Source organism: Lethenteron reissneri, chromosome 54, assembly GCF_015708825.2.
Source record: "Lethenteron reissneri isolate LAM-NWPU_2019-01 chromosome 54, ASM1570882v1, whole genome shotgun sequence".
Lineage (NCBI taxonomy): Eukaryota > Metazoa > Chordata > Hyperoartia > Petromyzontiformes > Petromyzontidae > Lethenteron > Lethenteron reissneri.
In genome coordinates, this window is record NC_083832.1 from 2,740,840 (window position 1) to 2,867,128 (window position 126,289).

General features: G+C 49.4%; 4 protein-coding genes and 3 non-coding genes across 8 annotated transcripts; 2 read left to right on the forward strand and 5 right to left on the reverse strand.

The window, feature by feature from the left end:
• Positions 1-2,560: 2,560 nt before the first annotated feature.
• Positions 2,561-47,528, reverse strand: LOC133356612 (protein-arginine deiminase type-2-like). The gene is given in 19 exon segments (XM_061574246.1): positions 2,561-5,051; positions 5,354-5,479; positions 7,413-7,492; positions 8,926-9,031; positions 11,336-11,483; positions 11,649-11,800; positions 13,588-13,692; positions 15,493-15,598; positions 17,029-17,117; positions 17,119-17,133; positions 18,053-18,231; positions 20,416-20,535; positions 21,184-21,298; positions 25,384-25,445; positions 27,575-27,625; positions 27,628-27,646; positions 31,039-31,210; positions 35,752-35,851; positions 47,337-47,528. Coding segments are annotated over 18 exon segments (1,977 nt in total). The 5' UTR covers positions 35,844-35,851; positions 47,337-47,528; the 3' UTR covers positions 2,561-4,811.
• A 4,082-nt stretch (positions 47,529-51,610) lies between these two features.
• Positions 51,611-59,159, forward strand: GORAB (golgin, RAB6 interacting). The gene is made up of 6 exons (XM_061574136.1): positions 51,611-51,800; positions 54,684-54,874; positions 55,150-55,322; positions 55,854-55,955; positions 56,631-56,771; positions 57,762-59,159. Exons 1-6 carry the CDS (start codon positions 51,731-51,733, stop codon positions 58,300-58,302), a joined length of 1,218 nt encoding a protein of 405 aa, XP_061430120.1. The 5' UTR covers positions 51,611-51,730; the 3' UTR covers positions 58,303-59,159.
• A 2,499-nt stretch (positions 59,160-61,658) lies between these two features.
• NELFE (negative elongation factor complex member E) lies at positions 61,659-78,926 on the reverse strand. Of its 2 annotated transcripts, none has more exons than XM_061573927.1 (11): positions 78,856-78,926; positions 74,827-74,920; positions 72,023-72,092; positions 70,639-70,784; positions 68,618-68,692; positions 67,959-67,999; positions 67,464-67,546; positions 66,118-66,253; positions 64,891-64,945; positions 63,665-63,767; positions 61,659-61,946 (listed from the first exon to the last, which is right to left on the reverse strand). In XM_061573927.1, the coding sequence occupies exons 2-11, from the start codon at positions 74,896-74,898 to the stop codon at positions 61,870-61,872; spliced, it is 858 nt and encodes a 285-aa protein (XP_061429911.1). In that variant the 5' UTR covers positions 74,899-74,920; positions 78,856-78,926; the 3' UTR covers positions 61,659-61,869. The 2 variants fall into 2 exon arrangements, with proteins under 2 accessions (XP_061429911.1, XP_061429912.1); XM_061573928.1 differs by lacking the exon at positions 78,856-78,926 and adding an exon at positions 78,383-78,772 and having other exon boundaries at positions 61,661-61,946.
• Positions 78,927-82,440: 3,514 nt separating this feature from the next.
• Positions 82,441-82,557, reverse strand: LOC133356616 (U5 spliceosomal RNA). Its single transcript, XR_009756866.1, has one exon. It is a non-coding gene; the product is annotated as a U5 spliceosomal RNA (small nuclear RNA).
• A 2,194-nt stretch (positions 82,558-84,751) lies between these two features.
• On the reverse strand, positions 84,752-84,868 carry LOC133356625 (U5 spliceosomal RNA). Its single transcript, XR_009756875.1, has one exon. It is a non-coding gene; the product is annotated as a U5 spliceosomal RNA (small nuclear RNA).
• A 13,160-nt stretch (positions 84,869-98,028) lies between these two features.
• On the reverse strand, positions 98,029-98,145 carry LOC133356617 (U5 spliceosomal RNA). Its single transcript, XR_009756867.1, has one exon. It is a non-coding gene; the product is annotated as a U5 spliceosomal RNA (small nuclear RNA).
• Positions 98,146-101,131: 2,986 nt separating this feature from the next.
• Positions 101,132-121,232, forward strand: DNAJC2 (DnaJ heat shock protein family (Hsp40) member C2). Its single transcript, XM_061573916.1, has 15 exons — positions 101,132-101,375; positions 103,711-103,910; positions 104,717-104,792; positions 105,594-105,692; positions 106,403-106,547; positions 107,001-107,147; positions 107,988-108,079; positions 109,400-109,521; positions 110,051-110,200; positions 111,105-111,193; positions 112,617-112,934; positions 115,798-115,901; positions 117,653-117,760; positions 118,796-118,974; positions 120,422-121,232. The coding sequence occupies exons 1-15, from the start codon at positions 101,321-101,323 to the stop codon at positions 120,488-120,490; spliced, it is 1,953 nt and encodes a 650-aa protein (XP_061429900.1). The 5' UTR covers positions 101,132-101,320; the 3' UTR covers positions 120,491-121,232.
• The last annotated feature ends 5,057 nt before the right edge of the window (positions 121,233-126,289 follow it).

Below are 126,289 nucleotides of genomic sequence, written 5' to 3' on the forward strand. Positions count from 1 at the left end.
CCTCGGTTAACTGTGCGCACCGCGTATTTCACTCCTCTACACGTGCACACGGTGGCGATAGCTGGACTGGGCCACAGCCTTTGGAGCGGTTTTGTCGGATTGGCCCGGGACAGCCGGATAATGTTGGAAGCAGCTGGATAATCGATGATAAACTATTGATCTGCTTTACATTTTCACGTGACAAAGCCGCTTCGTTGAGCTATCATCTGTGGTAGCCAGGTCACTTCTGACAGCTCAGTGGGCCTTAAGTGGTAAATAAATAAATAATCTTTAGTTTTTGGTTTAGTGTTGCCCCCTTGCATATATGGGTTTTCTCCAGGAGCTCGTTTTCTCCTACATAAACACTAATCTAGTTACAACTCCCCAATATAGAGAGGATCCCAGAGCTTGGGCATTTGCTGGCACCGGCTCTCCGCTTGGCTGCTGCTGAATTCCCACTCGTCTGTGGTTCCTGCTCGCTCCTCTCAAGTCGTTCTCTCGCTTCAAGAGCGAGTGAGTTAATAACTGCGGCGCGTTACGAGTTGAAGTTCTTTTCTGCTGCAGTTGGAATTAGTGGTCAGTCGGCTTTGTTAGCGTGGCACCCAAGCTATGGAATGCCTTGCCACTTGAAATCAGGCAGTCGGTAGACATTTAAGTCTGCTTTGAAAACCCATCTATTTTTAAAGTGGCCTACCCTGTATAGTTTGGTCAGTTGGCCTGTCTTTGTTTTTGTTTCCTGCTTTTCATGCATTGTGCATTGGGAACCTAGGATGGAATGTGCATTGTACATTTGAACTATATTTTTCACATTCTTGCGTCTCTTCCCCCAAACAGTATCCTGATTCTTCTACTATCGATGTTGCATCACGAGACGTCAGTATCCATTCTGTACTTTAACACAGCATTGCAACCTCCCTGTATTTAACACATTCCTGCGGAGGGAGCTGGTAGGAACGTTGGGTTGCTTGGTCAATGGCCAGGGTCAACGGAGGCGTGGTGTATTCCACAAATATGCCCGACTGTGAGGGCGGGCACAAGCCGGCGTGAGTAGGTTAAACGTTGAGTTTTATAAGGGCACCACGGAGTGACCAGCCCCTCCCCACCCAGCCCCACCCCTCCCAGCCCCACTCCTCCCACCCAGCCCCACCCTCCCCACCCAGCCCCTCCCCACCCTCCCCTCCCCACCCAGCCGCTCCCTCCCCAACCAGCCCCTCCCTGCACGACGGACGGACACAATAATCCCCTGTGAGCTGGTCTAACCAGGAGGTTCCAACCAGTAAAAATGTATGTGTAGCTATGGAATTGACAGCAAGGGCGTTGCGGTGGCGAGATGTTAACTACCTCGCCTGGTATACAGGAGGTCGTGGGTTCGATTCCGACCCTGACGCCTGCTGTATATTTGGTCACGTGGATTTTTCCCTGGGTCCTCTGGCTGCTATAAATTTCCACGTGATAAGCCACTTCGTTGAGCTGTCATTTGTAATAGCCAGGTCACGTCTGAAAAAGAGCTATACAGCTCAGTGGGCCTTACCTGGTAAAATATATTTTTTTAGTAAGTTGATTAAAGAGTGCTTCAAGAAAAGCCAACGTCCCTGTGTGTGTGAAGAAGCAGGTGATTTCCCAATACACTCCATTGGGTCCGATTCTGGTGTTCATAGTGGAAGTTTGTAGTGATATTTGGTCATAACAAAAAATCGAATTATCCCTCGGTGATCAAGAGCAATTGCCTTTCTACCAAAACGTGATTCAGGCCTGGCCACCTCTGACGAACAGCTCATATCTCAATGGGCTGTACCTGACAGAACATTACAGGTAGTCCTCTACTTACGATGGAGATGCGTTACGACGACCCCATCGTAAGTCAAAAATATCGTAAGTCGAAGATGGCCTAGCCTACCCAGGAGTCTTAAAGAATGGTGATCATTCAGCGAAACAGAGCAATGTACTTTACCGTACTGTATATACTATATACTGTATGTATTTATTAATTACAATACTGTATTGCACAGTGAAATGTAAAGTAAAAAAAAACAAGATAAATTCTTAGCCTACCTATATGAACTACAATTTAACAGAAAGTTTTTTCAGGAAACAATCCTATCTGCTATAAAAACTTTTAACCCAAAAATGAAGTCGCTAAAGCTACGTATCATACATGCATTGAACGTATCGTAACGTATCATATTGTACGGTACTCGCCAAGATTAGTACCTGGTACGCTGCTGCGTTTGCCTGCCGCGCGAAATTTTTTTATATTTTACAATTTTGTCGTATCGCCATCGTAAGATCGAAATATCGTAAGTCGGACCATCGTAACTCGGGGACTATCTGGACATCCATGAATGAGAGCAAATTATTCCTCTGCACTAATCACACCTCCGATTAGCACGGTTGGCTACATACGGTGCGAAATAAGTTCATCGCACATACACAAAGTTGCAAACCAGTTATCAACTTGAATGAGTTTTGGGCATTGTTAGAAAGTACACTTTATTGCGAAGAAAATGTCATCAACAATTAACTTGGCAATTTACACAAGACCTGAAATATCTTGAATTACAGAAGATTGACATCCCTTAGCCAAGAGCGATGCTGAAGCGTGGGAAGGTAACTAGGAAACACAGACACCATCGTGAAGCATGCACGGTAAAGCCACCGCCTCCGCTATAACCGCGCACGTGGCCGCATGACATTCTCGCCGAACCTTGTAAGCCACAGGCCCTGGGGGGCATGCATATGCGTGGATTAGCGCGCACGGTATGGACACCATAAACAGCGCACAATGACATGCTGATGGACAATCTACTTCGGTGGTACTGTACACCTAAATATGTTTTTAAACAGGGCACAACCACCTGATGAGACTCGAGGAAACGATAAAGAAACCAATGTTTTTTTATTTTACCAGGTAAGGCCCCGATTGAGCTGTGGTAGCTCTTTTAAGAAGCGACCTGGCCACAAATGATAGCTCAACGGAGTGGCTGGTCGTCACGTGGGAATTTATAGCAGCCAAATACTCCTTAAGCGCATGTTGATTCTAAATATGGAGGGGACAACCCTAGGACCTGGAGAAAAATCCACGCACCCACGGGGAGAGAGAGACATTTCGAGGCGAACAAAGCCTCACCAGGGTTTTCTATGACGCATTGCTATTAAAGAGCCCAATAATTTGGTATATTGAAATGTGATTTTATTGCAGAGGGTAAACAAGCTCCCTTTTTGTGACTTTATGTAAATATATATTGGTTTGAATAAAAGTGTTTGAGGAATTTGCTTTTCTCTTTGATGTGCATAACTATGCTGGGACTGCATCCGACAAACCATTGAACATACCTACATGCGTAGGTATGTACAACTTGATAACACTGTAATCAACTAAAAACTGACAGTGTGTATTGTTAGGGTGTTCATGAGGTTGCTTAATCTGTGGAACTGCCAGTGTCTCTGAGTTAGATGAGGCATACATATTATTTGCCTGTAAGAGACCACTTTATGTGCGTTTACACCACGTTTTTTTTATGGATTCTGTTTTTTATTCCTTAATATAATGCCATCGTGTTTTAGGCTCAGTTTATATTACAATTATTATGGCAGATTTAAAATCGTGTTTTTAGAGATATATATTAAAAAAAATTAGGATAATTTGTATATTGCGATTACAATTTGCTATCTATTTTTTTACGTCGCTTATTTATTGTTTATTATTGATTTATTTTTACCGTCACTTGTTGCGTATGTTGGAGGAAGCGGTGGTGTTGTTTTTTGTTGATGAAACACGATTCGAGAGCTCCTTGGCTCACAGAGTAATGCAAAATAAACTGAAACTTAATGGACAGCTGAAGAAAGCCAGTTTGGGTTCGGAAATATATATTTTTGCACGGACATCATTTGCCGTAGCAAGTGTAAAGCGTTCCAACCTCCCCCCCCCCCCAAATCTACGCTCAATTCGTCTGGTCAAATTCACCTTATGGCACGTGAATTTTTTATAAATGTAACTCAACAGAGTATCACTTAAAAATTGTACAATTTTTTTTCCATGCTGTCATTGTGGATTATAGGTAAATAATAATAGGTCTGCATCACCACATTAGAATTCCATCTTGGTTGATCTGCCTATAGGTTGTTTAATACTGCAGTGCGTTACCTCAAAATCCAATACGGCAACATTGCGAATGCTTTTGCACCATGTCGCTGGGTGATGGTGAAGGGACCCACCCCACAGTGTTCATGGAGACCTCTTGCCTACACGAGGCAATCCATACCCATTGTAATGAGCAGGCTAAATGGGGCACAGGAGGGCCAGAGAAAGATCGGCTTCATTTTATTTACCCGAAACCATGTTGGCGCTCACCCACTTAAACAGTAAGCTGCTCATTAGTGAAACAGACATGTGTCCGTTTATTTTGTAGATTTAAAAAAATGCATGTTCATCAGGATGTCATTGTACACGTACGGTAGCTGGGGACCTCGTAAGCGACTGCTTGGACCTGTCCATGAATTGGCAAGCCTCCCTCTTTCCAATGTGTTTTCGGGTCATACCATGTTCTTGTACCATGTTTGTTGTCCTTCCCCTGTACCTCCGATTAGCACGGTCGGCTAACACGTACACGTTCGGCTTCTTCGGGAGCTCTCGTGAAACTGAAGAAGCTTGCAAAAAACATCGGAGACATCGTGCCCGACAACGCGCGGTGCAACCATAAAAAAACACATCGAGAGAGGGCTACGAAGCACGATAAAAACGCGAAAACGCACGCAGCAGAACTCTCCGTCAGTAGGGCGGGGGCCCTCGCGGGCACCGTGCCGACCCCTTGGGCGCGTGGTGGCCGGGGGCCTCACAGGGGGCCCACGTCCCACCAATGCGTGGCGGCGAAGTGCGCCCGGCGCGTGCTGGAGCCGCAGTGGACCTCGCCCTTCTTCACGTGGTGCGACAGGAGGTCGTCCACGAAGGAGCAGCGCAGGCCGAGGGGCTCGAGCAGCGAGCACACGCTGGTCTCGAGGGCGCACTGCTCGTCGATGATCGGACCGAACGGCTTGGGGATGGCCAGCTCCTTGTTCAGCACCACCATGTTCACCTGCGAGTCGTGACACGCGCAAGAGGTGAATTTTCTTTCACGTGTGTCTGTTTAACTTCTTTAGCAGCGTATGTTGCCAACCGCGCTAATCCGATGAGTGTCTCACAGTTTATAACGGTTTGTTAGAAACGTCATTGCTGTGTTCACCTTTCCACAATAAAGAATACGACGTTTAGCCAATTCTGGCCGTCCCCTTATGATGCTAATTGTAATTATTGGCGAAACATTGTACTCATTGTGAACCCGAGGTTTGCCGCACAACATTGCAGCAGCAAAACAATGACGAGGGCGTCCACACGCACCACGTTGGAGAAGTAGGCCTCGGCCTTGCTCTTGTTGAGGAGGAAGAGCACGGGGAGGTCGATGATGTCCGCCTCCTCCAGGCCCAGCTCCCTCTTGAGCACGTCGCGGTTCCAGTCGATGCAGCGCTGCCACCACACACAGGACAGATAAACGGGGAGCCGGGGGATCGCGTCCCGTCAAGGCCGTGTGGCAGGTGCCTCCCCTACGCCGGCAAGCTGTTAACGGCGCTGTCTCCACCGCTGCGTACGTCCAGTGGTGGCTCGGTCGATGATTCCATCGATTAACAATCCGCCTCCCATAGGGTCCCATTTCTATCGAGATTTGAAGCTTTTGGGACTGCAGTAATCTCTCTGGTTCTTTCGGTAAAGTCACTGTGGTTTTCCCACCTGATGACGATTGCTTGTGTTGCAATCGAAACGTCGTGATACGGTTTTACGATATCACGCGGCCGCCCATTTCGGCCAATCGGAGCGGTCCCAAGTGGAGTCAGCCAACCTCAGCTTCTCCATCAACCCCTTAAGCCGCTATCCATCTTCTTAGCCAAAGGCAAGACATTTGATTCATTATTTATCCATTTTTCTATTAATATAAATGCTCTAATATGTTCCTATAACGTGTTTTTATTAAATATTATAACCTATGTTTTTAGGGTGAAAAAGATCAACTTCTGGTCGTCTTGGAAAAAATTAAGCCTTTAACGTGCATTTCCTATATTCGATTAATGATGATGTCAAGTAACGATGGTTTTCGTGGACCCAGTTAACATCGTTAACCGAGGGAGCATCGTATATCTGTACAGCGGCTGGGAGGGCAATCGCTCGTGATGATAGTATCGTCGCTCCGGTGTTTGTCAGCAGGCATGGAACATTCATTGACTTAAATTGATTCTTTCTGGGCAGTCGCCGCTGATTGAACCGGGTCCTCAAGTGTCGTGAGTTGATGGTCTCTGCATTAAATAAAATACCAAAAATACCGTCACGTTAAAGTTGGTTCTGGAATTCATTCGGATAACATTTCAGCTCTGGAAATTCAAAATGTTGGTTTGACTGTCATACCATGAATATTAGTCTGTCACAGAGGAAAGTGCTGCCCCCTACTGTGTGAATCGGAGGTCACTTGCCGGGATTTTCAGAACTAGTTCAATGCTATTCACTTCCATAGACACGAACGTTCGCACTGCTGTGCGAGAGCTCCTTTTTGGAACTTTATCTCGCGATTGAAAAAGAGCCTTTTAGCTCGTCGAATTCCTCCAGTACAAAGACATATTTTGATTCTGACGATGCCAAACGTGCAATCGGAATAAAATTGGGTAAATAGACCACAAATTAGAATGTTTTAAAAATCTGATTCTAACATTCACGAAGCGTGCATGCCGATTTTATTTATCAGAATATCTATCTTGGAGGAATCCGATGAGCTATAAAGCTCTTTTTCACAGATGTCCAGTAAGAGGGGTGGGGGTGAAGAACGTTAAAACAACGAATAGAAAACATGTTAATAGTGCAAAGTACAAGAAAGGTAAACAAATCACCCACATACAAATACAACTAAACCATCCCCATCCTACTAGGCAAAACACACTGAAGGTCGTCCTATTCAAAAAAACTAAAAAAACTTTTAAAATGTGACCAGGTAAGGCCCACTGAGCTATAATGCTCTTAAGTCACGGAGATAGGTTCAAAAATAATATTATTTAATATTATTTTTTTAACCTATCTAAGTGAACCTATCTACGTGACTTTACCGAAAGACCCAAAGAATATGAATTCCTGCAGTCACGAAAGCTTTAAGTCAAGATTTATGAAGCTCTTTTTCAGAAGCGACCTGGCCACAAATGATAGCTGAACAAAGTGGCCCATCATTTGTATCAGAAAAATAATGATTACATGATTTATTCTAATCGTGGAATTGTGCATCTAAAATTCGATTCCTTACAAGTTTATAAAAAATAATTGTTTGGAAAAAAATTGATGTGACCCTGCATGGGCGAGAACAGGTCGAGATGTTTCGAATGATACGTTGCAAACCGCTGCCGGGGTGGTGAGCGGGACACCTCACCTGCACGTAGGTGTTCTCCATCTTGAACTTTTCATCCACAAGGATCTCGCTGATCACCGCAGAGCCCTTACTTTTCAACACTGAGGGAACAACAAACGCACACACAAGAGGGCAGAGTCAGTCCTAGCTTATTCTCTCTCTTGGTGATTTGAGGATCTTCTCATTCACAATCCCGACGTTCTTTCTGCACAAAATTATGAGTGTGTGTGTGGCGGGTGGTGGTGTGCCTGTCTCCGTTTGGCAGCCGTAACGCAGCGGTGGGGCATTCCACATTCATACGAAGAGGCCGGTCTCTCCGTATGACGATCACTTTTAACGAGTCGAATTGACCCCGGCGACCAGGGTTTGAACTTCGCAACCTTCTGATTTTAAGTTTAGCGCTCTGCTAGAAATTAACTCGGCCAGCCGCAGAACAGTTGTCCCAGATAGACCCAAGTAGATGGTGGATATTGTAAAAATTTACCCTTTCCCATTCCGATGACGTACACGTGTACGTCACATGTACGTCGTCAGTTTTTATTTCAGTTTTTCTTCCAATTCCGTTCCGATGACGTACGATCTTGGGCACTGTGTACACGTAGGTACGCACACGTGTACATTCCGATGACGTACATGTACATCGTCTGAACGGAATTGGAAGAAAAACTAAAAATAACTTCATCGGTACGTCTTCAGGTCGAAGACGTACCGAGGCTCACACAAGGCCATGCGGGAGGGCGTGTGGCACAGTTTGGCGCCACCTTTCATAGAGTGCGGTCGTGTCACTACGGTTCTCTGCGGTGAGTAACAATGTATTTAAAAACAACGACGCATTCCGAGATTCAGCGATGAACGGGACCCACCCTGCACCTTGCAGATTTATTTTTGGCAACTCCGTCCCACCGCGCACATAAACGCCGTGACCCACCTGGCGTGGATCATTCTGTTGTCATGTCGTCCAAGCGCAGCAGCGAATGCGCAGAAGAAACAAAACTTTGAAACTTTGATTAGCGCATCGTGTAGACCTCGTCGAGAGTAATAGATTGCCGTGTCGTTCGCCTTCAACAGACATAAAATGATGTCGCAACGCAGTTTATGCGAGAGCCGGGGGCTTATGGGACCCCGGGGTCCCTCCTTAAGGTTCAATTGGTAAGTTTTATTAACTTCTGCACGAGTGCGTTGTTTGCGGATTAAACGCACATATATACGGTGGGGGAAGGCCTTCATCCAGTAGCGGGCTGGCAAAGGGCTGCTCGTCATTGCTCAATATTAAGAGTCCAATATCCGTAAACAAAAAAAGAAAATAGGTCAACAATCCGCTTTGCTCTACTGCCACGCACTCTGCAGCTCGTATTCCTGCAGGTCAAGAGGAGTTTGTGCGTACCTTGAATTACTTTCGCACCGTACGTAGAGAGACCTTTAACTTATTCGAAGGGACACGGCGTGACCGGACAGAAACGCGCATTGGCGATGCTATCAGCGTGATTTTACATTTTCCTAGATGCCGATTTGCGCCACATCTCTGCTCGCTCACCCTCCGGGCGGCTCTCGAAGAGGCGCCTCTGGCCGTGTCCCTGCTGGAGCAGCTCCTTGAGGAGACGGAGACACGCGTCGGGACTCGCGAGCAGCAGGCGGAAGCCCTGTGGGTCGCACGGCGGCACCACAAGCACATCGCACACAACGACGACAACAACAACACAAACACGTAGAACACAACGACAATGAAAACATCACTCAAAGCACAACACAATGCACGGTAACACAAACACGTCGCACACAACGACGACAACAACAACATAAACACGTAGAACACAACGACAATAACAAAAACACATCACACACAACGACAACACAAACACATCACACACAATGATAACACAAACACATCACACACAATGATAACACAAACACATCACACACAATGACAACAACACAAACACATCGCACACAATGATAACGACAACACATCACACACAACGACAACAACACAAACACACCGCACACAACGACAACAACACAAACACATCACACACAACAACGACAACAACACAAACACATCACACACAACAACGACAACAACAACACAAACACGTCGCACACAACGACAACAACAACACATCGCACACAACAACAACAACAGCACACAGAGACAAAGATCGTTAGCAACTCCGCCGTTGGGCAGGGACCTCTCCCGGAACGTCTTCCACTCTTCACGATCTCTTTGCCACCTCCATGCAAATCTCATCTCATCCTGGGATTAAGGCGCGAGATAAATCTATAACAAGATCAAATCCTGCCGACTCATTTTGCTGGACCCTCCTGGACACGTTGTGAGGCTCAGGTTTTTCTGAATGCACGTTTTTTATTCTCTAACTTAATAACTAACAGCGCCCTGTCAACAAGCTGCAGGATGGAGGCCTCCTCACGGCGTGTCGCTCATACAGCAGAACCCCTCTTCACGACCACCCCTGTTAGCGACCAATTGCTTAGCCACTGGCCTCCATAGAGCCCAATGTGTAGTGTATAGTGTAGTGTATAGTAGTTTAGTGTTTTGTATAGTAGTATAGTGTATAGTGTAGTGTATTGTAGTGTAGAGTAGAACCCCTCTTCACGACCACCCCTGTTAGCGACCAATCGCTTATCGACCGGCTTCCATAGAGCCCAATGTGTAGTGTAGAGTGTAGTGTATACTAGTGTAGTGTATAGTAGTGTAGTGTATACTAGTGTATAGTAGTGTAGTGTATAGTAGTGTAGTGCCTGCATAGAGCCCAATGTGTTTGCTTACTAACCTTTCCCCTGTTAACGACGGGCTCTTGTAGGTACAGTAAATATTAAGTAATGCATTTATTTACGACGTTTCTTTTAATATTACGTGGTTTATAATGTTTGTTAGTATCTTCATGTATTCATATCCATTGTTTTAATAACAGTAAAGTACTTTTTTGGGTGAAAATGTGTAACTTTTGATGCTAGCGGAACGAAATAAGCCTTTAACATGTATTCCTTTGCTCTCTAACAACCAAATCACTTAATGACCGGGTTCATGGTGCCAATCACCGTCGTTAAGAGGAGGAGGTTCTACTGCAGTCCATGGTGCCGGTCAGTGTGACTTGTGAAGGCGGTGCCCAGGATCAGGTCGGACATCACTCGCCACTCATGTTTGCCGTGGTCACAAATAAAGCTCCTGCCCACCCGTTTCACAGTCCAGTGCGTTATTTTGTAACTAATTTTAACCATTTATTTTTTATTTTACCAGGTAAGGAGGCCCACTGAGCTGTCTAACATTTTTTCAAAAGCGACCTTGCCACCACAAATGATAGCTGATCGAAGTGGCTCATCACGTGGACATTTATGGCAGCCAAATACACGAAGCGCGTGTTTATAAAGTTCGTTAGCGAGTGCGTTGCCGCTCCACCCCAATCTGCTAATATCTAGTTTGCAATGTAGGATGATTAATGAAGAAAACAGAAAATAATGGTATGATTTTCCGGATTTTGCCGAGTCTGGCTTTCCATTGCTGCAAGTTGTTTGCGCGCAAGTGTACACAACACGTACATTGGCTCCTTGAGCCACTGGCCCAGAAATGTTTTCTCCATACCACCGATCGTGGCAAATGCTTACAATGACTTTCGCGAATATATTTTATTTCGAGATCACGAATATGCATGGCAGCAGAGCCTCCGTGATGGCTTTTGATGAGAGCGTTTGGTTTAAGAAGGATAAGGTTATGCTGCACAGAGAGAATATCTTTTTGGGAAGAAACAAAACATAATTATTCGATAAGAAATTCAACGGCAAGTGTGTCTATGAAACGGATGGTAATACACGCGAAGCTTTCCGTCTGCGGTGGAGACTGCCCACGGTGAACGCCGGGCAGCGTTTGGCAACCCCCGAGCGGTGCCAACCGAGGTGCGAGCATCCTCGGCTCGTGTCGCCGCGCCCACCTTGCGGTCGGGCGCCGGCACGAAGCTCATGAACTCGTCCACGTGGCCCACGGAGAGCCAGTCGCTGTAGAGCTCCACGGGCGCCTGCACCTGCTGCGCGAACAGGAACTCGCGCACGGTACGAGCCATGTTGCGCCCCATCTCTGCGCTGTGGGAGGTGGGGGGGTGGGATTCACACCGGCCGACGCACGGGTTGAGGCGTTCCGTGAATTGTTCCATCGCAGGACTGCGAGAGATGGTGGGGGGCACTCGGCGATGCCTTCATCCAGCAGTGGAATGGAGCGTGGCTGGTGAGCAATGTGCCGTTGCTCACGTGGGGAAGGCGCTGCCGATGATGATGCGACCGAGTGGGTATTTCTTGCCCCTGACGACGACGGGGGGAGACACCTCGAGGTTTCCGAACGAGTCGAGGCTGTTCACAGCGTCCTTGTAGGCGCATCGTGTCACGTAGCCAAAGTCGGGCCCCTGCAACGGCACGTGGTTAGGTTACCCCGACAGGCAGCGTGAGGAAATAATTTGTTCTAACTCGATGTTTATAACCCCATAGGAAACAATATTTTGAAATAATATTTTTTTATGGTGGTTCACCCTCTGAATAAATATATACAATAGACTTTCGATTGTCCACGTGCAGTTTATCCGATATGCGGATTAACCGCGCACCTGGGATTTTGACATAAATAAATAAAAACTCACGGATTTTACCTGAAGGACAAATTAATAATCTAAAAATAGTTTTCCATTGTTTATATTGGAAATGTTTATTACAAGTCATATGCTTTAACCGAACAAATACATTGCTCCAGTTAATCAGAAATCCACATCGCCTCTACAGTACAGTAGTTGCAATATCTTTACAACAGTGGGTGGCGGAGTTTGGTTGATGTTGATTGACGTGGCTCTGCTGCTATCCACTGAGTGGGCTGAGTCTTCTGTGCAGGAGCAGAAAAGTGTTATTATCACTCAGCACATTGGTCGATCGTACATTTTCGTTCATCTATTTTCTTAACTCATAGAGATCCAGGGGAAATTGATATTTTTTGATTATCCGTAATTTTGAATTATTCGCGGCCATCCTCTCCATCATTAGAGAGGTTAATCGAGAGTCTACTGTGTATGTATATTAATATTTTCTCTCCCTTATGTGTTGTAACAAAGTCATATTTTTTTCATAATAGAGGTGTTTTTGGTTAGATCGTTTAAATATATAAATGTGTCGTTAAACCTGCCACCACCCGCCACAGCCAACTAGTAAGGGTTGTCACGTAAACACAACGTGGCCAATTCGTCACGAGTACAGCACAACGGTGTGTTGGAGAGCCAAGCCACAACATTTACAATCCGAGTACAACTTTTTGCCAGTAATTACAACTGACTTCATCAGGTGACAGCCACATTTATGGAGAAGTCCACCTGTTTCGTTTCTTATATAAAGGCGTAGATGTGGTGACCACACTTCTGCGCTCTTGTGCAAAGTAGGGGGAGGATTCATGAATCAATATACATTATGCATGCGCATTATGCGAGCCCATTGATCTTATCCTTCCTGTCCATTGTGTGTACTAAAATAGCCGTACCAAAATTTAAACAATGTATTATTTGATGTTTCGCTTCCGATTCGCTAATCTTTCTTTGCTTGCATTGCATTTCACCTAAAGCCCTTAGTTTAAAGACCACTTTCCAAATATATTCGTGAAACGGTTGCCAATTTGCAGGATAGTTTAACGTTTTTGTCACCCGTTTGGTAAAAACGTAGTCCAAAACCAATGTAGCTTGACCAAGGCGAATTTTTATTTCATTATATTTATTTTTACATTTCTCTGTGCAGCAATTGGTTGTTATTGTGTTTATAGACCTGTGCGCATTTGTATTACACGCTAAACGCTGAGATGTAATGGCATGTGACGTGCGGTAACGATATTAAATGATGATGACAATGATGATAATGATGATGACGATGACGATCATGGCTTCAATTCATCCCTGGTCTGTCTTGGTCAGATACCAAAGAAATTGTCTTCACCCAGTACACCACATCAAGTGTTCCTCTTGCTCTACGGCTGTGGCTACTAGTCGTGCACGACTTCCCCGGTCTACAAGCGACCCCCGAAAATAATCGGTCAGAAATTCAGCCCAGATGATGACGACGAGGATGACGACGATGATGTAAGTTGATCGACGGGCTGCCCTGGTTTTTCTGCGGTGTTGGCGGCTGGCTTAAGGGGGGGCGGCGGCGCGCGGCGAGCAGTCACCATGATGCGCAGGGGGATGTCCTTGAGTTCGCGATTCCGGGGAGAATCGAACACCACGGGGAGCACGCGGTTGGGAGACTCGCAGTAGCCGAACTCCATCTGGTCCTGCTCACGTGACACAGATCCCCCATTGTTCATGCACCGCACCTCCCATTAGCGCGGTTGGCTCCGTGTTACATTGAGGGTAATATACGTAGTAAAAAGACAGAAAAAATATATGGCAGAACATATACGAGATAGACAATACGGTGAAGTCAATCTGAAAATGACATACAAATTACCGCATTCTCCATTTAAAAGGACGCTCCAAACTTGGGGGGGGGGGGGTAATTTAAAAAAAAAGTATGTTATTAATAATCAGTATCGTACTATGGAGAACAGTCTTCCAGAATGTGGTGATGAATGTGCTGCTTTATTAAATAGGAAGAGGTGTCTTCTGGTAAATGATTATACTGGTAGGAACCTCCTGGTTACACCAGCCCACAGAGGATTATTGTGTTCGTCCGTCCGTCGTGCATCCAAAAATGGGAGGGGTGGGGCTGGGTGGGGAGGGGAGGGTGGGGCTGGGTGGGGAGGGTGGGGCTGGGTGGAGAAGGGCTGGTTACCCCGTGGTGCCCTTAAACGTTTAACCTACTCACACCGGCTTGTGCCCCCCCTACAGTCGGCCATATTTGCGGAATACACCACACCGCCGTTGACCCTGTCCATTGACCGAGCAACCCAACATTCCTACCAGCTCCCTCCGCAGGAATGTGTTCAATGGCCGTTAGCGCCTTCTGTCCTCTGGGTGATTGTGAATTGCGATCAAGAACCATCTTTCGGAAAAGAGGATTCTGAACTAGATTAAAACACCTCTTCTGGAAGACGATCTATGTGCATCCTCCAGATTATGTGCCCAGAACTTTTGATTTAAAATAAAGGGGGAAAAAAAGTGTGAGAATATGGTTGTTATTTATTTTTAATATATATCACACACACACACCTGAATTTTGAGAATGTATTAGATATCTGGAGGTGCAAGTTGTTACCTGTCGACAGTATTCTCTCATTATTCCCGACAAGGGATACGTTCCAGAGACGCTCGTGATTAGCAAGTTTCCTAGACAATGATATTGGCTCTCCGAATATCGTGCACGCAATGTATGCAGATGCTTGTAAAGGTTCAAGAAGCTCTCACTATCTCTTGATCTCATCACTTTATCTCATCACTTTATCATCTTCTTGGTTCTTTCGGTAAAGTCACGTAGAAGGGAAATAATAAAATAATAATAATAATAAAACATAATAAAATACAATTCTCACTGACGTTTCGGCCACAACGACAAGCAGCCGTCCTCAGGTGAAGAACAGGTCTGTCGGAAAGACAGCGTCATGAGAATTGTATTTATTGTGTTTATTTTTATTATTTTATTATTTCCCTTCTACGTGACTTTACCGAAAGAACCAAGAAGATGAATCCCTGCAGTCACGAAAGCTTTAAATCGGAACTTTATCATCTATTTATCTTATCACTTTCTCTCTCATCACTTTATCTCTCATCACTTCATCTCATCGCTTTATGTCATCTATTTATCTCATCACTTTGTCTCTCATCACTTGATCTCATCACTTTATCTCATCACTTTATCATCTATTTATCTTATCACTTTCTCTCTCATCACTTTATCTCATCACTTTCTCTCTCATCACTTTATGTCATCATTTTCTTTCAGTCTCTCTCGATGCAGCCGTGCAGAGTTCCAGATGCGATTCGCCGACAGCCAAAATCTTGGAGCACAAGTTCGTGAATTAACGAGGAAGACACATTACTTCTTATCCACTTGGCAGGAGCATTGCACTTTGCGGAGCGATCGAAGCGGTGACTAATCAAAAAGGCGAGCGCCGAAAGATGCGAACGGACGCTACCTGCATCCAGATGTCGTTCTCATACGTGTCCAGGATGATGGCCTTACACTTGCCCTTTTCCGCGACCTTTCGCATCTCCTTCACGAACGCGGTGTTGTTGCCGACCCTGCACGAGAGAAGCGCTGGTGAGGAGCGGCGGTCGGCACGGACAGCAACGGTGAGCCGTGACGGCCCGATCCTGTTCCTGTGCGTACGGTACGTTGAACTTCTTTCGCACTGCACGCAGCCAACTGCGCTAATCGTAGGTGCTGATGCGAAGTCGACACTGAACTGCCAGGTCTGCAATTGGCGTAACGCTTCTCTGCAGTCTACTTCTGGGTGCCCTCCCCATCACATGTTTTATTTTAAATGCCTGGTCTTTTCCCCCAATGTTATCCCCATTGTGGTACCAGTGTTACGTAGTGAGACGAAAGTATCCATTCAGAATGCACGCAGCGAGTGCAATCCTTCGCAAACGAGAATGGACCAAGGAAGTGGATATCACAGAGCTACCTCTGAGAGGGGTGTAGCAGAGGGCAGCATTTGCCCACCCAAACCCTGCGATGTGAGAATAGTGTTCATCACATGACAGTCGAACTGATATTTCTGAAAGCGAGATGCACAAGAGATAGAGATGAGAGAGAGAGCTGTAGATAGGAAGTACATATGAGTGGTCAGTAATAACATCTGTACATATGATATATTAATGTCACGTGGTCCAGCCGGTACACAGAAACTTGATTTTTAACTGTTCCCAGTTTTAACTTTTAAATTTTACCAAGGTAAGCGATATAGTTGTTTTTCAGAAGCGACCTGGCCACAAATGTATTTACCACCTTATAATGTATTTAACAATGCTGAGGGGTTGTTTCTCTTCCTGTTCTCATGCCCAGTTGTCCTGCGCGCGATTGACCCGCGGCATGCACTGTGGGCGCAGTCTCCAGCTGCATGGGCGCCACGGTGGTGGGATGTTAACTACCTCGCCTTGTATACAGGAGGTCGTGGGTTCGATCCCGACCCTGACGCCTGCTGTATATTTGGAGTTTGTGTGTTCTATCTCCCCGTGGTCACGTGGATATTTCCCCAGGTCCTCTGGTTTTTCCCTCCGCGTTTAGAATCGACATCACGTGTTTATAAAAGTATTTGGCTGCTACAAATGTCCACATGATGATCAGCGACTTCGCTGAGCTGTTATTTGCGGTGACCAGGTCGCTTCTGAAAAAGAAGCTATGTAGCTCAGTGGTGGGGCCTTACCTGGTTAAAATAAAAAATAAAAAAATAGCTTAAGCCTGATGAGGCTGGTTGTAATTACCAGCGAAACGTCATACTCGAATTGTAAATGTTGTGGGTTTACTCTCCAACTTACCGCAGAACGAGTAGCGAATCGCAATATTTTATTTGTGTCGAGTGGTGGCAGGTTTAACGACACATTTATATTTCCGCGATCTACCCCAAAAAAAACTCTTATTACGGATAATATTGGTCGCAAAATCCCTACTACTACTACGTGTTAAACCAGTGTATAGCTTAGCCCCCCCTGGACGGCGCGTTACGCACTTGCACATGATGACCTGCAGCGCCGGCTGTGTGTTAGGGGTCATGATCCACGGCGCGACGCGGAACACCGCGCTGTCGGTGAAGATTGGCAGTGCTGACCGTGTCCTGAGCGGGAGGAGAGACAAGGCAACAGTCGTCGGGGGGGGCCCTCGCTCACATCGCCCAGGGGGTGGTTGAAGGACCTTCCTCTTTATGAGGGCCGGATTTTTGAAATACCTTTGATGGGCCAAATGTTATTATGTACACCGACCACACCGATATAAATAGTACGCTGCCGATAGATGAACGCTCTTACCGCATGCTGAGTTTCAAGCAAAGGATTTTACGTAATATTTAAACAATTTTTTTTCAAGAGTGATGATTACTTTTGAAAATTGGTACGCAAGAAAGGGTTTAGAAATGAACAGCCTACCACTTAAGATTGGTAGGACTGACAAGGAGGAGATCTTTGCTGACATTAAACTCTGATCAGACTCGGACTACGTATTGGCTGCATACCTAGTACTACGCAAAAGACAACAGGTGACTAACATTCCAAGCACTCTGTTGTTGCCAGGTTGAAAATATTCCCTCCTCAGTGCCCGATTTGTGCAGCTAAGAGGCTTGCAGTGATGAATGAGCATTATTTGTGGCCTGTTTTGAAGTGTTAGACTTCATGTGGCTGCGGGCCATATGACATGAACTTGAGGGCCATATGTAGCCCATATGAGCCAACTGAGCTAATTGGAGGTGCGTAAGGACAACAAATTAAGCACAAAGAACAGTTCTAAACAAATTCGTTTTCAATCTAGATTTAAAAGTGCCTCGCTCCAGTGGCTTCCTATTATCGGAAGAGCATTCCAGACGGCCGCAGAAGCGCAATGTGAAAGCGCGCGATGCTGCGGATGACCCGTCTTTGTTTGATGACCAGCTGCGAGGAATGACGTGCTGATGGTTTATGGTCCTTGACGAGAAAGATGGATGCACGGGGATAGACGCTGTCCGACTGCTGCTGCTGCTGCTGCTGGTCCTGCTTCCCACTCACCGGCAGGATGACCTGCAGGAGGCTGAGGTGGAAGTGAACGAATCCGTTGAAGTCGGCGTCCGGGAAGCTGAGCCCCTCCACGTAGAGGTTCACCTCTCCGCCACGACCCGGGTACTCGAACGAGTAGCTCGGCCTGCCCGGCCCCAGCGACTGATTCACCTCTCCGGCCCTGCTTGGGTCTAAAGCCAGCGAGGAGGCAGGGCCACAGGGCGGTGAGCACCGGTCCAGATATCACTTGCCACTGATGCGAACCACGTCCTCGAACGAAGGTTGTTGACGGACTCATAAGTGTGGTGTGCTTACAACTGCGCCACTGTTCACCGACAGATAAAGCATCGCGTGCACGAGACTGTTAACTTGCAGGGCTGTGACATGAAGGGTGAATATGAGGCCTGTAGGGATTCACATGGCCTTTTGCATTTTATTAAGATGTTGATCCTTATTGCATTGGAGTTGCACATATAACCTCTGGTGGCTGCGGTGTGTACGTAATGCGTGACAGTTTTGTTCATTGCATTATATTATTTGTTGTAACATCAGTGTACTAATTTGCATATACACATGTGCATGTACAGCCCTTATATAAATGCGAGATCATCAGCTCACTACACATAAGTACCCAGTTTAATCGTAGGTGGCTAAAACCCAAATTCGAACCCAGATTCTCAGCGGTGTCAGCTAGGTGCTTGGGATTTTATTTGAGATCTTGCCATCTGCATTGGAGAGGCGTGACACACTTGATGCATTAAATCAGCCAGTGGACTTACATGACCAGAAGCTTTTGCAAACGCTTGATTCGTAATACGTGCAAAAGGTGAGGATAGCTGAATAGCGGGCATGGCTATCCAAGTAGTGGGTGGGGCCACCTGAGTAGTGGGTGGGGCCACCTGAGTAGTGGGTGGGGCCACCTGAGTAGTGGGCGGGGGCTACCTGAGTAGTGGGTGGGGCTACCTGAGTAGTGGGTGGGGTCACCTGAGTAGTGGGTGGGGCCACCTGAGTAGTGGGTGGGGCCACCTGAGTAGTGGGCGGGGCTACGTGAGTAGTGGGTGGGGCCACCTGAGTAGTGGGTGGAGCTACCTGAGTAGTGGGTGGGGCCACCTGAGTAGTGGCTGGACCCACCTGAGTAGTGGGTGGGGCCACCTGAGTAGTGGGTGGGGCCACCTGAGTAGTGGGCGGGGCTACCTGAGTAGTGGGTGGGGCTACCTGAGTAGTGGGTGGGGCTACCTGAGTAGTGGGTGGGGCCACCTAAGTAGTGGGTGGAGCTACCTGAGTAGTGGGTGGGGCTACCTAAGTAGTGGGTGGGGCCACCTGAGTAGTGGGTGGGGTCACCTGAGTAGTGGGTGGGGCCACCTGAGTAGTGGGTGGGGCCACCTGAGTAGTGGGCGGGGCTACCTGAGTAGTGGGTGGGGCTACCTGAGTAGTGGGTGGGGCTACCTGAGTAGTGGGTGGGGCCACCTGAGTAGTGGGTGGGGCCACCTGAGTAGTGGGTGGGGCCACCTGAGTAGTGGGTGGGGCCACCTGAGTAGTGGGTGGGGCTACCTGAGTAGTGGGTGGGGCTACCTGAGTAGTGGGCGGGGCTACCTGAGTAGTGGGCGGGGCTACCTGAGTAGTGGGCGGGGCTACCTGAGTAGTGGGTGGGGCTACCTGAGTAGTGGGTGGGGCTACCTGAGTAGTGGGCGGGGCTACCTGAGTAGTGGGTGGGGCCACCTGAGTAGTGGGCGGGGCTACCTGAGTAGTGGGCGGGGCTACCTGAGTAGTGGGTGGGGCTACCTGAGTAGTGGGTGGGGCCACCTGAGTAGTGGGCGGGGCTACCTGAGTAGTGGGTGGAGCTACCTGAGTAGTGGGTGGGGCCACCTGAGTAGTGGGTGGAGCTACCTGAGTAGTGGGTGGGGCTACCTGAGTAGTGGGCGGGGCCACATGAGTAGTGGGTGGGGCCACCTGAGTAGTGGGTGGGGCCACCTGAGTAGTGGGTGGGGCTACCTGAGTAGTGGGTGGGGCTACCAGAGGAGTGGGTAGGACTACCATAGGAGTGGGCTTTTAGGCGAAGCCAACCCCAGAAAGTGCCACTCACTGTGTGGGCAGGGCTAGTCAGTCGAGTGAGCGTGGCTATGGAATAGTAGGCAGAGCTAAGAAGGTGGCCAGCACACAACCGACATGTGCTCTGGATTGAACCTCCCAAACATTTGGTAGCTTTAACCCGCCCACGAGAACGGATTTCCAATCTATTTCAACCGTTGGCTCTACTGCTCACCTGCGTGTGGTAGAACGGATTTCCAATCTATTCCAACCATAGGCTCTACTGCTCACCTGCGTGTGGTAGAACGGATTTCCAATCTATCCCAACCGCTGGTTCCGCCACTCACCTGGCATGTGGAAGACGCCCACGTGCTTCCAGTCGGGGCTGTAGAGCTGCAGGCAAAACCCGTGGGGCAGTACGGCGGGACCGCGCGTGCGAACCACCATGGGAGCCATGTCCTTCAGGTCTGCGGGGCGGAGACGTGAAAACCCGCACGGTGAGGCACCCAAACCCCCAGCAGATGTTCGACAACGTGGTTCTTATATAACGGTAGTCATTCGTAACAGGGGAGAACTCTTCAAGAGTTGGTGGTCATCAAGACGGGGAAGTGCCAAGTGCAGCCCCCACGCAATAGAAAGCGACATTCGCTGTTAAGCATCCACGTACGGGTGTGTAACGCTTGCAAGCGTGTACGGGGTTGTCCAGATGTAGTGTGACCCCCATCCCCCCCGACCCCATTTAAGTCTCTAAAACGTAATGTTTATGAAATAAACTTCATTTAAAACAGAAATGAATATGCTAAGGAAAAACAAAATTGGAGGTCAATTAATTGGGGGTGACAAGGACATCGGGACCACCCTGTACGGTATAATTAAATGAAGACCCTTAAATCCTCTGACAGAGTAACAATACTAACGAAGAAGTAAATGTACTGACCAGGGATTTATAAGAGTTAAACAAATGCCGGTATCCATCCGAGGTATTTTGTTAGGTGCAACAAAAGAGCACGAAGCGATGAACATTCGTTGTGAACGCGCGTCATACGGCGCGGTTAAGAATTCTGAGCTTTCAAATCGACGTCGATCGAGATGGCAAGTCGATCGATGCGGCTTACCCGACTCGCCCTGCAGGATGTGGTCGTAGTTGTCCACCGCCCCCCCCTCGCTCTCCTGGTCGCAGTTCACGAGCAGCACGGCACCGTGTCCCTGGGGCCCCCACTCCCAGCTCCCCTACTCCGCACACACAAATATCAAAGATTCCCCCGTGTAGCCTGTAACAGACTGTTGGCGCAAGTTCTGTTCGCGAGCAGCACCTATGAAGGCCGGCACTGTGGCACACGAGGGGGTTGGGTGGCCAACACCACATCCGGCCGCCTTTGTCTCCCTAGTGGCGATGTTTACACATCGCACCTAGGTACTCATTTTAGGGTGAGTAGACCTAGGGGAGGTCAGATAATCGTCACTGGTGTTGGCCGTGAGCGGCAATCGAACTCGGGTCACCTGGTTCGTAGCGCAGCGTAGCGCTAACCGCTACACTACCACTCCCCACACACACACACATACACGCATTATCACGTGTGTATGTATGTACGTACGTTCAACTTCTTTTGCACCGTACATATCCAACCGTGCTAATCGGAGGTGCCGGGAGTGGGGGAAAGGACAACAAACTAAACACAAAAAGCAGTTCTGAAGAAATTAGTTTTCAATTTAGTATAGTGGTGTCGCGTATGTCGTGTATTGTAGTAGAGTTTTATTGCCAGAAAGGGGAAACTCTATTCTCATTTTTTAATTCCTTTATGTAAGTTCACTTGCTTGCTTGCTTGCGCGCTTACGACCGTGCACATATTTCGGTCGTTTTTTAACCCACTTCCCGTGATCCAATCGAGCTGACATTTTGCACACAGACTCGTTGTGCGTGACAATTTATTTTCGTGAAAATGTTTTTCAAAATGTTCCACTTTTTAGGAAATGTTTTTTTCATATTTTATTTAAAATACCAATGTGATAAAAATGAAACTCTTACACAAGAAAAACAGAAATGAATAATAAAATAAAACCGATGCCTACGCATATAAAGGATTTATAGTGGAAAACTTAGTTTTTACGGGTTAATTTTTTCATGCTATGTTTCAGACAAACACTACTTTCATTTGCCTCTGTTTAAATTCGTGTATATTAAAGAACTGTCTAACAATATCCTTGCATGTTGGCTTTACACGTATTAACTGTGCTTTGTGCTACTTCGCCATTCGGGTAGCAAACGGTTGATCGATTACAATAAACGGTTGTGATCACTTTAACACGTAGGCTTTGTGATCACGATGCCATTTATTGATGACTATATCCTAGTGGCGGCTCCTGCAAATCTCTCAGGGGGGGGGCAAATGTCTGGATGATTGATAAGGATAAGGTCCACCCATGCAATGGATAAATTAACAGCTTAAGCATGTAAAGGCAACTTCACTACTTTAATATTAATGAAAAATAAAGTGACTCTTACAATACATCTTGTTTGTTTCTATACTCACTATTATTACAATCCACTCAGTATATTTTATTAAAGATTCCACTAGGTAGCGACAAATAATATTGTTGACTAGAACGTGCTTACGTATGATGACGTAAGCAGGTTAGTGCGAGCCCTCCCGGAAGCCATAGAGAATGCATTGCAGCGCCCGCCGTTCGAAAAAAAACATCTTTGAATGTAAGTCTATGGGAACACTCTGGGCGATTCTCAGCCAGAGTGAAATCGCCCAAAAAGGCGGTACTCTACAGAACGTGACATGACGCTGATTGGACTATATCCAGAGGCACAGTGACGGCTGAGATTGGTGGTGCGTCGCCCAATCGCCCTAATGAAGAAACCGCCCCTGACTATATCTCAGACTGAATTATAATGTGCATGTACTGTACGCAGCCCTTTGTCAATCCACTGCTGGATGAGAGCTCCCCCACATTGTGTGGGTCATGCGAATTGTTTTACCATACTTCACCACCCCGGTTCGTAAAGGCAGCGGACATAGACATTGGAGCATAGTACAGTACAACAATGGAATGTTGCTACACCGCCCTCTGCTGACAATGTAGCGCCACAGCCATTATGCTTGATGTAAATTATGTACCGTACGAATGTTACTTCTAGGCTAATTGAGCAAACGAAAATATACAAAGAAGAAATAACAATTTATACGCGTACAATACAAACGAGTGGGGTAAAAAGTAAGGCATTCAAAAATGTATTCTTGAATAGAATTGCGACGCTAAATCGTGACTATTCTTCTGCCACAACTTGACGGACGACGTTTCATCAAGTCATGGACTAGTCGTTAATCACTTCACGCCAATTATCTGTGATCCGAAATTATATTGTATTCATAATAAAGATTTTATGGGGTTAGATCGCGTAAATATATTGTGTCGTTAAACCCGCCACCACCTGACACAGCGAATTAGTAAGGCGTGTCCACGTGTTAAGCAAAGTTATACAAGCTCGCTGTCACTTTGAACCGTTATTTTATGTTAAACCGCTTCTTGCATAATTTCAATTGTTACGTTACCCGGCTGCTCAGGACGCTGTTGAAGTTTAACTAAACAACAACAACAAATAACATCAAGAAAACTTTCGCCCACATTAACCCCGATAAGCATTTGTGCTCATTCATTAAATTGCCAACTCCTAGACAAGCGATAAGTGCAGTCACCCCCCTGCCCCCTCTAGGCAACTTAGTGAGACTTGGCATTGAAGTGCGCGTGGCATATGGCTGATGCCCTGTCTCCTGTCAGCGTGCCAACAAAGCCCCGACCAGCGCTCTGCGTGTTACATAATCGGTGGCTGGCAGACTTTCGAGGCGAGCAGGTGCAGGTTCGCGTCTGCATTCTGAACGAGCGGTGGAGGAAAATCAACAAAAAATAACCCACAGCCGTCACGCATGCAATGCAATTATAACGCACCTTGTTTACTCTCTCTCTCTCTTCGTTAAACGGCGAAATAAATACATCAGATGAATTTTTTTTAGAGCACGTTTACGGCTTGGAAAACAAATGAGGCTGATACCAACGCACAAATGAAGGCGAGTTCCTAGACATCAAAATGCGCGATGGCCACCGTCAGTCCCTCTCAGTCATGCCTCGCATGTCACGCGACGTAGCCGTCACCAGACGTGGCCACAATGTTGTCTCCTTTTGGATTGGGGGGGGGTCTAAAACCAGGCCGTGTGCGGTTATAAACATACGAACACGTATGTTGAACTTGATTTGAAGCTTTCGTGACTGCAGGAATCCATACTCTTTGGTTATTTCGGTAAAGTCACGTAGGTAGAAATACAATCAAATAAATCACGACGTTTCGATCGCAACACAAGCAATCTTCATCAGGTGACTAACAGCTTCAAATCAAGATTGAATCCATCTCTACGGGGAGGTTTCCACCCATCTCTTAGCCACCTGATGACGACCGCTTGTGTTGCGATCGAAGCGTCGTGATTTGTTTTATTTTATTTCTACCTACGCGACTTTACCGAAAGAACCAAAGAGTATGTTGAACTTCTGTGACACCGTACGTAGCCGACCGTGCTAATCGGAGAATGGAGACGACGCGCGTGCAGGTGGTGCAGCCTATGAAGGTGGGATGTGGGTGTGGGGGGGGGGCAAGTGATGGCGGTTGGCTGGGGGGCCCTGACACGGCCGGCTATCAACGTAGGCACCTTTGGCATTTACGGAGGGTGGCGGCACATTGTTGGGAATCGAGAGGAGTTGGTGGTGGGCAGCGTCACACAGCTCCATCGGTCGGTGGCTAAAGTGTGATGTGAAGTGTTGACGCGACAACAGGTCGCCTCGGCCCGCATCGTTGGAGATGCGCTCGCTCGTGCCAGACACGACATGGCCACGCGGAGACGTGAGGCCAGTGCCGGTTTATCCCAGTAACAAACGTAGCTAACATATAATTCTAGATTTGAAGCTTTCGTGACTGCAAGGATTCATACTCTTAGTTTTTTCGGTAAAGTCACGTAGGTAAAAAATTAAATTAAAATTAATAAAAATAAAATTTAAATAATAAATTTTATTAATTTTAATTTCATTTTTTACCGAAAAAACTAAGAGTAGCTACATATGCTACGGGCCCCGCACGTTCAAGGGCCCCGCTCTAAATATTTTCAAGCAATCAATTCCGGTTCAGTGATTCTGCACTGAAGCGGAATTTGGGTGGTGGTGGTGATGGCAGTGGCAGAACACGGCAGAGGGGGGGGGTCGTTCCATTGCTTGCGCCAGGGCCCACGCCGACCGAACCCACGCTGCTGTGACCGGAGGCCTACCTTTTTGGGGTTGTTGTGTTCCACAATGCCATCCCGGTCGGCGTCCACATCCAGAGAGAGGCCTGCAACAGCGGAGGCGCAATCCCACCGTGGTCAGAAAGAAGCCGTATTGGAAACACGGAAAGTGCAAACTCCGCGTGGCGCGAATTGCCAGCATCGCGATGGCGTTGGACTAATTTTGTTGGATTTTATCAACGCTCCCGACAAACACCTGATCAGCGAGACGACAACCGCCAATATCGCACTGCCTGGTTTCCACAACACAGCTCATCGGTGACCCCCACCACTGCCCCGCTTCCATCCACCACAAAGATCAATGTCGTCGTGTGAGTGGGTGAATCGGTGGGTGGGTGTACTATCTGCAATTCACCAACTCTCAGACAAAGCACTTAAATGGCTACATCGCTTAGAAGTGCAACTCTAAAAAGTCGCTCCTCATTGACCGTGCAAAATAATCATTATCATCATCATCACTGCGGTCAGGCAGCATCAAGTCATCATGGATAGCACCCGTGAGTGTTCCATCGTTTCTTGCAAAATAGCCACTAGAAATAACCCAAACTTGTACCCCTACAGCCCCCTATTTGTCAATCCACTGCTGGATTCGAGTCTCCTCACACCGCGTGGTTGGTGCGAGTCAGTGAAGCAATGGAGACCCTGGCAGCCCGATCAGATATCGCTCGCGACTTAAGTTAGCCGCCACCAGAAATCAAACTCAGATCGCAGAGCGCTAAGCCACCTGCACTACCGCTCCAAACCTTTGGTAATGACAGCATGGTAAATGGAAATAACGTGGATCTGAAACATGACAATGTAATCAATACCACTGTAATGAAGCCACGAAGGAAGGGCAAATAGATATTTCCAAACGTGAATACGCAGATCGGAGTCGGCATTGAAACCGCAACTCTGAGCGCCCAGCATTTGCCGGGAGCATGGCAAGTCACTCCGTCATAATATAACATTTACAATTATAAGATAATTACATGTGCGCACATCTCGCAATATTTTAGGAAGTAAAAACGTGTTTAATGATGGACATACTCGTCCAGAGTTTGGGTGTTCATGAATAAAATGCTGTTGGTCACCAGAACTCGGGTAGAGCAATAGGCCGATAGACTAAATATATTTGATAGACTGTAGCGATACAGAATGGAAAGGGTACATATGGAAACCAGACATCATATTGCCCGTTAAAGTCACTCGTGGTCTCAAAAATTACACGTCGCGAGACAAGACGGCGGCCAGTGACTCAGTCTAACAACAGTGACAGCCAAAGAATCTTTTCACAAAAACCAGAACTATCTAAAGAATCTTTTCACAAAAACCAGAACTATCTCGGCGAAACCGAGCTTTTGGGATCTTTACATCAGGTGGCCAGGTAGCTCAGCGATTAGTCCACCCATCGCACCATTGCAGACCATTTTCACTTTAAACGTAAACCACGCAAATCCTCCTCCGGCTTGCTTAACTCAAACCCCTCCTAAAGCAGACGGCAATATCTGAGATAAAATCCCACGCACTGAGCAGATGCTTGGCGGCGTTATGCAACGACGTGGTTTGTCTGGCTTCGTTAGCATTCACGATTTCACGGGCGACTGCTTTTCCTGCCAGACGCAGTTTGTGCCCCCCCCCCCCCCTTTGCCTCCCGTCGCCTGCCGCAGGGGCCTCAGCCCAGTGCCCGTTCGTGCAAAAGGAAAAGTCAAATCCCAACTTGAAAAACATTCCTGTGCCACATTGCGACGCAGTGTGCGCGCCCCGCCAGTTCCAATCAACCTGCGGTGCAATGCCTGGCAGCGTTCGAAGCGAGCATCTCGGCGTGTGCGTGGCACAGGCCCTGTTTGTCAATCCACCGCTGGATAAGGGCACATCCGAACCCAAGTTGCCATCCCCGCACCTCCGAGTAGCACGGTTTGGCTGCGTACGGTGCGAAAGAAGATCAGTACGCGCCAGCAAACCTTCGGCGCAAGAGGCAGAGTCAGCGGCCCCACCCCCCTTCACCAACCCACACGTGGCCATCGTGGAGGAAGGATTGGCAAGTAAACCCCACGAACCCACGCAGCGTGGGGTAGGCACCTCATTCAGCAGTGGATTAAGAAAAAGGGCAATTTTTTGTCGCGAACGTTCGGAACAAGATTTGTGAAAACGAGGGGTGATGTTTATGGGAGTGCGAGGGATGGCAGTTGCTCACCGATGGCCGTCAAATAGAGCTGAGCCTTTGCAAGGGCCTGGTCCGCATTTTTCCATAAAATGTAATGGACAGCTGAAAAACAATGGAGAAAAAAAACGAGACAAGTTTCATCACTACGCAGTCAATAATATCAGCCAGCGATCTTATCCAGTCACGACTCGCGCGGGCATCCAACGCAGCGAACGGCCCTGGCTCCCGCAGACGAGCCGAATCGCAGCTCTCCATCTCCTCAGCGGACTCCCGATGAGATAGTTTTGTTTCTCCTTCGGTCGCCACTCTTCGTTGTTAGCCTCGACTACCGTCCACCATCACAAACATTCACATGCCATTCGCATACATTTTATATAAAAACATTTTATATCAGTGCGAACATTTGCGTAATGAGCGTAAGAGTACATTTTAAACAAAGCATCCTCGATCTCTCTCTCTAGCGTATATGGAAAGTCTGTGCACATCACCCATCCACGTTTAAGTCTGTGCGCCGTGCGATAACTTCGGGAGTTAAGCGACTAATACTGCTCAGTCAACATCTCTACTGGGAGAGATAGAGACACGCAATCTCCAAATATACAGCAGGCGTCAGGGTCGGGATTGAACCCACGACCTCCTGTAGACCAGGTGAGGGAGTTAACATCTCAACATCGAACCCACGACCTCCTGTAGACCAGGCGAGGGAGTTAACATCTCAACATCGAACCCACGACCTCCTGTAGACCAGGTGAGGGAGTTAACATCTCAACATCGAACCCACGACCTCCTGTAGACCGGGCGAGGGAGTTAACATCTCAACATCGAACCCACGACCTCCTGTAGACCAGGTGAGGGAGTTAACATCTCCTAGCCACCGTGTCGGAGCGCCACACAAACAAGGAGTGAGAGGGGGGCGGGGGGGGGGCATGACACAGTCAATGTTAATTAAACTGGAGACAAATGTTAAACGCCAAACAGAATGGGCAGCACGATGTTCCGCTCCGGTCCCTCGTGCATCCTTCGAAATTGAAATGAACAACTGCCACTGCTGTCAAATATTGCAGCAACATTTTTGGCTCGATTACAGCGTTCCCTCGTTATCCGCGGGTGACACGTTCCAGAGCTGCTCATGAATATTAAATTTCGCGGAGAATGATATTGGCCTACGAAAACGTATTTGCTTTAATGAATTAGCATAAATAAATACATTAGTTATTAAATACATGAACATTATCAATACACACTTTTTTTATGCAGTTGTAGTCAACATGAAGTAAATACAAATGGATATTAAAGTATGAAATAATACTTTATAAAAGAACTTATTCTTTATCTCATCACTTTATCTCGAAAGACCCAAATAATATTTATCTCATCACTTTATCTCCTATCACTTTATCTCCTATCACTTTATCTCCCATCACTTTATCTCCTATCACTTTATCTCCCATCACTTTATCTCCCATCACTTTATCTCCCATCACTTTATCTCTCATCACTTTATCTCTCATCACTTTATCTCCCATCACTTTATCTCTCTGATCACTTTATCTCCCATCACTTTATCTCCCATCACTTTATCTCCTCACTTATCTCTCACTTTATCTCCCATCACTTTATCTCCATCACTTATCTTCAGCACTTTATCTCCCATCACTTTATCTCCCATCACTTTATCTCTCGTCACTTTATCTCTCATCACTTTATCTCTCATCACTTTATATCTCATCACTTTATCTCTCGTCACTTTATCTCTCGTCACTTTATCTCTCGTCACTTTATCTCTCATCACTTTATCTCATCACTGTCTCACTCTCTCTCTCTCTCTCTTGGTAGTAGTCCTGTAGAGTTCCAGATGTGATTCGCAGACAGCCAAAATCGCGGATAGCAAGTCCGTGAATAACGAGGGAATACTCTTTATTAATTTAGAAGACGGTGGCTGAGTCGGGAGAACCCCCCCCCCCCCACTCTGGACTGAACTTTCTCCAAATTCAAAATTTTGTTTAAATTATACAGACGGCTGTTCCCACCACAGAGTCTGCTGCCAGAGGCAGGATCTAGAAGAAGAAGAATGCAATCAAACGCGGGCTTTCTGGGACGCTGCCCAGCATTCTGCCAGGGATGAGTTTAATGAAATTAAACTTGTTGGGTCGCATTTGTCACGCACCGACAACGTTCGCTCCAACTCGGCGTTTCGCTTAAATTTTAGTTCCCAACGATGATATATATCCCCATTGTGTCTTTAGATGTCTACAAGCGTAACGTCGAATTATTCTGCCCTGCAGCCCCCCCCGCCCCCTCCCCCGTTAACGCACAACAGCCATGCAGTCACGCGCTTGCTTGTATGTGGCGTGCAACACCGAGGGCTTTACGACGAATGCCAGTGCAACGTCTCCGATCTGATACACGAGACTTAACAAATTGCCACGGTCGTCACCATCAGCAGTAATAATAATAATAGTTTAATTTGTAACGCGCGCAAATTTGCAGACGTAGTGGCCGCAACTCAGAGGCGCGGAGCCAAGCTCAGAGTCAATCCACTCCTTGCGTGAAGGCATCGCCAAGCCGTCGGTCACAATCTCTGTGCGGTCCCTGCGTCGTAGCGATTCCATCGAACGCTCCCGCACACGAGGTGTTTTGCGTCGCTCACATCTCCGCCGTGGAATTCAGATTGCCCACGTTCTCTCCCTTGGCTGCCGGGGGATTCCCGCTATTGGGACCCCCCCCCCCCCCACCGCCTTCCGCTGCAATAAGTGGCACCACGTGGAAGGGTAGAGAGGGTTTAACACCTCCCCACAATTGGCAGACGAGCAGAGCAACGAGTGATTTTATTATCAAACTTGATCTGGATAAAGGCCATGCCGAGCCGTTGCCAGCCTCACTGAGTCTCGAGACAATTTTTAATGGTAGGGAATGGATGCAATTGTGCTGGTGGTTGAAATAGTTACAGGAAAGGTCAATAAACAAATTACCAAAGATCCCCCGTATATAGCCTTACCATACTTTTTGGGACAAGTGCTGCTAGCGAGCACCTATGAAGGCCGGTACAACACACGAGGGGGTGGGCGGCCAGCACCACGCCCGGCCGCCTTTGTCTCCTGCGTGGCAATGTTTATACACCACACCAGGTACTCATTTGAGGCTGAATCGACCTAGGGGAGGCCTAGGATCAGTTCAGATAATCGTCACCGGTGATGGCCGTGAACGCGAATTGAACTCGGGATGCCGAGTTCGTAGCGCTGCGCACTTATCACTGCGCCACCGTTCCCCGCGAATTGACGAACGCACACACAACAACAACGGCCATTCACCACTAAGTAGTGGTGACGTCACTACGGCGCCTGTGCCAGGCCAGGTGCACTTTGAGGCCACGCGAAGTGTCGAAGGTTCGCTGGACAGACCCACGGTGCCACGGGTTGCCCGACTGAGATGACTCTCAGACGCAGCAGCCGTGCGACCTGCAATGTGCGCGCGCGCGTGCGTCACGCCCTCACCTTCTTGTCGCCGATCTCCTGGCTGGGCGTGAGCACCTGCGCGTGCACCTGGGTCCCCACGGCCACGCGGCCGTGTGGCTCGGGCTGGGCCACGCCGGTCGGCGTGTTCACCCAGCACGTCACGTCGGCGCTGGCGCTCACCGAGAAGGTCACGGCGCCAGGCGGTGCCAACCTGTGAGCGGGCGGACGGGAGCAATGTCAAAGGCGTCCACGCGAGCAGCCTCTCACGATGTGTAACGCAGCGACGGGGCTGGTGCGGCCCTGCGGTTTGCGCTGCTGAGAGAAGGGCCTCGGCTGGAGGGATCTCTTAGCAGAGCCCCTGTGGAGGGTGTTTTAGGCCTACTCTTCCGCGCCAGTCGAACGTCCCGTTAACAGGTGGGAGCACCCACACTTTATTCAAAATGCTATATTGGACAGACGGGGCGTAACATCAGTGTAAGACTAAAAGAACACCAAAGAAATATTAAATGATCTGAAACACAACTGTCGGCAGTGGCAGAACATGCTTGCCAACAGGGACACTCAATTTATTTTGATAACGTTGTCTTTTGTCAACGTGACACTTTTTTGCTGATTGGCCGTGTCGGGTGGTGGAGGGTTACGACACATTTATAAATAACGCGATCAAACCCAAAAACTTTATTATTAATAATATTGGTCGCGAAAGCCTACGTGTTAAACTAACCCACGCTTTACCCCGCCATACGCGACCTGCCAATTGGCTTAACCCGTATCGCGAGATCGAGCATATGAGACCAGACCTTTTTAAAGTGGGGACAAAATTGTCACTTTCACGAAAACTTCGTGACGCCAGGACAGCCTTTTGTGATGGAACTGGTACTGTCATGCCCAAACCAGGACATTTCGTAACTTTAGTTTATGTGAAGCGAAGTGTGATCTGGGAAAAAAATATCGAGAACCCATGTACATATATGATTAAATATATCCCATACGAACATCATTTTAACACTTTACAATGCACTCTGAATAGTTTCTTTACGTATCATTTCCCCACATATGGCTTCAAAATTGACTTATTTCGAATGTTTCACCCGCTACATCCACCTACTCTCAACAATAATCGGTTACTCCCCTTTACAGTGAGGTTCTGTGGGTTATCACGTGTCTCTTCCCGGACACCCCTCAAATCACCCATGGCCAGGTGACAATGTGCTCAAGCCACATGCCATCATGTGCTACAAAGAAGACAGCTGTCACGGGACCAGAAGGATATCATATTGCTAGCTAGGACAGGGGAGCAGCGGCGCACATTGATAGAGCGCTGCGATTTTAACCTGGCCACCAGGGTCCAATTCCATGAAAACGCACCTAATAGTTCAGATTCAGATATATCACAGGTGAGGGAAGGGGTGACGGAGATGCCTGGTGTATAACGACACGTTGGGTTGTTGAATTGCGGAGACTGCTGTCGTGTGGAATGGAGTCCATGAGTGGGTATGACGACCCATGGCACCGTGGGGGATATGGACACAGCTGGGAGAGTGGAGGAGGGGAGAGGCGGGGAGAGGTGAGAGGAGGGGAGAGGTGTGAGGGTAGGGGAGAGGCGAGGTGAGGTGAGGGGAGAGGGAGAGGAGGGGAGTGGTGATGGGAGAGCTGAGGGGAGCGGAGAGGAGCGGTGAGGTTAGGGGAGAAGAGAGGTGTGGTGAGGGGAGGTAAGGTGAGTGGAGGTGCGGGGAGAGCTGAGGGGAGGGAGAGGAGGGGAGAGGTGAGGGTAGTGGAGAGGTGAGGTGAGGTGAGGGGTGAGCTGAGGAGAGGGGAGAGGAGGGGGGAGCAGGGTAGAGGGGAGGTTAGGGGACAGCTGAGGGGAGGGGGGAGGTGAGGGGAGAGGGATCAGGAGAGAGGTGAGGCCGGACGTTAAGTGGAGAGGACAACCCCCTTACAGTGGACGTTCTACCTTCAAACGTCAGTTCCAGAACCTAATGGAATGATGATTCTCGAGTGGTACGGGTCGTGTGCGGCTAGTTAGTTCCAACTGGCCATTGCACGCATTCTGGGTCACCAGAAATGTCTCCTGGGGCTCATGTGAGTTTTGCGAATGTTGAGTTCAGTGTGTTCAGCTGTTGTGGTGTAAATGTGAAAACAGGATTTCTGCCCTCGGATTAGTTTGTGATAGCTGAAATATTCAAATGTCGTCCAGGAAATGTAGAATGAGAGTTTTACAAGGTGTGTTAAAATAGTCGCTACGTCAGATGAGAATTGTTTAATGTGTGAAGAGCCAAGACGAACTGTTTATTTGTTATTTTGCTTCAGGCTTCAAAGATCATTAGTTGGAGAAACAGCTATGCACCAACCTGATGTGCCTGCCTTGTTGATTTTTTACGTTCGACAATACCGCACAATTTCGGTTTATATATAGTATTAATTTGACGCTGTACAGAATCAGTGGGCAAATATCTTTACATTTTGAAGTGTCAAATCAACATACAACTGAAGCCGTCAACTATTGATGGCTAGGCACTTCCACCTCAAGTATTTTTTTACAAGATAAACATTGAAATCGCTGGATTTAATTTATTGCTGTCATAACCCCACTTGTCAAAAGTTTTTATGCAATCTCGATTTGAAGTTATGCAGCCTCCTGCCAGAGGCAGAGTGTCTTGAGAAATGCAAGCCTCAACCTTATATTGTCTGCACCAAGCCAGACATGCCCTCAGGCCCCCTTATGAATTATCAACACAAAACTTCTGAGTTGCAGTGATTAATTTGTCACTCGGTGTTTTCCGGAACACTGCTCTCAGGCTGGCTTGGAGTCGGGCTTATTGGCGTAAGGCACTACCACTCAAGTCTATGTATAATAAGTCCATATTATTGTACCCTACATTCATATAATCATATCAACAGGTTAATACATATTTATGAATGGACGTTCCACCGTTGTCAGCGCGTGGTTTTCATTAAACGCAACGTCAATCGAATTTCACGAAGACAAAACAAAGGCCGGATGCATGTGGCGTGCGGGACATTCCGGTTGAAATTAAGCCGTGACCGTAGAATAATTCTGGCTGATATAAAACAGACTGCATGAAATGGAATTGTGTAATATATGTAATTTGTTGTTTTATATATACAGAAAAGCCGTTTTAATGATACACCCTCATACAATCTTAACCTTTATTATGAATCTTACCATCTTCTCAACTGGAGATGAATTCATTATTGTCCAAGCGATTTCTCAACATTTTTACAACCAATCGATCGGTCTTAATTCTACGTTCCTAAAGCGGAGATAATCGGTGCACATTACGACGGGAGCGGTTAACAGGGGGCACGCAGCAACAAGGAATTAAACATAGAAAAACAGTCACGACCTCAGCGTTACAGAGATTTCGTGGGTGTGCATTGTGACCGGTGGGAGATGTGCAGATGTTCTGAAATTAACGTCGTTTTCTCCTTGATTTCCCCCCCCCTCTCCCCTATTAATTTTAGTAGGTTATCTATAGTGAATAAACCTGTATCGTGCAAATGTTGTGGACTACGTATGGTATAGTTGGGGCAATTGTTGTCAGGAGAAAGCGATGCAGCAAAATATATTGTTGGAACTCTACTATGCGCCAACACCGATGCTCCCTCCTTAACCGACTCGCACTGACAAGTGTGATGAAGTATGGTGAAATAAATGCCATGATCTGCACGCTGTGGTGAGGCCCTCGTCCAGCAGTGGATTGACAAAAGGGCTGTATGTGCATGTACCCCTTTCATGCAATTCGTCTGCCCGCATTGCTCCGCGAAACTTGCTCAAGGTGTTTTCGAGACACTTCTTGTCTTTGGAATGCGAATTTCATTTTGTCGACAGGTCGCCTCGTGTTTCTCGACGTTTGTTGTCACGCATTCAAGATTCCGTTTTGAGAATCCAGATCCGAATAAAAACAAATGAGCTACCTGGAAATGACGTGTTGAAAAGCTACGCATTTTTTGTGTGTGTGTGAAATGCCGATGAACATGTGAGGTAAACGTGTCAAGAAGGATGAAAACCATCGTTCGGTTGAGAATCAGGAGGCAGAATTGTGTGCGTAGCCACGGTTTACCAGTCTCTGCTTTAGATCACGTGAATTTCAAATTGGACAAATTAGCTTCCCACACCAACAGACCAGCCTCATGGCATTGACGGTCATGAAGACCACGAGATATGGTAGCAGGAGCTTGGAGAAGCCTCCGTTCACAAATAAATAAGGCCTGATTGCTAAATATTACGAAAATAAATGAAAGACTAAAGACCAAAACACTCCCATAAAAGTGGGTCATTACTTGTTTTTAACTAAATACTTGGATGAGCATTAATAAGCAACCCTATATCATAATTGTACACACACACAGCTCCGTGTGTCACTCACTGGTACTCACACAGCTCCATGTGTCACTCACTGGTACACACACACAGCTCCATGCGTCACTCACTGGTACACACACACAGCTCCACGCGTCACTCACTGGTACACACACAGCTTCATGTGTCACTCACTGGTACACACACAGCTCCATGCGTCACTCACTGGTACACACACACAGCTCCATGCGTCACTCACTGGTACACACACACAGCTCCATGTGCCACTCACTGGTACACACACACACAGCTCCATGTGTCACTCACTGGTACACACACACAGCTCCATGTGTCACTCACTGGTACACACACACAGCTCCATGTGTCACTCACTGGTACACACACACACAGCTCCATGTGTCACTCACTGGTACATGTCCATGACCAGCTCAGTGCCCAGGACGAAGACCTCTTCCAGGACCTTGTCCAGCTGCAGGTGGATTGTCCGAGTCGTGGCCATGTTGAGCACTGGGAAGATTCGATTGGCGACGTCGGCAGCGAGAGAGGTCAGCGACGGAGAGCAAGTGAGCGAAACAGTGGAGCAGCAGCAGCAGAGATGGAATGAGAGAGAGAGAAGCGTCGGAGGGAGCAGCTGTGAAGCGAGGACGGGGTGTGGTCGTGAACTCCCTCGTTTTAAAGGCTGCGGGCCACCTCGTCATACACGTGCGAGCTGAATGGCTGGAGCAGATTACACGCACAGACACTCTGGCCACTCATGAACATGTACAAGATCAGCAAGGTAATAATGCCTCGCTCCCAAATCTGTCCCCACATTTGATGGGTTTTTTTAAACCCATCATTTTAAAACCCCATTACTTTTCTTGGTGTTTCTAGATTTGAAGTTTTCGTAACTGCAAGGGTCCATACTCTTTGGCTTTTTCGGTAAAGTCACGTAGGCAAACTCCGGGACCTGTTTCGGCGTTAAGTTTCCTCGTCAGCAGATGCAGTCTCGCTTAAACCGACGCCGATGAACAACTGCCACACGTGAACAGGCAAGGGACCCGCTTCGTTCGGTATGGGTCCAGAGTTTCACCAGCGCTGGGTTCAAGCAAGCCCGCAGGCCGATGCCAACAGACCACTGGGGCAGTGGCGGCTCCTGCAAAATCTCTCAGGGGGGGTAAATGTCTGGATGATTGATAAGGATAAGGTCCACCCATGCAATGGATAAATTAACAGCTTAAGCATGTAAAGGCAACTTCACTTCTTTAATATTAATGAAAAATAAAGTGACTCTTACAATACATCTTGTTTGTTTCTATACTCACTATTAATACAATCCACTCAAGTTTATTTTATTAAAGATTCCACTAGGTGGCGACAAATTATATTGTTGGATGAAACGTGCTTACGTATGATGACGTAAGCACGTTAGGGCGAGCCCTCCCGGAAGCCATAGAGCATGCATTGCAGCGCCCGCCGTTCGAAAAAAAACATCTTTGAATGTAAGTCTATGGGGCCACTCGGGGCGATTCTCAGCCGGAGTGAAATCGCCCAAAAAGAGGCGGTACTCCACAGAACGTGACATGACGCTGATTGGACTATATCCAGAGGCACAGTGACGGCTAGCGTGACTCTGTGGTTGAATGACATTGGTGGTGCGTCGCCCAATCGCCCTAATGAAGAAACCGCCCCTGCACTGGGGTAACATCAAAACCGGCCCAGAGTTGGTGTCGAACCAATGCCGCTGGAGATCACGGACGCCCTGACTGATGGGATATACAACAACAAGAACTAAGAGAAAATAAATTAAATCACGACGTTTCGGACGCAACACAAGCAACCGTCGTGAGGTGTTGACTGCTCCAGCAAACACGCCTCAGTAATTTTGCTGGAGCAGTCAACACCTGATGACGGTGGCTTGTGTGGCTTCCGAAACGTCGTGATTTAATTTATTTTCTCTTTGTTGTTGTTGTTGTTGTATGTCCCATCAGTCCGGGCGTCCGTAATCTCCAGCGGCATTGGTTCGACACCAACTCTGGGCCGGTTTTGATGTTACCCCAGTGGTCTGTTGGCATCGGCCTTCAGGCTTGCTTGAACCCAGCGCTGGTGAAACTCTGGACCCATATCGAACGAAGCGGGTCCCTTGCCTGTTCACGTGTGGCAGTTGTTCATCGGCGTCGGTTCAAGCGAGACTGCATCTGCTGACGAGGAAACTGAACGCCGAAACAGATCCCGGAGTTTGCCTACGTGACTTTACCGAAAAAGCCAAAGAGTATGGACCCTTGCAGTTACGAAAACTTCAAATCTAGAAACACCAACAAAATGATGATGCGCTCCCAAAAGGCTGTGTGGGGGCCGTTGGTTTTGTGTAAAAAAAAAATTGACCTTTTTTTCGCGAAGGGACATAGACCTCAAGGAAACGTATTAGTAGGCTTTCGCGATCAATATTATCCATATTACAAGGGGGTTTTGGGGGGGTTAGATCGCATAAATTATCATGACCCCCCCCCCCTCCCTAATGGCCTTCACACGTGAGGTGCTCACAAGTAACGTCATCACATCTACCCCTCCATTTAAGGAACGAAACAGGAGGATTTCTTCACAAATTTGGCTGTCGCCTGATGATGTTGGTTGTAATTACCGGCGAAACGTCGTACTCGGATTATAAATGTTGTGTATTTACTTTACAACACACCGGTGTGCTGTACCAGTAACGAATTGGCATGTTCTGTTTACGTGACAAACATTTCTGATTGGCTGTGTCGGGTGGTGGCAGATTTAACGACACATTTATATTTACGCGATCTAACCCAAATATGACATTCAATTAAGGAAACGTATTGTCTGCGAATATGCTTCACACATTTTCTCCACAATGGCCCGAATTTATATAATGTCACGGTCAGTGCAAATACACAGCCCCCTTTGTCAACATGAGCGGTGAGCGATATCCATGAACGCCAAATCCCACAACAAACCCATTTCACCGGTACGCACTGACCAGCGTGACGAAGTATGGTCGAACAACCCCAATGAGTCGGCGTCGGAAGGCATTCACCCATCGGTGAGCTGACACACGGTTGTCAATTATTTTGACGCATTACTACTCGATAGCATTATTAATCGGACTGCCTGTGTCTCTGTGTGTCTATGTTGCGTGTTGTGGGGGCCGTTGGCCCCCGGGGTCCCTCCCGCCTGCATCCCCTATTCCGTTTAAGTTACCCCACCTCCCTATTACTCGCTACGGTTTTGCCGGCATTCGAATGCGACGCCACTACGGTTACAGCCTCGCGCCGCGCTCCCACGCTGCGAGCATACGTGCGCACATCATCGTCAATCAAACGCCGTGCTCGCAGTATAGCCCTGTGCGGCACGTTACCAATGCGCATCCGTGTCCGACATGTAACGAACGTATGCACACACACACACGCCGCTCCGTGCACTCCAACTCCACACCAACTACGCAAGTTATGATCGCGCACCTGTATCACACACGGAGTGAACACACGCGACACCCACTCTTGCGCCGCTCTGCGCAGCGCTCGCCGTCTGCTGGCCGCTTGCGTTATGATCGCGCACCTGGGGTACGCCTATTACGCACGCCGCGAGCTTACGCACACACAGTACCACACGCGTTCCCACACGCAACCCGCGCGCTCAGCTCCGCGCAGCGCTCACTCACGTGGCGAACCACTGTGCACACAGCGCACCCACACGCTCACACTGCACGACAAGATCACGCGAGACCACGCTTCGCTATTAATGATTTATTATATGCCACCTGCGAATTGATGTTGAATCAGTGAGTCGACGAGGCTGGCCTATTCCACTAAACCTGTACCTATTCCCTATTTATCGGCTATGATTCTAATTCCCCTTCTTACTCACTGTTAAGTGTCCACGGCGGTCCGCTGATCCTTGTGTTAACCGCGTGCCTCGGTGCGTCGCACGGACGTCCGGGTCGCTGGCTCGAGCTGCGTCTGGTCGCCTGGCGCTGGAGTAAGAGAGCGATTTCCCCTCTGCGCTCCTCTATTTATCCTCCCTACCTCCCAAAGGGGATGCTGCGCTGAACAATGGGCTCGTGCACCCCAAGCCCGCGCACGGCAGTCCCCAGGCGCTGTTGATATGCTAATCAGTGTGCTGCGTGCAAGGCGTAAATCCTAATTACTCCCTTACCCTTCCTACCAATGGGGCTTGCGCGCTCAAGCGCAATTATCCCAACCCTCCATGACTATGCGCAACAGCCCCTGTGACCCCGCTATTCATGCTGTCCCGTGCCTCCCCTGCTTGCCCCGTCGACTCGTGGGGGTGTGTGTGGGGGGAAATGCGCCTCAACCGCGGTGGCCGAATGCCCCACGCCGCGACCACACCATATTAAGGCCGGCAGCAGCGCCGCGGTACCACGTAGCACGGGGGAGGTCATCCAATTCCCTGATCGCCGGAAACCGTGAGAATTAATCCCGATAAGGGTCTCTCGGATAAAAACCGGTCGATCAGGTAACCTTCCCTTCCAGCTCTATGGGGGGGGGGGGGGGGGGGGATGCGTGCGGGTGTGTGCTTATGTGGGGCGGGTGATTGGGGGCAGTGCGGTGGGGGAAGCCGGGCGGCTCCCTGGCTCGGCAGAGCGGCCCCGTCGCTGTGGCACCACATAGCCCCCCGGGGTGCCAGTCCCCGTCCCGGGTTGACTTGAGCACCTCGCCTGGGTTGCCCCCACGAGGTATCGCCGCGGGGTCCGCGGGATTCGCCCGGCCCTTGTGGTTGGCCTCGGGGGTGGCGGCTCCGTCTCCTGGGGCTCCGGCGGGGGTCTCCTCCTCCATTCCAACGGCTCCCCTCGGCCTCTGGCACCTGCGGGCTGGGGAACAAACTCAGAGGCGGTGGGGTTTAAGGGTCGCCGTCCTCGTCGCCCCCGGCCCCGCCCGGGGCCCCTCGGAGCCCGGGGCTCCGTGGGGCCCATGTACTGCGCGAGGCCCCCGGGCACGGGGGGTGGGGGGACCCCGGGGTTTCGGGGTACTTGGACGGCGGGGCTCCCCCCTCGGGGGCTGCTCGCCACGGCTTCAGTCGGCGGATGTTGACCACCATCTCCCGGCCCCTCTCTCCTCCCTGAATCAGCACCGTCCATGGTGAGATCTGCCGTCTCACAATCCAGGGTCCTCGCCAGTAGGTGGTCAGCTTCCCCACCTGTCCGGCACCGACGCGGGGAGTGTACAGCCACACCTCGGAGCCCGCAGTGTAGAAGGGGGGCTCCATACGGGGTCGGGCGCCCTGCTCTTGCCGCTGGTGCGCGGCCTCTCCGTGCGGGCAGGCTCGGCCCCTGGCCCCTCGCAGGGTCTCCAGCAAGTGCTCCACGGGGTGGCTCCCTTCCTCCCGTTGCGGCGGAGGAACACCGAACAGCAGATCTGCGGGCAGGCGAGACTCGTGACCAAACATCATTAGGAACGGGGTCTGTCCTGTAGAGGTGTGAACGGCGGTGGTGTAGGCGAACAGGGCATAGGGAAGGTGTTCGTCCCAGTCCTGTTGATTCGCGGCCGCCATGCAATTAAGCTTCCCGGCCAGAGTCTGGTTCATCCTCTCTACCATCCCGTTCGCCTGGGGGTGATACGCCGTGGTTCGGTCCTTCTGGATCCCGAACTCTCGGCACAGCGCCTGAAATAATTCGGCCTCGAATTCACTACCCTGGTCGGTAATGACTCGTTCGGGGATCCCGCACTTAAGTACATAGTTTTCCACGAAGGCCCGGGCCACTACAAGGGCTGTTTTATCTGGGATAGCCACCGCCACGGGGTAGCGGGTGAAGTATTCCACCGCTACGAGAATATATCGGTTGCCCCGGTGGGATCGTGGAAAGGGCCCCTGCAGGTCGATTCCGACCAACTGATTCGTCCGACTGACTCGGAACGGCCTCAGGGGTACCTGGTACCTCGCCGGCTTTTGCCCACACTGCTGACAGGCCCGGCAGCCCTGCACCCAGGCGGCCACATCTTGTGCCAATTTGGGCCAGAGATACTGGCGACGCAGGGTCTCCCGGGTGCGCCGTTCCCCATCATGGCCCCCGAGTGGGTGGTCATGCACCAGCCGTAGCAGCTGGGGTCGCACCTGGGCAGGAACACAGATGCCCCCCGGCTGGCCGGCCTCGGTTAACTCCCGTACCACTCCGTTCCGCACACACAACCGGGCATACAAACCGCTCCAGGGTCCTGGTAGGGCGCTCTTTTCCTCCCGCAGTGCCGCCTCCACTGCCGCCAGATCCGGATCTCGCTGCTGGGTCTGTCTCAGCTGCTCGTCGTTTAGGCCCGGGAAGGCGCAGCCGACGTCCTCCTGGATCCGTCCGATCGGGTCCCGAGCCGCGGGTCCCGCGCTTGCCGGGCGGTCGACGGGATCCTCAGTGCCACCTGTGAGGGTTTCTGTGGCGCACACTGCACTCTCCCTCGCTGGGGGGGGGGTCAGTGGCCGCGGCCTCTCGGGGGTCCGTTGCCTGCCGGCAGCGTCCCCCCGTGAAACACGGGCAGGCCTCCTCCGCCCTCGTCTCGGCGTACACCGTGGGTCGCCTCGACAAGGCGTCCGCGTTTGCATGCGTCCGGCCAGCCCGATACTCGATTTGCAGGTTGTACTCCTGCAACTGCGCCAACCACCGGGCCATCTGCCCCCGCGGCTCCTTGAATGTAAGAAGAAACTGCAGAGCATAATGGTCAGTGCGTACGCGACATCTCCTGCCGTACAAATACGGCCGGAACTGCTTACATGCGAAAATCACGGCGTACAACTCTTGGCGGGTCACGCAATAGTTCAGCTCGGCCCCACTCAAGGTCCGGCTGGCGTACGCGATGACTCGTTCCGTCCCATCCTGTACCTGTGACAACACCGCGCCCAGCCCGCTGCTGCAGGCGTCGGTGTCCAAAATAAAATCGGTGGTAAAATCGGGGAAAGCAAGGGTGGGGGCGTGGGTGAGGTGGTCTTTGAGAGTGGTGAAGGCCGTCTGGCAGGCCCCCGTCCACTGATAGGGGTGCTTAGGGGAAGTGAGTTGGGTGAGGGGGCGTGCAATCTCGCTGAATCCCTTTACAAATCGACGATAATAGGTGGCAAGCCCCAAAAATGATCTGATCTCCGTCAGATTCCTTGGCCGTGGCCACTCCACTACGGCGCGCACCTTCTCCGGATCGGTGTGCACGCCTGCCTCGCTGACGCGATGCCCGAGGTACCCCACCTCGCGTTGTGCGATGTAACACTTACGTGGCTTGAGCTTGAGATGAGCCGCTCGCAGTCGCTGGAACACCTCTCGAAGCCTGGACCAATGCTCAGACAAAGATCTACTGAACACTATCACATCGTCCAAGTAAATCAGGCACTGTTCCCATTGCAAGCCCCGCATCACCAACTCCATCAGCCGCTGGAACGTCGCGGGCGCATTGGTGAGTCCGAACGGCAACACTCGAAACTCAAACAGGCCCATCGGGGTGGTGAATGCTGTTTTTGGCCGATCCTCCTCCGTCATCTCCACCTGCCAGTAACCGGATGCCAGATCGAGGGTGGAAAAATACCGCGCTCCTGCGAGACTGTCGAAGGTGTCGTCGATGCGAGGTATGGGGAAGGCATCGCCGAGCGTGACTGCGTTTAGTTTACGGTAATCGACGCAGAACCGGGTTGACCCATCCTTTTTCGTTACTAGTACCACCGGGGCTGACCAGGGGCTCGCCGAGGGCTGAATTATGTTATCGCGAAGCATGTCCCCAACTGCCTCTTTGATTTGGGCGCGTTCGGGTGCGCCCACTCGGTACGCAGGGAGTTTGATGGGTCGGGCTGCACCGGTGTCAATTTGATGCTTAACAAGGTCGGTCCGACCCACGTCCGAGTCGTGTTCGCTGAACACGTCGGCATACTCCCGCAGTAACTCGCGCAGCCGATCGGCCTCTCCCTTAGGTAAGTCCGCCCATGGTACATGTAACGCGTCGAGCAGGGGAACGACCTCGGCTCGGGGAGTCGGGCCGACTCGCCAGGCCAGGTCCTGCTCACCTTCAGGACGACCGGGGTCCTCAGCCCAGAGTGCGAACACCGAGTCGTTAGAGTGGCGTGCGTGCAGGGGGTGTACTGTGGCTATCGGGGTGCGCCGTCGCAGTATCGCGGGGGTATTGTGGGGGTTAAACATCCGCATAAACAATCGGTCCCCATCTGCGTTTACCAACGTGGCGGATCCCACAACCCCATACCGTTTTGCCAACTCCGGGTGAGGAGTTAGCATTACCTCCCCTGATGGTCGGAGCGCGGGGTCGGTGGGGGATGTTGCCACCGGCACCAGCATCTCGGTGAGCGGGCCGATGGTGACTGCCGTCGTCAGGATAGCGGCCACAGGTGCAAAGCGGCGGCGCGTTGGTTCTCGTCCCAGGAACGGTATCCGCTCGCCGTTGCTCTCCATGGTGGCGCATCGCTGGCGGGGTTGCACGTTGAGTCCCAACCGTTCCAGGAGGTCGGTGCCTGCGATACACTCGTGACACAATGCACTCGACACGTAGAACTCCTGCGTGCACACCTGGCTGCCTATGCGGACCTCTAGGGTGGCTCTTCCCAGCAGCCCCATTCCGGCTCCGCTCGCCGTGTGCAGCGCGCGGTCCGGTGCCTGCAGGTGACGCACGTCGACCCCGATCGCGCTGCAGTGCGCTGCGCTCACGAGCGAGGCCACCGCCCCCGTGTCCAGCAGGATTCGGGTACGCACTCCGTTTACCTCCCCTTCCACCAGCGACGTGGCCCCCGTGATCCCCGCCACCAGCTCCCGCAGCCAGTCGCCAGGAGTCACCGTTTCTGTGGGCGTTGTTGCTGGAACCTGTGTGGAGATCACTCGCTCGCCATTATTCTCACAGCTTGTTTGTGTCGGGGCTACGTCGATTTCACCCCCCGGTGGTCCCCTCTCTAGGGGGGCCTTAGTGTTTGACCTTAGCTCTTGTCTAGCTCGGGCGACCTGAGGACAGTCCCTCACTAGATGCCCTCGGCGATCGCACATATAACATGCCCGGGAAGGGGTGGCGGCTCCGTAGTGGGTCCCCTGCCCGCTCCCTCTCCCTGTACGCAGTTGTTCCAACTCGGACTCTAATTGGGATACCTTCCCGGCCAGCCCCCCTACTGTGGAGTGTAGCTCACCCATCTCAGACTGGATGGTCTTCATATTTTTATTTGCGTCCTCGCGTACCTGGTTTACCTGGCCGGAGACATCCTTTATACCCGTTTGTATACCGGCAACCCATCCCGGGGTTGTCTCGCGGGACACTGGAGGCTCTCTTTCCCGGCCCCTTACCTTCCTCGCGAGCTCCTGTTCCTCCTCCTCGTCTTCCGAGAGCAGGCTCGCAATGGCGCGCTCTCGTCCCAGCCCCCGGAGCTGCGCGCGTTCGCTGTGAATTCTTTCACACTTACGTGCGCGCTCGACAAGGGTGTTAAAGGGAAGACGTGGGCAGCTCATGTCTGGCTGCCACCACGCCGTGCGAGACAGGTACCGCTGGATTTTCTCGGCGGCCAGTTCCTCAATAACATCAGTTGCGTACCCCGGGCGTGCGATCTTTATTAACTCGCGCACATCCTCGGCGTAATCACGTAGATCTTCGCCAGGTTGGCGCCGGCGCGCCTCTAAGGCCGATTTTGCTTCCTCCTCGTCACGCGTGCCAAAGCGCTGATCGAGTCGGTGCATCAACTCCTCTAGCTGTGTCTGTGCGCTCGCGGGTAACGCTTCTACAAAATCGGCTGCCCGCCCATCAAGATTCATATTAAGTTGACGTACTGCCTGCGCGTCCGTCCATCCATTAATTTCCTTGGCCCCTAAGAGATTGCGGGCGAATGCCTTCCACGAAGGGGCCCCCCGGCCGGTAAATATTAGTCTTATTTTAGCGTGAGGTAACGCGGGGGTCCGTACCGCTTCTGACACCAATTTGTGGGGGCCGTTGGCCCCCGGGGTCCCTCCCGCCTGCATCCCCTATTCCGTTTAAGTTACCCCACCTCCCTATTACTCGCTACGGTTTTGCCGGCATTCGAATGCGACGCCACTACGGTTACAGCCTCGCGCCGCGCTCCCACGCTGCGAGCATACGTGCGCACATCATCGTCAATCAAACGCCGTGCTCGCAGTATAGCCCTGTGCGGCACGTTACCAATGCGCATCCGTGTCCGACATGTAACGAACGTATGCACACACACACACGCCGCTCCGTGCACTCCAACTCCACACCAACTACGCAAGTTATGATCGCGCACCTGTATCACACACGGAGTGAACACACGCGACACCCACTCTTGCGCCGCTCTGCGCAGCGCTCGCCGTCTGCTGGCCGCTTGCGTTATGATCGCGCACCTGGGGTACGCCTATTACGCACGCCGCGAGCTTACGCACACACAGTACCACACGCGTTCCCACACGCAACCCGCGCGCTCAGCTCCGCGCAGCGCTCACTCACGTGGCGAACCACTGTGCACACAGCGCACCCACACGCTCACACTGCACGACAAGATCACGCGAGACCACGCTTCGCTATTAATGATTTATTATATGCCACCTGCGAATTGATGTTGAATCAGTGAGTCGACGAGGCTGGCCTATTCCACTAAACCTGTACCTATTCCCTATTTATCGGCTATGATTCTAATTCCCCTTCTTACTCACTGTTAAGTGTCCACGGCGGTCCGCTGATCCTTGTGTTAACCGCGTGCCTCGGTGCGTCGCACGGACGTCCGGGTCGCTGGCTCGAGCTGCGTCTGGTCGCCTGGCGCTGGAGTAAGAGAGCGATTTCCCCTCTGCGCTCCTCTATTTATCCTCCCTACCTCCCAAAGGGGATGCTGCGCTGAACAATGGGCTCGTGCACCCCAAGCCCGCGCACGGCAGTCCCCAGGCGCTGTTGATATGCTAATCAGTGTGCTGCGTGCAAGGCGTAAATCCTAATTACTCCCTTACCCTTCCTACCAATGGGGCTTGCGCGCTCAAGCGCAATTATCCCAACCCTCCATGACTATGCGCAACAGCCCCTGTGACCCCGCTATTCATGCTGTCCCGTGCCTCCCCTGCTTGCCCCGTCGACTCGTGGGGGTGTGTGTGGGGGGAAATGCGCCTCAACCGCGGTGGCCGAATGCCCCACGCCGCGACCACACCATATTAAGGCCGGCAGCAGCGCCGCGGTACCACGTAGCACGGGGGAGGTCATCCAATTCCCTGATCGCCGGAAACCGTGAGAATTAATCCCGATAAGGGTCTCTCGGATAAAAACCGGTCGATCAGGTAACCTTCCCTTCCAGCTCTATGGGGGGGGGGGGGGGGGGGGGGATGCGTGCGGGTGTGTGCTTATGTGGGGCGGGTGATTGGGGGCAGTGCGGTGGGGGAAGCCGGGCGGCTCCCTGGCTCGGCAGAGCGGCCCCGTCGCTGTGGCACCACAGTGTCTCTCTCTCTGTGTGGCTCTGTGTTCTCTCTCTCTGCGTGTGTGTCTGTCTGTGTGTCTCTGTGTTGTGTGTCGCCCTCTGTGTGTCTATGTTGTGTGTCTCTCTCTGTGTGTCTATGTTGTGTGTCTGTCTGTGTGTCTGTGTTGTGTCTATGTTGTGTGTCTTTCTCTCTCTGTGTGTCTCTGTGTTGTCTCTCTCCATGCTTGTGTGTCTGTGTGTGTCTATGTTGTGTGTCTCTGTGTGTGTCTATGTTGTGTGTCTCTCTCTGTGTGTCTATGTTGTGTGTCTCTCTCTCTGTGTGTCTGTGTTGTGTGTCTCTCTCTGTGTGTCTGTGTTGTGTGTCTCTGTGTGTCTGTGTTGTCTCTCTCTCTCTCTCTGCTTGTGTGTCTGTGTGTGTATCTATGTTGTGTGTCTCTGTGTGTGTCTATGTTGTGTATGTCTCTCTGTGTGTGTCTCTGTGTTGTCTCTCTCTGCTTGTGTGTGTGTCTGTCTGTGTGTCTCCGTGTCTGTGGTTTGTCTCTCAAATTCAGTTATACCTGATGACGGTTGCTTGTGTTGCAATCGAAACGTCGTACTCGATTATTTAATTGCTTTTCTTCCTACGTGACTTTACCGAAAGAACCAAACTGAAGGAGCGACGCGTGGACCCGTGGTGTGAACCTGTGGCCATGCCCGTCGCACGGCTGTCGAAAACATCCGCACGTGGCAGCGGATGATGCTCAGACGAGACGGGGGACAAGGGATCAACGCTCGGTCAACAAAGGGACATTGTACGTCGCTTGACTGGGACCACCAAAAGCGACATCGCTCCCCTACTGACGGACGTTGCGTGTCGGTGTTGCGTCACCTTTGCGCCGCACACGGACAGCTGTCGTCGGTGGAGGGGAGGGATGGAAGGGGTGGGGGTGGTGGCCAGAGGCTAAAACGCATCTGTGCATTGGAATGAATGAGATGTGGCGTGGATGTTAAGGCGCTGCTGAGACGCTGGGGGGCAATTTGAGCACTCAAACGCGCGTCTTTGTTCCTTCTTGCAAGGCCGTAATTATATGTATATTGAGGGGGACACATCCTACCCAATATTCAAATATGCTCAAAATGCCCCCCCGCCCCAATGTATTGCTATAAAATATATTTCTGTTTATATGATTGTGGTTATGGTTGTACTTTATTAATCCCGAATCTCTGCCATTACATACAATGAAACAAGAAAAGGTTAAAAGATAAAACAGAGCAATGTAATACAATACACTATTAGACATTATTGTAAAAAATAAATTAAAAGTCCATCCTATGTGTTAGTGATTTTTTTTACATTTTAGGCAGGAAATTAGTTTTCAAATGTTGATTATTTTTTTCTGGTGGGGGGGACCCCCACACCCCCTGGAAGATTTAGTCCCTACCAATGTTGACTCCATGGCTACGGCCTTGCCTTCTTGGTGCAACTCGTAAGAGTGTGCGCCCACCTCCTCCAAACTGGGGCATTGCCATCAGCGTTGTTGACTATCGATTGTAAACCACGATAGTCCAAAATAAAGGCGCAGCGCCGCAAGTTCGTCTTGCTCACAGCACTGCTGGCAGAAGCGCCTCCGCTAGAACGAACTCGACAAAGCTGGACAATGGCCACGTGTCTTGGAAGACGTGGGGATCCCCACGTTTTACCCCACCACACCGACTGTGGTTGTCTCCAATCAAGAGACATTTTAAAAGTACAGTGCCTTTTGCCACAATTGTGATTATATGTATGTTGAATTTCTTTCGCACCGTACGTAGCCAACTCATACGGTCTACCCGTATTCTTGTACAGGGAAATTGAGTTTTCAGGTCCGTACGGCGTACAGCCGTTTCAATACAGGAACAACAAGATATCTATTCGTTTGTGTTTCTCCCCTTGTGATGGAACTTTTGTCGGATGAAAGTTGAGATTTATAAGGCCACGGGGTCTGAATTGGTCTACAATAAGCGAGACACTGGTGAGGGGTTGGCAGGTATGACAACCGTGCTAATCGGAGGTGCGGTAGGAAGATAGTAGAAGGGGGAGGGGTACGAATGTAGCTTAACAGAACCAGCAATACAACAACATCACCGCGATGTCCAAGTTTATCATTTTTGGTGCCCCCCCCCCCCTCCAGGAACAGCGATTACGTGTGTCCAGTATGTTGAACTTAAATTTCGATTTGAAGCTTTCGTGACTGCATGGATTCATATTTTGGTTATTTCGGTAAAGTCACGTAGAAGGGAAATAATATAAATAAAACATCAGTAGATAAAATTCTCACGACGTTTCGGCCACAGCACAAGCGGCCATCCTCAGGCGAAGAAACGTCGTGAGAATTTTATCTCATTATGTTTTCATTTTATTATTTTATTATTTCCCTTCTACGTGACTTTACCGAAATAACCACGGGTATGTTGAACTTCTTTAGCGCCGCACGTGGCCATCCCGTGCTCAAATCGGAGCTGTCGACGAAGGTGGTTGTCACAGCTGATGAGTGAGAGGGTGTTCGTAAAGTGACGACGTATTTGCGAAACGACTAAAGAAGGGGAGCTCACGTCTGCATGCTCCTCTCTCCCCCCATACTCTTCCCTCTCCTCTCATCACCTTCTCATCCCCAACATTATTGGCCTTATCATTCCTTCTCTGCCCCTTCCCCTCGCTCTTTCTTCCTGCTGCTCGTTTTGAACCATGCCCTGTTTGCGTTGGGGGATTTCTGTTCTGACATCCATTTGCCGGTCATCTTGCCCCATCTTCTCGGTTCTCAAGTTTCCTATCTCACCACGGGGTGACCAGCCCCACCCCTCCCAGCCCCACCCCTCCCACTCCCCACCCAGCCCCACCCTCCCCACCCACCCCCTCCCCACCCTCCCCACCCAGCCCCTCCCCACCCTCCCCTCTCCACCCAGCCCCACCCCTCCCATTTTTGGATGCACGACGGACGGACGGACACAAAAATCCCCTTTGGGCTGGTGTAACCAGGAGGTTCCTACCAGTAAAACTGCTTCATAACATCTCCACTACTTACTGGCCAGGTGCATTGTTATTATGACTTCATCTGTAGTAACACATTGTAATAATTGCTGATAAACCAGTTTCATGATCCTACCATTTCAACCTAAGTGCATTTGAGTTCCTGTTATCTGCGTTGATTTGGGGAGCACCGTTCGTGGTTCTTGTTCATGATCAGTGGAATGTTGCAGCAGGTGATGTAATCGTTAGCGCAATGGACTTGCAATTCAGAGGTCGCCGTTTGGACCTCCCGGCGCGGCAGTTGGTACAATGAGCAAGTTAATCAGAATCAGAATATTGATTTAGACTAGAGGCATCAAATGAGCCCTGAAGCTCTTTTTCACAGATGTCTAGCATGGGCGGGTTAGCAAGTTAAATCCCTCCACCTCTGTCCCTCCAGCAGTGGTAATGGGTGCACCACAATCAATTGGCAGGTCGTGTGTGGTGGGGTAAAGTGTGGATACTCCACCTCTTCCAAGGCACTTATCAAGTGTGGAAGAGTAGGCGAAATACCCCCTATAGTGGAATCTAAAGAGCTCCCTCTAGTGGAGATCTTTGCACCAGCAGTGATGTGAGCAAGACCCCTGCTGAAACCTCTGAAACCTGTAACAGGACATTGAGTAGCCAAACACAAGAATCCAAATCAGGGATGCCGAGGCTGATACAAAACTCTCGAAACTCTTGACAGATACCCAAGCGATACCCCTCATAGACCTCCGCCCGTACCAGACCATACAGAATCCTTAGTAATGTGTTTTGTACTAATGTTACTCGTAAATCGTAATTCCCGTATATCACCGAATGTAATGGCAATAGTAGTGACATAAACAACTGGCACAATTAAAATTACACCTTTAAATTACAATATTTCCTTTAATTACTAATTAATTCTCAATACAGTTATGATATAGGTTCACAATTACTAATTACCACAATATTGTAGCTAAAACACCAGAAACTTTGACAAAATCAGCGACGATAAAAACACGAGTAGCAACGAAAACAGCAGCGCGAGCTGGTAGCACGTGCAGACGAGACCACGTGACTCGAAGCGTCACTGGAGTCGGGTAACAATGACGGCTCTGATCTGAGCGCATTCGAAGGTTCAATAAGTTAATTCGCAAAGTGTTTTAGCCTTGTAGATATATTGATACAATACATGTAAGCTGGGCTTACGAAAAAAAATGTGTTATAACTAACTACGGTGGTATTTTTCTAAAAATAATAAATGTATGCTGAAACACTGCACAAAAGTTGTATAGACAGTAATTTTAGTGTCACCCCTCTGATGGTGTCACCCCGTGCGGTCCGCACCCCCCGAGTGACGTGGGACCACCTCTGAAAATTAGTGAAGAACGCTGATGTGCATTATTAGCTAAAGCAATAGGGGTCGTCCATAAATGACGTCACGCACCTAGGGGGTCAGACATTTGTGACGATGTGTGACGAGGGGGGGGGGGTGAGAAATGTGACGTCACATCAAAATTCGCAACTTTAAATAAATATAGACAACACGTTCTACTTAATTAAATAGACTTTTTAATAAATGTTTTCTCCTAGAACATCAGAGTGCAGCGCCACATTAAATACGCACTACAATGACAATAGTTTAAAGCGATTTGAAGCATGTTTTATTAAAAAAATTGAAATATGTTTTTTTTTGGGGGGGGGGCAGAGCTTTGTGACGTCATATTTGAGGGGGGGGGTCTGACTTTTTGTGACGCAGTATGACGAGGGGGGGGGGGGGTCAAAAAAATCGTCCAAAATCGCGCGTGACGTCATTTATGGACGGCCCCCTTAACCCGGGTCTCGATCCCTCAATACCCGGATCCTCATCAGTGCCGGGGTCGCTGTCCACGTCTCCCCCCCCCCCCCCCGTGAGCTCTCCTCTCCCTCGGCTCTCTCCTCCGTCTCCCACCAGGGGAGCCCTTAGCGCCACAACCACCATCGCTCTTGCTCTCTCTCTCTCTGTCTCTCTCTGTCTCTCTGCCCGTGGTGTCACAATGTCGTCTGCGTGGAGCGGCTTCTCAGAGGAGGACCTGAGGCGAATGAAGGGGCAGAGCGACACTCCAGGTGAGAACCCTCGGCACCCCCCCCCCCACTCCCCGCCACGCCCGGCCGGCCTTGTGCAACGGGATCCCGGCAGAGAAACCAGGCGAGGCCGAGGATGCGCGGCCTAGGTTCCGAACCCGACCACCACCGCCCCCAACCCACCCCGTGCGTGTCGCCAAATCGTGTCGGCAAGGCGACAAAGTCCGTGGTTTACACCCCCTGAGCGTTGGTTGACAGTCGTACGCCGAGACGTTGGTGTGGAATAGAGGTCACTTGAACGGGATCTTAGAAGTACCGTACAGTAAGTTCTGTGATATCCACTTCCACGGGTCGTTTTCTTACAATGGGGTTAAGGGGGTTGGTGGGGGGAAGAGGTTCCGAACGGATTTTTCGTTCGGGAATAAATGAAATTGTGGGGTGGGGGAGGAGGGGAATGACAAACATAATACAAAACGTACGTGCAGGTAAATATACAGACGCATTGAATAGAGACATAGAGACGGCCCTAACACAGGTACAGTGGGACACGCGTGCGAAAGCACACGCTGAGAACGCGGACAGAACAAGGGCCATGCAGGCAAGACACGGGTGACAGATCACACGAGGACATGATAGAAAACCTCGGACCAAATCAGCCGGAATTCCCCCGATGTGCGTTCTCGTAAAGGTTAAGCCGCATTAGTGCTTGGATCGGTGACCCATAGGCTGCCCCTGGTCTGTGCTAACGTAGTGTTCGGTCAGTGCAGAAGAATCAAGTGAAATCTATTGCTCGTGAATGTATCATGGCACCTCTACGCTCGCCGCGTTCACCAAACTGCACTAACCAGCGTGGGGAAGTATAGTCGAGTTACATGCACGGCGTGGGATGTCCTCATCCAGCAGTGGATTGACATAAAGGTACAACGTGTGTACGTATGCCAACGCAACCGTCATAGACTTAACAAGACGAGATATGGAGGAGAATACAAATAATGCTGTACAGCACAACCCCAGAATAATGACGATTAATTATTGAACCTCAGCGGCGGTGTCAAACAACCATGGGACGGGTAGCCAGCCACACATTGGGCTGTCGCATGGCCGAGATGACGGTCTCTGCTGACACGTGGCAGTGGAAGCGGTCTTAGGCATTGCGTCCTTCCTGCGAACGAAGTTAGTAGTCTCGAACCCATGAACCCAAGCAAAACCGCCCCCCTAAATTCTAGCCCCTAACTCCCAACTCTTTACCTCTTACCCTAAACCCTAACCCCATCCCTAACAACAATAAAGACCCTAAGCTCTATCCTCTTAACTCTAAACCATTCCCCTAACCCAAGGCAAGTCAGTTTATTTTTGTTTTACACGTGGCGCCTTTCTGGAACAAATCTTCCATCCAAAGCGCCATCATCACATCATTACACAACATAAACATAGACACAAACAATTCTATTTTGTGAAATAAATACGCTGCTGTCAATAACTGTTCGCAGTATTTCCTCGTTGTTCGCGAACTTGCTGTCCACGATTTTGGCTATCCGCGAATCACATCTGTAACTTTGCACGTCTGCATCGAGAGAGAAAGAAAGTAATGAGAGAGAATGCGATGCGAGAAAGTGATGAGATAAAGTGATTATGCTCAGCATCATAATTTATTAATTAACATTTTTTTTATACTTTTATATGTGTTTTTATTTTACTCTTTGGTTCTTTCGGTAAAGTCACGTAGAAAATAAAATCAAATAATAATAGAATACGACGTTTCAGTTGCAACACAAGCAAACATTATCAGGTAAGAATGAATGATACAACATAGACACGGGAACAGAACAGGCAGACACACATGCAGAGAGAGACACACACAAAGACACACCAAGCGAGACACCAAGACACACACCAATGTCTTGATGTGTGTCTCGCTCAGTGTGTCTTTGTGTGTGTCTCACCGAGCGAGACACACACCAATATACCAATATTTTGGTATGTGTCTCGCTTGGTGTGTCTTTGTGTGTGTCTCTCAAACACGGGTGACAGATCACACCCTCCCCCCCCGATGACGATTGCTTGTGTTGCGATCGAAATGTCGGCTTTTGTTGTTCTACATGACTTTACCGAAAGACCCAAAGAATATGAATTCCTGCAGTCACGAAAGCTTTAAGTCAAGATTCATTATAACCAAGTATATTTTCTTTTTGTTCTGATGATTTTCATTAATAGCTTATTTACGTATTTATTATCCGCAAAAAATGCTTCTCCAGAACGTATCCCTCGCTAATAACAATAGAATACTGGATATCTTAATTTTTCTTTATAAACAGCTCTAAACGCTAACCCCTAAGTGCTAAGCCCTTCCCCATAACCCTAAACCATTCCCCTAACCCAGGCGTTGGCAACCAAAATAACAAGTACAGAATTTTTTTTCGAATTCGGTAAAACAAACTCCAATGTTTGAAGAGCCACAATGCATGTGAATACGAGATGGTGATCCTTAAAAAATCACGTCACCAAGCAGCTCCGAAAGAGCCGCATGTTGCCAACCCCTGCCCTAACCTCAAGCCAAAATTCCTGAATGCTAACACCACAATCCTAAACCCTGATCCCTGACCCGTAACCCTACATAAAAAACTAAAGAAGTGGTATTCCATTCATGTTTTTTCGACTGAAAGCTAAACAAGTGGAAATTGGAAAGAATGGCGAATGGGTAAGCATAACTCAAAGAAACTCTGTGATTGGACAATCATATGGTCTTATGCTTGGGTAAAAAAATCTGCAGGGACAGTCGTGCCAGAGACTCGCTTTATTTCTGCGCGTCTGCAGATACAAGTTAGGGTAGTGGCAGTCCAACTCTTCTCGTGAGTGACCTGTCCTATCCGCATCTCGAGGTCATTCGTGGCCATGGCGGACACGTGCTGTTGTTTTCGTCTCCAGCCGGACGCGACACCAACCGCAGCCGGCGGCACCTCCAGAAGGATGGGCGCAGTGTGCGGCGAGGCGGGCAGACGGCTCGCCCAGAAGGGACCAGGCTCGGAGGGGAGGCTCGCGGCCCAGCACCTGATCCGGAGCTCGCGGGAGCCATGCTCGCACCCACGCGAGCACGCCCGGCTTCGACGCTGCACGAGGTGACGCCCTCACACCTCCGATTAGTACGGTGGGCTACGTACGGTGCGAAAGAAGTTCAACATTCATCTTGTATATTTATTACATCAATTACTTCCAAGCCGCTTCTTCCCACCCCCCCATGCAAATATTTACTTTTTTCAATATCACTCTGTAATGCTTTCTCTGACATGGTTCAGAAGCATGGTCATTTACAATAACACGGAAGAAAAACTGAAAATCGCGCAAAGAAGCATCGAGAGATTGGGCCAACTGCAACGCTATTATTCCTGTCCAGGCTGCGAGCAATGCCACACCGGTGGTTGCGACGAGGGCGCGTGAAAAGGAGGTGGTGACGGAGAAACTTGGTGAACCTCCTACCAAGGCCCAGCCCCGGGCGAGTGTGGAGACGACGCAATGTGGGGGGAAACAAGTAGAGGTTAAGGAGCTAGATAAGGATGAGGTGGAGAGGTGAGGCTCCCAATAAATACTTTTTGGCCACGTATCATTTTCATTGTATAAGAAATGTGTTCTCGATTTTTGTATATTAAAAAAAAAACATAAAAAGGGCCTCCATGTGTAATTTCAAACGATGTAAAAATTGTTTGTGTTTTGGATTGTTCCTAATGTATGATATCACCAAAAGTTACGTTACTTTCATGGTGTCACTTCTCTGCTTTTTCCATAGTACGTGGCATTTTTTCTTACTACGTAAAATGTTTGCATTAAGTGATTGTTTGACTGATGATTACTTTATGTTCAAATGGAATTAAGTCACGGGTTGTATCCGGCCCATGGGCCGTAGGTTCTCTAAAACTGCTCAAGTCACATGATTTAAAACTGCTTTTTGTGTTCAGTTTGTCGTCCTCTCACACCGCCGATTAGCACGGTCGGCTTCATACGGTGCGAAAGAAGCTCAACATGCAAATATTTGGAACGTAAGATCGGCTGCTGGTGTTGTTACATGAACTGCTCCGTGTGCCATGATGGGCTGTGCCGCAGGAGGGAGCTCACGAAGTTGGAGATGATGCAACAGGAACAACAGCACATGGAGGAGGAGAACAAGCGCAAGCGCAATATGCTGGCTTATGCCATCGCAGAGAGGTACGCCACCATCATTACCATCACTCGCAACGTCAACAACATCGTCGTCAACATCACCGTCAAACACAATCGCCATCAACACAGTCAGCATACTAGCTCACACTATAGCAGAGAGGTGCATTACTACCATCAATATTGACATCAACATCACTACCATCGACAAGGTACATTACATCAACACCATAAACATTGACACCGTAATATTTAAACCCCAATACCATCAATATGACCTTCATCAACAGTGTGGCACTTAAACAGATATTTGCGTCTTAATTTTCTTGACCCACATTCCACCAAGAAAGCGTATAATACTCTTTGCATAATCTATCTGGTCAACACTTTACAGAACCCACGCATACGTGCGCATGGTGTGTAACATGATCACATTGGCTGAGCATGCTTACCCATTATCGCTGTTTATTTATCACCCAAGTTTTTTCACAAGCCTCTAGTTTGTCCAGTTTTCTCCAGGCTTAGACCCTTTTTTTGAGCAACGCAACATTTTAATTACATAAACATTTCTTTAGCTTAACTTTACGACAGCTACCCTGACCCCGTGTTACAGACAGACGGACGGACTCGGGAGACATTAACGCGCTCACCACGTTAGTTGGGAAGCGTTCGGAAGCTGTGCTGAAGGCCGGGATTGATGAGCGCTGTCGGGATGTGGATCAGCGCTAAGCGCACGCAGGCCGAGTCGGCGAGGATCTCCAGCGTCCGCAAGGAGCTCAACGAGCTGGACGGAGCGCTGAGCGGGGATGTTGCGCTGCTGCGCAGCAAGATCGAGGAGGCCTGCATGGCGTACCACCACGCGCGGTAACATTCACGTGAACACTCACGATGTGTAGACCTACCGCCATGCACGGTACTCGCACACAGCAACACACAACCACCATGCATGGTAACACGCACACGTGGTACGTAGTATATAGTATTACCGCCATGCACAGTAGTGCCACATGGCAATAACGCCATGCACGGCAACGTGCACACTCAAATAAACTTCCGCCATGCGTGGTAACACACACGGTAACACGGTATACAGCACGACCATCATGCACAGTACTCGTACACTGCACTACCACCACGTACGGTAACACACACACGTGGTACATAGTAAAAAAACACTACCACCACACAAGGTACAAGTTTGAATATTGTCTTCTGAGGAGTGTGAAGGGTTGCAAAGCCTCAAACGGGAAGATAAGTCTCCACAGCCTGAGGAAATCCGGCTGATCTGCTCTCTCTGCCAAGGGGCTGTGAAGGGCAGTCATTATCTCTTACTAATTGGCCGTGTCGGGTGGTGGCATGTTTAAAGACACATTTATATTTACGCGTTCTAACCACAAAATAACCATTATGAGACCTCCTTTGCCAGTAGTAAAATATGATAATAGGTTTTTTACCCTTTTATCTGGCAACAAAACTGACACCTTTTTACAAGGGATCATGTTTGCATTAACCACAATACCTGCGGGCAAAATGCAACCAACAAAAAACAGCACTCTGATAATGTGTGCATTGTCCTTGAAATTGATTGGGGTGAACCAATTCAAGAACAATGCATACATTATCGGAGTGCTGTTTTTTGTTGTTTGCATTTTGACCGCAGGTATTGTGGTCAATGCAAACATGATCCCTTGTAAAAAGGTGTCAGTTTTGTTGCCAGATAAAAGGGTAAAAAACCTATTATCACAAAATAACCCTTATTGTGGATCATATTTGTCGCGAAAGCCTACTACTGCTATCATGTCTTAAACAGTCCTTGTCTCTGCAACTTGGGTGTGTCAACGCGTGCTGCGTCAGCAAGCGCTACGAACGCGCGGAAGCGGAGTTCGTCGCCTCCAAGCTGGAGCTGCACCGGCTGGACGAGCGGCGCGAGCTGCTTGCCGAGCACCTGTGCGTGGTGATCCGGCAGAGCGAGGCGCGCAAGGCGGAGCGGCTCGAGACACTCTTGAAGGCCCTGCACCTCGACAGCTCCGCGCCCCCGCCGGCCCTCGCAACGGCAGCGTTAGCGGACGCAGCGAAGGGGGTCAGGGGGGAGGGGGCAAAGGGGATGGCGGCGGTGGCAGCCGAGTCGGCGACGGGCGAGGGGACGGTGGCGTCGGACGCGGAACTGGTCGCAGCCAAGGCGGAACGTGAGGCTGCGACAACCGGTGAGGCTGCGACAACCGGGGAGGCGGTGAAGGCGGCTGTGCCGACGGCCGGCGCAGGGGACTCGTCTGTTGACGTTGCCGTGGTCGCGTCGTCAAGCAGTTTGGTGGAGGGCGCAAGGCCACGGTCCGAAGTTACGGAGGTGAAGCAGCAAATTGTCAATGACAATGGAGCATCAACCACGGCGGTGTGATGGGTGCAAGAGACCAATGTTAACGCAACCCCGAGGTGTCTTATAAATGAAAGAGCAGCGCTCGAGTTAAGTGGACACGCTTTGGTGACTACATTGGTGAATTGAGATCATAAATAGGGGGGAGATAGCTTCGTAGTTGTCTTGATTCGATGCCATTCAGCCTCCACACTCACGACTCGAATGGTGTAAGGATTGCAGTTAGGTTATGTATTGTAGACTTCATTGTACTGGTGAGTGTTAGGGTGAATCTTCGGGTAGTTTAAATGAAGAACTCAACCAATAAAGAATAGTTATTGTATTACATCTTCAAGACAATGTCAATTCACAGCAATGTGGCATGCAGTATGCTTTGGAACAGGCAAAGCTATTTGCACATCATATATTTAAAAATCTACTTTCACTTTTTAAATCCACGGGGACAAATTGTTGTTTTTGTTTACATTCAAATATATATATTCTTAAATACATTTATATGACTTGCCATCACCACCAAATCCACCGCTGGTTGGCCCAGCCTCTACTCACCCCGCGGCTTTTCTTCACCTCCGCTCTGCTCCTTCCTCCCCCTCTTCAGTCTGTCGCTGCCACCGCACGCTCTCTTGGCCCTTTCTACCTCATCAGCCCCATGGCCTCCGTCCTCTGATCGCTGTGCTCTCAATCCCATCAGCCCAGTACTCGGCCCCATCTGCTTCATGCTGTTATCCCAATAGCATCATTGGCTTCATACTTTTGACCATCTGCCTCATGCACTTAGGTCTTGTGCACCCCATGTCTTTGAGTCCCATCAGCTCCATACTCAAACGTATTATACTGGTAGGAACCTCCTGGTTACACCAGCCCACAGGGGATTATTCCGTCCGTCGTGCTGGGTGGGGAGGATGGGGCTGGGTGGGGAGGGGCTGGGTGGGGAGGTGCTGGGTGGGGAGGGGCTGGGTGGGGAGGTGCTGGGTGGGGAGGGGCTGGTCACTCCGTGGTGCCCTTATAAAACTCAACGTTTAACCTACTCACGCCGGCTTGTGCGTGCCCTCACAGTCGGGCATATTTGTGGAATACACCACGCCGCCGTTGACCCTGGCCATTGACCGAGCAACCCAACGTTCCTATCAGCTCCCTCTGCAGGAATGTGTTATGTACATCGTTGTAGAGGCATCGTCGTAGAGGCATCATCATCGAGACATCTGAGTAAAAATAAACTTTTATTTTACCAGGTAAGGCCCACTGACCTATACGGCTCTTTTTCAGAAGAGACTTAGCCGCAAATTATAACTCAACGAAGTGGATTTTCATCACGTGGAAATCTAGAGCAGCCAAAAACCCTAGACACACGTTGCTATTATTAATCTGACACTCAAACGCTCAGCTTTCATGCACTACTTACACGGCTGGGTTTCTTTTTTTAATATGATTAATGATGGGGTTTGGACGATTATGTATCGAGTGCAGGACTCACGTCTTTATTTTATAAATTGGGGTTTCGTGAGCTCAAGGCCACGTACGATGCACTTGCAAGCGTGATAACGGTTTTCAGTATCGATCTGGCGGATGGATAGTTCACGTTGCACAGATGACATCCGTGGATGCGAGTTTGTTTTTCCGTACCGAGAATATCGTGGCGATGCTTGTGCTCCAGAAGAAATTTGATGCAGGAGTGGAAGAGAGCGCATCTACCATGCGACTCTCGTCAAGCACTTTTATGAGCTTACCTCCATCCATTGGTCCTCTGCCACAACAACCCCATCATGGCAGATGACTATCCCCCCCCCCCCCCCCCACAGCACCAGCGAAACACCACGTGGTCGCATTTAACACTTTAGTTGTTTCAGGACTAATAATAGGGTTTTTCTCCTTTTTTCTGGCAACAAAACTGAAACCTTTTTTACAAGGATTAATGTCTGCATTAACCACAATACTTGCAGTCAAAATGCAAACAAAAAACACACTGATAATATATACATTGTCCTTGAAACTGATTGGTCCACACCAAGGGACGGCTCGAGCACCAATTGGGTCGAGGCTCAAAAGAAAGCCGTCCCTTGGTGTGGACCAATCGGTTTCAAGGACAATGCATGTATTATCAGTGTGTTTTTTGTTTGCATTTTCACTGCAAGTATTGTGGTGAATGTAGGCATTAATCCTTGTAAAACGGTTTCAGTTTTGTTGCCATAAAAAAATGGGAAAAACCCTATTATATTTTGGCAAAGGAGGTCTAATGATGTTTCAGAACTGTATTCCAGTAGGCCCGTCGCTTCAATCTTTCCAGGCCGTTGAAAATGTCTTAAAACCGCCACACCGCTGTCCATCCAGTCGGATAGATGGGTACACCGCAATTGGCAGATCGTGTGTGATAGCTGATGTTTGGGTACTTAGTTTTATACTGGATTCCTCCAGTATAAAATATTCTGAATGTCAAAATAACATCAAGAGATGGTTTCTAGAGCTCCCTTTGGAGGCCTTTATGCCAGCAATGGCATGAACAAGCAATTTTCAGGGCCGCACCATTGAATTTCATTTTATTCTGACTTCAGCGTAACAAACACGAATACACCAGCAGTGCTGTGGTGTCGAGAGTCGATGAACACACCAAGATGCATTACCTTTGTGTGTTTCTTAATTGTAACAATTATCTCAACTGTGCCATTGCTGTTGAGGTACACATAAATATTTATTTCTGGGGCTCCATACACTACAACCGCGTGATTTTATCTGCGTTCACCTGCATCTGCAAAGCTGATTGTTTTACAGGAAAATCGATTAGCACCACCAGTTGGACGGCTTGCAAGATCAAATCCTGTTTGGGGTTAATTCAGCCATGCATTTCTCTGGGGTAGACTAAATGTTCAGGCACATTCCTGGGTGACTGAGCAGATACAATAAAGTTTGTTCCACGGCGATAGAGAGATTAACAAAAAAAAGTTCTTACACAACCTGGATTCATCTTGGGCAGGAGCCCGAGATTCAAAAACCAGCATCTCAACGGTGATGGCTCAATGTTCTGATGTATCCATTCTGAACTCTAATGCACTACCCAGCCATCTTAAATGTTTATAATTGCACGGAGATTTGGTGATTGAGGACTTTAATGTGGTGTGAACTAAGGAACAATTCCACGTTGGGTAACGAAAAGCAATGGAGTCCGTGTCTTTTGTGCGCCTCTGATTCAACAGCGATCGATGTATCCATGGCTTTTCACTGCAAGCGTTTTCAAGGGCGCGACCATAATAATGGCAGCATTGCTACTTATTTTGATTGCAACGATGAGTCAATTAACATTGATTCTCATGCTCACAATGCATGCTTCGCATTGTGTGTTTAAGGACCAACTATTTACATTTTTTTATGAAATGTTAATTTTACCGATATGTCGATGGAACGAACAAGGCCGCACGCGGGATGGGCAACACAAACCAGACGGAACGAATTGTGGAAAAAAAAGGTTTTAATCAAATAATCGCCCCCAAATCGACAACGTGCTACAAGGCTACTCGCTAGAAATGCAAACCAAGGAGAGGAAAGTGGAGAGAGGAATGAGACGGGACGTGAGGGGCTTGGAAAGGCAGTCGGGTGTTGTCACGAAAAGGGATCATCCGAGTAGACGACTTGATTGCGTCGATCTTGGTGCAGCCCCTTGGCGCTGTGTCCCAGCGCTGTACACACACAAATGTACGCACAAACAAGACAAAAGATCCCCCCGTATAGCCTTAACAGACTGTTGGGGCAAGTGCTGTTAGCGAACACCTATGCAGGCCGGAACAGTAAACGAGGGGGTGGGTGGCCAGCACCACGCCCAACTCTCTTCGTCTCCTTATTGGCAATATTTACACACTGCACCAGGTACTAATTTGAGGCCGAGTCAACCTATTCGTCACTGGTGTTGGCCGTGAACGGGAATTGAACTCGGGCATGTGGGTTCATAGGACAGCCCGCTAACCGCTACACTACCGCTACACACACATGCACACATGAGCATGACCAAAAAGGATGTGTGAACACAAACTATGCTCGATTACCGTTTTTTTTAGAGTGGAGTGGTGGTGCAGTGGTTAGCACCATGCACTGAAGCCAGTGACCTGCACAGACCAACGTGGTGAAGTATGTTCGTATAACCCCCCCTATGACGAACCTGGCATGGGGAGGCCTTCGTATAACAATAGATTAACAAAATGGATGTAAATTCAAAACACATGGGCGATGTATTTACACTTCTTGCAAGCTCACGCAGACAAACGCATGTAGTTGATGGGAAGTATTGTGAGAGATTGAAAGCTTTCAAAATATTTTCCTATGTTTTTCTACAATAATCACCGAGTTATCCCACTTTGGCATGTAGGCACATAGTCAATCCTCTTCCACTCTGGTGTTAATTTAACAGCAGCAATGCCACACATGCCAAGTTGGAGAACAGCTCAGAATTTACATTGCAGGTATTTGCCCAATATCCTTGAAGGGTTTATCTTGGTTTTCTATGTGTGTCTCTTCTTAATAGGTTCTCAGAGTAGGATTTGACTGACATAAATTCACAACCAAGTTTAAATATACATTTATGTACAATGTACACGTTTTTTATACATAGTGCATTGGATAAGGTGACCAAATTTGCTACACAAGAACCTGGATTTAGCTTGGTTGGGAATCCATGATCAAGGCCAGGCCCACAGTCCTGATGTCAAACATCGTGCAGTCCCTTGTCTATCTGTGATGCAATTACATGACACTCGGGAACTGTCTGTGAAGGATGTGCATGTCCAACATACATTTACAGGGATATTTGTCGTGGTTCTAAAGGTGACAATCTATGCAAGGTTTGTTGATGGTGTTGATTATATTAATCGGATGTTTTTTATATTAAAGGTATATCATGAAGGGTACTTAAGTGTATAATTACGTATAAGGTTATTGATTAATAAAGGTTTCGAATTATATTTGAATAATTTCTACAATATCTATTTGAGCAAAGGACTGTTCATCTGAGTAAAACTATCACTCAGCCACACCACATACCAACCACCCATTCACTACCAAACAAACTGTCCACACAGTACACAACCACTGCCGAATTACCAATTCACCCAGCTCACTACCCACCCACTCACTACTCAACCACTCGTTATTATCTAGCCCTTAAACTCACGAGCCACCCAACTCACTACCCACCCAGATCACTACACACCCATCAGTTCTATACCCATACACCCAACTAACTATCCGCACAACTCACTACCCACGCAACCAGCTCACTACATCACCCACTCACTACCCAACCACTCAGCTCACCATCACCCGCCCTGCTTACTTAGGCTATGTCATCACAGACCCAACACCACCCCCTTCCCCCGTCTCTATTGGAAGTGGTGGCTGAGATTACCCAGAGTGCTCCAGGGCGACGTCCCAGCTGTGGCCTCGATCTTGGGCTGACGGCGCGCAAGGGACACGCGGAGACGCACGTCCGATACCACGGCCCCGTTCATCTGTGCATAGCGACATTGCGACACGATTACATGCTACATCCATAATGACACTGTTACACGTTTACATGCTACATACAACACAACACCGCTAGACATTGACATGCTACGTAAAAAATGGCAATGCTACACGTTTATATGCTACATACAATAAGCCACTGCCATACGTTCACATGCTACATACAACACAACACTGTTAACACGTTCACATGCTACATACAATGACACCACTACACATTCACATGCTACATACACCACGACAGCACTGCACACTTACTACATACAGCACGAAACCAATGCATGTTCATATGCTATATTTGGAACAAAAATGTAAACATATGAATGGAAAATAAACTATAACATCTGCAATTTCATGTAAAATATCGTGGATATGTACAGCCCTTTTGTCAATTTACCGCTGGATGAGGGCCTCCCTACGGCATGTAGCTTATGGGGGGTTGTTTAACCATACTTCACCATGCTGGTCAGTGCTGTTTGATGAAGTGGGAGGTAATGGCATTAGCTGTAGCCAGGAATCGAGCTTAGGTCACCAGCTTCATAGGGCAGTGTGCTAACCACTGCGTAATTGCTCCACCATGTGACAACGCACAGAGCGGGGGTGTGGTAGTCATCACGTCTGGCCGCCTTTGTCTCACCAGTACTGATGTGAGCACACTGCACCAGGCACTTTTTTAAGTCCAGTGCTCGCCGTGCTGCATTGACTTCTGGTTGCCGAACGAATACATTACAGGGTCTCATTAACACACTAAGCGCTTGCCACAAATGAACCACAATACCTTGCTGATCTCGTCAAGGAGCACAAACCATCCGCGAACTCCGGCCATCATCGCAGCAACTTTTGGCTAGCCAACAAACAAAGATGGTCACCGTATCGTGCACTTTGAGATGCTCTTCTGCGGCGGTCAGGAACGCACTTCCTTACGATGTTAGGAAGCACTTCAAAATCTAGATTGAAAACGAATTTCTTTAGAACTGCCTTTGTGTTTAGTCTGTCGTCATTCCCCCACACCTCCAAATAGCACGGTTGGCTACATACAGCGCAAAAGAAGTTCTACATACATACACACATACCCACCACACACTATATGTGACTTTGTGCTCTCACCTCCGCTATGGCTTGGTCGGCAGACTCCATTTTCTCGAACGTGACAAATCCACAGCTGTACGCATACACAGCAAGAACGCGGTGATTCTAAAGTGATGACGAACACATATGAAGCGATGCTTCTCCCACTCTGACACAACACAGCGCCACTTACCACAGAGATCCTGTGTACTGCAGCTTCAGAGTATGCCGACTGCAGCATCACCAATGCCCGTGTAATGGTATGATGCTGTTAGTATTGTGGCGCTGCGGTGTTGTGCTGTAAGAGCTTCATGTCATCGTGGTGTGGTGGTGGGTGTTGACGTAATGGCATTGTTTCGATTTAAAGCTTTCGTGACTGCAGGGATTTATATTATTGGTTCTTGCTGTGGTTTTCACACCTGATGACGATTACTTGTGTTGCAATCGAAACGTCGTGATAATTTTATTGTTTTATTTTTATTATTTCATTATTTCCCTTCTACGTGACTTTACCGAAAGAACCAAGAATATGATGGCATTGTGTCGGAGTGGTATGGCATTGGTTGTGTTGGTGGTGGCGGCGATGTGGTGATGGTAATGACTATCTTGTGGTGAGGATGTATTGGGGGTGTGTGTTTTGCAGTTGTAGAGGTGACGGTGTGGTGTAATGGCGTCATGTTGTATATTCTTGGTTCTTTCGGTAAAGTCACGTAGATAGAAAATAAAAGAATAATATTAAATTAAAATAAAAAATTTATATTTCTATTTTCTATCTACGTGCCTTTACCGAAAGAACCAAGAATATGAATTCCTGCAGTCACGAAAGTTTTAAGTCACGTTGTATGTTGGTCGCATTAGTGGTGTGACGGTGTCACGTCATTGTGATGTGTGTATTAGTGCTGTGTTGTTGTTGGTATGTCGGTGGCATAATGGTGTCATGTCATCGCAGTATTGCTCTGTTAACATAATGCTGTTGTGTTACAGTGATGTGGTCCCGATGTGTTGAGGGTATCATCACATTGCAACGGTGATGTGTTTGAAAACTCATCTCTAAATTTAAAACTCATTTCTTTTTAACTGCTTTTTGCGTCTAGATTGTTGTCTTTCCCCCGCGCCTCTAATTAGCACGGTTGCCTACATACGATGCGAAAGTAGTTCAACGCACATACGTACATGTGGTGCAAAGGTGTCGTGTTGCTGTAGTGTTGGTGTGTTGGTAGCGTAACAGGCACATGTTGCGGTAGACGATGTGATTGGTGCTCGTGCCTGCGAGCGCGCTCCATGGTGACGTTGAGGACCGGGCCGATGGAGCTGAAGGCCGTCTGCAGGATCTCGTCCGTGATCCCAGAGCCGTTCACGTAGATCGTGTTCCCCCGGCGAGGCTCACGCCGCTCCGACGAATCTTCGCAAGGCACACGTGCACGGGAACAAAACAAAGATCCCCCGTGTAGCCTTTAACAGACTGTTGGGGCAAGTGCTGTTAAGCAAGCACCGATGAAGGCCGAACGACACACGAGGCGGTGGGGTGGCCAGCACCATGCCCAGCCGCCTGATGATGTTTACACAGTTTAACACGTAGGATTGCGCGACAAATATTATTCATAATAAAGGTTTTTAGGTTAGATCGCGTTAGTATAGATGTGTTCATATTCTTGGTTTTTTCGGAAAAGTCACGTAGAAGGGAAATAATAAAATAATAAAAATTCAATACAATTATCACGACGTTTCGGCCACAACGCAAGCAGCCGTCCTCAGGTGAAGAAACGTCGTGAGAATTGTATCTTATTATGTTTTCTAATAAGATACAATTCTTATTATAAAACAGCGTCCTAATTAACACTGCTAAGCTTGGCAGCGTATTTTATATTTTATTTTTATTATTTTATTATTTCCCTTCTACGTGACTTTACCGAAAGAACCAAGAATAAGAATCCCTGCAGTCACGAATGCTTTAAATCGAAATATAGATGTGTTGTAACTCTCCACCACCCGACACAGCCAGCAAGGTTTGTCACGTAAACAGCGCGCCAATTAGTTTACTTCAGGCCACCGGTGTGTTTACACGTGGCACCAATGTACTCATTGGAGGCTGAGTCGACCTAGCGCAGGCCCAGGACTGGTGTTGATGAGGTTTCTGGTGGTGTTGATAACGATGCTGGTGGTGTCGATAGTAATGATGTTGTGGATATTGCTTCTGACTCCCAGATAGATATTCACCCTCTCCCACCCCAAGCATTATGCCTGCACTTGTCCGTCTTGCTTGTAGTCCCATTAGCTGGATTAGCTTAAATGTAAAATGTGCATTTACTTAGCAAACATCCTTTTACATTGTACATGTAAAAGTTAAAGAGAATTCACCCTCCTTTCAATTCAATAAATCGGCATAATTTTAGGCCATGATTTGATTAAATAATCAAGTTTTCGTTTGCTATTGCGGTGCATGTATAATTTACAATGGCTGCAGCGTTCACATGCAGCTAATACAATAAGTACGAAGAGAGAATAACTGATTCGTACTCGCGTTATTTGATTCATGTATCGTGTGCTTCATATATTTTTTTTTTAATCGATCAATCATTTTTATTCCAAGTGCCGTTGGTGGAGATTCTCACGTCTCTCTCGGTCCCACCCTCTGTCATCGACGCGCTCTGCATCTTCCATCGCTGAGTTCTCATTATCACGGCCACTCACAAAGCTGCATCAGCAAAACAGAGTAACATCGGAAATCACCGACACCGGCAAATGCCAATATTCACATCAACACGTACTGCTTTTTGTGTTTAGTTTTGTTGTCCTTCCCCCGGACTTCTGATTATCACGGTTGCCTACGTACAGTGCCAAAGAAGCTCAACATACAATCACCACCATCACATTACTACCATCACATCAATGTTCACTCAAAACACATGAACATCTCCACCACTACATCAACAAAATAGCAAAAACACCATAACCACCATTATTACATCAACATTAGCAAGTGACCACGACCAAAATAATTTTACCACAACTTCAAAAACCACCACCACCACCATAACACACTATCTTCCGATCAACATCACCACCATCAAACCAGCAATGCCACCGTTAGGATTCTGCTCCCGTACCTCTCGTAGAGATTCTTCACTTGTGGACGGCGCACGTTAGCCTGGAAGACGGAGACAGCAAAAATCGGCGACAATAAACATGCACATGGGCCCTCTACACTGATAGCCCTCTAAAATAGCTATTACCCATTCAGTTCTGGAGTGACAGCGAGGCAATTACATTACATCATCAACGTTCGTAGTTGATTTATTATTTTATCGTGTAACGTACAGAAATCTGCACAATAAGCATCATGACTTGTCAAGCTGGAATGGTTACGAGACTCATGCTCGTTTAATAACTATTTTTATTGTAATCTATATTCACACTGGAAACACATAAAATGATACACCAAAATATGAAATACGATTACAAGGATTTGAGAAACTGATCTCACGATAATCGTCATATCCTGATAATGAATATCGTATCATTTTGTGAAAAATTATATCATCACAACCTTACTGACTACTCAATGAAGCCAGTAGCAAATCAGAATTGAACCTGACCTGCCCCTCACCTTGGTGGACTGGTGTGGAAGTTTTGGCAAAATTAACACTGGCCGCAAACACCTCTGTGGACTAACAGGTATAAAACAGTGGCATTTCGGTTGTGTGCGATTGTGCGCGTAGTTTGTGTGCTTTGTGTTTAAGTGCACATATGGGGGAGTAACCACAACCTCCGCAGCCTCATCCTCGGCAGAAACGCTTCTCTGGAACGGCTGAAATGAGGGCGGCTTCTCCTTCTCTGGGTCCTGAATGCAAACAGCAGAAAGCACATCGGCACAACGCAGACGGTACCAACGTGATTCATGTAAATGCAATGCGATCTTTGGAGATCAGTACAGCACAATAATGCATTTTTGCTGCACTGCCCTATGCTCGCCACAGCGTAGCCCCGCAAAAGCCTACAACACTCGCTGAGCTTCCGAGATCCAATGAGTTCAGGTACATTCCAGGTGATCAAGACATAGGCTCTATGAAACTAACAGATATACATTGCATAAAGTATACTCTTTGGTTTTTTCGGTAAAGTCACGTAGGTGAAAACAAAATAAAATAAAAATAAAACAACTAAATTAAATCACTCCCCTAGCATCACAAAGAACAAGTAAACCCATAAAAACAAAGTTTGTCACTATAAATCCTTTATATGCGTGGCATCGGGGCGGCTAGAGTCCTCTCGTCCTCTGGCTTGAGATGGCTACCACATATGGGTCAGATGATTGTCTGGCAGCATTAAACAATTGGTAATTAAATATATTTTTTTTTTATTCCCTAAACAGTGTAAAATTTTTGAATTTTTTTTCACGAAAATGCATTGTCACGCACAACGAGTCTGTGTGCAAAATGTCAGCTCGATTGGATCACGGGAAGTGGGTTAAAAAACGACCGAAAGATTTGCACGGTCCTAAGCAAGCAAGCGAACTTAATATAAAGGATTTTAAAAAGATGGTTATATCTCGGCTTAACTCATGCTAATCCCCTGCCCAACCGCCCACACGGCCTGCCGCATATGCCCCTCCCCCGACCCCTTGGCTCCTCCCCCCCCTAGTGCCCTATATAAACACGTGTCTCTAAATAGCTCTCTTCATACGCTACAGTAATTTTGCTGGAGCGGTTACACCTGATGACGGATGCTTGTGTTGCTTCCGAAACGTGATTTAATTTAGTTGTTTTATTATATTTTGTTTTGACCCACGTAACTTTACCGAAAAAAACAAAGAGTATGGGATCCTTGCAGTCACGAAAACTTCAAATCTAGAATTGCATAAAGTCGACTGGGTCGGCCCTGCTGACCTGCATTGCTGAATTATCTGGCTCCTGTAGTCTCAACACAAAGGTCTGCACAGTAGCCCATATAACCCCGTTTGACTGCACAGAGGAGCAAATTGCGATGGCATGGGCTCGAGAGGTTGACTGACTTGGTGAAAGAACTAACATTGTGTGTGGACCCCAATGGCGATCACCAGCGTTTAATATTAATCACTGGCTTATAGTTGGGGAGACAGCATTTCACTACGTGGTACCTTAACAGGGAGATCTGTTGACATGAATGTCAACTTTTGGAAATACTTCCAGTTTCAAAACACCACGCTGCACTGTGCAATCTCCAGCTACAAGAACAAAAGACATCTCCCCTCTTTATGCTCATCGGGTGCAGCAGAGGGCAGTGCAGAAAATTGCATTGTTGTACCGTACTTCTGTGCTCCCACGTCTAAGCCTCCCCTACACCAACATGCCATGAAGTATGATCAATAACACCCACCACTCGCATGGTGTGAGGAGGCCATCATCCAGCAGTGGAGTGAGAAAGGGCTGCACACATACATGTGTGTGTCTTTGTGATGAATGGCGGCGGTATAGCAGTTAGTGTGCTGTGTTATGAACCCGGCGATCCGAGTTCAATTCCCGCTCACAGCCAACACCAGTGACGATTATCTGAACCGGTCCTGTGCCTCCGCTAGATCGACTCAGCCTCAAATGAGTACCTGGTGTGGTGTGCAAACATCGCCACTAGGGAGACAAAGGCGGCCGGGCGTGGTGCTGGCCACCCACCCCATTGTGTGCTGTGCCGGCCTTCATAGGAGCTCGCTCACATCAATTGCCCCAACAGTCCATTAAGGCTATATGGGGGCTCTTTGTCCTTGCATGTGATGAATGGCAGCCACCGATGTTTTTTGTGAGGGTCTGTGAGCACCTTGAGCTTTCCCTCCAGCGTGCGCGAGCGCTTGAAGCCGGAGCTCTTGGTCTCGGGCCGGATGGCGCTGATGGCGCCGCTCTTCATCAGCTTCTTCGCCTGCTCCGTGGCTGCGGCTCCATCCACGGTCGGCTGCTCCGACACGGCTGGCGCAAAAACCACCATCACCACCAACCAGAACCATCAACGCCATCACCCGAGCAATCATCACTATCATTACAACCACAACTATCAACACCACCACCAGAATCATCAACGCCACCACCCGAGCAATCATCACTATCATTACAACCACAACTATCAACACCACCACCAGAACCATCAACGCCGTCACCCGAACAATCATCACCATCATTACAACCACAACTATCAACACCACCACCAGAACCATCAACACCGCCACCCGAACAATCATCACTATCATTACAACCACAACTATCAACACCACCACCAAAATCATCAACGCCGCCACCCGAGCAATCATCACTATCATTACAACCACAACTATCAACACCACCAACCAAAACCATCAACGCCGTCACCCGAACAATCATCACTATCATTACAACCACAACTATCAACACCACCATCAATCACCACTACCAAAAACCATCATTCCCACCACCATGAACATCAACACTGCCACCACCCTCATAACCATCAACACCCCTAAAACCACCATCATAACCATCAACACCATGACCATCAGATTCGTTGACACCACAACCATCAAAACTATTAGCAACACCATCATAACCCTCAACACCACTACAAGAACAATCAATACTTCAAGCACCATATTCACCATCACGGATACTGACATCATTAGAACCACCACCTTTATCACAAATATCACTATAACGATCATCACCACCACCTTGATCACTCAGGCCAACATCAGCAGAACCATCAAGACCACAACCATTTCCAGTTGAACACCAACAGCACCAATGTCATAACCAACATCAATATCAGAACCTGCATCACCACAAAAATGAACCATGAACACTAATAACGAAACCCAACATAACCGTTAACAATAATATCAAATTTACACCACCACCAATACCACAAACACAACTGGTGATTGATTGGTGGTGGTGATTATGGCAATTTCTGGTATTATAAAAATGGGCTTGTTCGTGATGGCAAAAGTTGAGTATGATGATTGTGGTGGTTGTGATGATGGTAAGTGGGTTTAGTGATGTTGGTGATAGTGTTGGTGATAGTTGTGATGACCGTCGTGATTATGGCAATTGTTTTGTTGATTGTGATGACAGAGGTGATAGTGATGGTAATGGTAAGGTAGTGGTTGTGATGGTTATAGAAGTGGTTGTCATGGTGGCGGTGTGGATGATGACGATGAATGTACTGCATTACTCACATCGCTTTAAGCCACTCTGTGTGGACGGATTTGCCGTGCTTTGTTTCTTTAAGGCCATGACTGCTTTTTTCTGAAATTCACACAAGGTGCATGCAGCGTGAATTTCCCCCCACACACGTGACTCAAACTCTGGTCATCAGGTGCGCGTTTCTCATCAGCAAACCAAATCTAATGATAGCATTGTCAACCGTGTGCCTGCATTTTTAAATCCTTTATATTAAGTTCACTTGCTTGCGTGCTTGCTTGCTTACGATCGTGCAAACCTTTCGGTCGTTTTATAACCCACTTCCCGTGATCCAATCGAGCTGACATTTTGCACACAGACTCGTTGTGCGAGACAATTAATGTTCGTGTAAATTTTTTTCCAAAATGTTACACTGTTTAGGGAAAACAAATTAAATATTTAATTACCAATTGCTTAATACTGGCAGACAATCATCTGACCCATAGGTGGCAGCCATCTCAAGCCAGAGGACGAGAGGACTCTAGCCGCCACGCATATAAAGGATTTAGAGTGAAAAACTTTGTTTTTACGGGTTATACTTGTTTTCTCTGCATCAATCCCTCACCATGTCTCTATGTCTGCCTCTGCTGGTTATCTGCGTCACTGCCCTCAATGTCTCCCTATGCATGTCACTCTCCATCTGTCTCTCCAACGCTTTCTTCCTTCAGGTCTTCCTGTGCAAATTCCGAGCTTTATATCTCAATTTATTGCATCTATGTATCCGTGTCTTTCTCTCTACGTTTCTCTCAATGTCTATCTACATTTCTTTCTGACTAAACACATTCCTGCGGAGGGAGCTGGTAGGAACGTTGGGTTGCTCGGTTAATGGCGAGGGTCAACGGCGGCGTGGTGTATTCCGCAATTATTCCCGACTGTGAGGGCGGGCACAAGCCGGCGTGAGTAGGTTAAACGTTGAGTTTTATAAGGACACCACGGGGTGACCAGCCCCTCCCCACCCGGCCCCACCCTTCCCACCCCCCACCCAGCCCCACCCTCCCCACCCAGCCCCTCCACACCCCACCCCTTCCTATCCACCCAGCCCCTCCCTGCACAACGGACACAATAATCCCCTGTGGGCTGGTGTAACCAGGTTCCTACCAGTAATCGTCTCTCCAATGTCTCTGTATCTCCATCTCTCCGTGCCTCAATGCGTGTCTCCGTATCTGCATTTATGTCACTGCATTTATCCGCGTGTCTGTCTGCTTGACTCCTTGTGCCTCTGCTTGTCTATGTCATTCACTGTCTCTCTTTCAGATGTGGGTGTCAATAATTGTTATTGATGGAACGAATGCAACGTGATTGTGATCTCAGCAAACGATCTTGCTGGTTGTTATTATAACTGATCCCCGGGGCTATTATTGGTGTTTCAATATCAATATCTCCATGCCTCTCTCAATCTCTTTGTCCACAAGTTGGTCTCTTCTGTCCTTCCATATCTGTGCTCGTGTCCATCTGTCTCCAAGTGTCCACGTCTCCATGTCTTTTTCCCAAAATCTGTCTCAATCACGTTTTCTCTCTTCTGCCTCTCAAATGTCTCAGTCTATTAACTACTCTTATTTTTCGATGTAAAGCTTTCGTGACTGCAGGGATTCAAATATTATTTCCCTTCTACGTGACTTTAGCGAAAAAAACAATATTAGATTTCTCTTCTACGTGACTTTAGCGAAAGAACCAATAATAGATTTCCCTTCTACGTGAATTTACCGAAAGAACCAAGAATACTCTTATTTTACCAGATAAGGCCCACAATAGCTCAACGAAGTGGCTTATCGTGTGGAAATGTAAGGCAACCAAATGCTCCAGACGCACGTTTCTAAACGTGGAGTAAAGAATCTTGGAGGACCCGGAGAAGAAAACCACGCGACCACAGGGAGAGTCATGCAAACTCCAAATATACAGCAGGGGTCAGGGTCGGGATGGAACCCATGTCCCTCCTGTTACACCAGGAGAACCTATCGTTCTGTGTATTGTTTTCTGTTGTAACTTGCTCACCCGCCCAAACTGGACATCTGTCAAATAAGTAATATTTAAAAATAATTTTTTTTTAAACATGCTTTAATGAAATGTACCGTACGAGTAATGGCAGAACTCCACATTTCCTGGAAGTGGCCCCGAAGCTTGCCATAACGTAAGGGACCGTGGCCAATTACAGCCAACGTCAGTTGAGCGTGGACAATTAGACCCAAGCCGAAACATAACATATAGAAATGAATGTTTAAATAAAAAAATTATGATAGAATATAGTATTGTCATCAGAATGGCATAAGTATACTAAGTTTGCAGTCGATACCATATTGGGAAGTGGGTTAAAATTGAGTTACAAGATTTGAGGATACAACAATAACAGAGTGAGTTAATAGAAAGCGTGTAAAAAAGATTGTTGAAAAATATACATTATTTTTTTATGATAGAATATAGTATTGTCATCAGTGTGACATAAGTATTCAAAGTTTGCTTTCGATACCACATTGGGAAGTGGGTTAAAATTGAGTTACAAGATTTGAGGATACAACAATAACAGAGTGAGTTAATAGAAAGCGTGTAAAAAAGATTGTTTAAAAATACACATTATTTTTTAATGATATAATATAGTATTGTCATCAGTATGACATAAGTATACCAAGTTTGCAGTCGATACCACATTTGGATGTGGGTTACAACTGAGTTACAAGACTTGAGGATACAACAACAGACAGAGGGAGTTAAATAAAAGCGTGTAAATAAAAAAGAACTTCCTATTTCATCGGACTCCACCGTGTCTGCGTTCTCATCTCTCCCGCACGTCTCTACCAAATGTCACCTTCTTCTTGAGCTTGGCGAATTTCTTCTGCAGACTCTCCTCTTCCTCCGTGAGGGAGCTGGGGAAGATCATGATGACGACTGCTCCGCCGGCCCTGAAGGCAAAACACGTCCACCACGTTAACAGAACGAAAAGCACGACGAGAACTTCACCACCACGACACCGAAGACCCCCCCCCCCAAGACAACCGGGACAACACCGATAAAGGCCGGCACCGTGGCACACGAGGGGGTGGGTGGCCAACACCACGCCCGGCCGCCTTTGTATCCCCAGTGGCGATGTGTACTACAAGCCGCCACCAGGTACTCGTTTGAGGCTGAGTCGACCTAGGGAAGGCACAGGACTTGTTCGGATAATCGTCACTGATGGTGGTGTTGTTGGCCGTTGTAACACCACCACTGTTGTAACACCACCACTGCTGTACACACCACTGCTGTACACACCACTGCTGTACACAGCACTGTTGTAACACCACCACTGCTGTACACACCACTGTTGTAACACCACCACTGCTGTACACACCACCACTGCTGTACACACCACTGTTGTACCACCACCACTGTTGTAACACCACCACTGCTGTACACACCACCACTGCTGTAACACCACCACTGCTGTACACACCACTGTTGTAACACCACCACTGCTGTAACACCACCACTACTGTACACACCACTGCTGTACACAGCACTGTTGTAACACCACCACTGCTGTACACACCACTGTTGTAACACCACCACTGCTGTACACACCACTGTTGTAACACCACCACTGCTGTAACACCACCACTACTGTACACACCACTGCTGTACACAGCACTGTTGTAACACCACCACTGCTGTACACACCACTGTTGTAACACCACCACTGCTGTACACACCACTGTTGTAACACCACCACTGCTGTAACACCACCACTACTGTACACACCACTGCTGTACACACCACTGTTGTAACACCACCACTGCTGTACACACCACTGTTGTACCACCACCACTGCTGTAACACCACCACTGCTGTATCACCACCACTGCTGTACACACCACTGCTGTAACACCACCACTGCTGTACACACCACTGTTGTAACACCACCACTGCTGTACACACCACTGCTGTAACACCACCACTGCTGTACACACCACTGTTGTACCACCACCACTGCTGTAACACCACCACTGCTGTAACACCACCACTGCTGTACACACCACTGCTGTAACACCACCACTGCTGTACACACCACTGTTGTAACACCACCACTGCTGTAACACCACCACTGCTGTAACACCACCACTGCTGTAACACCACTGCTGTAACACCACCACTGCTGTACACACCACTGCTGTAACACCACCACTGCTGTAACACCACCACTGCTGTAACACCACCACTGCTGTAACACCACCACTGCTGTACACACCACTGTTGTAACACCACCACTGCTGTACACACCACTGTTGTAACACCACCACTGCTGTACACACCACTGTTGTACCACCACCACTGCTGTAACACCACCACTGCTGTAACACCACCACTGCTGTAACACCACCACTGCTGTAACACCACCACTGCTGTACACACCACTGTTGTAACACCACCACTGCTGTAACACCACCACTGCTGTAACACCACCACTGCTGTAACACCACCACTGCTGTAACACCACCACTGCTGTAACACCACCACTGCTGTACACACCACTGCTGTAACACCACCACTGCTGTAACACCACCACTGCTGTAACACCACCACTGCTGTAACACCACCACTGCTGTACACACCACTGCTGTAACACCACCACTGCTGTAACACCACCACTGCTGTAACACCACCACTGCTGTAACACCACCACTGCTGTACACACCACTGCTGTAACACCACCACTGCTGTAACACCACCACTGCTGTAACACCACCACTGCTGTAACACCACTGCTGTAACACCACCACTGCTGTAACACCACCACTGCTGTAACACCACCACTGCTGTACACACCACCACTACTGTACACAACCACTGCTGTAACACCACCACTGCTGTACACACCACCACTGCTGTACACACCACCACTGCTGTAACACCACCACTGCTGTACACACCACCACTGCTGTACACACCACCACTGCTGTAACACCACCACTGCTGTACACACCACCACTGCTGTACACACCACCACTGCTGTACACACCACCACTGCTGTACACACCACCACTGCTGTACACACCACCACTGCTGTACACAACCACTGCTGTAACACCACCACTGCTGTAACACCACCACTACTGTACACACCACCACTGCTGTAACACCACCACTGCTGTACACAACCACTGCTGTAACACCACCACTGCTGTACACACCACCACTACTGTACACAACCACTGCTGTAACACCACCACTGCTGTACACACAACCACTGCTGTAACACCACCACTGCTGTACACACCACCACTGCTGTACACACAACCACTGCTGTAACACCACCACTGCTGTACACACCACCACTGCTGTACACACCACCACTGCTGTACACACCACCACTGCTGTACACACCACCACTGCTGTACACACCACCACTGCTGTACACACCACCACTGCTGTACACACCACCACTGCTGTACACACCACCACTGCTGTACACACCACCACTGCTGTACACAACCACTGCTGTAACACCACCACTGCTGTAACACCACCACTACTGTACACACCACCACTGCTGTAACACCACCACTGCTGTACACAACCACTGCTGTAACACCACCACTGCTGTACACACAACCACTGCTGTAACACCACCACTGCTGTACACACCACCACTGCTGTACACACCACCACTGCTGTACACACCACCACTGCTGTACACACCACCACTGCTGTACACAACCACTGCTGTAACACCACCACTGCTGTACACACCACCACTGCTGTACACACCACCACTTCTGTACACACCACCACTGCTGTACACACCACCACTGCTGTACACACCACCACTGCTGTACACACCACCACTACTGTACACACCACCACTGCTGTACAGATCACTGTTGTACCGCCACCACTGCCACTGCACTATCGCTACTACACTAACACCACTGCACTACCGCTCGGATTCTAACATCACGGCCACTTTAATCAAGCTACCGATCTAACACCACCACCACGCTAACACCACCACCACAACACCACCACTCTAACACCACCACCACTCTAACACCACCACCACGCTAACACCACCACCACAACACCACCACTCTAACACCACTCTAACACCACCACCACCACGCTAACACCACCACCACTCGAACACCACCCTAACACCGCCACCACTAACACCAACACCACGCTAACACCACCACCCTAACACCACCATCACACCACCACCACGCTAACACCACACTAACACCACGCTAACACCACCCTAACACCACCACCACCACTAACACCACCACCACGCTAACACCAACACCACTCTAACACCAACACCACACTAACACCACCACCACTCTAACACCACCACTACACCACCACCACACTAACACCACCGCACTAACCCGCTGTGAATCTAACGCCGCGCGCACGGCACCGCACACACAGAGAGACACACAGAGACAGAGAGACACACAGAGAGAGACACACAGAGAGACACAGAGACTCACAGAAAGACAGAAAGACACACACAGAGACAGAGAGACACACAGAGACAGAGAGACACACAGAGAGAGACACACAGAGAGACACAGAGACTCACAGAAAGACAGAAAGACACACACAGAGACAGAGAGACACACAGAGACAGAGAGACACACAGAGACACACACAGAGAGACAGAGACACACACAGAGACAGAGAGATACAGCGAGACAGAGACACACACAGAGAGACACACACAGAGACAGAGAGATACAGCGAGACAGAGAGACACAGACACACACACAGAGAGACACAGACACAGATACACACACACAGAGACACAGACACACACAGAGAGACACAGACACAGAGAGACACACAGCGAGACGCAGACCGAGAGAGGCGCCTCAGCGTCGCCCGGCAGTGACGTCGTCTCCGTCTGGGGTCGTCATCGCGCGCCCAGCGCCTCGCAGCTCGAGTATCGATTCCCAGCGAGCTCGCGATTCGCGGTCGCAGTGCCCGCGGATCGATTACTTTTGATTTTTAAATCCTTTATATTAAGTTCGCGTGCTTGCGTGCTTGCTTGCTTGCTTAGGACCGTGCAAATCTTTCGGTCGTTTTTTAACCCACTTCCCGTGATCCAATCGAGCTGACATTTTCCACACAGACTCGTTGTGCCAGACAATTATTGTTCGTGAAAAAAAATTTCCAAAATTTTACACTTTTTAGGCAAAAACAAATATTTTACATATATTCAAATAGAACGCATTCATGGCTTTGGCTGAACGTCAGAGTGTAAGAGCCCAGAGCGTAACCCCTCCACAGGCTGTGGCGGAGTAGCGCAGTTGGTAGCGCCCTCGCTTCCCATGCCAAAGGTCACGGGATCGATCCCTGCGTCCTCCACAGGCGAATATATTTTTAAATCCTTTATATTAAGTTCGCTGCCACGCATATAAAGATTTATAGTGAAAAACTTTGTTTTTACGGGTTATACTTATTACAGCCAGGCAGAGGTGGGACAAAGTCATTGTTATGCAAGTCCAAGTCGAGTCTGAAGTCATCAAATTCATGACTCGAGTCTGACTCGAGTCCAAGTCACATGACTCGAGTCCACACCTCAGAGGTGGGACAAAGTCATTGTTATGCAAGTCCAAGTCGAGTCTGAAGTCATCAAATTCATGACTCGAGTCTGACTCGAGTCCAAGTCACATGACTCGAGTCCACACCTCAGAGGTGGGACAAAGTCATTGTTATGCAAGTCCAAGTCGAGTCTGAAGTCATCAAATTCATGACTCGAGTCTGACTCGAGTCCAAGTCACATGACTCGAGTCCACACCTCTGCAGCCAGGGGTGTAGAACCGTTATATTTGGTCAAACATTTAATTAACTCACCCCTAATGCGATGGCTGGACCAGACTAATTGATTTGCGGGCCTTTATAGGGACGTACGCGAACAACAAATTTAGACTTATCCATTATCATCTAGATTTGAAGTTTTCGTGACTGCAGGGATCCATACTCTTTGGTTCTTTCGGTAAAGTCACGTAGAAGGGAAATAATAAAATGATAAAAATATAAAACTATAAAATTATCACGATGTTTCGACTGCAACACAAGCAATCATCATCAGGTGTGAAATCCACAGCAAGAAATGTTTTAAAAAGTGGCGTTTTTTATCTTCAAATTTTCTTGCTGTGGATTTCACACCTGATGATGATTGCTTGTGTTGCAGTCGAAACGTCGTGAGAATTTTTATTGTTTTATATTTATTATTTTATTTTTCCCTTCTACGTGACTTTACCGAAAGAACCAAGAATATGAATCCCTGCAGTCACGAAAGCTTTAAATGAAAATTTATAAATGTGTCGTTAAATCCGTCACCACCCGACACAGCCGGCCAGTAAGGTTTGTCACGTGGCCAGAACGTGCCCATTTGTTACTAGCACTGCACAACCGGTGTGTTGGAGAGTTAAAACCCACATCATTTACAATTCGAGTACGACGTTTCGCTAGTAATTGCCACTAGCATCGTCAAGTGACAGCCAAATTGAAAAAAAATATTTTACCCGGAAAGACAATCGAGGGAGATGATTAAATGAAGTTTTCTTTGTTTTTACATTGAGTGTCCATTTACATTAACGCAAGGCCGTATCCATGGAGTCAACATTGGGGGGGACCAAATCTTCCTGCCTAAAATATTTTAAAAATTCGCTAACACATAGGATGGACTTTTTATTTATTTATTACAATAATGTCTAATAGTGTATTGTATTACATTGCACTGTTTTTTTCTTTTTTATCATTTCTTGTTTCATTGTATGTAATGGCAGAGATTAGGGATTAATAAAGTACAACCATAACCACAATCATATAAACAGAAATCTATTTTATTGCAATATATTTGGGGGGACATTTTGAGCATATTTTAATATTGGAGGGGATGTGTCCCCCCCAAAATATATTATCACAATCTTGCATTAACGTGTATTTCAAACACGTGATGGTATGTAATCGACCATTTAAATAGATTAACATTTTCCGGAGCTCAGCCCTCGGATAAGTTTAATCTTTGATCATAGCTGTCAACCCATACAGTTTACCCCGTATTCTTGTACAGAGAAATTTAGTTTTAAAGTCCATACGGCATACAGCCGTTTCAATATGGGCAACAAAAACGTCAATTTGTTTGTGTTTCTCCCTTGTGATGGGACTTTGTAAGATGAACGTTGAGATTTATAAGGGCACGGGGTGACCAATAAGGTCTAAATTGGTTTGTAATAAGGTTGGCACTCATAAGGGGTTGACATGTGTGCCTGATTGACATCGATTTAGGCCGCAGCCTTATTACCCCCACCCTAAGTTCGCTCATGTCCATGCATTTCCCCTATTTGTGATTACCACTCAGATCATCTGCGTTGTATCGTTGTGTTTGGTGTGATATTGTGTTATCGCTTAAATCGCAAGCAAACCAATTTTTTTGGACGGACGATTTCATGTTCGTATCTTATGATGCGATTCCCCCGTTTTCCTTCAGTGTTATGGATTCTGTGTGTGCGTGTTTTATATCCTCTGTGTTTGGCAACTGTTGCATTTTAATCTTCCTAACGAAAGCGTTTAAATACCCTCACCAAAGATTTCCGTGCAGCAAAACAATCAGGCGACAGCCAGATTTGTGGAGAAATCCTCCTGTTTCGGTCCTAATTTAGAGAAATAAATGTGATGTCGTCACTTGTGAGCGAACCAGGTGCGAAGGCCGGAGGGGAGAATGGTTAATGATGCATATACAGTACAATGGGTATCCATTGCCGGTTGGGTTATTCATGGTGCAATCAACATACATTATGCATGTACATTGTGCATGCACTACACACACGTACAATCCTGCCATATGGTGACATGTATACTATAGGCATGCAGTTAAACGGTGTATGACTTGATAATTCGCTTCCAAACAGTACTTAGCCCGTAGCTAATCCGGCTGTCGCCTAATTATGCTAGTTTGCAATTACTTGGAGAAGGCTCTACAAACAATTGATAGTGATGATCATAACAGGCGCATATTTCTGAAATAAACAAATCATTTTCCCTTTATTGCATGGAGTGCACGTAAACAATACATCCTCAAATGTAAAAAATACCACTTTTTTTCGATTTACAGCTTTCGTGACTGCAGGGATTAATCTTCTTGGTCTGTCGGAAAGACAGCGTCAGACGCTGTTTTTCCGACAGATCTGTTCTTCACTTGAGGACGGCTTGCTTGCGTTGTGGCCGAAACGTCGTGAGAATTGTATTTTATTTTGTTTAATGTTTATTATTTCCCTTCTACGTGACTTTATCGAAAGAACCAAGAAGATAAATACCATTTTGATATAGCAACTGGGTGGCGATTAACAACTGCACACAATTGCCAGGCGACAATCGCTGCCGCACACCACAGATACGCACAATAACGATTTCGACTTTTCTTTGTTAATGATGTTGCCCTACATAAGCAGGGCGACGAAAAATTGTTTAAGACTCATTAGAGTGTTCCTCTCCACGGAAATCTTTAGTAAAAGGCGAAAGATTTATTCGCTCTGAAGAGAAACCAGAGTAAAGTTTAAGGCCACCACTCGTAGGTACTTATATGAACAGTCTTTACATTTATCCTATGGGGCCTTTACTTCGTGACCACATTTTTCATGTAATTTTACTTTCTAATATTAAATATTCGTATAATACTACTTTAAATTAGTGATTGTTTCAGTCTTATTCATCTGTCTACGCGAGGGTTATTGAAGTAAAATAAATAGCATACATACTCACGCTGTGCATAAATTATAGTATTTGACCAATGGGGAGCGGTTGGACCTCTTCCAACCTCTTGGCTCCCGACTCCTGGCCAGGCGCGGTTCGTCCACTAGGGGGCGTTTGGGGCACCGACCCAACCAAGCAACTGGAGATGAGAAATTATTTTTTTTATAATAAAATGTCACGATTCTTTCAACGCGAATTGCCTAACGAAGATAACATTTTAAGTTGTCCGTATTAGAAACCGCTGCTTGCAACGCCGTGGTCTGATTTGTGACTCGGGGAGGTCTCGGGGCAGCTGTGAAGGCGTCCGAGTGAGAGATATTCCCCCTTCATCGTGGCGATCAGCTTCGCATTTTAGCCACGCCGTTTGAGACCCATTCAGGGCGGTGAAAAAGGCGCCCGTGGCTGTATATGAGACGATGGCTGCTATATTTGCACTGTGCAAATATAGCAGCTCATGGCCTACACAGGAGGAAACAACAGCGATGACGATGGCAGCAGGTGCAAGCAAACGAAGAATTAGCAAGGAACACTGTGAAGTCACTTCTAAATATTAAAATGCTGGAGAAGTTGAATGTCAAGCATTGGATTGGGTGGACGTGCTGCGTGGTGCGGTCGTGATGGCGTGGAGGAGGCCGCGATGGCGTGGAGGATGCCGTGATACACTCACTCATCTTACACTGACTCACTCATCATACGCTGACTCACTCACACATTATAAACTCAGTCACACATACACTCACACAACAACTGACCCATTAACTCATCATACATGGATTCACTCATCATACACTCACTCATAATACACTGACTCACTCACACATCACACACTGGGAGTGTCATGCTGCCAGATATGGCTGAAAGTTTGGTCGTACATATTACTGTATGTATATCGTGTATTGTTCAATTTGAGTCAAAGCTCCTATGAGTACTGTTGTTACATTGTATTTTATAGCTTTATTTTGGTGATTTCAATAACACATGGTTAAGCCATGTTTCTTGCGGAAGTGCGGAGTTGGCCTGATAACTTTAATATAAATTGTTTTATGGTTGTTATTGTTTGACTTGCAATACACTGGGATTTTTTCACACTGCGTTGTAATACGGTGGGGTTTTATTTTCTGGAAGATTTGCTGGTTTATCCAGGATGTTTCTGTTGCGCGTCGTCGCTTTAAGATGTTCTCTGTTCATATTTTGTTTGTTGCGGTTGCACCCGACTCAAGAGCCGCATGGCTCACAGGGCTACACCTAATAAATGAAACTTGAAAACTTGAAAGCAACTGGGTCCTGATCAACCGATTCGAACACCACATTTTCAGAGGTCACTTAACAACAGCCCCACCTAATGGAGATATCACGAGCCGCCACTGCTCCTGACCCCCTTTGTCTTCCCAACACAATGCCTCATTACTCCCCCCCCCCCCCCCCCCCAAGTTTTCTGTCGCCCCCCAGCCTGGACCAGGACTATCCCAACCCCTCCGTAACAATCCTTCCCGTTCGACTGACATTAAAACAACTGCACTAACAATCAACCGATTAGCCATTTACAATCACCATACATTTTTATTTAAAACTTTTAATATTTTTATTATTTTATTATTTCCCTTCTACGTGACTTTGCCGAAAGAACCAAGAATATAATTTAATCATTATCATCTTACGTACATTGTTTAATTGCTGTACAGCGCGTTGAAAAAGGCGTTATATAAATCTAGCTAAGATGACGTGCCTCAATAACTTGGCCAATATCCGATAGCTTTTTACAAGGTAATACATTTGAACAAATCTTGTCATTTTAAATTGCTATAATTCTGTGCTGTACACTTTCGCTAAAACTCTTCTTTATGACTGTTCAAAACCCGCATCAAGAGCAGAAAATAAAATCCGTCCCCCATATGGTTTGGTTCAATGCGAAAAGTCGCATTCAACATAAGCACTCACTGCAAGTACAGCATATACGGCAGCAAAATGTTGGTTCTATCTTTTTTAACGAAGGGAGTCCTGCCGAAGCAGGACGACGAAAAATTGTTTAAGACTCATTAGAGTGTTCCTCTCCACGGAAATCTTTAGTAAAAGGCGAAAGATTTATTCGCTCTGAAGAGAAACCAGAGTACTTTAAAACTCCTACTCCACAATACTTATACGAAAACCCGTCTCAATTTACCCTATGGGGTGCTGAGGCAAACGTACAGTATTTGTTTATAATTATTTATTTTAACGTAACCGTCAATTGTGCGAATTCATCTTCACATTTTTGTTGGTGTTCGATGCCATGAAAACGTATAAACTTAAAGCTATTCACGTGAAGAAGCATTTTACATTTAGACATTGCCGCTAGCTCATTATGCATAATCGGGGTATTCGACCAATGGGAGGCCCGCGTCTCTCATTGGCTTCAAAGCAGACTCCACGTGTGTGTCAGTGTGTGATGCAGCGGAACTTGGTGAAACGTTTTCAAAGCACGAGTCACTCACATTTCTGAAGAGATGCCGCCCACTAACTCTGCAGTCCTTATAACCTGAAGAAGACCGCTTGTGTTGCGATCGAAACGTCGTGGGTTTTTTGCTCATAATTAAGATTTGTGTTTTCTAACTACGTGACTTCACCGAAAGAACCAAGAATATGAATAACTGGCTGTACTACCCGGCTTCGCCCGGGACTTGGATTCACCACGCCCGGCCGCCTTTGTCTCCCCAGTGGCGATGTTCGCACACAACACACCAGTTACTTGTTTGAGGCTGAGTCGACCTAGGGGAGGCCCAGGACCGGTTGAAATAATCGTCGCCGGGTTCGTAGCGCAGCGCGCTGACCACGACACGACAATGCGTTACGCTACCACATGCGCGGGTCACGTGACAGATTTGACGTCACAGCTCACTTGCATTACTAGCAGTCGCCGCCCGCTTCGCGGGCGGTGTGTATATACTTGGTTGGTGGGGAGTTGAAAGTGGCTGGACACAATATACATGTTTTGGTGATTGTTTTATGTTTCTTTTTGTGAGGTTATATTATTTTTATGAGACGCTCAATCGACAGTATTCAAGAATACAACTTATTCAAATATAGAATGCAACTTATTCAAATATATCTGGCGATACACTCCGTCTTCCTCCTCGTCGTCAGGTCCCTCAATAAGCGCCTTGATGTTGGATCTTGCCGTGACTCGCGATAATGCCACGTACAGTTGGCCGTGCGAGAAACATGGCGTTGGTAGATATAATCCCAGGTTGTGAACAGTTTGCCCTTGCGCCTTGTTGATGGTCATCGCGAAGGCTGGGACAATGGGGAACTGTTTGCGCCGAAGTCGAAATGGGAAGTCCTTCGTGTCCAATTCGCGGCGGATATGGTTGTTCTCAAGCAGCGAGTCCAAGACCAAGTGTGGGTACTCGGAAAGCTGCGGGAGGTCGTCAAAGTCCGACAGAGCCATCCCACCTGCCGTGAGGAACTCGTGGAGGCTGTGAAGGGTCTTGAACTTTACCATTTCTTTTATTTTCTTTGATGCTGCTAATCCTGAATAATGCACGGGCATAAGCAGTACTAATCACATACCTGCATTTCCCATATCCCCTCCCTTTGATGCTGCTAATCCTGCATAATGCACGGGCATAATTAGTACTAATCACATACCTGCATTTTCCATAAATATGCTAAATTCCTTATGATATGCAAATTATTTGTCAAGGCGCCCTTTCCCCCCCTTCCAACCCAGCTTATATATATGCTCCAAGCACGTGTGCTGTTTCATTCAGACGCTGTCGCCTAGACAGACCTGGTTTTCACCTGAGGACGGCTGCTTGCGTTGTGGTTGAAACGTCGTGAGAATTATTTTATTATGTTTAATTATTTTTATTTTATTACTTCCCTTCTACGTGACTTTACCAAAAGAACCAAGAAGATTTACCATTTCTTCTTTGTTGGTCAGCTGGCGGTACTGGTACTCGTAATCGCGAGCCAATTCGTCGTAGAATTTATCCCAGAGAGCCTTCGTATCTGCTGGCATGGAATACAGCAGAATCGTAGCGAAGAGTTGACGAAGCTGGTACGGCATCTGAAAGAGCGAGGCTTCTTCCAGACACGCAACCCATTCGCGATCGCTCTCAAGGTAGCCTGCTCGCATGGCTGCTTCCAGCGGTTTGTTTTGTTTTATTTTATTCGTAACGCACCATCCATATGCGCTCCACCATCCACCATGCCCTTGCACCGCAAAGACACAGCTCCGGTGTGCGTCAGCGTGTGTGCCATCCACAGTGACATTGGTCAGCAATTGCACCGTTCCGATCGCACACAGGTTGGCCCCTGCATCCTCCGTCTGTATGTACACACACAGACAGATGCGCTATGGGGCCACCTATTTTTTTCTTATATTAAAATGTATTTTGTTGGTGTTTTTACATTTACGTATTCCCATTGTGGGTGTTTTACGCATGCATCAGATTTTTGGGTTCCTCACATATGGTATCAGAGGTGTGGGTCACTCCATTTCTCAATCGAACAATAACGGGGATCGTTTGAGTTATGACAGCTTGCAGATAGAAACATTGCATGATCGTATACTAATAATGACAGAATTTGTACCCCAGTGGAGGGCATCCCCCACCCGGCGCTTCTTACCGGTACTGTGAGACTTACAAATCCAGACCTCTCCTCCTCCTGAAGCGTTGACAATACCCTGTGGTAGTACCATAATCATCTCAATAAAGCGATCACTTTCCAATGGCCATTTTGATCCCGGGAGTTACCCGGGTGGTGTCACACTGTACTCATTGTTTTAGCACAAATTCCGATATGGCTTGTGCAACGGCCAGAGAGTGACAGCAGCGGGGGCCGGGCTGCAACCTTTGTAGACAGTTTATTACATTTCAAAGTGCATGGGATTGGCACTCCAAAACATCATAAATGTACAGTAACGCCAACTGCATCCGTGGCAAACATGATACGCGGACACATGCCGCATATTATGCAACACATGCCCTTACCAGCAGCAGCATGCACAACATCTCAATTACACAACCGAAGTAGACAGCAAGCCGTCCATGGAGACGTGATCAACGTCAATACATAATAATGATTAATAAGCCGGATAAACCAAAAAGTACCCATTGTACCCATTAAACAGTCAGCTGGGTTGCCCCATGGGGGTATTGACCCATGGGCGAAACTGTAGGGGGCGCCACGAAACTGGCCGTGGTCCCGGCAGGTGAAGCTGCCAGCTCAGTCCGCTAAGACTCACTGTATAGCGACCCCTGCCTACTCGTAAGGTAAAGTTGTTTGGGGACTCCACTAATCGCAGCACGCAGCACCAATTTTTTACATAAATATACGTAATATTAGCGTAACTACCATTCGCACACTTGCATACACACCACACTCACACAGCGCAGGGTCTGCGACCCACAGTGCACTGTGTGGGGGCCGTTGGCCCCCGGGGTCCCTCCCGCCTGCATCCCCTATTCCGTTTACGTTACCCCACCTCCCTATTACCCGCTACGGTTTCGCCGGCATTCGAATGCGACGCCCCTACTGTTACAGCCTCGCGCCGCGCTCCCACGCTGCGAGCATACGTGCGCACATCATCGTCAATCAAACGCCGTGCTCGCAGTATAGCCCTGTGCGGCACGTTACCAATGCGCATCCGTATCCGACATGTAACGAACGTATGCACACACACACACACGCCGCTCCGTGCACTCCAACTCCACACCAACTACGCAAGTTATGATCGCGCACCTGTATCACACACGGAGTGAACACACGCGACACCCACTCTTGCGCCGCTCTGCGCAGCGCTCGCCGTCTGCTGGCCGCTTGCGTTATGATCGCGCACCTGGGGTACGCCTATTACGCACGCCGCGAGCTTACGCACACACAGTACCACACGCGTTCCCACACGCAACCCGCGCGCTCAGCTCCGCGCAGCGCTCACTCACGTGGCGAACCACGGTGCACACAGCGCACCCACACGCTCACACCGCACGACAAGATCACGCGAGACCACGCTTCGCTATTAATGATTTATTATATGCTACCTGCGAATTGATGTGTAATCAGTGAGTCGACGAGGCTGGCCTATTCCACTAAACCTGTACCTATTCCCTATTTATCGGCTTACGATACCCTACTTCACCTCCCCACTCACTGTTTGGTGCCCGCGGAGGTTCGCTGCTCTCTGCGCTAACAGCGTACCTCGATGCGTCGCACGGACGTCCGGGTCGCTGGCTGGAAGTCCTGCTGGTCCGCTGGCCTGGAGAGAAGGGAGCTATTTTCCCTCTGCGCCCCTCTATTTATCCTCCCTACCTCCAAAGGGGATGCTGCGCTGAACAATGGGCTCGTGCACCCCAAGCCCGCGCACGGCAGTCCCCAGGCGCTGTTGATATGCTAATCAGTGTGCTGCGTGCAAGGCGTAAATCCTAATTAATCCCTTACCCTCCCTAACAATAGGGCCTGCGCGCTCAAGCGCAATTATCCCAACCCTCCATGACTATGCGCAACAGCCCCTGTGACCCCGCTATTCATGCTGTTTCGTGCCTCCCGTGCTTGCCCCGTCGACTCGTGGGGGTGTGTGTGGGGGGAAATGCGCCTCAACCGCGGTGGCCGAATGCCCCACGCCGCGACCACACCATATTAAGGCCGGCAGCAGCGCCGCGGTACCACGTAGCACGGGGGAGGTCATCCAATTCCCTGATCGCCGGAAACCGTGAGAATTAATCCCGATAAGGGTCTCTCGGATAAAAACCGGTCGATCAGGTAACCTTCCCTTCCAGCTCTATGGGGGGGGGGGGGGGGATGCGTGCGGGTGTGTGCTTATGTGGGGCGGGTGATGGGGGGCAGTGCGGTGGGGGAAGCCGGGCGGCTCCCTGGCTCGGCAGAGCGGCCCCGTCGCTGTGGCACCACATAGCCCCCCGGGGTGCCAGTCCCCGTCCCGGGTTGACTTGAGCACCTCGCCTGGGTTGCCCCCACGAGGTATCGCCGCGGGGTCCGCGGGATTCGCCCGGCCCTTGTGGCTGGCCTCGGGGGTGGCGGCTCCGTCTCCTGGGGCTCCGGCGGTGGTCTCCTCCTCCATTCCAACGGCTCCCCTCGGCCCCTGGCACCTGCGGGCTGGGGAACAAACTCAGAGGCGGTGGGGTTTAAGGGTCGCCGTCCTCGTCGCCCCCGGCCCCGCCCGGGGCCCCTCGGAGCCCTGGGCTCCGTGGGGCCCATATACTGCGCGAGGCCCCCGGGCACGGGGGATGCGGGTACTCCGGGGTTTCGGGGCCTTCGGGTGACGGGGTTCTCTCTCGCCGGGGCCGCTTTCCACGGTTTTAAGCGGCGGACATTGACCACCGTCTCTCGACCCCTCTCCCCGCCATCAATGAGTACCGTCCAGGGGGAGATCTGTCGCACCACGGTCCAGGGTCCCCGCCAGTAGGTCGTCAGTTTCCCCACCTGCCCGGCCCCGACGCGAGGGGTGTGTAGCCACACCTTAGCACCTGTCAGGAATAAGGGGGGTTCCATGCGGGGTCGGGTGCCCTGTTCCTGCCGCCGATGCGCGGCTTCCCCTTGCGGGTATGCTCGGCCTCGGGCTTCTCGTAGGGTCTCCAACAGGTGTTCCACGGGGCGGCTTCCCTCCTCCGGCTGGGGGGAAGGGACGCCGAATAGCAGATCTGCGGGTAAACGAGACTCACGGCCGAACATCATTAAAAACGGGGTTTGTCCCGTCGACGTGTGTACGGTGGTGGCGTAGGCGAAAAGGGCGTAGGGGAGGTGTTCATCCCAATCCCGTTGATTTGCGGCCGCCATACGTTTGAGTTTCCCCGATAAGGTCTGATTCATGCGCTCCACCATCCCGTTCGCCTGGGGGTGGTACGCTGTGGTTCGGTCCTTCTGGATTCCGAACTCTCGGCACAGTGCCTGGAACAACTCGGCCTCGAACTCGCTACCCTGGTCGGTGAGGACTCGTTCTGGGATCCCGTGCTTAAGTACGTAGTGTTCCACAAATGCCCGGGCCACCACCAAGGCCGTTTTATCAGGGATGGCCACTGCCACGGGGTAGCGGGTGAAATACTCTACTGCGACTAGGATATATCGGTTGCCTCGATGGGATCGCGGGAATGGCCCCTGTAGGTCGATCCCAACCAGCTGATTCGTGCGGCTGACGCGGAACGGCCTTAGGGGTACCTGGTATCGTGCCGGTTTCGGCCCGCACTGCTGACAGGCGCGGCAGCCCTGTACCCAGGCCGCCACGTCTTGTGCCAATTTGGGCCAGAGATACTGGCGACGCAGGGTCTCTCGAGTACGTCGTTCCCCATCGTGGCCCCCGAGTGGGTGGTCATGCACCAGCCGTAGCAGCTGGGGTCGCACCTGGGCAGGAACACAGATGCACCCCGGCTGGCCGGCCTCGGTTAACTCCCATACCACTCCGTTCCGCACACACAACCGGGCATACAAACCGCTCCAGGGTCCTGGTAGGGCGCTCTTTTCCTCCCGCAGTGCCGCCTCCACTGCCGCCAGATCCGGATCTCGCTGCTGGGTCTGTCTCAGCTGCTCGTCGTTTAGGCCCGGGAAGGCGCAGCCGACGTCCTCCTGGATCCGTCCAATCGGGTCCCGAGCCGCGGGTCCCGCGCTTGCCGGGCGGTCGACGGGATCCTCAGTGCCACCTGTGAGGGTTTCCGTGGCGCACACTGCACTCTCTCTCGCTGGGGGGGGGTCAGTGGCCGCGGCCTCTCGGGGGTCCGTTGCCTGCCGGCAGCGTCCCCCCGTGAAACACGGGCAGGCCTCCTCCGCCCTCGTCTCGGCGTACACCGTGGGTCGCCTCGACAAGGCGTCCGCGTTTGCATGCGTCCGGCCAGCCCGATACTCGATTTGCAGGTTGTACTCCTGCAACTGCGCCAACCACCGGGCCATCTGCCCCCGCGGCTCCTTGAATGTAAGAAGAAACTGCAGAGCATAATGGTCAGTGCGGACGCGACATCTCCTGCCGTACAAATACGGCCGGAACTGTTTGCATGCGAAAATCACGGCGTACAACTCTTGGCGGGTCACGCAATAGTTCAGCTCGGCCCCACTCAAGGTCCGGCTGGCGTACGCGATGACTCGTTCCGTTCCATCCTGTACCTGTGACAACACCGCGCCCAGCCCGCTGCTGCAGGCGTCGGTGTCCAAAATAAAATCGGTGGTAAAATCGGGGAAAGCGAGGGTGGGGGCGTGGGTGAGGTGATCTTTGAGAGTGGTGAAGGCCGTCTGGCAGGCCCCCGTCCACTGGTAGGGGTGCTTAGGGGAGGTGAGTTGGGTGAGAGGGCGTGCAATCTCGCTGAATCCCTTTACAAATCGACGATAATAGGTGGCGAGCCCCAAAAATGATCTGGTCTCCGTCAGATTCCTTGGCCGTGGCCACTCCACTACGGCGCGTACCTTCTCCGGATCGGTGCGCACGCCTGCCTCGCTGACGCGATGCCCGAGGTACCCCACCTCGCGTTGTGCGATGTAACACTTACGTGGCTTGAGCTTGAGATGAGCCGCTCGCAGTCGCTGGAACACCTCGCGAAGCCTGGACCAATGCTCAGACAAAGATCTACTGAACACTATCACATCGTCCAAGTAAATCAGGCACTGTTCCCACTGCAAGCCCCGCATCACCAACTCCATCAACCGCTGGAACGTCGCGGGCGCGTTAGTGAGTCCGAACGGCAACACTCGAAACTCAAACAGGCCCATCGGGGTGGTGAATGCGGTTTTCGGCCGATCCTCCTCCGCCATCTCCACCTGCCAGTACCCGGACGCGAGATCGAGGGTGGAAAAATATCGCGCTCCGGCGAGGCTGTCGAAGGTGTCGTCGATGCGGGGTATGGGGAAGGCATCGCCGAGCGTGACTGCATTTAGTTTACGGTAATCGACGCAGAACCGGGTTGACCCATCCTTTTTCGTTACTAGTACCACTGGGGCTGACCAGGGGCTCGCCGAGGGCTGAATTATGTTATCGCGAAGCATGTCCCCAACCGCCTCCTTGATCTGGGTGCGTTCGGGTGCGCCCACTCGGTACGCAGGGAGTTTGATGGGTCGGGCTGCACCGGTGTCAATTTGGTGCTTAACAAGGTCGGTCCGACCCACGTCCGAGTCGTGTTCGCTGAACACGTCGGCATACTCCCGCAGTAACTCGCGCAGCCGATCGGCCTCTCCCTTAGGTAAGTCCGCCCATGGTACATGTAACGCGTCGAGCAGGGGAACGACCTCGGCTCGGGGAGTCGGGCCGACTCGCCAGGCCAGGTCCTGCTCACCCTCAGGACGACCGGGGTCCTCAGCCCAGAGTGCGAACACCGAGTCGTTAGAGTGGCGTGCGTGCAGGGGGTGTACTGTGGCTATCGGGGTGCGCCGTCGCAGTATCGCTGGGGTATTGTGGGGGTTAAACATCCGCATAAACAATCGGTCCCCATCTGCGTTTACCAACGTGGCGGATCCCACAACCCCATACCGTTTTGCCAACTCCGGGTGAGGAGTTAGCATTACCTCCCCTGATGGTCGGAGCGCGGGGTCGGTGGGGGATGTTGCCACCGGCACCAGCATCTCGGTGAGCGGGCCGATGGTGACTGCCGTCGCCAGGATAGCGGCCACAGGTGCAAAGCGGCGGCGGGTTGGTTCTCGTCCCAGGAACGGTATCCGCTCGCCGTTGCTCTCCATGGTGGCGCATCGCTGGCGGGGTTGCACGTTGAGTCCCAACCGTTCTAGGAGGTCGGTGCCTGCGATACACTCGTGACACAACGCACTCGACACGTAGAACTCCTGCGTGCACACCTGGCTGCCTATGCGGACTTCTAGGGTGGCTCTCCCCAGCAGCCCCATTCCGGCTCCGCTCGCAGTGTGCAGCGCGCGGTCCGGGGCCTGCAGGTGACGCACGTCGACCCCGATCGCGCTGCAGTGCGCTGCGCTCACGAGCGAGGCCACCGCCCCCGTGTCCAGCAGGATTCGGGTACGCACTCCGTTTACCTCCCCTTCCACCAGCGACGTGGCCCCCGTGATCCCCGCCACCAGCTCCCGCAGCCAGTCGCCAGGAGTCACCGTTTCTGTGGGCGTTGTTGCTGGAACCTGTGTGGAGATCACTCGCTCGCCATTATTCTCACAGCTTGTTTGTGTCGGGGCTACGTCGATTTCACCCCCCGGTGGTCCCCTCTCTAGGGGGGCCTTAGTGTTTGACCTTAGCTCTTGTCTAGCTCGGGCGACCTGAGGACAGTCCCTCACTAGATGCCCTCGGCGATCGCACATATAACATGCCCGGGGAGGGGTGGCGGCTCCGTAGTGGGCTCTCTGCCCACTCCCTCCTCCCCCAGTGCGCTGCTGCTCATACTCTGCTTCTAGTCGCGCTATCCTTCCAGTTAGCCCTCCTACCGTGGAGTCTAGTTCCCCCATCTCGGATCGGATGGTCTCAACGGAGGATTGCAGTTGGGTCATATTTGTATTCGTTTCCTCGCGTACCTGGGTTACCTGGCCGGAGACATCCTTTATACCCGTTTGTATACCGGCAACCCATCCCGGGGTTGTCTCGCGGGACACTGGAGGCTCTCTTTCCCGGCCCCTTACCGTCCTCGCGAGCTCCTGTTCCTCCTCCTCGTCTTCCGAGAGCAGGCTCGCAATGACGCGCTCTCGTCCCAGCCCCCGGAGCTGCGCGCGTTCGCTGTGAATTCTTTCACACTTACGTGCGCGCTCGACAAGGGCGTTAAAGGGAAGACGTGGGCAGCTCATGTCTGGCTGCCACCACGCCGTGCGAGACAGGTACCGCTGGATTTTCTCGGCGGCCAGTTCCTCAATAACATCAGTTGCGTACCCCGGGCGTGCGATCTTTGTTAACTCGCGCACATCCTCGGCGTAATCACGTAGATCTTCGCCAGGTTGGCGACGGCGCGCCTCTAAGGCCGATTTTGCTTCCTCCTCGTCACGCGTGCCGAAACGCTGATCGAGTCGGCGCATCAGCTCCTCTAGCTGTGTCTGTGCGCTCGCGGGTAACGCTTCTACAAAATCGGCTGCCCGCCCATCAAGATTCATATTAAGTTGACGTGCGGCACGTTACCAATGCGCATCCGTATCCGACATGTAACGAACGTATGCACACACACACACACGCCGCTCCGTGCACTCCAACTCCACACCAACTACGCAAGTTATGATCGCGCACCTGTATCACACACGGAGTGAACACACGCGACACCCACTCTTGCGCCGCTCTGCGCAGCGCTCGCCGTCTGCTGGCCGCTTGCGTTATGATCGCGCACCTGGGGTACGCCTATTACGCACGCCGCGAGCTTACGCACACACAGTACCACACGCGTTCCCACACGCAACCCGCGCGCTCAGCTCCGCGCAGCGCTCACTCACGTGGCGAACCACGGTGCACACAGCGCACCCACACGCTCACACCGCACGACAAGATCACGCGAGACCACGCTTCGCTATTAATGATTTATTATATGCTACCTGCGAATTGATGTGTAATCAGTGAGTCGACGAGGCTGGCCTATTCCACTAAACCTGTACCTATTCCCTATTTATCGGCTTACGATACCCTACTTCACCTCCCCACTCACTGTTTGGTGCCCGCGGAGGTTCGCTGCTCTCTGCGCTAACAGCGTACCTCGATGCGTCGCACGGACGTCCGGGTCGCTGGCTGGAAGTCCTGCTGGTCCGCTGGCCTGGAGAGAAGGGAGCTATTTTCCCTCTGCGCCCCTCTATTTATCCTCCCTACCTCCAAAGGGGATGCTGCGCTGAACAATGGGCTCGTGCACCCCAAGCCCGCGCACGGCAGTCCCCAGGCGCTGTTGATATGCTAATCAGTGTGCTGCGTGCAAGGCGTAAATCCTAATTAATCCCTTACCCTCCCTAACAATAGGGCCTGCGCGCTCAAGCGCAATTATCCCAACCCTCCATGACTATGCGCAACAGCCCCTGTGACCCCGCTATTCATGCTGTTTCGTGCCTCCCGTGCTTGCCCCGTCGACTCGTGGGGGTGTGTGTGGGGGGAAATGCGCCTCAACCGCGGTGGCCGAATGCCCCACGCCGCGACCACACCATATTAAGGCCGGCAGCAGCGCCGCGGTACCACGTAGCACGGGGGAGGTCATCCAATTCCCTGATCGCCGGAAACCGTGAGAATTAATCCCGATAAGGGTCTCTCGGATAAAAACCGGTCGATCAGGTAACCTTCCCTTCCAGCTCTATGGGGGGGGGGGGGGGGGGCTGCGGGCGGGTGTGTGCTTATGTGGGGCGGGTGATGGGGGGCAGTGCGGTGGGGGAAGCCGGGCGGCTCCCTGGCTCGGCAGAGCGGCCCCGTCGCTGTGGCACCACAACTGCACCACTGCGGCACAGACCTTGCCAGACCTATGCTTTCGCTCTCCTCCGGCTGTTTTATTTTTTTATTTTTATCGAATCAAAGTGAGCTTAGGCTTTTTGCCGGCTGTTTTATTTTTATCGAATCAGAGTGAGCTGTCTGGGCGGGCCCGTAAATAAATAAATAAACGTCCAGACACGCACGCAGATGACCAAACCAGCGTAGTTGTTTAAGATTGAGCTCCCCCCTAAAAAAAGTATATTTTTATACTTTTTGCATGATGTACAGTCTGGAAAGTACCCACATGGGAAATTTCCAGTTTGTTGCATGTCGGGAAGTAGGCTAAACATTTTAAACAAACACACATAATCACAACTTTCCCTTTTATATACAGTTTATGGAGATTTGCCTTTTATATATATGGAGAAGATAAAATAAGCATTTAGATCAGTGAGGCTTCCCTGGGTTATCACGCAATTATTCGTGTTTGCTTTTATGTGCACTGAATGACATCATTAACGTCCTGCAAATATGTTCTGTGATAGCGTGTGCTTTTTTATTATTATTTGATTATTTCCGAACATTTCAATAGATTATTTTCGTGAAGAAAACATAAGCCCGATGACCGACGCAGTGTGGAGGGGGGGGCTTTCATCCAGCAGTTGACTGACGAAGAGCCAAGCGGAGCAACGCGAATGGTGACAAAGCGATGAGCATGAGATGCGTCAAACACATTGACGTCTTCCTCCAACAGTGGATAGACCAGAGCTGCTTGACATACCTGTCCAACCCCTTATTACAGACCAATTCAGACCTTATTGGTCACCCCATGCCCCTTATACATCTCAACGTTCATTCTACAAAGCCCGATCACAAGGGAGAAACACAAACAAATAGACTAAAACATGTTCTAACGCAATTTCCCTGTACATGATTACGGGTAAACTGTACGGGTTGAGGCTTATGCAACAATATTATATCCAACAAATGATGGACGTTTAAATCAATATTCTAGTGAGCTCGCTAACTTTGGATGATTTTTTTGTTCAAATAAATGTATATTCGACGGGTCTAAAATGTACGTTAGGGGCCGTCCATAAATGACGTCACGCACCTAGAGGGGGGGGGGGTCAGACATTTGCGACTATGTGTGACGAGGGGGGGGGGGGGGTTGAGAAATTTGACGTCACATCAAAATGCGCAACTTTAAATAAATATAGACAACACGTTCTACTTAATTAAATCTACTTTTTAATAAATGTTTTCTCCTACAACAGAGTGCAGCGCCACATTAAATACGCACTACAATGACAATAGTTTAAAGCGATTTGAAGCATGTTTAAAAAATTGGGGGAGGGGGGGGGCAGAGCTTTTTGACGTCACATTTGAGGGAGGGGTCTGACTTTTTGTGACGACGGGGGGGGGGTCAAAAATCGCGTGACGTCATTTATGGACGGCCCCTTATATCGTGATGTATGCAACTGATTCAATTACTGTTCACCATCCACAACAACAAATGTTGTTACTACGAAAGGCCAAAGCCTGCTAATAACAAAATATGTATTTATTTTCGGGGAATCCAATGGGCAGTCGGGGCGGGTCAGCGAATTACCAATGCACTTTTGCTAGTACACACTGTAATCGATATTCCTCCAAAAACGAACAACGCGCTATATAGGCATCAATACGTGATTCGCATTTTAAATGGCTCCATCGCGTTCAATGTAAAGGCTTGGTTGGAGAAGGCTCTACAAGCAATAGACAGACCAATTGATGAGCATAGCAGGCGCATATTTCTGAAATGAACAAAAAAAATCCCTTTATTGTATAAATGCACATAAACAATACACCCTAAAATGTTTTTGTAATACCATTTTTATATAGCAACTGATGATGTGGCTATGAACAACTGCACACAATGAGCAGGCCACAATCGCTGCCACGCACAATAACGCCCACGATTCGACTTTTCTTTGTTAATGATGTTGCCCTACATAAGCAGGGCGACGAAAAATTGTTTAAGACTCATTAGAGTGTTCCTCTCCACGGAAATCTTTAGTAAAAGGCGAAAGATTTATTCGCTCTGAAGAGAAACCAGAGTAAAGTTTATTCCATCACTCGTAGGTACTTATATAAATACGCTGTCAATTTACGCTATGGGGCTCTTTGACATGTGTCGTTAACTTTTAATCTTTAGTATATTCATGATTTTAGAATACATATTAATATTATTGCTCACTTAGTTTCAAATTCGTAGTAAATACTATAAAGCTATTCACGTAAAGAAAGACGTATTTCTGTTTAGTGGTTACAGCGGTCTGTCGTGCATAATTGCGTTATTCGACCAATGGGAAGAGGGGAAGGTAAAACCGCGTCTTTCATTGGTTCCCAAGTTTCCTCTCTCCGTCTGCGTGACGCTCCCCGACTTTGTGGTCAAACGTCTGCAGAATCGCTTAAGTCTCAAGAATCCGTGACAAGTTCCTGGGTTAATCTCCAGCCTCAGCAGACTGTAAAGGAGCAAGCGCTGTCCGCGAGCACCCAATGAAGGCCGCAACGGCACGCTAGGATGTGGCCGGGCAGCTTCCACGCTAACCGCTGCACCACCGCTCCCCGGCGGAGTCCTGCAGAGAGCGATGGCCGGGAAGGGGTTGGCAGATCGCTTGTGAGCGCCACTGAGGTCGTCTTCTTCTTCCATTGCAACTGAGCAAGCCTCACGTCTCCTCCTTCCTCCACAGGCCAGGTTGGATGTGACCAAGGCCGTATTTATAATATATATAAAGTCCCCCCAATACAATATATTGCTATTAAAAAAATTGCTATGCTATGGAAATAAAAACAACAATTTGCTATACCTTAGCCACACTATCTGGGCTTGTCTTCATATAAATCAATGCATAGATTTCTGTTTATATGATTGTGGTTATGGTTGTACTTTATTAATCCCTAATCTCTGCCATTACATACAATTAAACAAGAAATGGTAAAAAAAATGTAAAGACAGGGCGATGTAATACAATACACTATTCGACATTATTGTAAAAAAAAAGTCCATCCCATGTGTTAGTGAATTTTTAAAATATTTTCGGCAAGAAATTAGTTTTCAAATTTAGATATTTTCCTGGGTTGGGAAATATTTGGTCCCCCCCAATGTTGACTCCATGGCTTACGGCCTTGAGTGCGACACACCGGGCGAGTGCGGCCACCCTCTCTGAGGACTCGGGGAAGGTCACCACCAACTTGGCCACGTGAACAACCCAGCCACGCCTGCCCCAAAACAAAATCAGTCGCTTTGAAGCAGAGGTCGCAAACGGGTTTTGATTCCTTACCCGTACCCGGCCGGGTACGGGTAGCCGGGTATCGGGTAGGGTATGGGTATCGGGTACCCGGTTGCGACCTCTGCTTTGAAGGGAGACCCAGAATGACTGTAACTCGAGCACCTCCGCTCCGTATGAATAACGGACATCGATATTTGAACCAATTGTCCATTTAAATTTAGCTGTCTTTTCTTGGATTTTCTGTTTGCACATAGTCACATAGTCACTTTAAGATGTTTTCTTGTTCATGTTTTTGTTTGTTGCGGTTGCACCCGATTCAAGAGCCGAATGGCTCACAGGGCTATATCTAATAAATTAAACTGAAAACTGAATTTAGTGAGGTGTCCTAACGAGCTAAATAACTGCAAGCGGATAAAAAAAACAATTAAACGTGCGCTTTGCACGCATGGCAACACTGTGTTCGCGTGCGCCGGTTACTCTGGAAACCAACATTGTTTACGACCAACACGTTCAGGTACCTTATATCGTGCTCGGTTATACCATAGGGGCCGTCCATAAATGACGTCACGCACCTAGGGGGGGGGGGTGTTGAGAAATATGATAAAACCACACCGATTAATCTTCTTGGTTCTTTCGGTAAAGTCACGTAGAAGGGAAATAAAAAAATAAAAAAATATTACTTTATTATTTCCCTTCTAGGCAGTCCCTCCAGAAAAACGCGATTATGCGATCGCAAGATTCCACGCAAAATCAGCCAAAGTCCGCATATTTATGCGGGGGGCGCGTTTTTTTCAAATACGCCGCACTTTCGCCGCATAAATTGCAGATTTCCGCGCGCAAAATATGCGGGCTTGCATGATTTCATAATCCCCGCATTTTCGTTGCAAAAAGTCACATATCTTAGCAGAAAGTTGAAAAATGTTGCGTTTACTTCACACAAGCGCAGCCATTTCCCCTGTTGCCATGGGAACGTTATGAAGTGTTAGAGGCTACGTAGTTAGTTTTATTCAGGAGTTTATGCAACTTTACAGTTGTAAGATTGCACTTTTTTGTTAGTAGTATGTAAATTTACATTACTGTAAGACTGTACTGTTACTGTATTGCTTACGTTACTGTGCACTGAAAACACTTATTTTAACAGAAGATGTCTGTTTTGTATAGCTACCTCTGTAAAACAGGAAGCACACATTTTATTTTTAAATATTTTATTTATTCATTTTTACAGAAGTTGTAGCATATTCATTTTGTAAAGCTACAGAACTTGTTCGACTCAATGTTTTGTAAGTTTGAGCCATCTGTTTGTTAAGGTCTGAAATAAAACAAGATGAGAACTTAAATATTCCCAGCACTTTCTGTGGTGTAGTATGCTTGCTTATCATAGGAAGTAATAAGAAATGACTCTTTACATTAAAGTAGTAGCCGAGTGAATAGGGTGTTGGGGGAATCACTTTTTTTTCTCTTTTTCATCAAACCGCAGTTTTTGCAAGTTCCCGCAATTTTTGCAAGTTCCCGTAATTTAATCGCATAAAATTGCATAAATATCCCGCATATTCCATCGCATTTTTTAAGAAAACGTGCCGCATAATCAACGATTTTTGCCCGCAACAATCACCAAAAAACTCCGCGTTTTTCTGGAGGGACTGTCTAGGTGACTTTACCGAAAGAACCAAGAAGGTGAATCCCTGCAGTCATTAAAGCTTTAAATCGAAATCACACCGATTAACTCCACGAATCGCAATGATTTTATTTTTTTCTAAAACAAAACGCCTTTTTGTGGGTTGTTTTGTCCGCGCGCGGCCACCGTTCCGCCCGGCGGAAGTGCTTCACTCCACGTGGCGACGTCGACACCGACTGGTCGCCGCTCCGTGCTGCTGCTGCTGCCGCCGCTGCTGCTGCTTCTCCTCCTCCTCGTTCGCCCTCGGCTACCCGCCGCCCATCCCGCGGCTCGCCCCCCTTCGTCGTACAGGAGGGCGATCCCTCGCCGCCCTCAAATCGACGTGGCCATGCTGCTGGAGGCGCTGCCCGGGCAGTGCTCGGTCGTGCTGGGCCGCAAGTCTGGTGAGTGTCTTGTTAACAAAGACGAACATCTCCCCCCCCGCGCGTAACCATTAATAGGCTGTCGTGTGGGAAGTTGCTGTTCGCGAGCACATAATAAATGTAGGGATGGCAACACGAGGTTGATACCCCCCCCCCCCTCCCCCCCCATATCAGCACTTACGCCCGGCTGCCTTAGAGTACCCAGTACTCAAGACTAAGCCGGTCCAAGGGAGGCCCACAGGACCGGTTCAGATATTCGCCACTGTTCATTGGTCTTGAAATACAAAGCACGCGTATCTTTGTCTCACTCGTGCTCGTTTTAATCACCGCACCAGGTATTGTAATCAATTTAAGACCGGGTGGGCCGAGACGGAATGTGCCCAGTGACCCGTTCGCATATTCCTGACTGACCTCGGTGTTTTTCCGAACCTCGCTTCACAGCAGTAATTCTAATGAATCAGTGCAGTTGGGATGTTATACCTACTCTTCGCTGGCAATACACGCAATTATAAACAACGGTAATGCATGTAAACGGTTGTTAAAAGCGACAATGATTATCATTGCACACTTTTGTAATGATCATAATCGTCGCCTCGTTTGAGGTTTCTGAGCGGTGGTTGATACTACGTATACGTACTGTATGTTGAACTTATTTCGCACCGTAAGTAGCCAACCGTGCTAATCGGAAGTGTGGCAGTCATGGGGGAGAACCCATCCGCATGGCTGTGTGCACCATACCTGTCAACCCCTTATCACCTTATTACAGACCAACTCAGACCTTATTGCTCACTGGCATTCATCTCAACGTTCATCCTACAAGTCCCATCACAAGGGAGAAACACATACACTCACCACTTGTACACACCACTCGTACATTCACCATTACACTCACCACGAGTACACTCACCACTACACTCACCACCACTACACTCACCACTACATACCTGCCAACCCCTTATCAGTGCCCAACCTTATTACAGACCACCTCAGACCTTATTGGTCACCCCGTGCCCTGATATAAATCTCAACGTTCATCCTACAAAGTCCCATCACAAGGGAGAAACACAAATACACTCACCACTTGTACACACCACTCGTGCATTCACCATTACACTCACCACGAGTACACTCACCACTACGCTCACCACTACATACCTGCCAACCTCTTATCAGTGCCATACCTCACTACAGACCACCTCAGACTTTATTGGTCACCCCGTGCCCTTATAAATCTCAACGTTCATCCTGCAATGTCCCATCACAAAGGGAGAAACACTAACAAATAGACGTAAATATTTTGCTCGGATTTGAACGGCTGTACGCCATGTGGACCTGAAAACGCAATTTCACTGTACAAGAAGAATACGGGTAAACCGTATGGGTTGACAGCACGTACTGGGTGGTAATTATTATTGCATCGCAGTGATCCGTGAGAGATGGCGTTGGCCATGAATGATGAACGCCAGTCAGTAGGTTGGTTGTTAAGTAGATGGACTGCCCTCGGTCAGAGAATTTGGAATTTCTACGGCTGGTTGAGCGAGGCACAGTGAGTTTGTAAGTCGAAGTCGGGTGCAAGTGTGGTTGACACGATGTGCCATGTCCATGCAGTTGTAACCACATCAAGACAAAGATCTCCCGTAAAGCCTTAACAGACTGTTGGGGCAAGTGCTGTTAGCGATAACCTATGAAGGCCGGCACGGCACACAAATGGGTAGGTGGCCAACACCACGCCCGGCCGCCTTTGTCTCCCTAGTGACGATGTTTACACCAGGTAATCATTTGAGGCTGAGTCGACCTACTGGAGGCCCAGGACCGGTTAAAATAATCGTCACTGGTGTTGGCCGCGAGCAGGATTCGAACCCGGGTCGTCAGGTTCGTAGCGCAATGCGCTAACCGTTACACCACCACTCTCAGCCGCTCATAATACGCTCACGAAGTCCACAAAGTTTATTCGTGTAACCAGGTGAGAACCCAGCAGACCCTGATAGTGTAGTCTTTGTCTAATTCGCTAGAGTGACCTGGGGCACCGAAATGACAAAATAGAGGATTTTTTGGGGTTAGATCGTGTCAATATATAAATGTGTCATTAAACCCGCCACCACCCAACACAGCCAAGTAGTAAGGGTTGTCACGTAAACAGAACATGCCAATTCGTCACGAGTATAGCACGCTGGTATGTTGGAGAGCCAAGCCACAACATTTACAATCGGAGTACTCTATGTCGATATCTCAATGACGATATCCATGTCTCTATGTCGGTATCTCTATAACGATGTTAAATGTCTCTATGATGATGTCTCTGTGTCGACGTCTCTGTGATGATGTCTCTACGTTGGTCAATGTTGGTGTCTCTCAGCTCCCGTGCACTACGCGTTTGAGGCCGCTGGCCGCTGGCTCGAAGCACTCGTGTGGCGCCGTTCGCGCAGTGCCACCTCGCTCTCCGCGGCCGACGCGGCCGAGGGCAGCAGCTCGGAGTCGGAGGACGATGGCGACGAGGAGCGCCTCGAGTTGGAAGAATACCCGCTCCTCAAGAGCCTCGACCCTAAGGAGTGGAAGGTTCGAGTCCCGAGCTGGGTCGTTAACTGGCCTTCATAATTAGACAAAGTCAAAGACTAGGCGTGGACGTACAAACCGCACGGTGGTAGGCCTAAGGGCGAGTAATCCGGCAAGTCCCCGCTAAACGCGGCGGTTGCGTTCCTGAAATTGCCTCGTAAAGCAATTTTGCATGAGGCCGGAGATTAATTTTCCCATGAGGAATAACGCTAAAGGTGAGAGTGCCATTGCAGCCCGTCATTTTATTATTGTTTTTATATTTTCAGTTTCATTTATTTGGAATAGCCCTGTGAGCCATTCGGCTCTTGTTTCAGGTGCAACCACAACAAACAATAAAATTACAAGATACATTTAAAATTTACTGTACGCAAATTGAAACATCCCCTACAAAAACAATAAAATCTTCCAGAAAAAGCACCATTTGTTTATGCTGCGTACAAAAATGTGACAGTACATTGTTTTACAGTGATTTATTTTTAAATACTTTGTGTTCATATAGTATTTATATTAATATTCTATGTGTGACAGTAGTGCAGGAGCCCTACGATCACTTACTGGATGCTTACCACTCATTGTTAAAGGACTGACATTTTTTTTACGATAAAGTTTCCGATTGGTGAGATGACGCTATGCAACACAAAGATGCTGGAACAACGTGAGGAAGAGGAAGGCATGCCGTCTGGTGCTGGCTGCATCACCCCCTCATGCGTGCACCGTACCGCCCTTCATAGGTGCTAGCCAACAACACTTGCTCCAACCGGCAATGTGGGCTACATGGGTGATCATTGTGTGTTTGTTTGTGTCGACAGACTCAAGATCACTACCTGGTGCTGGGCCTAGGAAAACTGCGGTACCAAGCCACAGCCAAACAGATCAAGGCTGCGCGTGAGTCACTCTTGAAGTCCTTGGAGCAGCGGGGGCTGGACATGGGCCCTTGTGTGGAGCTGGAAGCGAGTTTCCCTGTGGCGCTGCACTGTGTGTGTGTCTACCAAACCAACTCAGCCGCACAACTGCTTAGCGGTGGAGCGAGGAACAATCGCAAGGTTGTGAGGTCAAATCCTGGTTGGGATTAGGGGTGGGTTTTCATTAACTCATCCCATAATCACTCCTTCCGTGGTTGCTCAAATGAGTACCACTTTGTTGTGGGGAAGATCAACAGTGGTTGCCCTGTGGACTCACCCCATGCTGCCACAGTAATGTGGAAATTCCACCACTGGCTCTGCAGGGCTGTAAACGCGATGTGAGCACTGTTTGCATCACTGATCACTCGAACAGGAATTCTCACCGGCAAGTGCCTCTTTGGGACATAATTAATGCTTTCCAACCGAGTTGGAAAGCGTCGATGTGTGATCTCTGTCCCTCCGGAACCGGGGGGGCTGGGGATCACAATAACTCGTAGCGATGATCCAGTATGAACGAAACTCCAGCGTGCAGTCGTGTTGCCTTTTGGGACTCTCCGTAGAGGAAACCGGCCACGTTGATCAAAGCATTGTTGCCCAAATCCTGGAGACAAAACTAGCGATAAATATGATTTGCGTTGCCAAGGCAATGAGCGTTGCCATGGCGATGTTGCCTAGCTGTGCAGTGATGTTACCGCCCGTTAAATGCTCCCAAGGACAGACGTGTGGGTAGGCGTGGTTGATTCCGTCCGTGTGCGTGATTTCTCTTCCTTGTTTGTACCGACAGACAAAGCCATGGTCCTGAAGCATCACCCAGACAAGCGCGAAGCCACGGGGCAGCGGACGGGCAACGGCGAGGACGACTACTTCACCTGCATCACAAAGGGTGAGAGGACCCCTCGCTCGTCAGGCAACGCCATCACCGCTACCACCAAAACCACCGCCACCACCAAAACTACCGCCACCATCACTACAAAGGCCATCACCACCATCGCTATTGCCGCGACCACGGCAATCGCCGCCATAATACCATTACTGCCACCACCGAAATTGCGCCCACAAGGACCACATGCAGTGGTGTAATTTCTGTATCGTTAGTGTGCCTCTTGTGTACATTAACCGACACGGGAGTAATGGATGTGTCGTTCGAGAGTGTGTTCTGTACAGTCGGAGTGTTTGCTGCGTGTGTTGTATAAGCCGTAGTTGACCGTCTCATCAGGGGTTAGCGGACGCAACAAACGTTGCGAAATTCCATTCCCATGGCAGTCGAGGAAGAGCCATGCCCTGGCTTGCCAGGAGAAGGCGGTTTAGCAAAGTGCAGTCTTACATCTGTCCCTTCTCTATGGTATAGAGGGTTGCCTCCTCGTAAATGTGGGTTTTCTCTTGGTGCTCTGGTTTCCTCCTACATTTATAAACACATTAATTGTCTGAAAACGTCTTAATATATAAATGGACCGCAGAGCTTGGGCAATTCTTCACCGCTTTACTGGCTGCCTTCCAGCTGGGCCTCTGAATTCCTCGCGATCGTGAGATGCAATTTAAACCTTCTCCTCCCTGTTCCTCCCCCACCTCCTCCCCGGTTGACCGTGGCGGTAGCGTACGAGGAGCTAGGAGACCCCGTGAAGCGCCGCGCATTCGACAGCGTCGACCCGACGTTCGACAGCAGCACCCCGACACGCGGAGACGTCAAGTCCGGGGACTTCTACGAGACCTTCACGGAGGTGTTCGATAGGAACGCACGGTAATACGCGCGTACGCATAGACCCAGAAACCCTCCCCCTGCCCCCCTCTTAGCCTCTAACAGACTGTTGGGGCAAGTCCTGTTAGCAGGAATCAGAATATTTTTTTATCCTGGAGAAATCCGATGAGCTATGAAGCTCTTTTTCACAGATGTCCAGAAATATCATCTATTGGGAGTGCTTGGTGTGCTGCGCTACAAACCCAGCGACCCGCGTTCGATTCCCACCCACGGTCAACAGTGATGATTATGATGGTGGTGATTATAATGGTAATGACGATGATGATGCTGCTGATGATGATGCTGTTCCTGCTGATGATACTGCTCTTACTTATGATGATGTACCTGCTGATGCTCTTGTTAGTCAAGCTGCTGATGAGGGTGCTTTTACCGATGACGATGATGAAGATTTAGCTGCTGAAACTGCTGTTGATGATGCTGCTGATCTGCCCCAAGGTGGTCAACCAAGCAGCCTGTGCCTCGTCTGGGTGACGAATCGTCGGCCTTTGAGGAGGTGGACAGATTCTACTCGTTCTGGTACAACTTCGACTCGTGGAGAGAGTTCTCCTACCTCGACGAGGAGGAGAAGGACAAGGCTGAGTGGTGAGAAAGACGGAGAAAGAGTGTGAATATGAGTGCCTGAGTGAGCATAGAAGAGACCGTCTTGTTTCACTGCAGCTCTCTTACCCATTCTAGCAGTTGCTCCTGGCTGTGGTGGTCTCACCTGATGACGAGCACTTGTGTTGCGCCCGAAACGTCGTGATTCATTTTATTTATTTATTTTACTTTTATCATTTTTTACCTACGTGACTTTACCGAAAGAACCAAAGAGTATGTGATTAACTCTCACTCGCTTATCCTCTCCATGTTTCACCCACTCTTATCTTCTTCCTCCCTCTCTTGCTCTCTCTCCCTCTCTCTCCCCCTCTCCCTCTCTCTCCCCCTCTCCCACTCTCTCTCCCACTCTCTCCCACTCTCTCCCTCTCTCCCCCTCTCACTCTCTCTCCCACTCTCTCCCTCTCTCTCCCACTCTCTCCCTCTCTCCCACTCTCTCCCTCTCTCTCCCCCTCTCCCACTCTCTCCCCCTCTCGCTCTCTCTCCCCCCTCACTCTCTCCCCCTCTCGCTCTCTCTCCCCCTCTCTCTCTCCCCCTCTCGCTCTCTCTCCCCCTCTCTCTCCCCCTCTCCCTCTCTCTCCCCCTCTCACTATCTCTCCCCCTCTCCCTCTCTCTCCCAATCTCTCCCCCTTTCCCTCTCTCACCCACTTTCTCCCTCTCTCTCCCCCCTCTCCCTCTCTCTCCCCCTCTCGCTCTCTCTCCCCCTCTCTCTCTCCCCCTCTCGCTCTCTCTCCCCCTCTCTCTCCCCCTCTCACTATCTCTCCCCCTCTCCCTCTCTCTCCCAATCTCTCCCCCTTTCCCTCTCTCTCCCACTCTCTCCCTCTCTAGCCGGGACGAGCGGCGCTGGATTGAGAAGCAGAACCGGGCGGCACGCACTCAGCGCAAGAAGGAGGAGATGGTTCGCCTTCGCTCGCTCGTCGGTGAGGTGCAGCCAGCTAGTCCAGCCGCCACCTCCCATTTATTATCGTCGTCATCATTTACGATGAATTCATTCTGGCTTAGATCATGGTGTAGGTATAATGTTGTTTTTATGTTTCACTATAACCCTCCACCACCCAAAAAGAGCCATTCATGTCAAGTTGCCCCGTCGTGGCAATTTATTGATTTATCCGCAAACGGGAGGAATGTTGAAATGTGAACAAAACGCTTGATAATTGTGTACGACGTTTCACTGGGGATAACACCCAGCATCGACTGTGTCATGAAAGAGCTTTCTGCTCCACGTCCTTAAGTGTGATTATAGGCGTGAATTGATGAATGTGTGTGGTCAGCGTGGGCAGACTTAGTCACGTGACACAGAAATGCGGAGGAGTGGTGTGTTTGTCGTGTGTGTGCTGTGTATATGCAGTGTATACAGGGCCGGATTAAGGTTTTAGAGGCCCCTCGGCTACAGGTACTGTGAGGCCCCCAGTAATTTTTTCAAAAGGAATACAAAGTTAAAGAAAAAACACATTCCTGAGGAGGGAGCTGGTAGGAACGTTGGGTTGCTCGGTCAATGGCCAGGGTCAACGGCGGCGTGGTGTATTCCGCAAATTGCCCGACTGTGAGGGCGGGCACAAGCCGGCGTGAGTAGGTTCAACGTTGAGTTTTATAATGGCACCACGGAGTGACCAGCCCCTCCCCACCCAGCCTCTCCCCCCCCCTCCCCACCCAGCCCCTCCCCACCCTCCCCACCCAGCCCCTCCCTCCCCACCCAGCGCCTCCCTGCACGATGGACACAATAATCCCCTGTGGGCTGGTGTTACCAGGAGGTTCCTACCAGTTTAAAATGTATTTTTACAAGGCTAACAACAACTACAATTCAGCATTCACAAGTGAAATAACTTTTTACTTCATCTCTGGAGGCCCTCCTGCTGGTAGAGGCCCTTGGGTTGCAGCCCCTAAAGCCCCCGTGCCTTAATCCGGCCCTGATGGTATATAGCACGCAGTGTGTATGTATAGAGAGCGGTAGTGGTTAGCACACTGAGATATGAACCCGGAGACCCGAGTTGGGCTCCCGCTCACGGCCAACACAGTAATGAATATGTGAACCAATCCTCGGCCTCTCCTGGGTCGACTCGCCCTTAAATATGTACCTGGTGCGGTGCGTAAACATTAGCACTGGCGAGACAAAGGCGGCCGGGCGTGATGCTGGCCTCTACACCTCCTTGTGCTCTATTGCCAGCCTTAATAGGTGCTTGCTCACAAAACTTGCCCCAACAGCCTGTGTGAGCTACACGGTGGACCTTTGTCTCTGGCAGACCTGGCGTACTCGTGTGACTCGCGGGTGAGGAGGTTCCGCGACGAGGAAAAGTCGCGCAAAGAGGCGGAGAAGAGAGCCAAGGCGGACGCCAAGAAACAGAGGCAGGAGGAGATCGACAGGGTGAGTGCGGGCCAGCGCCAGTGACTTACAGCTGAGTGGGGTGGGACTCCTTGCTTGACTGCGAACGGGCGAGTGTGTAAAGTGAGAATGTGTGCGTGTGTCAGGTGGTGCAGCGGTTTAGCGCGCTGCGCTGCGAATCCGGCTACCTGAGTTCGACTCCCGCTCACGGCCAACACCAATGACAATTATCTGAACCGGTCCTGGGCCTCGCCTAGGTCGACTCAGGCTCAAATGTGTACCCGGTGCGGTGTGTAACATTGCCACTGTGGAGACAAAGGCGGTCGAGCGTGGTGCTAGCCACCACCCACCCCCTCGTGTGCCACGTCGGCCTTCATAACAGCACTTGCCCCAAAAGTCTGTCAAGGCTGTACAGGGGATCTTTGTTTTGTGTCAGGGTGTGAGAGTCTTTATTGATGCCATTCCGTGCGTCTGTCCCGTGGGCGTTGCAACGCCGCTGTCCGATTGGACGCCGCCGTGCGTGTGTCTCTCCTAATGCCCGTCTCTTCGTCCAACCCCCACACCCCTCCAGGCGAGGCAAGCGGAGGCGGAGGCGGCGCGCGCGCTGCGGGAGAAGGAGGAGGCGGAGGCTCGTGTGGCTGCGCAGCACGCTAAGAAGGAGAAGGAGACGTTGAAGCGAGCGCTCAAGAAGGAGCGCCAGAGGCTGCGTGCGTTCTGCAAGGTGCTTAAACCACACGAGGCCAGCTCCGGTCATCCTTCCAGCGGCAGCTTTTGGGCTGGTCCGTCGAAAAAAGACTTTCGCTGCATCACGCGCTTCTGAATGCGCTTCTGAATGCGGCCGTCTGGAACGCTCTTCCTTCCGATATTAGGAAGCTGCTGGAGCTACGTGCGCTTCCAAATCATCTAAATTGGAAACTCATGCCTTTATGATTTTTGTGTTTATGGTTGTCCTTCCGCCGCACCTCCGATTCAACCGGTTGACTACTTCTGTTGCGAAAGAAAATCAACATACAGCACACACACAGCGCCACTCCACCATGGTGCCGTGCCGGGGGGACGGGTGTTCATCCTCACCACTCGGTGGCTTGCCAAGATAGCGGTGCTGCTTGCGTTGTATCTCTGTTGCTTCAGCCCTGCAGGGATGGTAGTGATGATGATTGTGATGATGGCACTCGTGATGTTGATGATGTTTCTATTGATGGTTGTGATGATGGAATTAGCCGACACACGACCGGGATTTGAACTGGTGATATTCTGATCATCGGTCACATCAGCTGACCAGAGTGACGCTGCCCATTTATTTGCAATCGTATGAATACAGTATGCTTGTGTGTGTTTGTGGGATGGAGCGGTGGTGCAGTGGTTGTCGCACTCCGCTATGTACCCAGCGACCCGAGTTCGATTCCCGCTTACAGCCAACATCGGGGACAAAAATATCTTAACCTGTTCTGAGCCTCCCCTAAGTCAACTCAGCCATTCTGTAAAAACCTCTTCATTGGGGATACAAAAGGCAGCCTTGCACGGTGCTGACCGTGCCTGCCTTCATAAGTGCTACACGCTAACACAACTCGCATCAAGAATCTGTTAAGGCTACATGGGGGATCTTTGTCTTGGTGTCACTTTAGACTTGGAGCTACTTTGCGGAGGATGAAGCGGAGAGCGTGCGCATGATGGGGGAGATGGAGAAACTGTGCGAGAACCTGGAGCTCAACAGGTGAGCAAAGCAGATGTGCAGAACACACGCCAAGCACACGCGACGCGCACACCAAGCACTACTCTTGTTCTGCACATGACAATCGCACGGTAAGCACAGACACGGGAAGCACACGTCTCGCCGCACACAAGGACCGGGTTTCAGACATGTCAGAGACGTACCAAGCACATAACGCGACTATCTCCTTTTACAACTTTCAATCTCCCACCATCTCCTTCACATTCCTCCATCCACCTTCCATCTCCTTTCAATCTCCCACCCCGCATCCTCCCATCTCCCATCGTCTCCTGTCTCTTATCATCACCCAACCAACCCAACCAACCCACCCAACCCACCCAACCCACCCAACCCACCCAACCAACTCACCCAACCAACCCACCCAACCCACCCAACCAACCCACCCAACCAACTCACCCAACCCACCCAACCAACCCACCCAACCAACTCACCCAACCTACCCAACCAACTCACCCAACCCACCCAACCCACCCACCCAACCCACCCAACCAACCCACCCAACCCACCCAACCACCCAACCAACCCACCAAACTAACTCACCCAACCAACCCACCCAACCAACCCACCCAACCAACACACCCACCCAACCCACCCAACCCACCCAACCCACCCAACCCACCCAACCAACCCACCCAACCCACCCAACCAACCCACCCAACCAACCCAACCAACCCACCCACCCAACCCACCCAACCCACCCAACCCACCCAACCCACCCAACCAACCCACCCAACCAACTCACCCAACCGACCCAACCAACCTACCCAACCAACTCACCCAACCAACCCACCCAACCAACTCACCCAACCTACCCAACCAACACACCCAACCCACCCAACCCACCCAACCTTCCCACCCAACCCACCCACCCAACCCACCCAACCCACCCAACCCACCCAACCCACCCACCCAACCCACCCAACCCACCCACCCATCCAACCCACCCAACCAACCCACCCAACCAACTCACCCAACCCACCCAACCAACACACCCACCCAACCCACCCAACCAACACACCCACCCAACCAACCCAACCAACCCAACCAACCCAACCAACCCACCCAACCCACCCAACCAACACACCCACCCAACCCACCCAACCAAACCCACCCAACCAACCCACCCAACCCAACCAACCAACTCACCCAACCCACCCACCCACCCAAACAACCCAACCAACCCACCCAACCCACCCAACCAACCCACCCAACCAACCCACCCAACCAACTCACCCAACCCACCCACCCAACCAACCCCCCCAAACCCACCCAAACCCACCCAATCTACCCACCCCAAAAAACCCACCCAACCAACCCACCCAACCAACTCACCCAACCCACCCACCCAACCAACCCACCCAACCTACCCACAACTCCACCAACCCCCCCGACTCTCCGCCCTCAGCCTGCAGGATCTGAACGAGGCCCTGGAGACTTGTGGGGGGCGCGAGGCGGCTCACGAGGCGGTGGGGGGTCGCCTGCGCGAGGTGGAGGAGCTGCTGGAGCGGCGGCGCGTGGAGGAGGCCGAGGCTCAGGCACGCGAGCGGGCGGCCCGCGGCGCCGACGCCGACGCCGCCGCCGCCGCTGCCTCCCTCGGGGGGGACGACGCCTCGTCTGCCACGTCGGCGGCAGGTGGGGGCGGCGGTGGCAAAGCATGGCCCCCAGAGGACCTGCAGCTCCTCATCAAGTCCGTCAACCTCTTCCCAGCGGGGACCTCCTCACGGTGAGGAGCGGGGGAGCTGGGGGTGTGGGGGCTCCGCCAGGGCAACTCGGCCGATATGGTGCCGGCTGTGTTTGGTGGGGGAATATTTGTCGTGTTCTGTGTTAGTGAAAGTGGCTGGGTGTGAGGGCGGGTGTGAGTGAGTTCGTGGGTATGAGTAAGAGTGAGTGAGTGTGTGCGAGTGAGTCGGTGGGTGTGAGTGAGAATGAGTGGGTATTAGTAGTTTAGTATTTTATTTTGAATTACCCTGTGAGCCAAAAAGCTCTTAAATCGTGTTTCATCAACAAAAAGCAACACCGCCGTTTCTCCGACAAATGCAACAAGTCACGGTCAAAATAAGTCGAGAATAAACAACAACAGATAAGCTAAATAAAAAATAGCAAATCATAATTGCACTATAAAAATTTCCTTTTTTTGTAAGAAATAATTAACTAAATGTAGGTTATCAAATAGCATGCTGTATCTATAAAAAAAATATTAAAATCTGCAATATGAATTGTAATGCAGATACGGCCTAAAAGACGACGGCATTGCATTTAGGATAAAAAAAACACAGCATCCATGTAAAATACGTAGTGTAAGCAACACGCATAAAGTGGTCGCTTACAAGCAATTAATCTCATCTAACTCTTTATACATTGGCAGCTGGAATTCACTTAAAATGAGTGATTTGAAGCAAGTGATGGACGGCGATGACTGCAGGACCAAGTTTCGTGGCAATATTGTTCCACAGACTCGGGGCAGCCACCGAAAACGCTCGTTCACCAAAACTTGTTTTGTATCTAGGAAACGTTCAACAGAAGGAGTGATGAACTTCTCTGGTTAGGTCTGCCCTACCGTCGTGTGTCAACTGATCCAACAGATATTCTGCCGAATTACGACTCAGGATATTGTAAATAAACAAAGCCTAATGAATCGTTCTGCGGTCGTGGAGTTGTACAAGTCACAATGATGGGTTTTATAAGGGGCATCCAGAGCAAATCTTAGAACAGAATGATATGTGGGAATGAGCTTATTCAATGTTGTATTGGAGGTGGATTGGTCCACAATGTCACAGTAATCACATAATGGTAATAAGGTAACCCTTACCAATTCTAACTGAAACTTATCTGGTAAGCAATGTTTATGTCTGTAGAGAAATCTAGTTTAAAATCTTGAATTCTTCCCAATGCATTCACCAAGCTTCCAGGGATACTTTTATATTGACTCTATGTATCATAGTGCTTTTAATAATATTTTTTATGAAAATGGCTATCTCATTACCTTTGGTGCCTCTGTCTAGATGAATGAGATTGTAATTATGAGTTTCAATTTGAGAATGTTTTATGCCCGTTGAAAAGAGCATTTCCATCAGACAGGTGACATCAGGATGTGGACTTGACTTCCTGTTTTAGCAAATCTAGTTGACATAAAATCCCTCTTATATTTACATGCATGAATCCAACACCTCTTCTGTTCGTAAATTAATAAGTGCATAATGTTGTAGGTTTATCCGGACTTGGATGAGTGGGTGGGTGTGAGAGTGAGTGAGTGGGTGGATGTTAGTGAGTGAGAGTGAGTGGGTGGGTGTGAGTGAGTGAGTGAGAGCGAGTGGGTGGGTGTGAATGTGAATGAGCGGGCTTGAGTGAGAGTAAGTGTGAGCAAGTCGTCAGTAGGTGATTGTGAGTGAGCTGCTCATTGTCAACGCGCACCATGTGTGTCCCCGTGACGCCGCAATGACGTCAACATCGTCGCACCCAGTGAGAGGAACCGCCCGTACGTGCGGAGTCTGTCGCGCGCTTCTCCCACGTGCCCGCGGAGGGGTTCATTATTCAGCCAGGATAACAGAGTAGAACCCACGCCAGGCACGCAGGATTCCTGTCTGCCGCGATTGAGAATGGGTGGCTCTGCCCAGGAGAGGGAGCACCGAGAATGTCATGGCTGTGACACCATGGCACGAGGCCTTTTAGCGCAGTTTGTTTGTTTCTCCTATTATTTGGGCAATAACACTTCTCAATGTGGCCGTTTCCTGCAGGGTGAGTCCTTAATGGCAACACAACTTTACACTAGAGTTTCATTCATGCTGGATCATCACTACCACCCCCGCACCCTCAACCCGTACACACGGATGGACAGAGATTGTGCGTAATGGCACCATGGTGGGGAGATGTTAACTACCTCGCCTGGAATGCAGGAGGCTGTGGGTTCGATCCCACCCCTGATGCCTGCGGTATAATAGGGAGTTTGCACGTTCTCCCCGTGGTCGCGTGAATTTTTCTCCGGGTCCTCCGGTTTTTTCCTCCACATTTAGAATCAACATGCGTTTAGAATATTTGGCTACTGCTATAAATTTCCATGTGATAAGCTACATTGTTGAGCCATCCTTTGTGGCCAGGTCACTTACCAAAAAGAGCGATATAGCTCGGTGGGCCTCACCTGGTAAAATAACCCCCCCCCCTCTCTATTTAAGGCCTCGACACAGGCATTGGGTCTCTGTGTATCTGTGTTGTGTGTCTCTCTGTCTTGTGTTGTCTCTCTGCTTTTGTGTCTCTCTGTGTGTCTCCGTGTCTGTGTTTTGTCTTTCTCTCAAAATTAGTTCTACCTGATGACGGTTGCTTGTGTTGCAATCAAAACGTCGTACTCTATATTTAATTAGTTTTCTTTCTACGTGACTTTACCGAAAGAATCAAAGAGTAATTCCTACAGTCACGAAAGCTTCAAATCAAGTTTTAAAATAAAAATAGTTTAGTTTTTAAACGCTCGGTAAAGAGTCAACGCCACCCGGTAAAGAGTCGGCGGTGCTTGCCTCCTGCATACAGCCCCCCCCCCCTCACCCCCTCGTGGTACAGACAGAGCTCACGCACTCTGCGCCTTCTTACCTTCGCAGCTGGGAAGTCATCGCCAGCTTCATCAACTCGCACTCACTCACCCCTGGGGTTCGCCGAACGGCGCGGGACGTGGTGGCCATGACCAAACACCTCCAGAAACTCGGTGAGTGGGGGGGTTGAAGCACGTACACACAGACACTGGGTATTATTATTGTGTATGTATGTTGACCTTATTTCTCACCGTACGTAGCCAACCGTGCTCATCGGCGGCGCGGGGGGAAGGACAACAAATTAAACACAAAAAGCAGTTCTGAAGAAGTTAGTTTTTAATCGAGATGGTTTAAAAGTGCATAACTCCAGTGGTTTCCTAATATCGAAAGGAAGAGCGTTCCAGAAGCGCATCTGAAAGCGCACGATGCAGTGACCGTCTTTGTATGATGGCCGGCCAAAAGCCACTGCGAGGATGACCGGAGTTTGCGTGATGGTGTATGCTCCTTGACGAGATCATCATGTTATTGTGGTTCAATTGTGGCAAGCACTCTGTGTGCGACCTCATAATGTATTCGTTCGGCAATCGGAAGCCAATGCAACTCGCCGAGTACTGGACAGAAGTGGTCGCATCTTGCAGTGTTTGCCCAGGAAAACCTGACGTTGAATCTTCAAGATTTTTTCAGGAGAGTTCTGCCAGGTTTTCCTAGCAGGGGGAGATGTTGTTGCTGCTGCTGACTTGTTTAGCATTCGGATGATTGGTCAATGCCAGTTACATTGTTCGTGTGTTTTCGCTGTGGGAAGAACCCGGAGAACTCGGAGGAAACCCATGTAGAACAAGGCAAAGATCATACAACCTCAATTCTCTTACTTGCACTCAATGACAAAGACAATGATCCACCGTATAGCCCTAACAGACTGTTGGGGCAAGTGCTATTAGCGAGCACCTATGAAGGTCGGCACGGCACATGAATCGGTGGGTGGCCAGCACCACGCCCGGCCACCTTTCTCTCCCTAGTGTTGATGTTTACACACCACACAAGGTACTCATTTGAGGCTGAATCGACCTAGAGGAGCCCCAGGACCGGTTCAGATAATCATCACCCGTGTTGGCCGTGAGCGGGCATCGAACTCGAGTCGCCTTGTTCGTAGCGCAGGGCACTAAACCGCTACACTACCGTTCCCCACAATCACACACATGCTCATTCTCACTCTCTGCAGAATAGGGGGCGGTCATAAAAATTCCACGCAGGCGCCAAAGTCGGGAATCGAACCGAGACCCTTCTTGCCGTGAGTCACAAGTGTGACCCACTCCGCATCCACCCTGCCGCAATGCTGCAATCCACGGGATAATCCAAAGGTTGCCGCTTTCAATTCCTTCGCCCTGTGCGGTAGTTAAAACAATGTGGGGTGAGGTTCGTAAATTCTCCCCACCTCCACCTCTGGCGACCCAGCAGTATCCAGTAGGGGAGGGTCACAATGTTGAAACAACACACAATACAAAACACGATAGGAGTGCAAAGTATAATAAAGGTAAACAAATCACTAAAGAATACACAAAAAACTAAACTTTCTTATTTTATCAGGTAAAACCCCACCGAGCTATTGGCTTCTTTTTCAGAAGCGAGCTGGCCACAAATGATAGCTCAACGAAGTGGCTTAACATTTAGACATTTGTAGCAGCCAAATAATCATAAGTAATCGAAACGCATGTTTGTGTTTACCACAGTTAGTCGATCGGCAGGTCACGCGTGGTGGGGTAAATTGTCGGTTGCTACCACTGTCTTCCAGCCCGCTGTTCCAGTGTGGACGAGTAGGCCAAACCCCCTCTAGATGTCCCTTCCGTAGACGCTCTTCTGCCAGCAGTGGTGTGAGTGTGCAATTGCGGGGCTGCTCCTCTACCTGCGACCTCTGCGTTGCGTGCAGACCCGGCGCAGAAGGAGGAGCTGAGTCGGCGGGCGAGCGAGCGACTGCACTCGGGGGCAGGGACGCTGGCTCCCGGACTCGACCGCGCGACGCCGTCAGAGCGTGATGGTAGCACACACACTCGCTCACTCGCTCACTCGCTCACATGCATACATGCGCAGGCACATACACACTGGCATGCACGCACTCGCACACGCATTCGTTCACACGTACACACGCATACACGTGCAGTCACGTACACACGTGCTCACGCTGGTGCGCATGCACTCGCTCACACACGTACACGCGTACACGTGCAGACACATACACACGTGCTCACACGCTCACACGCACGCGTTCCCGCACTCACATGCGTACACGTGCAGACAGGTACACGCGTGCTCACATGCTGATATGTGCACTCACACATGGCACGTGTTCACGCAGTCACACGCACGTGTTCACCCACTCACCCACGTATACGTGTTGACGCGCTCACGCAACAACAACCACCGTTTGCCACAAAGTGGCGGTGACGTCACCACGGCGCTTGTGCCAGTCTAGAAGCACTCTGAGGCCGTCACATGAAGTGTGTGGAAGGCTTGCTGCTGACAGGTCACGGGACAGACCCAGGTATTATGACACAAAGACAAAGATCCCCAGTATAGCTAAAACAGCTGTTGGGGCAACTGCTGTTAGTGTGCACCTATGGTGGGTGGCCAGCACCATGCCCGACCGCCTTTGTCTCCCTAGTGGCGATGTTTACACACCATACTAGGTATTCATTTGAGGTTGAGTTGACCTAGGGAAGGCGTAGGACCGGTTCAGATATTCGTCATGGTGTTGGCCATCAGCTAGAATCGAACCCTGGTCGCCAGGTTCGTAGTGCAGCACGCTAACCGCAACACGGCCGCTCCCCACACACACACAAAAACAACCGCCATTCACCACTAAGTGGTGGTGACGTCACCACGACGCTTGTGCCAGGCCATGTGCACCTTGAGGCCATGTGAAGTGTCGAACGCCCGCTGCCAGGAAGTCACGGGGCAGACCCAGGTGCCACTGGTCGACTGAGATGACCGAGATGACTGGCTGATGCACCACCTGTGCCCCCTACTGCGCCAACGTACATACTAACACACGTGCGCGTGTGTGCGTGCTCAGGCCCAGGAGTGAGCGAGTCCGTTGCCCCGGCTGCCTCCGAGAGCCCTTGGACGGCGGCGGAGCAAAAACTTTTGGAGCAGGCGCTGAAGACGCACACGGGAGGCGGTCCCGAGCGCTGGGACGCCATCGCACGCGCCGTGCCAGGCCGCACTCGCAAGGAGTGCATGCGGCGATATAAGGTAAGTCAACGGGCGGCGGTGGAAACTCCGATTAGGGTCTGCGATGGGGGGGGGGGGGATGCTTTGCAATTGAAAGTTGTCTTTCAATCGGAAGGTCGTGAGGTCAATTCCTAGTTGTGAGGCGGGGGTCGGGGGTTGACTCAGCCCATCCTTTCATTGTGGGGAAGATGAACAGCGGTTGTCCTTTGGATTGACTCACCCCCACCATAGTGGAAATGAGGAATTTCCATAACTGGCTATGCAAGACTGTAGATGGGAGGTGAGCACCGCTTGCATCACTGCTCACTCGAGCAGGAAATCACTCTGGATGGTGCCTCAGCCGGACGGCATTAACGCCTGCGAGGTGGAAATGGCGTGAATGGGTGATGGGCGATTTGCGTATTTTATTATGTTTTATTTTTATTATTTTATTATTTCCCTTCTACTTGACGTTACCGAAAGAATCAAGAAGATGAATCCCTGCAATCACAAAAGCTTTAAATAAAAAATTAAACTCTAACCGTGAAGTTGCGCTGCCGTTAAGGAACTCGCCCTCGAGGAAACTGGACACATTGCCCACACCTTGGCAAAAAAAAAAAAAATCCAGAGACAAATGGATAGACCTTTTCGGCCAAAGCGATCACGTCCAAAGCCACGCGACATCTAAAGCAGCTGAACCGATTTCGGTGCTGGCTTCATTGGCTGCTGCTAAATGATAAAAACCTGGTTCTCAAGTGCAGCGAGGTAAGGGTTTCAGCCATGTCACTAATGACGGCACTAAAAAATCATGATCACTTAAAAACATGTTCTGCACTTAATTTGGCTAAAATCCGGCTCTGAAAATGTTCAATATGGTTTTTGACTCTCACGCACAGTACGCTCAAGTGGCAGAGCGGGTGGGATAGTGATGCCCTCTCTACTGTGTGGAGCAGAGGTCATTGAAATAAGAAGTGTTCTGAGAGGTTGCTCCGTGATATCCGCTTCCGTGGGAAATTCTCTAACACACGGGAGGGTGTTTGTATTGCTTTTGAGATAGGCCTTGAGATGACGCGACACCGCCAATCGTAACACAATCATGGATTTTTCGATTTAAAGCTTTCGTGACTGCAGGGATTCATATTCTTGGTTCTTTCGGTAAAGTCACGTAGCAGGGAAATAATAAAATAATAAAATCAAATAAGCTGCTGTGCCTCGCTAAAACACCGAGAACTGGGGTCACTCAGTTTCAACTGTCAGCGTGATTGGTAGTGAATCACAAGCGCAGTGCGCCGATTGTGCCAATTGTAATCTCAGCTGATACCGCCGCTGTTTGGCCGATTGACCCGAGTTGTCCGTTGTGCATAGCGCGGTTGTGCGTTAACCGCTGCACCACCACTCCACGCTCGCCGACCGGAGGCTCTGTCAAATCTCAGTCTTGTCGCGTGCTTGGCACGTGTTTTTGACGCGCGTTTTGTCATGTCGGCTGCAGGAGCTGGTGGAGATGGTGAAGGCGAAGAAAGCTGCACAGGAGGCGGTTAAGATGAATAAACAGAAGTAGCAAGAGCGACGGGAGAGCAGCGCATGAATGGGGAGGAGTGAGTGGGGGGGGGAGTGGGTGGAGATGAACAGTTTCACGCCTCAAAGGAGGTGTGAGTGGGGCAGGGTTGCAAATGGGTGATTGAGAATAATGTGTGAACGGGCGAGTGCGTGAGTGACTATAGGCGAGTGAGGCGGTGTGAATGAGTAGCTTAGAAGGGACCGGATGAGTGAATCGGAGGTGCTGATGTGAGCGGTGTAGATGTGTGCGAGTCAATAGTTGAGTGAGAAGGTGACCCCAAATAGGGGAGATGGTAGTAGTGAGTGTTCAGCGTGGGTGTTGATGCGTGAGAGCGTGCGAGATTGCACGCGAGCGCGTGCGAGATTGTGCGAGATTGTGCGTGAGCGCGTGCGAGATTGTGCGAGATTGCGCGAGATTGTGCGAGATTGTGCGAGATTGCGCGCGAGCGCGTGCGAGATTGTGCATGAGCGCGTGCGAGATTGTGCGAGATTGTGCGTGAGCGCGTGCGAGATTGTGCGAGATTGTGCGAGATTGTGCGCGAGCTGGTGTTGGCGCTTTGCGTCGTGCGTCGCGTCGCCAAGATGACAGAAGCAGCCTCTCTCTCTGGCGCCGGAAACGCGTCGTGGCATTTCACGAGCATCCCCTGTGACATTTTGCGTACAAAACTGCTGACCCGTGTATGTGTGTGCGCGCGCGCGTATTTTATTGGCGTGTACAACACGAATTAAACTTGCGTTGCTGAGAGGAGAAACACTGCCAGTGATGTCATCAGTTGGCCTTGGTGCGAGCGACACTGGAGAGACCGGGCGAGATCTCTTCCACTTGTTGGATGATGAATGCTGAAGCAGGTTCCTCGATGCTGTAGTCATTGGAGATTATTTTAAACATAATGCAACCCGGATCCATGTCAAACCGGACCCTTGGCAGTTCGCCAGCATTGGTTCAAACAAGCCTGACTGTTGATGAGACATCAGTTGATGAGACATCAACAGTCAGTTGCATTTGGGAGAATTTAATATTTCTCTGATGTTATTTTAGTCTCGTGCTGATCATTCATCCTGTTTGCCCAACATAACATTTGCCACACGTGCAGTTGATCCTGTACACATCTTCTGTTGATAGCTTCGGTAATACATCTTTTGTACCAGATCTTAGATTCCGTATTTTATGTACCGTGCAAAATGGGACTCGGATGTTTTGTTTTTCCAAACATCTGATTAACTGCACGTGTGGTAAATGTTATGTTGGGCAAACAGGATGAATGATCAGCACGAGACTAAAAGAACATCAGAGAAATATTAAATTCTCCCCAAATGCAACTGTCAGCAGTAGCAGAACACGCGTGCCAACAAGGACACTCAATTGATTTTAATAATGTTGAAGTTGTGTGCAAAACTAGCTACTACTGGCCAAGACTAATTAGATAATCTATCGAAGTTGAACGAAATCAAAATAACTTTAACCGTTCGGATAGCTACCGTCTTAGTGATGCGTGGAAGCGAATCATCAAATAATATATTATTTAAATGCATGCCTACAAAGGGCAGCGTACTTTAATAATAGGGGTTACCGTTGGTAGGGCTATTTTAATAAACAATAGACAGGAAGGACAAGTTCAAAGGGCTCACATAATGCACATGCAAAATGTACGTTGCCTCGGTAATCCCACCCACATTGTGCAAGAGCGCAGAATGGTGGTCACCACATCTAAGCCTCGATATAAGGACCTAAACAATAAGACTTCTCACAAATATCTGTCGCCTGATGAAGCTAGTTGTCATTACTGGCGATACGTTGTACTCAGTTTGTAAATGTTGTGGCTTGGCTCTCCAACACACCAGTGTGCTGTACTAGTGACGAATTGGCCACGTTCTGTTTACGTGACAACCCTTACTAGTTGACTGTGTCGGGTGGTGGCGGGTTTTAACGACACATTTTTACGCGATCTAACCCAAAAACCTCTTATGGATGATATTGGTCGCGCAAGCCTACGTGTGTGTTTCTTTTGTGTGTGGTGGGACATATGAAGCAGGCAGTGCATTCTCTGCTCATGTTTTCAAATCTTCACACGTGGCTGTGCTCATGACATTTTGCCTGATGACTTCACAATGATATGCCCTTCTTCACGAAGCCAGTGGTACAGACAACGCCGCATCGGCACATTAACTTGACGTTCACTTTTAATTCCGATGACGTACGCTTACGTACCGAGGCTCTCACAAGGCCATGCGCGGGAGGGCATGTGGCACAGTTTTGCGCCGGCTATAGAGTTTGGTCGTGTCGCTACGGTTTTCTGCGGTGAGAAACAATGTTTTTTTTTTAAAACAACGGTGCTACGCCTCTCTAAATAAAGTTAACACTAACAACCGCGCGCGCGTTCCGAAATTCAGCGGCGCAACTTGCAGACGTCTCGGAACGTGAAAGGGTTAAGGGACCGTGGGTAGGGGGGGTAGGGGGAGGGCCTGGGCAGGATGCGCCACGGCCGGCAGGGATGACGTACGGCGGTCGAGGCAAACGGCGGAACGGCAGCCCAAGGAGGGGACGCGCCCCAAAGCACGACCGCCGTCGAGGCAGAGCGACACAATGTTGAGTGCTGGGGACGTCCCGTGGTGTCGCGGGACCTTGAGGGGCGATGAAGTGGGGGGGTCCTTTATGCAGCAGTGGAGAGCGTGGCTCCTTAGGAATGGATCTACACTGGATATTTAAAAAAAGTGAGTGAAGGATGCCGTATTTGTATTCATATCGACAGGCATACACAAAACGGATGAATGGCATTTTGCACCCATTGTCAATTTAACTGATTTCAGAGCATTCCTGTGAAAAAAAACTGTACACAGTTGTTGGTAATTACAGTATGGCCTCAAAAGTAAAATAGGCGACATTTCATGAAATTAACCTTCACAGCACGTAATCGACGATAATTGGTGCGTTAAAACGCCCCTACGCCTGTGTCAGGTGGTGGAGGGTTTCACGACGCATTCGGTCAGATCATTACGTGGCCTCAACCAGAAATCAATTATGAAACCTGATATCAGTTTCGGAAACCTGCTACGCATTAAAACCAATGCGTTTGTACACTATTGTATATGTGTGTATGGCTATGTATGTAAGCATGATACATGTGTAATGCGGGCGTAAATGGGCGGGGCGGATATGACGATCCGAGAGGGAGGAGTCAGGGTGACGTGGGGGAGAAGTTATAGCGGGGAGACAGGAAGCTATCTGGGTCAGTCGGGGGAGTGAAGGGTGGTGAACACGTTGGGTGGTCGCCGTGCCTCAGCCTGGTGGCTGAGGGGCTCATGACGGCGCCAGCCAGCGGGGTGGAAGAGAGAGTGGAGGATTGAGGTAGGAAATGGCGAGATAGCCATAGAGGCCACGAAGGGCTGACATTGGGAGGTGGCGAGATCGCCACGCACGGAGGAACAGGGAGCAGAGATGGAGCTGCTGGGGGAGCAGCCAGAGGGCTGTACAAAGAGCCTGCAGCGGAGCTGCAGGAGCGTGGAAGGCTACGGGAGCGAAGGCAGATGTGGGGCTGCCAGGGAGAGAGTCTCAGGAGGAGTGCCGTGTGGGAAGGAGAACGCGAACCCCAAATAAAGGACACGGAGTCAGCAAGAAGTGTTCGAGTCCTTTTATTACACTGGAGTCAGAAGTGAAACGGCATCTCAAAACACCTGAGAGAAAGAAGAAAAAAAAAATAAAAATAAATATTCCTGCTACATCATCCGACGACGACGACCTTCCTCAGACAGTGGACCTGCCTGCGATGGAAGAGGTGATCCGTTCTGGAACGAGTACGGGTCCGGGTGAGCAAGGTGTCGCCGCGTCGGTGGACCTGTCTGTGCCGGAGGACGCCAACTTACGATGGAGACAGATGGTGATGCAGATGGGGACCTTGAAAATCGTGCTGGCGCGACTGTGTGAGTTCACCACGCCGAGGACGACGTCGGGGAGGCCCGGTGGTGATCCGCAGGCCTCTGCCTTTCCTGCGCTGCCATTGCCACGTGGCACGAAGACGCCATCTTGGGCGTGGCAGGGGAGAAACGGCGGGAAGCCGCCATCTTGTCTTCACCGCGGCGGGAGGACGCCGCCATCTTCAACATCGCGGCGGAGAGGCAGCCTTGCGCTGCCATCTGGAGGTGCCACGGGGTGAGCAGCCTGCTGTGAGCTGCTGTTTTTCGAGGGGGTGCTGCGAGGAGAAGACGCCGATGCTGCAGCTGCTGGGGCGGGAGCTTCCCGTCCTGGCTCGGGTGCGTGACAACGGAGCCGTCAAGTCGCCGAACGAGTTCTGCGAGGCGTCTCAAGTTGCCACCCTGCCGTCCTCTTCTTGCTGCAGCCCCGGGCGAGTCATAACGATACGCACCCGGCCTTAACACACACCTCACTCATCTTTCGAGGGCCGGGGGGCTATTTTGGGTTTCTCTTATGACTCGATTGTGCGGAGCGCGGTTCGGACTGTGTGTATGTGTGTGTAATAACGATGAACGCGCTATCTGCTTGTTGCTTGGTGTCAATATAAGTGTGTGCGTGTGTTGAGAATGGACGGAGAGTCTGCTGTAGTTGCTGAGTGTCAAATTGTGTGTGTGGGCTGCTGCGTGGAGTTGTTATCTTGATGGTGAAGTTAATTATTAACTTGGGAGCGTCGGGTATCTTGCGCTGTATATTGTGGGTTACCTTGTGCGATGGGCTTAATTGGGAAAAAAAACATATTTTTTTTTGGTGTATTGTGCTGCGAGGTGCTGTGTGCGATGCGATTGTTGCAAGAGAGAGAATAATTGTGTTGTTGCTGCAAAGTTACGACAGGATTAATGGTGTGTTGGTTGCCTGCAGATCTGCTTGCTATTGTGTTTAAATGTACGCGTGTGATCGCAATATGCTGATTGTATGTGCTGTTATACTGTTCTGTATGGTTATGGGGTGCGATGCAGTGGTTGATTATTGGAATTGGGATTGTTATTATATTGTGCGTACCTGTTGGAAATTGGTAACAAATTCGAGGGGGACCCAAAAATTTGGTTGTATGGTTGTTGTGCACACGAGATTGCGTGTATATTATAGAGGGGGACCCAAAAATTTGGTTGTATGGGTGTTGTGCACACGAGATTGCGTGTATATTATAGGGGTAATTGAGCTTTTTGAGAATGAGGGTGCGCGATGACGCCGTTGTGGGTGGTTTAGATGTTAATGCTAAATGGGATCGTAAATTGGCGCCAAGTGGCGTCGCGTATTCGGTTGATCGCATGCAGCCACGAGTTGCTTTGCGAGTTGGGTTGTGTAACCAATGTGGTTGGTAAAATATTGGTTAAAAATTCCACGATATGACAGCTGTGCGCAGCAAGCTGGGGCTGTGCGTCTATCGTTGGTGGGGTTGTTATAACGTGACGGGGGGATGCGTCTTGTGACCCCCAGCTAAGGGGAGCTGGGGTGCACGAATGGAGAAAACTGGCCACGTGTTCGCACGTTGGGCCGCCATTTTGCGCGCATGCGGGGTATGGCGACGATGCGCTTTGCGGAAAGGGCCGCCATTTTGAGTGCGCGCGAGAGATATTGCGCGAACGCGCTGGGCGAAGGGGGACGCCATTTTTGAGCGCGCGGGAAAAACCGGGGTGGGGCAAATATTCCATCTGTTATGCCTGCCATTGTTGAGTGGGTGATGCACGAGTTGTGGTCACATCGGCCTATGGCTGATGGCTGACCTGACAGCCCGGAGGCGAAACCTCCGTGGTATGTCTTAAACTAATGGGCCATGTGCTCATATGGCTCGGGGAGTCATGGTTCAGCTGTGCGGTGGCAGACTGAACC

Bases quoted from the DNA above. Each gene is read 5' to 3' on its own strand.
- GORAB (XM_061574136.1), top strand. From the start codon at position 51,731: ATGTCGTCTGCGTGGAGCGGCTTCTCAGAGGAGGACCTGAGGCGAATG. The intron at 55,956-56,630 runs GTACGCCACCAT...GATGTGGATCAG, and splicing joins GCTTATGCCATCGCAGAGAG to CGCTAAGCGCACGCAGGCCG. The intron at 56,772-57,761 runs GTAACATTCACG...GTGCTGCGTCAG, and splicing joins ATGGCGTACCACCACGCGCG to CAAGCGCTACGAACGCGCGG.
- DNAJC2 (XM_061573916.1), top strand. From the start codon at position 101,321: ATGCTGCTGGAGGCGCTGCCCGGGCAGTGCTCGGTCGTGCTGGGCCGC. The intron at 106,548-107,000 runs GTAATACGCGCG...ATCTGCCCCAAG, and splicing joins GTGTTCGATAGGAACGCACG to GTGGTCAACCAAGCAGCCTG. The intron at 118,975-120,421 runs GTAAGTCAACGG...TGTCGGCTGCAG, and splicing joins AGTGCATGCGGCGATATAAG to GAGCTGGTGGAGATGGTGAA.
- NELFE (XM_061573927.1), bottom strand. From the start codon at position 74,898: ATGATCTTCCCCAGCTCCCTCACGGAGGAAGAGGAGAGTCTGCAGAAG. The intron at 72,093-74,826 runs GTGACATTTGGT...TGTGAATTTCAG, and splicing joins TCGCCAAGCTCAAGAAGAAG to AAAAAAGCAGTCATGGCCTT. The intron at 67,547-67,958 runs GTACGGGAGCAG...TTGCTGATGCAG, and splicing joins GTGAAGAATCTCTACGAGAG to CTTTGTGAGTGGCCGTGATA.